The sequence below is a fragment of the Chiloscyllium plagiosum genome, unplaced genomic scaffold (assembly GCF_037043375.1).
Source record: "Chiloscyllium plagiosum isolate Xiang-an unplaced genomic scaffold, Cpla_swu_hap1 HiC_scaffold_11, whole genome shotgun sequence".
In the NCBI taxonomy this organism is placed as follows: domain Eukaryota; kingdom Metazoa; phylum Chordata; class Chondrichthyes; order Orectolobiformes; family Hemiscylliidae; genus Chiloscyllium; species Chiloscyllium plagiosum.
The window spans coordinates 29,163,687-29,292,579 of NW_028270149.1; the positions used below are offsets into that span (position 1 = coordinate 29,163,687).

The window sequence follows — 128,893 nt, forward strand, 5'->3', positions numbered from 1 at the left end:
ATATGACTAAAATAGGTAGCTGTTGAGATGTATTCTTGATTATATGATTCATTAGGGAGAAACAGGCGTACATTAACAACTATTATCTAAATATTCACATTCAGTTTACAGGGGTGGAAAGTTTTTTTGCTTATTCTCTTCAGAAATGACATCTTGTAATCTATTCGTTAGGGTTCATAAAGTCAAAAATATTTGATTTGTACATGTATTTAGAGAATTAATTAAAATGAAAATATGCACAAATATTGATGTTTAGAGAATTATTCAACCTTTTTAACATATTTTATTTTGTTCATCTTCATTAGATTGGTTTAAAGTAGGATTGTTGCATATTTGCATTTACATGCCAATGTCTTCAGCTGAAATATTCTGTTTGGTGCCTTCGTGTCATGTTCAACCCTGAGCTCAATTTCCAACTTGCATACTGTGATGTTCTATCTAAGCAATATATTTGGGCATGTTGAGTAATTGGTACACTCAGCACTTTAAAATCTAGCATTTAGCATAATGGGGAAAAGAAAAGTACTTAGCAGTTATTCAAAGTGAAGTTGAAACAAACTTATTCACTAATATCCAATCCAAAGCTAAATTGTTTCATTCAGCTACTAACAAGTAATGTCATTAACTTGGGATTGGGGTAAAATTGGTCTTTCTTAAAGGGTAATCAGGCAGGAATATTCAATATTATAGAAGTGTAAAGAACTGTTCAGAAGAGGACAAAAATGCACCATCTGGCATTGCCTGAAATGCCTCTCAGCCATGTCAGAGTGAAGTGTCTTGCATTTAGCATTTGACTAAAGGCAGTCATGTGATGTAGATAGGTTTAGACTGATAAATGCTACATCTCATTTCATTAGCAACCATCAACAAATGGAAAATTTTGTTTAACTTTCTTAAATAGTCAGAGGCCTCCAGAAATTATGACACTGTAACTGGAGTGCTTTCAGTGTGTTGGCTGACTGGTTAGCTCTCACTGATCTTCTGCTTCACTTTACACAGAGGAAATCCACATCTTAAAAGGCAAAACAGGGTCTCACTCAGCATAGAGTCATGTGGCATAGTAACAGACTTTTGGTCCAGCGAGTCCATGCCGACCATAATCCCAAACTAAACTAGTCCCACCTGCCTGCACTTGGCCCATATCCCTCCAAACATTTTTTATTCACATACTTATCTAAATATCTTTTAAACATTGTAACTGTACTCACATCCACTATTTCCTCTGGAAGTTCATTCCACACACAAACCACCCTGTGCAAAAAAATTGCCCCTCATGTCTTTTTTTAAATCTTTCTCTTCTCACCTTAAAAATATGCCCCCTAGTCTTGAAATCCCCAACCCTAGGGGGAAAGGCACCAGCTATTCACCTTATCTATGGCCCTCATGATTTTATACCTCTATAAAGTCATCCCTCATGCTCCAGTGAAAAAAGTCTCAGTCTATCCAGCCTCTCCTTATTACTCAAGCAGTCATTCCTGACCGCATACTCCAGCTTAATAATATCGTTCTTATAAAAGGGAGGCCAGAACTGGACGCAGTACTCCAGAAGAGGCCTCACCAACATCCTTTACAACAACAACATACCATCCCAAGTAGTTGGAGGACTATTGGGAGCTCAACATCACTTTTCTCTAGGAGGGCCGATGGTACTAAATTCAAATGAGGCACTTACCTGAGTAGCATTGAGCCTCACATTATTTTAAGCTGCCACTGGGATAAAAAGCTCACCCTCAAGATGTGATGGCTAATTAGAGGCTGGCAGCTCTTCCTGATGAAGGGATTTTGCCCGAAACGTCGATTTTCCTGCTCCTCAGATACTGCCTGACCTGCTGTGCCTTTCCAGCACCGCTGATCTAAACTCTGGTTTCCAGCATCTGCAGTCCTCACTTTTGCCTAGCTGTTCAGTAATGGCAGTGATACCTGGAGAAGTGGCCACTGCCAGTATTACAACAGAGCATTCAACAGGGATTATCATTGAATCCCTGGAAAGGGATGAGTGTGGGCTGGATGGTGGTCACAAGAAGGGTGTCAACAATAAATAGGTATGGGGGACAATCAGAGACATGGGCATTAAGGTAGCTTCCTCAAGGCCCTCCTTCCCAATGCTGTTCCTTGCCAATGGGCACAAAATGCCTGAAAATGAGGGAGCCCACTAGAGGATACTGAAAAGTAGAAATGGTTTGCTGGGGATTTGCATGCATGTCAAGTATGAGGTAATGAAGAGACACTGGATGAGTTACAATTTTATTCACTGCAGTTTAGAAGAATGAAAGGGGAATTCATAGAAGCCAGTAAAATTGTAACAGGACAAGATGGAGTAAACATAGGAAGAATGTTTCTGATGAACAGGAAGTCTGACACCAGGAGTAACAGTTGAAAAATGAGGGAAGGCCCTTTAGGATTGAGATGAGGAATTATTTCTTCACCTAGACAGACTAGTGAGTCTGAAAGATTCTCTGCCATAGAAGGTATTTTAAGGCCAAACATGAATGTTTTCAAGAAGCTGATTGATACAGTTCTTCGGGCTAAAGAGATCAAACGGTATGGGGTGAAAGCAGGAACTGAGTACTGAGTAGAGCGATCATATTGAATGGTGGAACAGGCTTAAAGGGTCAAATAGCCCACTCCTGTTCTTATATTATATGATTCCATGTTCCAAAGTTCTTCACCTCCCATTGGTTAAACATCGATGGCAGTGGGATAAAGAGCAATTTGTGGTGGGCCACTTGCAAGAGGGAGGCTGGAGGGTTGAAGGATTTCCATCCTCTGCTCTCCTGCCTGATCACATAGCACCCCTCACCCCTACTACAAACCTGTGAGGGGAGTTCGGGAATGTAATCGACCCAATTAAATCTCTGTAAATCAATTTTGTTAAACGCTGAATAATTTATGTTGAATGCCATGCCATTATTTGGAGAGATGCAGAGGGAATAGTAGCATGATGAATAAGGATATAAGCTCCTATGTTCCTACTATTACATCAGATTTGATGTATATATATGCACATTTTCCCTGAATCCACCAGTATCTCTTGTAAAAGCAATGACGAAAGGTGTGTTATAAAATTAAGCATGTTGTTATAATTATACATTAGATGAGCAGTAAAGCAGTTTCAGTTTGCATGCCTGTCAAAAGTTTTCAACATTTTGTTTTTATCAAGATGAACATAATATTCAATACTTCACCTGGCAATAGTCTCCTCATTCGGGCTCTGTATAATAATAAGGTCCACAATAATATTCAAGAGTAACAATTGGTTATGGGCATTGGTTATGGGCATTTAAGCGGGCATTGGATAGGTATATGGAGGATAGTGGGTTAGTATAGGTTAGGTGGGCTTGGATCGGCGCAACATCGAGGGCCAAAGGGCCTGTACTGCGCTGTATTATTCTATGTTCTATGTTCTAATTGTTAGCTCTGGAATTGAGATGGTAGAAAGAGAGGTGAAACATGACAATTCTTTCTGTGGAACAATCAGCATCATGTCAGATGTAATTTCAGCTGGAGCAAAATTTGGAACACTGATCCCTTTATGTCAAAGCTCAAAGCATAGAATTGCTGCTTTCCTACTTTCTGAGGTGTTGGTAAAGCATCGGCTAATAATACTCTAAGGCAATTGTTTTCCGTTGTTCTGGGCACAAGCAACAGATCATCAATCTCATGAGACATCTGTTTTTGTTACTGTCATCTTCACTTCCACATTATGTCACTGTTTATGGAGATAGAGAACATGCAACAACTTTGAGAAAAATTGGTCAACTGATTATTTAAGAGTCAATTATTTTAGTAGTCAATTTCAGTCATACCCAGAAGAAAAAAATTGAACTTTCTGTGATTATACTTTTTGGACTTGATACAATCATCTAAATTAAACTGAAAAGGACTTAAAGTCAGCTAAAATAGAACTTTTAAGGATGCTTTATAACGGCTGATGTAGAAGAACAATTCGATTTGACAGAGGTTATAAGTATGCGTGATAGACAGAGAGATGACAGATTATGTTGATTACTTGATTACTAAAGTATCTGATGGTGCTGCATCCAAAATAATAATGTTGTTGAATCTAAAACATGTTACATTGCATAAGCTTTGCAATTTATTTTTAAGAAAGTTTTATGTGGCAGTTCCCCACCTCACTCACCCCAACCATATGTTAGGACGGAGAACAAAGGAAGAAACAACAGGAGCTTATCAGAATGTTATTTTGATAATCATTGGGAATTCAATCTACAGATAGACAGGAAAAATATCAGGAAGCAAGGGTAGTCTATATGTGGAGTTCTCAGTGTGTTTTGGGAATAGCTTTATCAGACACCACATTCTTTAGCTGACCAGACCACTAGACCTGGCATTGTGAAACAATACAAGTTTAATTAATGACAATGTAGTGAAGGAGAACTTTGCAAGCAGCAACCATAAAATGATTGACGTTAACATTCTGTTTGAGGGAAAGACTAATATTTTGGTCCAGGATTAATATTTTTAACTTAAAGGAGGATACTTATGAAGAAGGCATGAAAACATAACCAGATAATGTGAAGTGGCAAACTAGCTTAATGCACAGGTTATTATTGAGACAGTGGCAGACATTGAAGGAGATATTTCAGAATACACAATAGATACAGATACATTCCAGGAAGAAAGAAAAATTCCAAGGTGAGGACCTAGTATCTATAGTTACACAACAACTCACCAGGACAAAAGACCCTACATCCATCTTGTGCAAGACTAACCTAATTTACAGGATTCCATGAAATGACTGCACAAAACACTATATAGGGCAAACAGGCAGACAATTCGCATCCACGAACACCAATAAATTACAAAATGCCATGTCCAGCTGTCCCTAGTAGCCATACATACAGATGACAAGGACCACAAATTTGACTGGGACAACACAATGATTATGGGACAAGCTAAACAGAGGACAGCCAGAGAATTCCTAGAAGCATGGCACTCATCCACATTAAGCACATTGACCTGGACCCAATATACCGGCCATTACAATAAACAACTGGAACCGACAACCGGAAGCAGCAGAAACAGAACCAAATAAATTCCAGAAGACTCTGTACAGCAGCGTTTCACAGGAGGCTCCAAAGCACTGAAGATAACACCTAGACAGGAGACGAAAAGTCTGCAAATCAACTTCCCAGCTCGGTGAATATACCCACAACCACAACAACTGGCATGCAAGCTACAAATTAAATTAGATTCCCTACAGTGTGGAAACATGCCCTTCAGCCCAAGTCCACACCAACCCTCCAAAGAGCAACCCACCCAGACCCATTCCACTACATTTACCCCTGACTAATGCACCTAACACTACGGGCAATTTAGCATGGCCAATTCACCTGACCTGCAATCTTTGGATTGTGGGAGGAAACTGGAGCTCCCAGATGAAACTCACGCAGACAAGGGGAGAATGTGCAAACTCCTCACAGACAGTCGCCCTGGTGCTGTGAGGCAACAGTGCTAGCCACTGAGCCACCGTGCCGCCCAAATCTTTATACAAACTTTGAAAATGCTAAAAAAAATCAAGATCAAGCTAGTTCAAAATACAAAAACAATTTTAAAAAAAACTCATGACAAAGTGAGCTTTGATCCTGTAAAAGGTGGATCTGGGGAAACTGTAATGAAAACTAAGGAGATGGCAGGTGAACTGAACAGGTACTTTACATTAGTCTTCACTTGGAGGACACAAGTGAAATCGAAGAAATAGTTGTAAAATTGGGAAATGTAAGGAATGGAGGAACTCAAGATCATTCTTATCACCAGGGTAAAAGTACTGAACAAGTTATTGGACCAGCAGGCTGATAAGCCCTTGGATCCTGAGACTTCACCCTAGGATATTAAAAGAAGTGGCTACTGAGATATTTGATGCACTAATTTTATTTTTCCAAAGTTCCCTTGATTCAGTAAACTCCCTGCTAGATTTGAGAATAGCTGACGTAATTGTCGAATGTAACAGTTCAGAACATAGGGGGTAACAGCTTGGCCTGGGAAAAAAAAGATTGATTAGCAATAAATGGGACATTTGTTTGGTTGGCTAAATGTGACAAGTTATATGCCACAGGTTCAGTGTTGGGATCTCAACATAGCACAATTTATATAAGTGGGGAATGGACTGAAGGCATGGCTATTAAAATGCTGATAACAAATAGGTATGAAACCAAAATGTGAAGAAATATGCTATAAAGTAATTTAGACAGATTAAATGAGTGAAAAAAAGATCTGGCAAATGGACAAAAATATAAAATTGTCCATTTTGGCAGGAAAAATAAAAAAAGGAGCATATTATTTACAAAGAAAATTTGGAGAGATCTGAGATGAAAATGGATCTGGATGTCCTAATGCATAAAATAGAAAAAATAACATGCAGGGTCAGTGAATTAGGAAAGTTAATGTTATGAACCAGACCAAACATTCATACAAATTACCAGAGAGGGAACCTAGACCCTAACTTTTGGTTTTATTTGAAGACAAGCATAAGGTGCTGTATTCCAGACGTGATTCAAATCGGTCTACTAGTAAGCTTAAATTAAAACACACTTTATTCTAACAACACAGTTAAACTACAAACAAAAGAAATTGGTACTTCTAACTCTATTGAAATACTAAGAAAAGAATACACTATTTAATTACTAATCATCAACAGTTCCAATACAGCAACATCCCGTAAACACACCTTTGACACAGGCAAATTCAGTACAACAGTACATGCACTATCTCCTTTCCAGCCACGGAGAAAGGAACTCTGAAAGAAACAACAGCAGAGAGCAAACTCCAACTTTTTTGTTGCTGCAGAGAAAGCTATATCTATCAGCTTCAACAGCCAACAGCCAATTCCAAACCCAACTGATAACAAAATTAAAATCCTGTCTCCACTCACTCATTCTTTTGTCAAATTTAAAAAGAACACTCGGGGAGCTCAAGTCTGTTTACCAAATGCCTGTCTGAAGCAGATGTTATGGTAACAACATGGCAACACCTCTCTGTAAAAGAAACAGCACAGAACAAATCTCTCTTAAAGGTACACTACTTGTCAAACTAATAGAACATTATCATTTATTACAAGGGAAGATTGTGATGTTAGATGTGTGATTTATATATGTGTTAATATTACTTATTTTTGAGTTGAGATTTCAAACTAGGGTGTGGGTTGTGTGTATGAAGGAGTTTAATGATTATCTTGTCAAGCTTTCTGGAGTCATGATTTTAAAAAAACAGTATGAGAGAAATAGTTCCTGGAGTGGTAATTGGAATTTGCTTTGGGAGAGTTTCTTTTAAAGAGTAGATAAACATTGAAGAGAATTACTCTTCTTAAACAAAAACAAATAGCACAATTAATGGTAGTGCAAATTTGTTCTCATTTTATATTAGTATGCTGCCAGGTTCTGCTTAGTGTTGCATCAATAATTTGGAATATTAGTATCAAACTTCCTGACTGCAGTTCTTGACACTTGATGGCGTTATGTATTGCCAACTGGAAATGTATTATACATCTTGCATACAACCTGTGACAGTTTTCTACATCATAAGTTCGAGGAGAAAGTGAGGTCTGCAGATGCTGGAGATCAAAGTTGAAACTTTATTGCTGGAACAGCACAGCAGGTCAGGCAGCATCTAGGGAACAGGAGATTCGACGTTTCGGGCACAGGCCCTTCTTCAGGATTCCTGAAGAAGGGCCTGTGCCCGAAACGTCGAATCTCCTGTTCCCTAGATGCTGCCTGACCTGCTGTGCTGTTCCAGCAATAAAGTTTCAACTACATCATAAGTTCCTCTATCCAAATGCAGTATGAAAATTTTCTCAATAAATATCCATTCGAATGACACAATATTGATAGACAATATCAAAGCAGTTGGCCATAAGAAACAGTCTGGCATGACATTTTGATGAGGGTCAGAATTCTTCTCATTAAGAGTGAATTTTCTACCACTGCTAATTAGGACAGGCAGTTGTGTAGTTGTAATGAGGATGGACTAGTAATCCAGAATTTTAGGTTAATGCTCTGGGGGTGTGAATTCAAATCCCACTATGGCAGAAGTTGAAATTTGAATTCAACAAGAATCTCGAATTTAAAAAAAGGTTAACCTAATGATAGAAAAACTCAGCATTAAAAAAATGATCTGTAGCAGCACTTCACACCAACCATAAACTGCCAGTGGTTGGTATCACAACATACCACATGGTGATCAGCAGTGAGAAACATTGGAAAATAGTGGTGATCAAGAAAACAATAATGAAAACATCTATTTCACTTGAGAAAAACATTTTCAGAACAAAAGTAAGTATACCACCTTCAGAAGACACAAATAGTCAGTCAGCAGCTGAAAATCCAGAAGTAGGCAGCAGCAGGGTAAAAGTGGTAATCCAGAATAAAACTATCACCTCAAAGCTACTAAGAGCCACAGGAAAAACAATGTAAACATGAGTCACACTGGGCTGTATCAGAGCCCTTAGAGAAGGATCACCATGAGTAACACTATCTGAGGATATGGTGTAGGCCATTTAACACTGGGATGGGGAAACATTTCTTCACCCAGAGAATGGTGAGCATGTGAAATTTCTGCCACAGAAAGCAGTTGACACCAAATATTTGGATGTTTTCAAAAAGGAGTTAGATAGGGCTAAAGGGATCAAAGGATATAGGGAGAAAATGGTAACCAGGTACTGAGTTGAATGATCTGCCATGATCATATTGAATGGTGGCGGGCTTGAAAGCCTGAATAGCTTATCCCTGCACTTAGTTTCTGTGTTTGATGTTAGAAATCCCTATGGGCAAAGGGGGAAAAAAACCTCTAAAATAATAGCACAAAAGATAAAACTGGGAAGGATAGAAAGTCAAAAGGAGTATTTGTGAATGAGTGTCACTGCTATCACAAGCAGTGTTATGTTAAATTATCACCTAGCAAGCTCTGACAGGGATGCCTGAGACTAAATAGAACCAAGAAATGTGTGATGCTAACTAAAGGATAATTGGGTGAGAATTTAACTGGGTATATAACGGGGCGGCACGGTGGCTAAGTGATTAGCACTGCTGCCTCACAGTGCCAGCAACCCGGGTTCGATTCCAACCTCATGTGACTGTCTGTGTGGAGTCCGTACATTCTCCCCTTATCTGCATAGGTTTCCTCCAGATGCTCCGGTTTCCTCCCACAGTCCAAAGATGTGCAAGTTACGTGAATTGGCCAGGCTAAATTGCCCATAGTGTTCAGGGCTTTTTAGGTTAGGTGCATTAGTCATGGATAAATGTCGAGTAATGGGTGGGATACTCTTCGAAGGCCAATGTGGACTTGTTGGGTCGAAGGGCCTGTTTACATACTGTAAGGATTCTAAGATATTTATAGGGGGAATAGGTAACCAGTGTTGTTAGAGCTTGTGTATGAATAGACATAACACTCTGAATGAACTGTCTGGACTCTGCCTAATCCTGACATTTTCAGGCAGAATTTTCTTTACTGGAATGATTCCGGGTGCCACTCAGTCTGGAATTCTCACTCCTTCACTGCTTTAAAAAGGAAAAGTACAAACTACAGGCACATGTGACAAGCCAGAGTCAGCAATGCAGAACAACAAAGCCTCATAAGCACAGGCAGTGACTCTCTATGACAAATGAATGCTGCATCTCAAAACTATAGGTTACTTGAAGATGATGTGCAGATGTAGGATACAGATGAAGGAAAAGTGGTGGAGGTTTCACATGTAAAGAGCTCAATATGAGAGAAGGATCACTATTTGAAATTATACCCGAGGCATTCCTTGCAGAAACTTGCTATCTAACCAATTACAATTCAACCACACTTATGCATATCAATGGACATCAGATTGATTTTAAGCTTCATACAGATGCATAGATGTGCTATCAGATCAGGTAAAGAAACAGAACTTACAACCTATAGAGCTGAAAGTATATGGTTCAGGTGGAATAAATCTTAAGAGCCAAACCATGCCATAAATAAGTGTAATGCAAAGAGGGGAAGAGTATTGAAAATGTGTACATTATTCACACTCAACACTGTTCATTGCATGTATATCTTGAACTGAACACTCTTAGAAAAGTAGAAGGATGTCAATCAGTTCCAATAAAACGATTGGTTCGGAAACAAACCATCGTCATCCAAACGATGAGAAATTTCTTTGAGATTCTTAGTCTAATGGTGGAAGCAAAAGACAAAGGTGAAAATCACAGTATATTGTCTGTTGGCATAAGAGGATTGTTTCATATTGTCAACAGACAGAAACAAACAAAAGTTCGAGATAATGCTAAATAAGCAGCAACCCACCATTAACACAACAGAAGATATGAAAACAAATAGTTTACCAGAAAATTAACCACAGAGGGTGACTGCAGATATCCAACCTAATCCATAAGTTGTTCTTCAATGTAAGTTTAAGCAGATGAGAAGAAATGTCTTTTATCACAGAACCCCTATGTGAGAAACAAAAGCTCACTCACTTTAATAATTTCAGTCCGAGACAAATATCTGAATCCGCCATTTATTTATTCACCTATAGGTGGGTGCCCTGTCTCATTACCAGGTAAGGTAATGACAAAATGCACACCAAATCCAACAAACTCTCGAAATTTATACAGTTTGAATCCCCATATTTTTCCTTATTCCATTGTCTGTTCCCTGCTTCGCTTACGTCACTCATTTCCTTAAGACTTATCCCACAACTTCTGTTTATCCTGTCTTGTCCGTGACAAACTCTTATCTCTGACTCCCATAAGGGTGTTTGACGTCAGTCTATTGTAGATTATTGATTAAGCATATCTTTTCTTCTATCAGCATCTATTTCCATCCAGAGGCCACTTTGACCTCTTTGATTAGGGTTTGTTCCTGTGTCCCCGTGTAAGGGGGAAACAGATGCTTTCCTGTTTGCCCATATATCCACCATTGTTCTGTATTCATGTCTCATGCTTTCTTTTTGCTGAATATGTATTTTCTCATTCCTATTCTGTATCAGAATTTATACTTGCAGAAATAACATTAATTCATTTATATCCCACAATTTCCCCTTTTTCTTTTCATTACTATCTGTTATCTTCTGCATTTTTGTCTCTTTTTTTTTAAACATTGTTCCCAAAATTCGCAAGCATCATTTCAGAGATTTCATCCATCTTAGTCTCACTCATCTCCTTATTATTTAGTTGATAAAGTTCCTCTGTCAAATGTCCCCTCAGGGGCATTCGTTTCATCAAGGCTGTTTCAATCAGCCTCTGGGTGAGCCCTCGTATACAGGGTATGACACAACAGCCAATGGCCACCAATACCCCGACTACTACTATCAGGGAAGTAAGGATAAAAACCACCACCCCCTTTCTCTGCTAAAATCATATCAAGGGCTATTCTGTTTTCCCATGCCATCCTACTTGTCGCATCAAGCTGTTCTGATATTCCTTTAACCGCCTCTCTTGTATAATTTTATAAATCGCTGTTGATTATAAAAAATGTAATTTATCCAGTCTACATTTTTATTAATTGTTGCCCACCAAAAGAGAGCTGACTCAAAGCCTGCTGCAATCTGGTTACGAGCTTTGAATTCAGGCACTCCCCTAGGGACTCCTACCGAATCAAGATATATCCTGTCATCAAAAGAATTATCTAACAGTAATCTCTTACCCCTTCTCTTTTTCCCTACTATCTTTTCCTTCTCAAATGCCAGGGTAAATGGAATTGCCAATTGTACAATTGCGCATATCCCTCTCCAATCCGGAGGTAGGGTGGGTCTCAATATTTTTCCTCCACAGTACCACCACAGATCCGCTCGGGGAACCTTTAATGCTGAGTAGTTCCCTCCCTTTTTCGTTTCGGTAACATTCTTAATCTCTGTACATAATTTCAGCTCCCCCAAATATCTCGACCGACTCGTACCTCGCCTGTGCACACATGACGTGTGATTTCCAACTGCGGCGGAAAATGTGGGGGGAACTTTTGCATCTTTCTCCTCCAAGGGAGGGAACATCAGAGATAGGGAGGTACAATTCCTATCATTCCATGCAGTCTCATCCTGATACAGGGCTATCATACATTTCATGCCCTTCCTGTCTCGCTTCCACCCGAGCGGAAAGGGAACCACCTGGGCCACTGGCCTACCGGAGGCACATGCATAGCAATTGCTTTTGTTCAGACTTTTTACAGTATACTTTACTCATTCAACCCAGGCATTTGTATCCCCGTACCCAGTCTCTATCTCGATGGTCTGTTTCAAATCCTTTACCTCTATAATTTTTACTACTGTAGGATCATTGGGAGGAGTGAAAGGTTGTATCTCATTACCCAGTAATTCTACCCATTTTTCCCTGTCCTATGCTAATTCGAAAACAACAGCCCACAAACTCCTTCCTATTTGCTTTCATTTCAATCCCAAATGTTTCATTTAATTGTACCTCATAAGTGCCACCTCCCAAAACCGCTCCGTGCCATGTGGTTTTTCTTATCATTAAATATATGGGGTTATACTTTTTATTGGGACAATCGCGTGCTGGTCGGAAGGGGGCCCGGTGTATTGTGACAAGACCATTATACCAGGTACCATCCCCGAGGCCATCCCCTTAGGACTTAAGATGTATCTCTGAGTTGCGGTATTGTCTCTGATTAGCTACATTTCCACAATTTACTAAGCTACATATATCAGTGTCTATTACTTGTGGATTATCAGACTCAGGAACCATTAATAATACATATGAAAATGATATTTGACAAAATCCCAATACTAAGAGGGCTAGCATCATAACTCTAAGTATTCCCAGTATTCTGATCATTATGCTAAAACACAAAAAGGCTTAATATACAATCTTACAGAAATAATCCCGCGCCCGCATCGCCACTGTATAGTCAATTACTCAAAGTCTCTTTAGTCTGAGTTACAGCGGGTCTTGTGTTGATTCGGCTGTCCAGACTTCTTCCTCAACTGGAGGGTCCACTGGCCCTTTGATCCGAATGTAGTGAGTCCAGCCTTTCTCCACCGTCCTTATTGCCGTTTCGGTAGTCAAAAGAGCCTGGTACGGCCCTTCCCAGTCTGGCTGCAGCTTAGTCTCTGTCCATGATTTTATTAAGACCCAATCTCCTGGCCGGATGGGATGAACAGCAAATTCAAGGGGCGGAGTCTGTGCCAATAGACCCTGTTTTCTGAGGAAAGATAAAGAGGAGGACAAGCCCAGTATATACTTCTTTAAAAACAAATCTTTAGTTTCGGGAATTGGCAATTCTCCCTGTGTTCCCAGATAAGGTAATTCAAATAAGATTTCATAGGGGGATAGTCCCAAATCTTTCCTCCGCCAAGGGACAAGCCCAAAAGGCATCCTTTAAATCTATCACACTAAACCATTTGTGATCATGAGGGATCTTACTTAATAATGTGTAGGGGTTTGGCACCACTGGGTGCCTGATCTGTACTATTCGATTTAATGTTCTCAAATCCTGCACCAATCGATAAGTTCCATCAGATTTCCGCACTGGTAGAATTGGGGTATTATAAGGAGACATACATGGCTCCAACAAACCATCTCTAATCAGTCCCTCAATTACTGGCTGCAGTCCCCGTTTACCTTCTATGGAAATAGGATATTGTTGTTCACAGACAACGTCCCCTTTCCGTTTTAAATTTATTGTAAGGGGAGGGATCTGTAGTTTTCCACGATTCCCTTCTCTAGCCCATACAATAGGGTCTATCTCTCTCTCTGCATCCTCTGTCAATATTGCCAGTTGTACAACTAATTCTTCTTCCTGAATTCCAATCTCCAGTCCTAAAAGGATAATTAAATCTCTCCCCAGTAAGTTACTTCCTATATCAGGGATATACAGCAGTTCCCCTGTGATCCTATCCTTAGGACCTTCTATCATCATAGGTTCAAATACTGGAACAGTAAATCCTTCCCCTTTCACCCCCGAAACAGTAATTGACCGTGTAAACATTTCTACTTTCTTTGGTTTAAAATTCGGCGATGACCGTGCTGCCCCGTATCTACTAGGGAGATTACCTCCTCCCTACACGGTCCCACCTTCAAGTTTATCAAGGGTTCCTGGTGGGCCCCTGAGGGCAGGAACCCCTGACACCCCTATTCTTCATCATAATTCATAAGCGGAATTGCCTTTTCTTCCCTTTGTAGATCAGGACACTCCCGCTTAAAATGCCCTATCTTTCCACAATAATAGCATCCTGCCTGTAGCGACTTCCATCTCTGCCCCTGTCGCTCAAACCCTCTATCAAATGTTCCCCCTTGTCCTCTCCCTCTTTACAAACACTTTCTGTGTCTCTCTCAACAATTCATCTAATGGTTTTTCACTCCATCCTTCTATCTTCTGTATCTTTCTCTGTATGTCTGGCCATGCTCTTGTCACAAAATGTACTTTCAAAAGACCCTGTGCCACTGGGTCCTCAGGGTTCATTCCAGAGTATTTCCGCATTGAGTCCCTTAATCTTTGCAAGAAAGCTGAGGGAGTCTCATCTTTCTCCTGTCTAATTTCAAAGGCTTTAATCAAATTCTGTGACTTCGGAACTGCCTCCCTTATTCCTTTTAGAATCAGGTCTTTCAATTCCCTCATTTCTTCTCTATGCTCCGGGTTTTGGTTTTCCCACTGGGGGTCTCTGAGGGGAAACTTCATCTCTCCCTGTCCAGCATCCCCATCTCCAATCAGGTGTTCCCTGTCCCATATTTTAATGGCAGTTCCTCGTACAAGTCCCCTTTCCTCCCCAGTAAATAATATATTCAAAATAGACATTAATTCAGCCCAGGTATACAGACTGGGCCCCAAAAATTGAACAATTTGTTCAGACAACCCCACCGGATCCTCAACCAGGACCTCCATTTCCTTTTTAAATGTTCTGACCTCCCCACTGGTGAGGGGGGCACTTACAAACCCAATCTCTTTGTCCCCTATGGGTACCTCCCAAAGGGGATAAGTCGTTACGTTTTTCCCCTTTTTCTTTTTTTTAAAGAAATATTGCAATATTTCTAGCTCCCCATAACTTCAAACACCAATTCATCAATTCATGCTTGACTAACCTTCAAAGCCTGTTCCTAACTTATAAATATATTTATATATTTACGTTCATTTCTTCAGTATTTAATAGTCAAAATGCAAAATGCATACAGTTCCAAATTTTGCAATTCACTGTAATTACCCAGTTTTAGTCCTTTAATTTAGATCCAGAATTAGTTTCCTTAAATAGTCCTGACCAATCATTGCTCAATTACAATACTATAAGTCGTAAAATAATCAGAACTTGCCTTAAAAGAATTTGTCTACTCAAGTTTTTTTTAAAAAAAAACTTCTAATGCATGAACAATGGCTGAATCCAAGGTCACAGATATTAACCATAGAATTTTGCTTTTACTACAATCTAATGTTGAACTGAAACTTCAACTGTCCTCTATAAATCGCTTTTATGTAAAGATAAAAGAGATTAGTTAGAAACTGATAGTAAGGCAGTCATGATCTGTAAAAAGAACAGGAGTTATCATTCCTTTTTTTTTTCTTCATAATCACAATAGAATCCTTAACCTTAAAAGAAATCATGTTAAATTTCCATAACAAAAATCAGATTCAAAACAGTCCTGGAACTCAAGCACCAGGGAATAAAACGCAAACATTCAATCACCAACAAACAAATGTGCATTCAAACCAAATCACAAAGGGTTAAACTTCCTACCAGCTGTACAGCTCTTTTCATTCTCTCTCTCGCACATTGACATATAAACTCAGATATTCACAAACCCAGTCTTCGTCCGATCTGTACTTTGGCCAGAAGACAGCGGGACGAAGAATGGAGTCCTTAGTCCATACAAAGCAACAATATTTAATCATCTTTCTCCCTTGCACAAGTATTATTTTGCCAATTTCCACAACATCCTGCCCAAAGGACTTTCTGGAGGAATGTTGTAAGGGACCCCGCCTCCATTTCCATTGTCTTTTCCTTACTTTGTTTCCCCGGAGGCTTTTTTCTTACCCAAAGCGCAAGCCATATTGAGTTCCTTCGTTAGTCCCTTATTAACTACTAAAACTCAATCCCGACCACCAAGGCAATACTTAAAAGTCAATTTTCTTACCTTGGTCTGTGCACAGAGTTGCCTGGCCCCTTTTGTCACTGTATTTTCTATCGAGCTCCTATCACTGTCTGATTCAGATGTCTCTCTTATAGGATTCACATCAGTCACCCAAGGGAGCAGACCAAACCGGGACACGAGACCGCTCCTCAATGGGGAACGGGACGCGTCTTCCCAGTGTCCAAGGCCAGCCACTCCCCCCGGTGATGGAAGAAAATCCCGGACACGAGCCCCCAATTGTGAGAAACAAAAGCTCACTCACTTTAATAATTTCAGTCCGAGACAAATATCTGAATCCGCCATTTATTTATTCACCTATAGGTGGGTGCCCTGTCTCATTACCAGGTAAGGTAATGACAAAATGCACACCAAATCCAACAAACTCTCGAAATTTATACAGTTTGAATCCCCATATTTTTCCTTATTCCATTGTCTGTTCCCTGCTTCGCTTACGTCACTCATTTCCTTAAGACTTATCCCACAACTTCTGTTTATCCTGTCTTGTCCGTGACAAACTCTTATCTCTGACTCCCATAAGGGTGTTTGACGTCAGTCTATTGTAGATTATTGATTAAGCATATCTTTTCTTCTATCAGCATCTATTTCCATCCAGAGGCCACTTTGACCTCTTTGATTAGGGTTTGTTCCTGTGTCCCCGTGTAAGGGGGAAACAGATGCTTTCCTGTTTGCCCATATATCCACCATTGTTCTGTATTCATGTCTCATGCTTTCTTTTTGCTGAATATGTATTTTCTCATTCCTATTCTGTATCAGAATTTATACTTGCAGAAATAACATTAATTCATTTATATCCCACACCTACAATGTGGAAGCAGGTCATTTGGCCAATTAAGTCCACACCAACCCTCAACACCATCCCATTCAGACCCATCTCCCTATCCTATCCCTGTAACCCTGCATTTCCCATAGCGAATCCACTAAGCCTACATATCCCTGAACTCTTTGGGGAATTTAACATGGCCAGGCCACCTAACCTGCACATTCTTTGGACTGTGGGAAGGAACTGGAATACTCAGCAGAAACTTACACAGACATTGGGAGAATGCACAAACTCCAAACAGACTGTCACCCAAGGATGGAATCAAACCCATGTCCCTAGTGTTATGAGGCAGCAGTTCGAACCATTGAGTCACCATGCCATCCACAATGAGAAAGCTTACTCAGGGAGGTATTAGGATTTGGAATATGCTACATGGGAGGCTGTTGGAGGGAGATTCTATTAGAGGTTTCAAAAGAGAACTTATATATACACACACACACATATAAACACACACTAATCTTCAACCAATTCCTTTGCATCACATAATTGTTTTGAACTGCATAGTTGACATCTGAATACTATGCTTCCTGCCCAATCACAACTTTGTGTGACACATCTCAGTCTTGAACCCCTCCCCACAACTCTTGCCGTAGCCATTTGCCCTCCCTAAGAACAGATTGCAAGAACTTCTTGACCCTTAGAAAATTTGATCCTTTCCTTCCTATGTTTCTTTCTCATCTGTTTTACTCAAGACGATTTTGTTATTTCATGGAGTATGGCTGTCGACACCACCTGTTTTACATTGGATGGATAAGGCTAAAATTGCCCTGGAGTGGCTCTGACAGTAATGACCCTACATCTGAGTCCAGGTTCAAGTCCCACCTGCTCCAGGAATGTGCAGTAACATCTCTGAGCAGATTGGTTACAAAATGTCTAAAACTGCCGTGTAAAAATTTGCTTTCTCTAAGTTCTGGCAAATTAAAATAAGTACACACTATAATAACTGATTTGGGTAAGCAATTTTTGAGATTTTGATTTGGGTAATCAGGGTGAACATAGTTATATTCAAGGTTACGCTATCATGCAATTAGATATAGGGAAATGTGCAAAGCCCATATAAGTACACATACTTGGACAAGCAGAGTATCTGAACATGAGATGATATTGTGACGACACTGTGGATTTAAGAGGTGTATCATGTCCTGGTTTCTTTTAAAAGAGACAGAAGTGCTGAGGTAATGTAAACAGCTTGTGAGGACTAGTATTTTTTAAAATGAAGTTGGAACAATAGAAGCAGCTGGGAGCAGCCAGCTCTCAGACCAGGGTTTATAGGGGTTTTTTAGCTTTTAGATTCAGCAAAAGCTGCCGGAGTCTTGAAGAAGTAGAAGCTAATTTTTCCCCCTCACTAAGCTACAGCTATAGGCTGGGTTTCTCTTTCTACTGTGGGCATTGATGTGAGAAAATCTGTTTTCTGAGTTCACCTTTTTGCTGAGGGGTGTGTTTATGGCATGTTACTATTTTGGACCAGTTAACTAGAATTGGGTACTGTACCTATTATTCTGTTAAGTTTTCCAATGGAGTTCAATTATTTTAAGTTATTTCTTTTGTTGTATTTTAATTAGTGTTTTGAATAAATTGAGTTTTGAGCAATTTGACCTGTTGAGCAGTTTGACCAGTTGAATTGCACCTGGGACACATCACTTTACATTTGCCTTTAAAATAAGAAAATGTTAGGGTTTAGGCTACTTTCTTGAGGGGGTCTGGTCTGGTCCACAACAATATCTATGAGAGATCACAACATATGACATAACAACGATAACATTATAGAACACCTTACTCTCCTATTCATGTAACCAGCATCATCAGTAATTTGCCCATGAATGTTATAAGAACTGCAATGGCACATACTCCCTGTAAATCACTTTTCGTCATAATGTTTAAATATCTAGCACACCATGTTGCATTAAACCTTTTGTTATACTTATGATTGACACATGCAGATTTAGTGTTCAAGACTGTTTACAGGTTACAGTTCTAGAATCTTACAATTACTGATCAAAATTAGGATGAAAATAGCAAGTTAGATGCTTCTAAGCATTTTAGGAGCAGGAGTAGATCATTTTGTACTTTCAGTCTGCTCCGCCAGTCAATATAATCGTGGCTGATCACCCAACCCAGTATTCTATTCCTGCTTTCTCATAATTTCCTTTTTAACCCTTTAGTTCTAAAAACTATATCTACGTCTTCCTTGAAAGACTTGGAAAAGGCTGCAATAGTTTCCTGTGGCAAAGAATTGCAAAGGCTCATCATTCGCCTGGTGAAGATTTTTCTCCTCATCTCGGTCTTAAAAAGCTTTCCCATTATCCTTAGGCTATGACTTCAGATTCTGGGCTTTCCAGTCATCAGGAACATCTTTCTTGCATTTACCCAGTCTCGTTCTGTTAGAATTTTAGACGTTTCTATGAGATACCCCATCATCCTTCGAAATTCTACTCAATATAATTGTAAACAATCAAGTCTCTCCCTGTAAATCAGTCCCACTATCCAATGAATCAGTCTGGTAAACCTTCTTTTCACTCCCTCAATAACCAGAAACTAGATAAGGAGATCAAAACTCTACACAATACTCCAGGTGTGGTCTTACCAATGCCCTTCACAGTTGCAGCAAGACATCCTGGCTTTTGTATATGAATTCTCTCACTTTGAAGGCTAACATACCATTTGCCTTCTTCACCACCTGCTGCACCTGAATGCTTATTTTCAGCAACTGGTGTATGAGAATAAACAGGTCTTGTTGCACAATCCCTCTTCATTGCCATTCAGATAATAATCGGTCTTCCTGTTTTTGCTACCAAAGTAGGTAACATTTATTCATATGATACTGTATCCACCATGTCACTGCCCACCTAACTTGTCCAAGTCACACAGAAGCTTCTCTGCATCCTCCTTACAGCATGCACTCCCACCCAGCTTAGTCATCTCCAAATGTACAGAAATGTCATGCGGTTTCCTCATCTAAATCATTAATATGTATTGTGAATAGCTGGGGCCCAAGCACTGATCTTTACAGTACCCTACTAGTCTTCCCCTGTCACCTTCCTGGCTCTTTACTTCCTCCCTGTTGACAAGTTCTTAATCCAGTTCAGTGCATGATTTCTAATCCCATGTGCTTGCAGCACTTTTCCCTACTGATGTCAAGCTAACTGGTCTATAATTCACTATTTTCCCTCTGTCTTCCTTCTTAAATAGTGGAGTTATATTAGCAACCTTCCAATCTAGCGGAACAGTTCCAATTTTCGACGATGACTGCCCATGGCTTTGTTATTTCTAAGGCCATTTTCTTAAGTCCTCTGGGATCAAGGTTATCAGACTCCACAGACATTCCGTCTTTAATCCTATTAGTTCCCCATAATCTAAATAATAATTCATAAAATTCCTCCTTCCATTCCAATTCCATATTTTGGGGATGTTATTTCTGTCTTCCTTTATGAATCTCTTTGTTCCCATTATAAGTTATTCTCCTTCTGACTGTAGGGGCCTATATTCATTTTATTAATATCCTTTTCTCTTCACATACCTAATATATCAGTTTATACGTTCCCTACAAGCTTACTTTCATACTCCATTTTCCCCTATTCTTAAATCAATCTCTCCATCTCCCTTTGCTGGAATCTAAACTGTCTCCAATCCTCTGATCTTATGGTCAATTTGCATGCCTTTTCCTTGGATTTAATACTATCCATAATTTCCTTTGTGAACCATGATCTGACCATATTTCAAGTATTATTTTTATGCCAGATTGGAATGAATATATTTACAGTTCATTCACATACTCTTTAAATTTTTGCCAGTGCCTATCTACCATTGTCCTTTTAAATAATGGTTTTACTTCAGAAAAAAAGTCAAACAAGTTTGCAAAGTTCACCAATAAAAATGTGCAACCTAACAATCAAATTCGGCAATCTGGGCTAAAAATTTGGCTTTCAGCATTTACAAATATAAAATGTGCTTTTTTTCCCACAATTGTGTCATAAAGCTATTTATGTGTATTTCAATAATTTCATCAACTTTATTATGCTGAGATCACAGCCTTTCTCAATAGAGTTGAGACTTGCATGTGTTGTTATGTATTGCGTACCAACCACTGGTGGCTGGTAGTTGGAGAATAGTATTACCAAAAGTCATTTTTCCTATGCTGAGTCTAAGTGTCTATCCAGGTATCAGAGGTAGTGGACAATCTACTACTCAGTCTTAACAAGAAGTGCTTGTCTTACACAGCAATATTAGTATGATACAATATCTACATAACTGGAGACTGCATTGACTAATTGAGCATAATTACAATTGACTATTCAAAGTCATTGCTTCCATTAGGACCTCATGTTCCACCGCTTCTTCTCCTCCCAATGACTGTGTAAATTCCTCAAAGTAGTTGGAGTTTAATGCAGCTTCAACCTTAATTCTTTAAAAACCTTGCCTTACACAACACATCTCTCGAAAGAGTCATTTTTTCATTGTTAATCTTTATACATTCAGTTCATAACTACATTTACCACTGCTCTATTGTGCTCCTCACCATCCCTATTCCAAGACTCTAACTTTGTAAGCTCAGGCAGTCTGGAGGACCATACTTCTTTCAGAAAGTGTCCTCTTCTGACCCAGATGATTGATAGGTCTTTATTCTTGAGAATTGTCTGCTGGAGGATCTATTAACTTTCAGGTGTCTTTCATGTCATTGCCACTAAGCCTAATAACTGGTCCTTTACCTTATCTGGAGGAGGTTCAATCTCCTGAATTCCCTTTGGACTGGAACTCTTCTGTACTAAATCAAGTAGTCATTTCATAACCTTAATTAAGTCAACCTCTAATCTCATGGAGGATGGCTATTCTAATGAAGCAAGTACATTCTTCTTTGCACTGTCCTGGATTTTCAGACTAGCAAGTTCTTCTTTCTAATATCTTGGATGTTTAGATCAGGTAATTCGTTTCTTTCTGAATCTCCAGGCATTGGTATGGTTTGCACAGAGTCATAAGCAACCCATCTCCACTTTGTTCAACCAATTCTTCACTCAATCTGCTGAAATATCTGTTTTGAGGCATACATATTCTTTACCTCAATATGTTGATTGTGTTTATTCATTCACTCTGTTTGTCTTCCTGGTGAACTAATATATTTTCATATCCTCAATCGTTTTAATGGAGGATTGCTCCTTCCTTAGTATTATTTCCATAACTTGTACTGATAATTCCTCTGTGAAAGACAAAGGATTGAAATATTGCTTTTAACCTTGTGATGGCTCATCATCTAGCATCAAAGTCAAATCCATGTATCCATTTGATGAGTAGGCTGTTATTGCTGTCTGAACAACTTAATAACTTCGCCCATAAGCTTAAGCACACTCTAGGGTTCATTTTGGTTTGCAGTATTGGGGCAGAATGATTAAGCAAATCACAGGACATCCGGAATCCACTTCCAGCATCAAAGACTTTAAATGATGTTATACTGGTGTGAAGAAACCACTGGGGGTATAGACGCTTCTTCGCTGAACAAAGGCAAGACATAGATTGTTATACATGTACAGTTATTTCTTCTATAACATGATTGTTAAGTTGTTCTGTGACTCTGCACTATATAAAAATCACACAACAAACATAGCACTTAAAGTGTTGGTGATGTAATAGTGTGAAAGCCAACACGTTTTAAAATTTGCATTTAGAAACAGTGTCCCTTATTTGTCAATCGTGTTACAGCATTTTGTGTTGACTAAATGCAGAAAAACCTTTATACTTTAGCAATTAACGACCAATCATTTAATTAATTACATGCACACCCAATCAAATTAATCTTGTATGGTCAAAGAGAGGCAACTTTATGGACAACCCTCGGTCTTCCATGATCTCATGATGTTTACCAGACCCTTCGGACTTTTACAATGCATCTTATTCAATCCACATTCCAATCGCTGTTGATTTCTGCATCTGTGACTTAATTCTCCCTGTAAGTAGTGCGAGGGCCTTTCCTTACTGTCTAAGGCTGTCTGTCCATAGGGGTTTAATGGAATCTCTTTAATTCTTATTGTGTTTTTTAAAGAAAGTTTTATATATATACACGCATATTCAAAAAATAAGTATGGTTATGTGGGAATCTTAACTAAAGTAAATCTATGTGTGACGGATCTCCATCTTTTAAATCAGCTAGGTATGGAATTCTTACATTAGCATACTTAAGAATGTCCTTCTCGGGGATCCAAGATGGCGGCGACCCAGTAAGACTGAGTCTATAGTGCTCCTCCCAAGACTTGGGCACAGTGGGTCACCTACCCCCTACCAAGCTCACCAAATCATTTATAAATCATTTATAATAGTTTAGTAACTGAATTAGTGGTGTAATATTATATTTAAGCAACTCTATCCTAAGTTAAAATGACTAAAGGGAAGGGAGCCCGCAGCTCTCAGCAAGCAGGAACCCCTCCCCCACACTCTCCAGCTGCAGCAGAGGCGTCCACAGCCGCCCCGGGGGACTTACCTACAGTAACAAGCCTTGCAGAAATGCTTTCCAAGCTTGACTCGAAGATTGATGCCTTTATCGTCGAATCCAGGAATCGTTGGGAGTCGCTCTCGGCCGCGCTGAAGAAGCACGACCGTGAAATTGAAGAAATTCAACGCCGAGTCGGAGGGGCGGAGCTAAAGGCCGCGACCTCGGAGACAACTGCTCAATCGGCCGTGGATCAGGTCCGGACTCTCGAGCAGCGAGTCCGGACCTTGGAAAATCATATTGACGACCTCGATAATCGAGGTCGTCGAAAAAATATTCGTTTGCTGGGCCTTCCCGAGCAGGAAGAGGAAGGCCAGCTTACAGCATTCTTGGAGCAGTGGCTGCCACAACTTTTAAATCTGCAAGCTGGATCAGGCCAGGTAAGGGTGGAATGGGCCTACCGGGTAGCAATACGCGGGCCTGGCTCGAACCAGCGCCCACGCCCGGTCCTGTTCCGGCTGCAGAGCTACAGGGAGAGGCAGATACTCCTAGAAGCTTCTAGAAATCTCGGAAAAGACCCCCAAGCTATGATCTACAAAGGATCCAAGATCATGCTATTTCAGGACTTTTCCCCGGCTCTGGTTCGAAAGAGGAAGGCATTCGACGAGGCGAAGAAGCGTTTAAGGGACTTAAATGTACAGTACTCCTTACGCTACCCAGCGATGTTACGCTTTAACCATGAAGGATCTGTATATAACTTTGGATCACCAGAAAAGGCTAAGGAATTCTTGGACTCTCTTAGATAAACTGTAGGACATAATGGATGTTGGTCTGCCTTCCCCCCCCGTTTTGGTTTATATCCCCTCCCTTTTTTTTCTTACCTTATTGCTTAATATTATTATGGGGGGTGGGGAGAGGGATTTGATTTTCTCCCCCCCCCCCCCCTTGGAGTTGTTTTCTGTTATTATTTTATGTATATATGAGGGGTGTATGTATATGTGTGTGTGTGTATGTATGTATATATATATATATGTATGTGTATGTATATATATGTATATATATACATACACATACCAGAGTTGTTGTCTCTGGTTTGTTACCCGTGCCACGTGATAGAGATTCGAGGAATAGGGAGAGAGAACAATTAAATGCGTGGCTTCAGGGATGGTGCAGGAGGGAGGGGTTCCAGTTTTTGGATAACTGGGGTTCTTTCTGGGGACGGTGGGACCTCTATAAACAGGATGGTCTACACCTGAACCTGAGGGGAACCAGTATCCTTGGGGGGAGGTTTGCTAGTGCTCTTGGGGGGGGTTTAAACTAACTCTGCAGGGGCATGGGAACCCAGATTGTAGCTTCAGGGTGCAGGGCCTGGAGTGTAGGGAGGTGAGGAACATGGCATCAATTTCCAAGGAGGGTGCCTGTAAACAGGGAAGTGGCTTGAAGTGTGTATACTTCAATGCAAGAAGTATACGGAATAAGGTAGGTGAACTTGCAGCGTTGGTTGGTACCTGGGACTTCGATGTTGTGGCTATTACGGAGACATGGCTAGAACAGGGACAGGATTGGCTGTTGCAGGTTCCGGGATTTAAATGTTTTAGTAGGGTCAGAGGTGGGGGTAAAAGAGGGGGAGGTGTGGCATTGCTTGTCAAAGATAGTATTACAGCGGTGGAAAGGACGATGGATGAGGACTTGCCATCTGAGGTAGTTTGGGCTGAGGTTAGGAATAGGAAAGGTGAGGTCACCCTGTTAGGAGTCTTTTACAGGCCTCCTAATAGTCCTAGAATCATTGAAGAAAGGATTGGGAAGGTGATTCAGGAGATGAGTGACAGTAATAGGGTGGTTGTTATGGGGGACTTTAACTTTCCTGATATTGATTGGGAAAGCTATAGCTCAAGTTCGTTAGATGGGTCAGTGTTTGTTCAATGTGTGCAGGAGAGTTTCCTGACACAATATGTAGACAGGCCAACAAGAGGTGAGGCCATACTGGATTTGGTTCTGGGTAACGAACCAGGCCAGGTGTTAGAATTAGAGGTAGGTGAGCACTTTGGGGATAGTGACCATAATTCGGTGATTTTTACACTCGTGATGGAGAGGGATAAGTGTGTACTACAGGGCAAGAATTATAGCTGGGGTAAGGGAAATTATGATGCGGTGAGGCATGACTTAGGATGTGTGGCTTGGAAAAGTAGACTCCAAGGCAAGAGTGTAAATGATATGTGGAACTTGTTCAAGGGGCAACTATTGAGTGTCCTTGATAATTATGTACCTGTCAGGCAGGAAGGAAAGGGTCGTGCGAGGGAGCCGTGGTTTAATAAGGAATTGGAATCCCTTGTTAAATGGAAGAGGGCGGCCTATCTCAAGATGAGACGTGAAGGTTCAATTGGGGCGATTGAGAGTTATAGGGTAGCCAGGAAGGACCTGAAGAGAGAGCTAAAAGCAGCAAGGAGGGGACATGAAAGGTCCTTAGTAGATAGGATTAGGGAAAACCCTAAGGCTTTCTATAGGTATGTTAGGAATAAAAGAATGACTAGGGTAGGAATAGGTCCAGTCAAGGATAGTAGGGGGAAGTTGCGTGTGGAGGCGGAAGAGATTGGGGAGACACTGAATGAATACTTTTCTTCAGTATTCACTCAGGAACAGGGCATTGTTGTCGATGAGAATACTGAGGCACAAATAAGTAGAATGGATGGCTTTGAGGTATGTAGAGAAGAGGTGTTGGAAATCCTGGAAAAGGTGAAAATAGATAAGTCCCCTGGGCCTGATGGCATTTATCCTAGGATTCTCTGGGAAGCAAGGGAGGAGATTGCAGAGCCATTGGCCTTGATTTTTATGTCCTCTTTGTCTACAGGAGTAGTCCCAGAAGACTGGAGGATAGCAAATGTGGTTCCCTTGTTCAAAAAGGGGAGTAGGGATAGCCCTAGTAACTATAGGCCGGTGAGTCTCACTTCTGTTGTGGGCAAAGTCTTAGAGAGAATTGTAAGGGATAGGATTTATGCACATCTGGATAGGAATAATGTGATCAAGGATAGTCAGCATGGTTTTGTGAAGGGCAAGTCGTGCCTCACAAACCTTATTGAATTCTTTGAAAAGGTGACGAAGGAGGTTGATGAGGGGAAAGCGGTAGATGTGGTATATATGGATTTTAGTAAGGCGTTTGATAAGGTTCCCCATGGTAGGCTACTGCAGAAAATACGGAGATATGGCATTGAGGGTGAGTTGGAGGTTTGGATTAGAAATTGGCTGGATGGAAGAAGACAGAGGGTAGTAGTTGATGGCAAAGTTTCTTCATGGAGTGCCGTCACTAGCGGTGTTCCACAAGGATCTGTTTTGGGACCATTGCTGTTTGTCATTTTTATAAATGACCTGGAAGAGGGGTTAGAAGGTTGGGTGAGCAAGTTTGCGGATGATACGAAAGTCGGAGGAGTTGTTGACAGTGAGGAAGCATGTGGCAGGTTACAGCAGGATATAGAGAAGCTGCAGAGCTGGGCAGAAAGGTGGCAGATGGAATTCAATGTAGCTAAGTGCGAGGTGATTCACTTTGGGAAGAATAACAAAAAGATGGGGTACTGGGCTAATGGTCGGATACTTGGTAGTGTGGATGAGCAGAGGGATCTTGGTGTCCATGTACACAGATCTCTGAAAGTTGCCACCCAGGTAAATAGTGCGGTGAGGAAGGCATATGGCGTACTGGCTTTTATTGGTAGAGGAATTGAGTTCCGGAGTCCTGAGGTCATGATGCAGTTGTATAAGACTCTGGTACGGCCGCATCTGGAATATTGTGTGCAGTTTTGGTCGCCATACTATAGGAAGGATGTGGAGGCATTGGAACGGGTGCAGAGGAGGTTTACCAGGATGTTGCCTGGTATGGAAGGAAAATCGTATGAGGAAAGACTGAGGCACTTGGGGCTGTTTTCACTAGAAAAAAGAAGGTTTAGGGGTGACTTGATTGAGGTGTACAAGATGATTAGGGGGTTAGATAGGGTCGACAGTATGAACCTTTTCCCGCGTATTGAGTCGGGTATTACAAGGGGGCATAGCTTTAAATTAAGGGGGGGTAGATATAGGACTGATGTTAGGGGTAGGTTCTTCACTCAGCGAGTTGTTAGTTCATGGAATGCCCTGCCAGTAACAGTGGTGGACTCTCCCTCTTTATGGGCATTTAAGAGGGCATTGGATAGGTATATGGAGGATAGTGGGTTAGTGTAGTTTAGGTGGGCTTGGATCGGCGCAACATCGAGGGCCCAAGGGCCTGTACTGCGCTGTATTCTTCTATGTTCTATAAGCTGGGGGATTTGGTTAATGTTGGTGGGGGGGAGGTGGTTACCTTATTCGATTTTACCTCTGTCTTTAGGAGCGGGGTTGTTTTTCCCTTCGTTATTTTGTATTATCATATTTAATTATTATTTGTTGAACTGGTAATTTTATAGTTATATGTTTATATATGGTATTAACATTACCAAATATACCCAGGTGTTGGTAGGGGTGGGGGTGGGGTGCTCACTGTTAACTCTAGCTTTGTATTATATTTGAATTTTCCTCACTTTATTGAGGAGTGCCTGGGTCAAGGGTGGGGCATTGGTTGGGAGAGGATATGAGGGATTTTTGGAGAGGAAGTGATGCCCCCTGGGAACAAGGGGGAAAGTCTCCACTTAGATACGTTTTATATTTTTTTTATTTAGAAATAGTTTTTTACTGTATTGTTGTGGGTGTATTAAAGAGGGTTTATTTTTGTAAATTTTACATGTTCCATGCCCGGGATGTTCTGGATAGGGTTCCCCCTCCCGAGGGGTCTCGGATTGGCCCAGAGGATTATGGTTGATCAATCGGTTAAGTGGTGCACCTGGAATGTCAAAGGGAGTAATTCGCCACTTAAAAGGAAGAAAATATTATCAAATCTTAAGAAGGAAAGAGTTGATATAGCTCTCCTACAGGAGACGCATCTGTCAGATAAAGAACACTTGAAATTACGACAGGGCGGATTTGATCAGGCCTTTTTTTCTTCTTTTAGCTCAAAAAGCAGGGGAGCTGTTATTCTTGTTCGGAAGAATTTCCCTTTCAAAATCCTAAAGCAGATAAAAGACGAATCTGGACGATATATCTTGATTAAAGCTCTCATAAATGGAGAGGAATATGGGATTTTAAATTTGTACTGCCCCCGGCACACCCCTTTAAATTTATAACGGAAGCCTTCTCAAAATTGATGGCTTTTGATGCCCGTCATATAATTATAGGGGGAGACTTTAATTGTATTATGGATCCGGAAATAGACAGGATTCCCAAGAGTACTGCAGGAGTATCTCCCAGATCTAGACAATTGATGGATCTGAACAAAGAATTAGGATTAGTAGATGTATGGAGATGTCTTCATCCACAGGGTAGAGATTTTTCTTTCTACTCTAATCCACATAAATGTCATACCAGAATTGATATGTTTTTTGCCCCCTCAATTTTTTTAAATTCCATATCATCCTGTAAAATAGGTAATATAGCAATTTCTGACCACGCTGCTGTATATATGGAAACTAAGGCGAAGAACAGTGGGACATCCCCTCGGCATTGGCGTATGGACCCCTTCTTAATGAAAGATAGTAAATTTGTAAAGTACTTCTCTCAAGAATTTAAAACTTTTTTAGAAATTAATTCAGGTACAGCTAGCAACCCGTCAATGATGTGGGAGACCATCAAAGCTTACACGCGAGGCTTGATCATCTCCTACTCAGCGACCCAGAAGAAATTAAAAGGAGAACAACAGCGTTTGCTTGAAACCCGCTTAAAAGCGGCTGAAACAGCATACACTGATAGACCCTCTATTATTAAATTGCAAAGGATTACAGCTCTTAGGACAGCTCTAAATACTACACTTACTCAAACGGCTAAGAGGGAAATATTATTTGCAAAGCAAAGATTATATGAATATAGCGACAAACCGGGTAGATACTTAGCATTTCTTGCAAAGAAAAAAAAGGCCCCTCAGACTATTATGTCTATCAAGGAAAGTACGGGTATTTTGACTCATGATCCTAAAAAGATTAATGCGACCTTTAGAAAATTCTATTCTGAGTTATATAAATCACAGGATTGTGAAGATAGGGCGAAGAAGATGCAGTCATTTTTAAAAAATTTGACTTTTCCAGACCTAACTCCGGAACAAGTATCGGTCCTAAATGCTCCTCTTACACCCCAAGAAATAGTTGATGCAATTAGGCACCTTCAAAATGGTAAGACGCCGGGCCCAGATGGCTTTCAAGCTGAATTCTATAAAGAATTTACAGAAATACTGGTTGGTCCACTTATGGACATGTATAACTATGCATATAGTCAGGGCTGTCTCCCGCCTTCGCTGAAAGAGGCAAATATCTCTCTTATCCTCAAAAAAGGAAAGGACCCAGAAGATTGTACATCATACAGACCAATATCCTTGCTAAATGTAGATTTTAAAATCCTCTCTAAAACGTTAGCACTGAGATTAGAAAGGATACTGCCACATATTATAAAGGAGGATCAGACGAGGTTTATTAAGGGCCGTAGATCATCCAATAATGTTAGAAGGGCTCTGAATATGATTCAAGCTTGTCATCAGGGAAAGATACCAGGAGTAGTGGTTTCATTAGACGCGGAAAAGGCATTTGATAGGGTCGAATGGTCATATTTGTTTTACACATTGGAGAGGTTTGGTGTTGGACAGGTGTTTACCAAATGGATCTCAACATTGTATAGTGATCCCAAAGCAGTTGTGGTTACCAATGGATTAGGCTCGGATAGCTTCAGTGTGGGTAGGGGCTGCCGTCAGGGATGTCCCCTCTCACCATTGTTATTCACGCTAATAATTGAACCACTAGCAGAAGCTATACGAGCTGATCCTAATATAGTGGCCCCAAGGATTGGTACAGGTAAACATAAAATTACCCTTTATGCAGGTGATGTTCTTCTATTCCTCAGTAACCCTTTGATGTCCATACCTCGCTTAATCCAAGTTATTAATACATTTAGTGCATTCTCAGGCTATAAAATTAATTTTTCAAAATCGGAGGCTATGCCAATGGGTGGCCTTGCTGTGATACCCCGCTTAGCGGACGGTTCCCTTTTTCCCTTTCGCTGGTCCCTGGAGGGTTTCTTATATTTAGGCATTTTTATTACTCCAGTATTTGGTCAGTTGTATAAGGCTAATTTTGTGTATTTATTGGAAAGGATAAGGCAGGACCTCCAGCGATGGGGAGACCTGCCAATTTCCTGGCTGGGTAGAATAGCATTAATCAAAATGAATATCCTGCCCCGTCTCCTATATCCTATGAGAATGCTTCCGGTGATGCTGCCGAGGACAGCTTTATGTAAGTTATACGGCTGGCTGAGTTCCTTTATCTGGAACCATAGGCGGCCCCTCATTAAGCTGAAGAAGCTACAGCTTCCACAGGCAAGGGGTGGATTGGACTTCCCAGATTTTAGGAAATATCAATTAAGTTCCCTATTAAGTTATATAGCTGATTGGGTCTTGTCTGATCCACAATCAATCTGGTTGGACATCGAGGCTTCTCAAGTAAAATACCCACTTATTAACCTTTTATTCTCAGACAAGAGGAAAATCATTACAGATCACTGTAAAAACCCTATAATACTGAATACAATCAAGGCTTGGAATATAATGCGGCAAAATGAGGGTAATTCACATAAAACATCCCCCTATGCACCGATAGTGGGAGCATGGGGATTCCAACCGGGGTTAACAGATGCCACTTTTAAACTCTGGAGAGCCAGGGGTATCTCATGTCTCGGGGATTTATTTAAAGATGGGGTCCTGATGTCTTTCGGACAGCTGCGTCAGAAATTCGGATTACCCAATGGAGACCTCTTTCGATACTTCCAAATTCGAGATTTTATACAGAAGAAGACTACGTTATTAGATAGTCTTTATAAATCCGATAGAGAATGTAGTGTCCTACGACCAATGGGGGTATCTTCCGTCAGTAATATTTATCATTTGCTACATGATGAAGTATCGGGAGATATGGATAATCTGCTTAAAACATGGGATCAGGATCTGGGACTAGAAATCTCCACAGAAACGTGGAATGATATCTGGGAAAATGCTAGAAGAATTACTATTTGTAACAGAACCCAGGCTATCCAGCTGAAGATACTTCATAGGGCCCATATAGCACCGGTTCGATTGGCAAAATTTAAGGCAGGAGCATCTCCAATGTGTCCTAAATGCAAAATAGAGGTGGGCACTCTTGTACATTGCTTATGGACCTGTCATAAGATCCGTGGATATTGGACTAAAGTAGCAAGTACCCTGACAGAAATTTTAGGAACGGAAATAAAAGTGGACCCCGTATCTCTCCTCTTGGGCTTTTCGAACTTTCCCTCCCTGGACACGTACGGGAAGAGACTATTTTCTATTCTTTCTTTCTGTGCAAGGAAAAATATTTTGATGAACTGGGTGGCGGAGGGCCCCCCTGGACTTTCAAATTGGCACAGACTAATTATGGAATGTATTCCCCTTGACTTCCTTACAAATATGGTGCACCGAAAGACCGAATTATTTTATAAAATATGGCAGCCCTTTTTGAATTACATAAATACAGATATTTCGGCTATCCTAACAAGGGCTTTTATTTAATTGAGACTACAAACCTGGCTGGTCCGCGGCCCCTCGGGGGAGGAATCCCGCACGAATACGGGTTTTATCATATCTGATGTTAACACATCCCGAGCATGTAAGAGACTTAAATATACACCCTGGTTAGTTGTAGGTTAGATTAGTAGATAGTTGAGTTTTGTCTGTTTGTTTTTTTTTGTTGTTTTTTTTTCAGTTTTTTTTTGTTTTGTTTTTTTTTGTCAAATTTTGGCTATTGTATATTTGAGCTAATTGTATATCAATGTTTATATCTGAGAGTTTTGTTTATTTTTGTAAACTTGTAAAAATGTTAAATTTCTAATAAAAATATCTATAAAAAAAAAGAATGTCCTTCTCCAGCAGTCATGATTTGGAGATGCCAGTGTTGGACTGGGGTGTACAAAGTTAAAAATCACAGAACACCAGGTTAAAGTCCAACAGGTTTAATTGGAAGCACACTAGCTTTCGGAGCAACACTCCTTCATCAGGTGATAGTGGAGGGCTCAATCGTAACAATTCTCTAGCAGTTAAGAGCCTGTTTGTGCTACCTTAAACTTGTTACCTTGGCTTGTCAACAAAGCTCCAATTATACTAACTTAACTAAACAAGCAACTGCTTCAGCTTCTTCTTTGCCATCTTTCACCAACAAAATTTGTTAAAGTTATTGCAATGTTCTATGAATGGTCTTAGCAACACAAAATGGCCTATTTCAGTGTAGTCATGTCATACATAATGAAAAAGGCTCCAGCAAATTTTAAATAATTAACAACAAAGGTGAAAGGATTATGCAATTATTATATTACCTTAATGGTTTTGCTGTATTTAACCAAATGTGGAAAGAATATTCACAACACTTGAACAAACTGAAACCGGCAGCATCTGTGGAGAGAAGTCAGAGTTAACATTTCAGGTCCAGTGACCCTTCTTCAGCGCTGATGGTAGCTAGAAAAGAGTTGTTTTTTTATGCAATAGACAGGGTGGTGGGAGAGGTTAAGGAGTAACTGATAGGTGGGGATAGAGCCCAAAGAGGGAGAAAAACAGTTGGACAAAGACAAAGGAGTGGATAACACTCAGCCCAGGGGAATGAATAATTGCTCATGGGGACTATTGATTGTGAACATTGGGTTGTGTCAATAACAGATTGTATGATAACAAGATGGGTAGGAGGGGAAAATTGTGGGGAAAGTACTCAAGCCCTAAAATCGGCGAACTCGATATTGAGTACAGACGACTGTGGAGTTCCCAAGCGGAAAATGAGGTGCTGTTCTTCCAGCTTGCAATGAGCTTGACTGGAGGACTGCAGCAGGTCTGAGACACAGATGTTGGCCAGGGAACAAGGTGGTGTGTGGAACTGCCAGGCAATGGGAAGCTCAGGGTCTTTTTTTTTGCTGACAGAACGTAAGTGTTCTGTGAAGTGGTCACCCAGTCAATGTTTCATTTCCTCAAGGTAGAGGAGGCTACATTATGAGCAGCAAATATAGCAGAGTGAGTGAAGTTAACAATCACACAACACCAGATTATAGTCCAAAAGGTTTATTTGGAAGCAGTAGCTTTGAGAGCGCAGCTCCTTCATCAGGTAGTTGCCCTGTCTCGATATGTGCGATCTTTTTGGAGATCCTTTCTACTTTGAGCCTGCAGTTAGTGGTGTCGATGGTAGTCATGATTTGGAGGTGCCGGTGTTGGACTGGGGTTAACAAAGTTAAGAATCACACAACAACTGGTTTATTTGGAAGCACTAGCTTTTGGAGCGCTGCTCCTTCATCAAACACCTGTTGTTATGTGATTTTTAACTTCGTACACCCCAGTCCAACATCGGCACCTCCAAATCATGACTAAGATTGAGTGAAGTGCAGGTTAAGTGCTGCTTAACCTTGAAGGTATATTTGGGCCTTTGGATACTGAGGAAAGATGAAGTAACAAGCAGGTATTACACCTTCTGTGGTTGCAGGGGCAGATGTCATGGGGTTGTGGGGAAGCATTGGGAGTGAAGAAAGAGTGGACCAGGATATCTCGGAGAGAATGGTCCCTATAAAAGACCCCAAATGGTGGGGAGGGAAATAGGGTTTCATGGTGGCATCCCGCTAAAGGCGGTGAAAATGGCAGCTATTGATCCTCTGGATCTGGATGCTTGTGAGATGCTAGGTGAAGAAAAGGGGGACCCAATCGCTGTCATGGGGGCTAAGAGAGGGGATAATGGCTGAAATGCAGGAGATCGGTCGGACATGGCTATGGGCCCTGTCAACTACAGTGCTGCAGAATCCTTGGTTAAGGAAGAAGGTGGACATTTCAGATGGAGGAACTGGGAGAATGGAATAGAATCGTTACAGGAAGCAGGATGTGAGGATGTATAGTCAAGGTAACTGTGCGAGTCATTTGGTTTGTTGTGGATATTGGTGGCCAGCCTATAACCAAAAATAGAAACAGAGATGTGGAGAAAGGGAAGCGTCAGAGACAGACCAGGTGAAGGTGAGAGTGGAATAGAAATTGGAAGCAAAATGGATAAACTTTTCCAATTCGGCATAATAGAGGGAAGCAGCACCAATGATATCATTGATATACCAGAGAAAGAGTTGTGGGTAGGAGCTGAATAGGAATTGAAGAAGGAATGTTCCAGACACACCACAAAAAGACAGGCATAACTGGGGCCCTATGTGTATACACATGGTCACCCCTTTGACATGAAGAATGAGAGAGGAGTTAAAAGAATTTGTTTAGGGTGAGGACAAACTTGTCAGGCAGAGGAGGGTGGTGGTGGATAGGGATGGTTCCGGCCTTTTTTGTCCAGGAAGAAACAGAGAGCCCTGAGACCATCCTGGTAGGGATGGACATGTAGAGGGATTACACATCCATCTTAAAGAAGAGATGGCTGGAGCCTGCAAACTGAATTCTGAAATTGGCAAAGCATCAGAAGAATCATGGATCTAAGTGGGAAGGGAGCAGACAAGGGAAGAAAAATCAAGTTGAGGTAGAAAGAGAGAGGTTCTGTGGGTCAGGAGCAGGTAGAAGCAATGTGTCTGCATGGACAGTCCTAGTTTTGGGAAGGACTTAGAAGTGAGCTGTCTTGGACTCGGAGAGTATGAGTTTGGAGACAGTGGTGCAGAGATCCCCAGATGAAATGAGGTTGGTGACTGTAGTGGACAAAATGGCCTGATGTTCCATGGTGGGGTCATGGTCCAGGCAAGATAAGAGGAGGTATCGAGAGCTGGCAATCGGCTTTTGCAATGTAGAGGTCAGTCTACCAGACAGCAACACCCTTGTCAGCAGCTTAATTACAAAGTCAGGGTTGGATCTGAGAGCATGAAGTGCAGTCAGTTCCCAGGCGATATAGATTGGAATAGGTAAGGGGGTACAGAGAAATTGTGCTGACCAATATCATGTTGATACTTCTCAATATACAGGTCAAGTGCAGGAAAAAGGCTAGAAGGAGGTGTACAGGTGAACAGAGAGTATTAGAGGTGGTCAGAGGGGTCTGTGAAAGGGAGATAGGACTCTTGTCAAAGAGATGGGCACACTTGAACAAACTGTTTGGTTACAAAGGACCAGGTTGGTCATAAATCTACCTTAAAGTGAATTTTCCAAAGCAAAGGTGACTTATTTGGGTCAAGGACAAGTAATACATAAAAGAACAAAAATAAGAATTATCTTAGATTTTCCAGGGTCAAAGAGCGTGGTGCTGGAAAAGCACAGCCAGTCAGGCAGCATCCAAGGATCAGCAGAATCAATGTTTCGGGCATAGGGGTCGAAAGTGTGTTGCTGGAAAAGCACAGCAGGTCAGACAGCATTCAAGGAGCAGGAGAATCGACATTTTGGGCCACAGCCCTTCATCAATAGACAATAGACAATAGGTGCAGGAGTAGGCCATTCAGCCCTTCGAGCCTGCACCGCCATTCAACATGATCATGGCTGATCATTCCTAATCAGTATCCTGTTCCTGCCTTATCTCCATAACCCTTGATTCCACTATCTTTGAGAGGTCTATCCAACTCTTTCTTAAATGAATCCAGAGACTGGGCCTCCACTGCCCTCTGGGGCAGAGCATTCCACACAGCCACCACTCTCTGGGTGAAGAAGTTTCTCCTCATCTCTGTCCTAAATGGTCTACCCCGTATTTTTAAGCTGTGTCCTCTGGTTCGGCACTCACCCATCAGTGGAAACATGTTTCCTGCTGCTAGAGTGTCCAATCCTTTCATAATCTTATACGTCTCAATCAGATCCCCTCTCAGTCTTCTAAACTCAAGGGTATACAAGCCCAGTCGCTTCAGTCTTTCAGCGTAAGGTAATCCCGCCATTCCAGTAATTGACCTCGTGAACCTACGCTGCACTCCCTCAATAGCCAGAATGTCTTTCCTCAAATTTGGAGACCAGAACTGCACACAGTACTCCAGGTGTGGTCTCACCAGGGCCCTGTACAGCTGCAGAAGCACCTCTTTGCTTCTATACTCAATTCCCCTTGTTATGAAGGCCAGCATGCTATTAGCCTTCTTCACTACCTGCTGTACATGCATGCTTGCCTTCATTGACTGGTGTACAAGAACACCCAGATCTCTCTGTACTGCCCCTTTACCTAAATTGATTCCATTGAGGTAGTAATCTGCCTTCCTGTTCTTGCCACCAAAGTGGATAACCATACATTTATCCACATTAAACTGCATCTGCCATGCATCTGCCCACTCATTTAACTTGTCCAGGTCACCCTGTAATCTCCTAACATCCTCATCACATTTCACTCTGCCACCCAGCTTTGTATCATCAGCAAATTTGCTAATGTTATTGCTGATACCATCTTCTATATCATTAACATATATTGTAAAAAGCTGCGGTCCCAGGACGGATCCCTGCGGTACCCCACTAGTCACTGTCTGCCATTCCGAAATGGAGCCGTTTATCACTACTCTTTGTTTCCTATCAGCCAACCAATTTTCAATCCAATCTAGTACTTTGCCCCCAATACCATGCGCCCTAATTTTACTCACTAACCTCCTGTGTGGGACTTTATCAAAAGCTTTCTGAAAGTCCAGTACACTACATCCACTGGATCTCCCTCATCCATCTTCAGAGTTACATCCTCAAAAATTCAAGAAGATTAGTCAAGCATGATTTCCCCTTCATAAATCCATGCTGACTCTGTCCTATCCTGTTACTACTATCCAGATGTGCCGTAATTTCATCCTTTATAATAGACTCCAGCATCTTTCCCACCACTGAGGTCAGACTAACTGGTCTATAATTTCCTGCTTTCTCTCTCCCACCTTTCTTAAAAAGTGGTATAACATTAGCCACCCTCCAATCCTCAGGAACCGACCCCAAATCTATTGAACTCAGGAAAATAATCACCAATGCATCCATGATTTCCCAAGCCACCTCCTTCAGTACCCTGGGATGCAGACCATCAGGCCCCGGAGACTTATCAACCTTCAGACCTAACAGTCTCTCCAACACCAAATCCTGGCAAATATAAATTCCCTTAAGTTCAGGTCCTTCAGCCACTGTTACCTCAGGGAGATTGCTTGTGTCTTCCCCAGTGAACACAGATCTGAAGTACCCATTTAATTAGATTAGATTAGATTACTTACAGTGTGGAAACAGACCCTTCGGCCCAACAAGTCCACACCGACCCGCCGAAGCGCAACCCACCCATACCCCTACATTTACCCCTTTAACCTAACACTACGGGCAATTTAGCATGGCCAATTCACCTGACCCGCACATCTTTGGATTGTGGGAGGAAACCGGAGCACCCGGAGGAAACCCACGCAGACACGGGGAGAATGTGCAAACTCCACACAGTCAGTCACCTAAGTCGGGAATTGAACCCGGGTCTCTGGTGCTGTGAGGCAGCAGTGCTAACCACTGTGCCACCGTGCCGCCCTCTGCCATTTCTTTGTTCCCCGTAATATATTCTCCTGTTTCTGTCTTCAAGGACCCAATTTTAGTCCTAACCATTTTTTTGCCTTGCACATACCTAAAAAAGCTTTTACTATCCTCTTTATATTATTGGCCAATTTACCTTCGTACCTCATTTTTTCTCTGCGTATTTCCTTCTTAGTAATCCTCTGTTGCTCTTTAAAAGCTTCCCAGTCCTCAGTTTTCCCACTTATCTTTGCTATGTTATACTTTTTCTCTTTTAACTTTATATGTTTCTTGACTTCCCTCATCAGCCACGGCCGCCCATGCCTCCTCCTGGGATCTTTCTTCCTTTTAGGAATGAACTGATCCTGCAACTTCTGCATTATACACAGAAATATCCGCCATTGTTCCTCCACGGTCATCCCTGCTAAGGTATTGCACCATTGAACTTTGGCCAGCTCCTCCTCATAGCTCCATAGTTCCCTTTATTCAACAGAAGTACTGTCACTTCCGACTGTACCCTCTCCCTCTCAAATTGCAGATTGAAGCGTAATGTATTATGGTCACTACTTCCTAATGGCTCCTTCACTTCGAGGTCTCTGACCAATTCTGGTTCGTTACACAATACCAGATTCAGAATTGCCTTCTCCCTGGTCGGCTCCAACACCAGCTGCTCTAAGAATCCATATCTGAGGCACTCCACAAAGTCTCTTTCTTGAGGTCCAATACCATCCTGATTCTCCCAGTCTACCTGCATGTTAAAATCCACCTTAACAACTGTAGTAACATCTTTATGACAGGCCAATTTCAGCTCCTGATTCAACTTACATCCGACATCCAGACTACTGTTTGGGGGCCTGTAGATGACTCCCAAGAGGGTCTTTTTACCCTTAGTATTTCGCAGCTCTATCCACACTGACTCTACATCCCCTGACTCTAGGTCCCCCCGCGCAAGGGACTGAATATCCTCCCTTACCAACAAGGCCACCCCACCCCCTCTGCCCGTCAGTCTGTCCTTACGATAGCACGTGTAGCCTTGAATATTCATTTCCCAGGCCCTGTCCACTTGAAGCCACATCTCAGTTATCCCCACAATATCGTATCTGCCAATTTCCAAAAGAGCCTCAAGCTCATCCATCTTTTGTCTAATGCTTCGTGCATTCATGTATAGTATTTTTAATTTGTTACTGCTCTCACCCTTCCCATCAACCCCTATTTCACTCAACCTTACAGCATGATCCCTTTCCGAGTTTTCTGCCTTGTTGATACAGTTGTCTTTCTTGACTTCTCTTGTTCTAACTTTCCCTTCAATTTCCTTTTTAAACATCCAGTGTGTCCCCTCCTCCCCGCTACTTAGTTTAAATGTAGCGGTGCTGCAGTAGAAAACCTGCCTGCCAGAATGCTGGTCCCTAACCTATTAAGGTGCAAACCGTGTCTCTTGTAGAATTTATGCTTACCACAAAATATACCCCAGTGATACAAGAACTTAAATCCTTGCTTCCTGCACCAGTTCCCCAACCACACGTTCAAGTCCATTATCTCCCTGTTTCTAGCCACACCAGCACTAGGAACTGGAAGCAAACTGGAGATAACCACCTTGGACGTCCTGCTTTTCAGCCTTCTTCCTAGTTCTCCAAAGTCCCGCTGTAGTATGTTCCTCCTCTTCTTCCCGACATCATTTATGCCGACATGTACCATCACCTCTGGCTCTTCACCCTCGTCCTTGAGGATTTCCTGCACTCTGTCCGCGATGTCTTTCTCCCTGGCACCAGGAAGGCAACACACCATCCTTAAATTCCGTCTGCTGCCACAAAAACCCCGGTCAGTTCCTCTCACAATGGAGTCCCCTATTACCACGGCTCTGTGCGATGTCCGATTCTTCCGCTCTGCCTCTGCGCCAACTTTTGATTGACAGACCTGGCCGCCTTGCGAACTGGCAGTGTCATCAGTCTCTAACGTTTCCAAAAGCTTCAACTTGTTCCAGACAGGTACTTCTCCTGGGGTCACTTGCACCTGTCTCCTCTCTGCCTTCCTCATCGTCTGCTCTCTTCTGCTCTCTTCTGGCATGATTGGTGTAATAACATCGCTGAAGGTCTTGTCCAGAAAGATCTCGTTCTCTCGAATGAACCTAAGGTCCTCGAGTTCTTTCATCAGCATTGCAATATGCTCGGTCAATAGCTGAATGTGCACACACTTTCCACACTTATACAAGTCAGACACTCCAGAGTCGTTGACCTCCCACATCAAGCATGTAGCGCACTGAACCAGCTGGGCAGTCATGTCTTCACCCTCTTCAACTGGAGCGTAATCACTTCACTCAACCTCCTTGTCAAAGATTCCTGAGCTGAAGCCTCACTCTTCGATCCAAACTTCCTTAGACCCTCTTTTTGTGGCAAGTCAGTGGACTCTTAATTTAGGTTAGAGGAGGAGGGAGGGAGGGAGACCCTACTTTGTAGGACCTGGGGTTTAGAACTCACCCACTCTAATAGCAATCACTTACCTTCCCAACTGGCTTTGCGCTCTGCCTGAACTTCCCCGCAGCTCCCGCTGCTCTCTGCTGCGAAAAGACCGTTGGCGTCGAGGTAAGTTCTTTATATAGCAATCACTTACCTTCCCGACCGGCTTTGCGCTCCGCCCGAACTTCCGCCCAGCTCCCGCCGCTCTCTGCTGCGAAAAGACCGTTGGCGTCGAGGTAAGTTCTTTATATAGCAATCACTTACCTTCCCGACCGGCTTTGCGCTCCGCCTGAACTTCCGCCCAGCTCCTGCCGCTCTCTGCTGCGAAAATGAGGTTGGGAGCCTCGGGTGTGGAAAGATAAATGGGAGGGAGGTGGGGCTGGGTAGAAGGTAGCTAAGAGTGCAATAGGTGGATGGAGATGGGGGTAAAGGTGATGGGTGGAGGGAATATGTGGGAAGGATGACTGACAGGTGGGTCAGGTCATGAGGATGGTGCTGAGCTGGAAGGTTAGAACTGGGGAAAGGTGGGGGGAGGGGAAATGAGGAAACAGTCCACATTGATGCCCTGAGGTTGAAGGGTCCCAAGGCGGAAGATAAGACATTTTTCCTCCAGGCGATGGAGTGGTGATGGAGAAGGCCCAGGACCTGCATGTCCTCAGCAAAGTGGGAGGTGGAGTTGAAATGTTCAGCCACAGGGCAGTGGGGTTGATTGGTGTGGGTGTCCCAGAGATGTTCCCTAAAGCGCTCTGCGAGAAGGCATCCAGTCTCCCCAATGTAGAGGAGACCGCATCGGGAGCAATGGATTCAATAAATGACATGTGTGGATGTGCAGGTGAAATTTTGTTTGATGTGGAAGGCTCCTTTGGGGCCTTGGATGGAGGTGAGGGGGGAGTGTGGACACAGGTTTTGCAATTCCTGCGGTGGCAGGGGGAAGATGCCAGGAGGGACGCTGGCTTGTTAGGGGGCATGGACCTGACCAGGTAGTCGCGGAGGGAATGGTCTTTGCGGAAAGCGGATGGGGTGGGGAGGGAAATATATCCCAGGTGATGGGATCTATTTGTAGATGGCAGAAATGTTGGCAGATGGTGCGATTTATGAGGACTGGGGGAGTGGGAGGGGGTTCTGTCCTTGTTACGGTTGGAAGGGTGGGGCTCGAGGGCGGGACGTGGATGAGACGCATTGGAGAGCATCTTCAACGAGGTGGGAGGGGAAATTTCGGTCTTTAAAGAAGGAGGTCATCTGGTGTGTTGTGGTGGAGCTGGTCAACGTGGGAGGAGATGCAGCAGATGCAGAGGAATTGGGAATACGGGATAGCATTTTTGCAGGAGATAGGGTGGGAGGAGGTGTAATCCAGTTTGCTGTGGGAATCGGTAGGTTTGTAAAAAATGTCAGTGTTGAGTCGGTCGTCATTGAAGGAGATGAAGAGGTCTAGGAAGGGAAGGAATGTGTTTGTGAAACTGATTAACTGTTTGACCTCCTCGTGGGAGCACAAGGTGGCGCCGATGCAATCATCAATGTAGCGGAGGAAGAGGTGGGGAGTGGTGCCGGTGTAAGTCCAGAAGATGGACTGTTCTACCTAACCAACAAATAGACAGGCATAGCTGGGGCCCATGCTGGTGCCCATGGCTACCCCTTTCATCTGGAATACTCCTTTTTTCTCGGGCATAAGTCCTTCATCAGGAATCCAGTGACAGTCTCCACGCTCCTGACCGGCTGTGCTTTTCCAGTACCACACTCTTTGACTCTGATCTCCAGTTCTCACTTTCTCCTTAGATTTTCCAAGGCCCAAGACCCATTGCGAAATTATGCAATGTTCTGGCATGAGCGCACTTTCTCAGATGTTGGCCCTGAATTTCAGCACAGGTTTGCTAAAGAAAAGTGAGAAATCTGAATGGGTAAACAAATATCAGTGTGCCTTTTGGTAACTTGAAAGTTGTACTGATTACCATACAGTTTTAGCACTGAATTAAAAAACAAATTTTTAATGCCTTTTCATTATTAAACATTTCTGTCTTAAACATTTTTGCACCTTAACTTTTCACTAAATATAAACACATTAATAATTCATGCCAAAAATAAAAATATACTCTTGCAGTTTTGACCAGTATAATTCTAAACATTAATACTAAGAGGACATATTAATTTGAAAGTCTAGTGTTAAAAAACCAACAGAAAAATTTTCCTCTGACAAATTAATACTTTTGTGACATCTACAGTAATTATTTAAAATCAACAGTAACATAAATCCTGTGTGTAAACCTGTCCAGTTATTTTATGATGAATTGTGCCAGTCTGGTTCTGTGACGATGAAGATTCTGGCCTGTTCTCTTGTATGAGCACAGTCATGGCATGACGTGTTAGTAATTTGCAATTTAATTCAGCACACAGACAACTTGCTAAGATTAGAACAGAATTAAAATCATCTTTATTGTCACTGGTAATCACATGAATACAGTGAAAAGTTTACTATTCGCCACTTAAGGCACCATTTTAGATACCAAGATACAGGTTCTTAAGAACAAATAGGGAAAAAAAATTAGAAAAGAAAGGAATACAAAGTCCACCAATCAATTAGAAAAATAGAGAAATTGATTGGTGGACTTTGTATTCATTTTTAGAAAAATAGAGAAATAAGAGTTCAAAATAATAGTCCTTCCAACCCAGACCACGCCAGACTTCACCTTGAGGCTGCGAGTCTGAGTCCACACTGAGGCCAGGAGTCTGCACTGGCTACCCCAACAGTGCCTAAGAATGGGAGGTAAAATGAAAAAAAGGAAACAAATAAATGAAAAGAGAGAAAAAAATAAACGGATGGAGCAGATGAACTCCAGCTCAGGAGTCCTACTCCACCAGCATTTTGCCAGTATCTTGGAAGGTCAAGGTAAAGTACTGTAGTCCCAACAGATTTCTCATTAGAAGCAATGACTGGCAATACAGTTATGATACAAGGTATGCCTGATGTGGCTTAGTTCATAGCACCCTCAGCTCTGAAACACAAGGTTCTGGGTTCAAGTTTCACTCCAGGGCTGGAGCACAAGTGTTTCAGTGCAATGTTGAGGGAGAAGTATTTTGTTGGAGATGACATCTTTCAGACCAGATGCTAAACCAAACCCCATTTTCCACTTAGATATAAAAGATCACATGGCACTATTTTGAATGACAACAGGGGAGTTCTGTCTTTATGCTGGGTATTATTTATCAATCAGTCTCACAGAAAAGGTTATCTGGTCATCAACCCCTTTATGTTTCTTAGATTTGCTGAGCCATGTTTCCTACATGCAGAGACAAACACAAACAGCATTGATTGCACAGCATTTGAGACATCTGGTGGTTGTGAAAAGCATGAAACAATGCAAATATTTGCCTAATATCCCACATGCAACTTCAGGATTCTACTGGTTTAGTGGCAGACCGATTCAGTTTGAGAAAGACTTGTTTTCTGAGGTTTTTCCAAAACAATGTTGCAGAATGAAATTTTTAAGCCATGGTTCATATTTACTACTTTATAAAACATTGCATTCTCTGACTTTGCCTGAGAAACCCATGTGAAGAACTAATTCATCACATGGCAAAATTCAAATTCCTGTGTCATGTTGGATGAAAAAATAGAAAAACATAGGCAAGCATTTAAAATGTAACTCAAGCAACAGAACATGCCGGTGTCACAATGTCTGGAGGCAGTTAGTTGACCCAGACACAAAGCCAGTATTCTGTTTACCAAGCAATTAACTCTTGAATAAATTGACCCAATATTTCACAGCTCTCAGTAGAATTTTGTAACTTGTGTGGGCTGGTTGTAAAAGCAGAATATTCAGATGCTGGAAATCTGAAATCAGAACAAAAAGTGCTTGAAATACTCTACTGTATCCATAGAAAGAGTAAATCATTTGAAACAGAAGGAAAGTAGAAATATGTGTTTTTAAAGGCAACAGAAGGGGCAAGAGGGCAGGAAGATAAAGTCTGTACAAGGGTGGTTGGTTATATAGATTTCATGATGTAGAAGCCAAAGACAATGGTAATGTGTATAGCACAGGGACAAAGGTTGTGTCTAGGTGAGGTGCGAATGGCTATATATCAGCCATCTGAATTCAATATGGATGGGTAAAGAAAAAAAAGCTAGTAATCCCTCACCCTGAGCTCCGTGTAAAGTCATAAAAGGATACAATGAGATGGAGGCAAGAATTTAGTATGAAACATCACCAAAGAACTAAAGGAGATTCCACCAGCCACTGAGCTGATCACAGTTGAATGAAATCTATGCGTTATTAACGGAATGAACAACACATCCTTTAATTCACCACAAGTTGTGCATCTGGAAATTAGCCAGCAAAATTAAAAACTTTTTCTATGTGTATTTACTATCCCTCACTCTTACTTAGCAGACATTAAGAGTTGCTTTAAACTTCATTTGAAGATAAAGGAATAAAGCAAATCTGTTGAAGTAGAAAATTGCGTCACTAATCTTTGGTGGCAGGTGAACCATAGAATCCTGACAGTGTGGAAACAGGCCATTTGGCCCAACAAGTCCACAGTGACCCTCCAAAAAGTATCCCAACCAGACCCATTTCTTAACCATTTACTTTATATTTCCCCTGACTAATGCACCTAACCTACACATCCTGGAACATTATGGTCAATTTAGCATAGCCAATTCACCTAAACTGCACATCCTTGGACTGCGGGAGAAAACCTCGCAGACACAGGGAGAATGTGCAAATGCCACACAGTTGCTGGAGGCTGGAATCAAACTCAGCTCTCTGACACGGTGAGGCAGCAGTGCTAACCACTGGGCCATCGTGCCATGAAACAAAGGGAATTGACCAGATTGGGGTTGTCCTGCCTTTATAAATAAGATATGCCTGGGTAAGTTTCCGCATTATTAACTAAATACCACAGCTGGAGTGAAACCCGAAGCCTTTAGCTAGGTGAACATTTAACAGAGCACAGGTCTTACAGAGCACACAACCTGTGCTGTTTCCACAGAAGTCAGTAGTTTCTCTCCTCAATTCTCCACACAATTATCTGTAATACACGTTGATCTGGAAACAGTCATCATTTATCTCTCAAGGCTTTTTTTCTTTCTGCCTAGTGTCAAAAATGACGCTTGATTTTACCAGCAAACAGATGTATCAATTTTGGAGAATTTCACAGGAGTTTTCTCTACACATGAAATTTCTTAAGCTATTCTCTGAAATTCACCTCATTACGGACTCATACTAAGCCTCTCCCACACACCCTACTATCCCTCATACCAGAGGCACAAGAATACAGCATTGCTGGGACCTCCTGGCCATAGAAGATGCTAACCATCCTTAGCACACAAGGTTTTTTAAATGTAGAACTAATGAATAGAATTAGAGAGGACAAGAAATCATCCAGGACCTCTCACACTCACAACATTCAAAGCAAGAATCACAGCTCTAGAGCAACAAGCCATTCTCCTTAGTGAACACTATGTTTTTGATCCACGCTCACAGTGGGACCTTGGAAGGTGATTGTTATTTTGGCAAAGAGGGTGAATTTTCCAGGTCATAATATGTTGCTAATGCATCTCTGTCATTAGTGGGATTGATTTTGTAATATTTTATGTTGTGGTCAAGAGTGCTTGGGGCAAGAATTCGGACTACACACGATAGGTCAATTGAAAGGTTCACATACAGCATTTTGTGATCACAGATACCTTTCACCTGTACTGTGTGAATTTTCACTGTATTCAGTGAGTACATGTGACAATAAACCTAATTCAATTCAATAAAGATTGTAAACAATCAATCTGAGTGCCTGGCTTGACAATCGATAAACCTATCAAGTCAATTGCATTAGGAGTTCCCTGATGCTGGGAGGTTAAGCATATGACTTCCAATCATGTTGCCAACAGGCAACAATAAAAAGACAGAAAGCACATATATTAGATTTTGAAACGAAGGTTTAAGGGCAAAATTTTGCTGGGCTCAGGCAATTATGATGATAAATGTTATTTTTTTCAAGTGAAGCAAGACAGGGCACTAATGTAGGTGCTTTTGTTATCTTAAATTAATAAGCAATAACTAGTCACATAATTTAATCATCTAAGGCTGAGCATATGTGTTGCCTCTATGTTCACTTGTTATGAAACAGCTTAAGCTCATTTTACCAAGTATTTGATTACTTAACTATTAAAAGCACACACAAAAGGAAAAAAATAATCTATCCAGTTTCACCATTTTGAGGTGCTGGTGTTGGACTGGGCTGTACAAAGTTAAAAATCACAAAACCAGGTTATAGTCCAACAGGTTTATTTGGAAGCACTGGCTTTCGGAGCGCTGCTCCTTCATCAGGTGGTTGTGGAGTATATATTACTGAAAAAGACCTGGATTGTTTGTTAAGTCTCTCATCTTTTAGAATGAAACCAACATGGTCAGGTCTTTTTCAGTAATATCATCTCAGTTGCATCACACTGTAAACTTTTGCTATAAATTCTGTGTCTTACGATCTTATACTCCACAACCACCTGAAGGAGCAGCGCTCCGAACGCTCGTGCTTCCTGCTGGACTATAACCTGGTGTTGTGATTTTTGAGCTGAAAATGTGTTGCTGGAAAAGCGCAGCAGGTCAGGCAGCATCCAAGGAAGGAGAATCGACGTTTCGGGCATAAGCCCTTCTTCAGGATGCTGCCTGACCTGCTGCGCTTTTCCAGCAACACATTTTCAGCTCTGATCTCCAGCATCTGCAGTCCTCACTTTCTCCCCGTTGTGATTTTTGATCCAGTTACATGTTACCTAACTAGTATTAAATCAATGTGACTATTATTTTGTTTACTCATGAGATGTGGGCGTTGTTGGCTAGGCCAATACTTATTGTCCATTCCTAATTCCCCAGAGTCGAGAGTGTGGTGCTGGGAAAGCACAGCAGGTCAGACAGTATCCGAGGAGCAGGAGAATTAACGTTTCGGGCATAAGCCCTTCATTCATGATGAAGGGCTTATGCCCAAAACGTTGATTCTCCTGCTCCTCGGATACTGCCTGACCTGCTGTGCTTTTCCAGCACCACACTATTGACTCTGATCTCCAGCATCTGCAGTCCTCACTTTGTCTAATTCCCCAGAGAACAGTTAAGAGTCAACCACATTACTGTGGGTCTAAGTCACTCAATGGGGGAAAACAAGTATAATGATGCCTTTGGAATCCCTCATTGAGTCCAAGCTGACACATTTAGTAATGGTAAATTGGAAACAAACTGTGGGATATAAATGAATTAATGTTATTTCTGCAAGTATAAATTCTGATACAGAACAGGAATGAGAAAATACATATTCAGCAAAAAGAAAGGATATGTTAGCATGAGACGTGAATACAGAACAATGGTGGATATATGGGCAAACAGGAAAGCATCTGTTTCCCCCTACTCGGAGACACAGGAACAAACCCTAATCAAAGAGGTCAAAGTGGCTTCTGGATAGAAATAGATGCTGATAGAAGAAAAGATATGCCTAATCAATAATCTACAATAGACTGATGTCAAACACCCTTATGGGAGTCAGAGATAAGAGTTTGTCACGGACAAGACAGGATAAACAGAAGTTGTGGGATAAGTCTTCAGGAAATGAGTGACGTAAGCGAAGCAGGGAACAGACAATGGAATAAGGAAAACATATGGGAAAAAAACAGTATAAATTGCAAGGGTTTTTTGGGATATACTGTGCATTTTGTCATTGCCTTACCTAGCAATTAGACAAAGCACCCACCTATAGGAGTACAAATAAACGGCTGATTCAGATATTTGTCTCGGACTGAAATTATTAAAGTGAGTGAGCTTTTGTTTCTCACACAAACTAATTTTCCAGGCAGCCAATTCAGCAGTATGGTAGGGCGCTATTGTATGCCAATGAGAATGCACAGTCCACATCAAATTATCAGAGAAGCTGACTTGCCTATAACTTGGGGGCTGTAAAGTACAGTGATAGGTTTTCTTATGTCAGCCAAAATCCGGAATTAAACTTTCACAAAAAAAACCCACTTTGTCACTCATTTTCGATTCCTAAGAGATTACTGGAAAAAGTGGCTGGGATGATCGGAGATTGAGGGGGAGGGGAATGTTTATTTGCCAAGTAGATAGTGTCATTCATTATATAGTGTTGGCCTAGTGATATTATTGTGAGACTATTATTCCAGCAACTCAGCTAATGTTCTGAAGGCCCAGGTTCAAATCCCACCTTGGCAAATGATGCAATCTGAACCCAACAGTTTTGCTTGGTTCAGTGGCTCACACGATTGCCTTAGTGTCAGAAATCCAGGTTCAATCCCACCCTTAGGTGACTGGCTGTGTGGAATTTGCACTTTCTCCCTGTATCTGTGTGGGTTTTCTCCCACAGCCCAAAGATGTGCAGGTTAGCTGGATTGGCTACACCAAATTGTCTATAGTGTCCAAAGATGTGCAGGCTAGAAAATTGGCTATACTAAATTGCCTAGTGTCCAAAGATGTGCAGGCTAGATATGTTAGCTTTGGGAAAAGAGAGGTTATGGGGGTATGGGATGCTCTTTAGAGGGTTGGTGTGGACTTGATGGGTTGAACAGCTGGTTTCCACACGGTGGGGATCCTATGATAATTATGGCTATAAATTTGTCTGTGGAATTCAAAGGATTGAGCGTAAGTTATTGCAAACTGAGCTAACCAAAATCTTATGAATGTAGTAAAAAGACAGTCAGACCATCTCTTCAGGTACAACTGTTAGTTTTCACTGCAATATTTCCTAACCAGGCACGTACTTCAAATATAAAAACAGAATCATTTGAAGTTTCTACTATTCAGTAATCCCTGCCGAAAAATGTAAGCATAGAGATAGCAATCCTTGAAGGACAGCACCCTTCTGTGTCCAAACTCCAACATGAGAATTATCTATCCATTAATTACAATTTTCAACATTTGGTGGACAATGGTGACAGAGGGTTCTGAAAGTAAAGATGCAACACAAAACGGAAGCTTTGATGTACTGTGGAACTGAGATTTGAAAACTGTCACACGACAGCTGTGCCTTTGTATTTCTGATCAGGGAAAATAGTGAGCTGTAGCTGGTCGGCCACCCGCAGAGCCAGCCTTTGCTTGGTCATGCACCACCTTCCACCAACCCCCGGGCATTGTATTGGTCGGCCAGCCGCTATGGCGATTGGGAGGTTCGTGACGCTGTCCCGAAGTTGTTGAGAGGGAACAGCGGGCGGCGACGGAAAAATGGACTCCGTGTTTGTGACGGTCGGGACGACAAGCTTCGATGAGCTGATCCGAGAAGTATCTTCGGAAAAGGTGACACAAGTGAGTTCACTCACCTCAACCCACCGGGGGGGGGGAACGCGTTGAATTGACGGCCTCATCGACAAATAACATCAGGGGACGCGAGACAAGTCGCCAATCAGGAGCGCGGGAGGTGTGGCCAGGTCCAGGGGGCGGGCAAAGGAGAAATGGAGTGGGGAGGGGAGGGGAGGGGTGTGGGAGGTGTAGGGATGGGGGAAGCGGTTTGGTTGGGAATGTCTGGGGGAAACAGTAGGGAGAGGGAACAATGTGGATTGGGAACCTGCTGGGGATTTGGGGCACAGCAAATGTCATCAGCTGCAATCTGGGGAATAATACCTGGAACACAAACACAAGATGCACTGCTGTACCTCATTCAGGATCCTTGGATAGCACCTTCCTAACCCATCACCTCTACCTCCACAGACAATGGGGCACGGTTACTTGCAAATTTCCCTCCAGGCTATACACCATCCTGACTTGGAAATATATCGCCATTCCTTTATGCAAGCGCCCCAAAGCTCTGGAAGCTGCAGGAGTGTCAGTGCTCACCTCTTTTCCCAAGACATTTAGTGATGGGCAAGAAGTGAGGCCCGCATGTCATTAAAACATCAAATCAAGTTTCACATGTAAACTACAACTGTTGATATCAGACTTAAGAACTGCAAATGCTAGAGATCTGAAGCAATCGGAAATAGAAATTGCTGGAGAAACTCAACAGGTCTGGCCGCATCTGTACGGCGGGAAATAGAATTAATGTTTCAAGTCCAGTTCTGAAGATTAACTCAAAACATTAACTCTGTTTTTTACCCATAGATGGTGTCAGACCTGTTGAATTTCTCTAGCAATTTCTACTTTTGTTTCAAGACTCTAGTCTACTTCAGCATCACCTTTCTCAGCTACTCTGTCTCTAAATTACCACTGTACTTGTACAATATTGAGTACAATTCCTTGACACTAATGACATTTTTCCCTGGTAACTGCCTCAGAACAAACTAGATTGGTTGTAATCTGTGTCATTATACTTGATAAGTCTTCCAATCATTTATCCAGTTCATCAATAAGACCACCTATTTCCCTCTCTACAATTTCATATGATACTGCCCCTCTCAGGCCCTCTGGAACCAAAGCCTTCCTCCTTGCCTTGGTTAGCTGCAAGCTTGACTGTTCTGCAACACTGGCTAGCCTCCCACATTCTGCATTCCATAACTCAAGGTTATCCAAAACTCTAACAACTGTGTTCTAATTACATCAATGTTTATGCAAAGTCCCTGTGCTTGCTGGCTGACATGGACTCCCAGTTAAACAATACTTTGATTTTACAGTTGTCCCATATATCTTTATGTCCCTCCATCACTTATCATCTCAAATCTGTCCTCTTCAGCATCTCTAATTCTAATTGCTTCATAATTTGTGGCTATGTCTTTAATTGACTAAATGCCAAATTCTGGAATTGCTTCCTTGTATTCCTTCTTTAAGGCAGTACTTAAACTTTCCTCTCTTAGAGTAGCTTTTGTTCATCTGCATTCATATCTTCTTATGTGGTTTGAGAGATCTTGAAGGACCTAATGTGTTTTATTACTATTTTTTACAACTAGTCCAGTGACACTTATCACCATACTACTATCTCTGGTGTATCCAGAAATAAACTGTAGTCATTGAGTTATTTATGCTACTTTATTTTAAAAATCAGAGTAATATCTAGTTCCCGGGCAGCCCTCCAGTATTATGATTTCTACAAGGTTTCTGCTTTTAATCCAGCAATATCCTGAAATTCTTTCTAAATTATCATCAGATGCATGTTGTTCAATCCCCAAGATTTACTTAACTTGTTTTTCCACAGCTATTTGTGCAGAATCAATGTAAAAACATTCCACATTTATTTGTTGCTGATTCCTACTCTGTTCAGATTTATTAACCTTCTCCCCTTATCGCTCATTCTTAGATTCTACAAGATTTGGGCTACAGGAAACTGATTCTTCAGATTGGCCGTGGCAGTGTTGAACCAAAGCCTATTGTTGGAACAAATTTCACTCTTGAAGTTTATAGGTTCAAGGACTCGATAGCAGATGACATTAAAAATGCCACACTTGTTATCAGTCATGCTGGTAAGTATTGATTGTATGTGAATAAATCAAGGATTTTTGTATTCATAAAGTGCCTTTCACAACCAAACGTTTTACAAATTATGTACTTATTTAAGTGTACTCATGATTATAATACAGAAAATATGGCAGCCCATTTAGGCACAGCAAATGCCAAGAAACAGCATATGAAAATGAATAGGCCACCTGCTTTATGATGTCTATTAAAGGATAAATATTGGCCAGGGAATACTACCCTATTTTTTTTAATTCAAATGAATACCCAGCTAACTTGAAGCAGGAAAACCTTCAGTCACAGAGGTATTGTTATTATGTGACTGTATCACCAAGTTAGTAAATTGGTGAAAATGAAGATGGGGACTCTGGAAACCAAATGTAGCCATCGAGAAAATTTCAACAAGAGCCTTTTTAAAAAAAATTGTGCCCCGATATGGACTGCAGTAGTTCACAAAATTGGCTTACCACCATCTTCTCAGGAGCATTTAAGGTTAGACAGTAGACCTACATCCCATTAATTAAAAGTAAACAATTATGGTTGAAATCTTATTCAACTATGGGGGCATTCTTAATTGACCCCATTTCTATTGTCACCATGTGAACATAAAATACTCTAATCGAGTGTCTCTGGATAGCGAACCAGAATCAGGCAGATTTTCCTTTACTTAGCTCAGCTACACTTAAGCCGTGACTATAAGCCGTGCTGTGACTGTAATTGTGGATGAGTTTGCCTAACTGCTCAAACTGGAGATGGAATTTGTGACCTGAACTGCATTAGCTCATCAAACTCACCAGATGCATTTCAAAGAGAAATTGGCAGTGTTCAGGTCAAAATTGTCATATTGGAAGTTAACTAACAAAAAGCTGTTAATTTAAAATATAATAGTGTTATTTTCATGTAGCTCTTACTTAGGCTTGTGGTAATTACATAAAATTTCCATCACAGAAATCAGCTCGTTGGCCAAATTGTTCTAAGCCCGTGCTGATACTCTGCTCGAGTCTTTTTCAATCTTGCCATCATCTTCCTTCATCCTCGTATGTATTCCCTTGCATGTATCAATTCTATCTGCTTGAATAGCAAGCTTCATTCAGTATGTGAAGAAATTCCTCTTAGATTCTTAATTTGCTGTTATACGTCATCTCATTTTTATGACCCCATGGTTCTATTCTCATTCATGTCACAGAATCACAAAAGTGTTAAGGCAGAGGGAGGCCATTTAGACCATCGTGCCTGCACAAGCTCACTAAATTAGCATCATTACCTAGTGCCAGTCTCCTGCTTTCCCCCCACACCTTTACATTATTTTTATCAAAATAAGCATCAAAAGCCCTCTTGAATGTCTCAGCCGAACCTGCCTCCACACTTCCAGGCAGTGCATTGCAAACCTAATCACTCGCTGATTGAAAACGTTTTACCATTGTGGAAACAGTTTACTCACATTTGCACTATGAGATCCAGTCATAATTTAAGACAATTATCCTGTGTCCTGTTAAGAGAAAATACATTATCTTCCTATTTTTGTATTCTGTTCTTCTAGAATCCAGTACTCTGGGTTTTTTAAAGAATTTTCCATGATATAGCTGTTGCTGGTAGACCAGCATTTATTGTTTATTGTTAATTGCTCCTGAGAAGATAGTAGTTATCCACTTTCTTTTAGCACAGCAGTTGTTGTGTTGCAGGATCACCCACAATGTTGATGCCAAGGGATTTCCAGAATTTTGACCCAGTGTATTGAATGAGTAGCAAAATAATTGTAAAGCAGGACAGCATGTAGTTTGGAAAGGAAGTTGAAGGTGTGCATCTGTTACCTTTGTCATTCTAGAAGGCAGAAGTCACAAATTTGTAAAATGCTGTCATAATGTTGAGTTGCTGCACAGCATCTTGTAAATGGTATACGCTACAGGCAATATGCATTAGTGGTGGGGGAGAGTGACTATTGACATTAGTGGGGGGGATGTCACTTAACCAGACTGCAGCTTTGAGCATTTGTTGTCAGAGCTTAACTGGGCAAATGGAGAGTATATTATCACACACTTGATTTATGCCTTGTTTAATGGCATTTTGGGGAGTCAAGAGGTGAGTTACTCACTGCAGAATTCCCACCCTCTTAATCATTTCGTCAGCAACGTACTTGGTTTTGTCCCCTACTGAGATCCAGTGTTAGCAATATGTCTAAGTGACCAGTTGTTGATGGAATATTTTTGATACTTTCAGTTACCTCAATGATATTAGCACCAGGGATTAATTTTTAAAAACATACTATGTGTTATGTTACTCAGTATTATCAAATGTAATATTGAAAAGCAATGCAGTGGAGCCAGAGTATTTTGTTGTGGTTTTGTTCGCCGAGCGAACAGAACCACAACAACGAGTACCTGAGCTACAAATCTTCTCACAAACTTTGACCAAAAGTATTTTCTTTCACTTTTTAAAAATTGTAGTTAAATTTTCTCTTTACAACAAATATCTAGGTGCCGGAACTTGTCTGGAGACCCTTGAAGCAGGAAAGTCACTTGTAGTTGTCATTAATGAAGAGTTGATGAACAACCACCAGTTGGAACTAGCCAAACAGCTGCATAGTGATGGGCATCTCCTCTACTGCACTTGCAGGTAGAGTAAATTATTTGTAAAATCGAAAGGCGAGAAGAGTTGACTGTTGTGGGATATTTTAAAACTGTTTTCTTTTTAACATTTATACCATGCACCTCATTTAGCCAAGTAGATACAGAGCCTATGATGTGAATGTCACTGAAGCAAGGTGTCTGTGGAAGTTAAAAGGTTGTCAGCTTTACAGATATATTTTAAAATACTGAGTTCTTCATTGTGCATACATGCATGCGTGATTTTTTTTAACATCACCTGCAAGTTCCCCTCCAAGCCACTCACCATTCTGATGACAAAATGTATCGCGCTGTACCTTCAGTGTTACGTGGTCAAGATTTTGGAACACTGTCCCTATTGTGGGTCAAACTACAGCATGTGAACTGTTGTGGATCAAGAAGACTTACTACCTTCTTGATTGCTATTGGGGATCAGCAATAAACACCAGCCAGTGATCTCCTCATCCCAGGAATGGAATTTAAGAATTAGCGTAACTTAAAGGAATGTTGACATGTACAACAGTTAAGATGAAGTACTGCTGTAAGAAGGGTGGTCAATCTGAGGTGGTAGGACAGTATTACAAAATAAATGCTTTCAAGTTAAGAACCCTAGTGCATCGGAGGCTGACCTTATTGAGGTTTATAAAATCATGAGGGGCATGGATAGGGTACAGAGACAAGGTCTTTTACCTGAGGTGGAGGAGTCCAGAACTAAAAGGCATAGGTTTAGGGTGAAAGGGGAAAAATGTAAAAGGGACCTAAGAGCCAACGTTTTCTACATAGAGGGTGGTGCATGTATGGAATGAATTGCTAGAGGAAGTGGTGGAGGCTGGTACAATTACAACATTTAACAGGCATCTGGATGGGTACTTGAAGGGTTTAGAGGGATATGGGCCAAGTGCTGGCATACGAGATGAGATTAGCTTAGATATCTGATCAGCATGGTCAAGTTGGACCAATGGATCGGTTTCCAAGCTGTAAATATCTATGACTAACACCTTTTTTTTCCCTATAGCGTGTCAATGATTCCAGGTTAAGCAATTATTGATCGCTACCTGAAATTCTTAAGTATGCTTTTGTTTAAAGTGATTCAGTTACAGTAATTAAGGATTGATATTAGAACTCTACAGTGACTTAGAGTCATAGAGATGTACAGCATGGAAACAGACCCTTCCGTCCAACTCATCCATGCCGACCAGATATTCCAACCCAATTTAGTCCCACCTGCCAGCACCCAGCCCATATCCCTCCAAACCCTTCCTATTCATATACCTATCCAGATGCCTTTTAAATGTTGCAATTGTACTAGCATCCACACTCCCTCTGGCAGCTCATTCCATACACCCTCTGAGTGAAAAAGTTGCCTCTTAGGTCTCTTTTATATCTTCCCCTCTCACCCTAAACCTATGCCCTCTAGTTCTGGACTCCCCTACCTGAGGGAAAAGACTTTGTCTATTTATTCTATCCCTGCCCCTCATAATTTTATAAACCTCTATAAGGTCACCCCTCAACCTCCAACTCTCCAGGGAAAACAGCCCTAGCCTTTTCAACCTCTCCCTATAGCTCAAATCCTCCAACCCTGGCCACATTCTTGTAAATCTTTTCTGAACCTTTTCAAGTTTCACAACATCTTTCCGATAGGAAGGAGACCAGAATTGCACACAATATTTCAACAATGGCCTAACCAATGTCCTGTACAGCCGCAACATGACCTCCCAACTCCTGTACTCAATACTTTGACCAATAAAGGAAAGCATACCAAACGCCGCCTTCACTATCCTAAAAACCTGCAACTCCACTTTCAAGGAGCTATGAACCTGCACTCCAAGGTCTCTTTGTTCAACTGATAAGTCATAAGTGTAAAAAAGATTGATTTGAAAACATACAACCTTTCAAGCTTCCTACATGAACCCATTATAAGTCAGAATGTTAGATTGAGATATTCTGGTTTATTTAACACAGTGCTGCACCAAATCCAGTATTTATTTATTATGGGATTAAAATAATTTAAAAGTCTATACTGAGTTTACTATTTTCCAATTTACAAAACTTCGACTAAGCAATGAATGACTTTCATGAAACAAGCTGTCTCCATATCAGTCAACTAAAGAAAAATTTATAGACTATGCAATGGGGTGGAAAAAAATGGTTACCCATTCCAAACAAACCATATGATTTGGAACTCTAGTTCGACTGCAAACTAGGGAGGAGTCTGGGTTCCACTGTTGTTTGATCTAGTTATCTATTCCAACAGATCTATCAAATGATATTGATAATGTCACTATAGGAAAAATCTGCATTAATAGTGCCGAGAGTTTTGAGAAGATTTTATTTTGGGTAGAGAATTAGCAATGGAAGTGAATTATTGTTATGTGTTCCAAATAAGTTGTCATGTTCACCCTTTTATTTAAAATTCTATGGATTCTGGATAATTACTGATTTACACAGTGTACATTTGCTTTTTCATTTTCTTTAAAGAGTTACAATGTACTTTGTTTTATGTAGACAATGTCCTTTCTGTAAATGTGGACTACAAATTAGTTACTTTGTAAGCAATGCATTAGGTAAGCCCTGTCAAAAGGTGCCACGATGTCTTGGCCAAGTTCATCACATTGATGGTTCAGGAAGTAGAAATTGCTACAACAGATTTCTTGCCATATTATTAACACTATTATGTTGTGATTCTTATTTCAGCACACTTTCTGAAACATTACAGAAATTGGACTCAACATCCCTGAAACCATTTCCTCCAGGACACCCAGAAAGATTTTCAGCATTTTTGGATAAAGTCCTAGGATTCGAATGACATTGATGGCCTTTCTTTCTATTTATTTTGAGCACCAATCTTTTTAATTAGTAACAAACTGAAAAGCCAAACCCATCCTTTTGGTGAAAATTTAAAAATTCTTGCTTTTGTAAAATAATTGTATGGGAACCAGGAAAAGGATCACTGTCCAGCAGCAATCATACAATATTGAGATGTGCAATAAACGTGTCCTTTACATATTTCCTCACTGATGTTCCATCATGTTATTACTTGTATTTCTGTGAGTGAATTCTGTTACTTAGAAATTGTTCATGCATTAGTACAAGTTGAAAGCCAGGAACAAGCATATATTTTCAAAGATCTGTTTCTCTGTGAAGCCTTAACTCCCTTTCCCCTTCTTACTGGAATAAATTTACATATGCTAACACTGGACAACCTATTCAACATATGTGAACCTAGACCTTGACCCTTCAGAGTATTGAACCAGATCCCAGGTATTATACTTGTGGATGTAGGTTTGCTTGCTAAGCTGAAAGGTCAGCATACAGAACCTCAATCTGAGCTACAAATCTTCTCAAAACTTGCTGTTATACTTGTGTGCAGTTACTGACTAGTTTATCTCTTCATTAGACTGGTGATGCTCTGTTGGTGTTACTGTTAATTGCTCATAGATTAAAAAGAAATCTTTGATTTCCTAACCCTAAAAATCACAATTCCAGACTGGGTAGTACAGAGTCTGCAATTCTTTCATCAAGAGTCGCAGCAGGGGAATCAATAGCTTATATAGAAAGAAAAGCTCGATGTAATTTACTGGAAATTTTTGTTGAATGCGTGCTTACAGTATTAACTAGTCCACAGGTATCTGAATTGTTTGTTTCCAAAATGTGGTTCTAACTTTTGCCACTTTCCACCTGTCAGCCAGGCATGTCATACACAAGCACGATAGATTAGGGGAGTTCTTTTTACTGCTGTGGAATGTCAATACATCATGGTCAGAATCAAAAGGACCAACAGCCTAGTTTAATCTCAAATATCTGCTAGGGAGAGCGAAAAAGTTGCTAGAAAGTTTGCACTGAGAACTGAAGTTGAAACGTCTTTATTTCCAATACTTAATACGTTGAAATTGCCACTCATCCAATACTGACTGTTGGACAAGCATCAGACAGTTCAGAAGAGGGGTCAAAGGTGAGGTGGGTACAAAGATTGGTATTATATCAATGTGGAAACTGATATCATGATTTCTGATTATGTTACTGAGGGAGTTGTGCATGGATTAGAGATGATCCAGAGATAGCTCCTTACAGGACCATGAGGGAACTGGATGTCTTCCACTAAGATAGGATAGATAAGTACAAAATCAGGCAAGGTAGTCCCACACAGCTGGACACATCGAGAAAAACATGGTAACAGACTATAGAACTTAGGAACATAGGACCCAGAAGCAGGGGTAATGAAGACAATTATCTCAGATTATAGAAGGATCTCTATCAAATGGGCTGAAAAATGGCAGATGGAGTTCAATCTGGATAAATGCGAGGTATTGTATTTTGGTATAACAAACAAGGGTAGGGCTTATACAATTAATGGTAGGGCCTTGGATAGTGTTGTAGAACAGAGGGGCCTAAGGGTGTAGATACATAATTCTTTAAAGTTTGTGTCACATATAGATAGGGTGGTCAAAAAGGCGTTTGGTATGCTTGCTTTCATTGCTCAGGCCTTTGAGTATAGGAATTTGGATGTTATGTTGAGGTTGTACAGGACATTGGTGAGGCCTCTTCTGGAATACTGTGTCCAGTTCTGGTCATCCACTTATAGGAAGGATAGTATGAAGCTTAAATGGGTTCATAAGGAATTTACCAGGATGTTGCTGGATATGGAAGGTTTGAGTTATAAAGAAAGGCTGGATAGGCTGGGACTTTTTTTCATTGGAGCATAGGAGGTTGAGAGGCAACCTGATAGAAGTTTATACTATAATGAGAGGTATAGAGTTGATGGTAGTTGTCTTTTCCCTAATATAGGGAAATCCAAGACCAGGGAGCAAATCTTTAAGGTGAGAGGTGAGAATTTAAAAAAAAAGACATGATGAGCAAATTTTTTTACACAGAGGATAGTTTGCGTGTAGAATGAACTTCCTGAGAAAGTGCTGGATGCAGTCACAATTATAATGTTTAAAAGGCATTTAGATAAGTACACAAATGGGAAAGGTTTGGAGGGATATGGGCCAGGAGCAGGCAGATGGGACTAGTTTAGTTTGGGATTACATTCGGCATGGACTGGTTGGCCCAAAGGGTCTGTTGCTGGAAATGTGTTGCTGGAAAAGCGCAGCAGGTCAGGCAGCATCCAGGGAACAGGAGAATCGACGTTTCGGGTATAAGCCCTTCTTCAGGAATGGGGAAAGTTTGTCCAGCAGGCTAAGATAAAAGGTAGGGAGGAGGGACTTGGGGGAGGGGCGTCGGAAATGTGATAGGTGGAAAGAGGTCAAGGTGAGGGTGATAGGTCAGACTGGGGTGGGGGCGGAGAGGTCGGGAAGAAGATCTCAGGTTAGGAAGGCGGTGCTGAATTTGATGGATTTGACTGAGACAGGGTGGGGGGAGGGGAAATGAGGAAACTGGTGAAATCCGAGTTCATCCCTTGTGGTTGGAGGGTTCCTAGCCGGAAGATGAGGCGTTCTTCCTCCAACCGTCGTTTTGTTGTGGTCTGACGATGGAGGAGTCCAAAGACCTGCATATCCTTGGTGGAGTGGGAGGGGGAATTGAAATGTTGAGCTACAGGGTGGTTGGGTTGGTTGGTCCGGGTGTCCCAGAGGTGTTCTCTGAAACGCTCCGCAAGTAGCCGGCCTGTCTCCCCAATATAGAGGAGGCCACATCGGGTGCAGAGGATGCAATAGATGATATGTGTGGAGGTGCAGGTGAATCTGTGGCGGATATGGAAGTTTCCTTTGGGGCCTTGGAGGGAGGTGAGGGGGGAGGTGTGGGCGCAAGTCTTGCACCTCCTGCGGTTGCAGGGGAAGGTGCCGGGAGTGGAGGTTGGGTTGGTGGGGGGTGTGGATCTGACGAGGGAGTCACGGAGGGAATGGTCTTTACGGAATGCTGATAGGGGGGGGGAGGGAAATATATCCTTGGTGGTGGGGTCCGTTTGGAGGTAGCGGAAATGACGGCGGATGATGCGCTGTACATGGAGATTGGTGGGGTGGTAGGTGAGGACCAGTGGGGTTCTGTCCTGGTGGCGGTTGGAGGGGCGGCGTTCAAGGGCGGAGGAGCGGGAAGTGGAAGAGATGCGGTGGAGGGCATCGTCGACCACGTCGGGGGGGAAATTGCGGTCCTTGAAGAAGGAGGCCATCTGGGTTGTGCGTGTTTGGAACTGGTCCTCCTGGGAGCAGATGCGGCGGAGTCGAAGGAATTGGGAGAATGGGATGGCGTTTTTACAGGGGGTAGGATGGGAGGAGGTGTAGTCCAGGTAGCTGTGGGAGTCGGTCGGTTTGTAGTAGATGTCTGTGTTGATTCGGTCGCCTGAGATGGAAATAGAAAGGTCGAGGAAGGGGAGGGAGGAATCTGAGACTGTCCAGGTGATTTGAGGTCGGGGTGGAAGGTGTTGGTGAAGTGGATGAACTGTTCAACTTCCTCGTGGGAGCACGAGGCGGCGCCGATACAGTCATCGATGTAGCGGAGGAAAAGGTGGGGGGTGGGGCCAGCGTAGTTGCGGAAGATGGATTGTTCCACATATCCTACGAAGAGGCAGGCATAGCTGGGGCCCATGCGGGTGCCCATGGCTACTCCTTTCGTTTGGAGGAAGTGGGAGGATTGGAAAGAGAAGTTGTTCAGGGTGAGGACCAGTTCAGTCAGTCGAAGGAGGGTGTCTGTGGAAGGGTACTGGTTGGTACGGCGGGAAAGAAAGAAGCGGAGGGCTTTGAGTCCTTCGTGATGGGGGATGGAGGTGTACAGGGACTGGATGTCCATGGTGAAAATAAGGCGTTGGGGACCGGGGAAGCGAAAATCATGGAGCAGGTGGAGGGCATGGGTGGTGTCCCGAACGTAGGTGGGGAGTTCTTGGACTAAGGGGGACAGGACGGTGTCAAGGTACGCAGAGATGAGTTCGGTGGGGCAGGAGCAGGCGGAGACAATGGGTCGGCCGGGGCAGTCAGGTTTGTGGATTTTGGGCAGGAGGTAGAAGCGGGAGGTGCGGGGTTGTGGGACTATGAGGCTGGAGGCGGTGGATGGGAGATCACCCGAGGTGATGAGGTTATGGACGGTCTGGGAGATGATGGTTTGGTGGTGGGGGGTGGGGTCCTGGTCAAGGGGGCAGTAGGAGGAGGTATCTGCGAGCTGGCGTTTGGCCTCAGCGGTGTAGAGGTCGGTGCGCCAAACTACTACCGCGCCTCCCTTGTCTGCTGGTTTGATAGTGAGGTTGGGGTTGCAACGGAGTGAGTGGAGGGCTGCGCGTTCCGAGGGTGAGAGGTTGGAGTGGGTGGGTGAGTGGGGTGGGGGAGTTCAGGTGGCGGTTAATATCGCGGCGGCAGTTGGCTATGAAGAGGTCGAGGGCAGGTAGGAGGCCAGCACGGGGTGTCCAGGTGGATGGGGTGTGTTGGAGGCGGGAGAAGGGGTTGTCAGAGGATGGGCGGGAGTCTTGGTTAAAGAAGTAGGCACGGAGGCGAAGGCGGCGGAAGAATTGTTCGATGTCACGCCGCGTGTTGAACAGGCCGGCTACTTGCGGAGCGTTTCAAAGAACACCTCTGGGACACCCGGACCAACCAACCCAATCACTCTGTAGCTCAACATTTCAATTCCCCCTCCCACTCCACCAAGGATATGCAGGTCTTTGGACTCCTCCATCGTCAGACCACAACAAAACGACGGTTGGAGGAAGAACGCCTCATCTTCCGGCTAGGAACCCTCCAACCACAAGGGATGAACTCGGATTTCACCAGTTTCCTCATTTCCCCTCCCCCCACCCTGTCTCAGTCAAATCCATCAAATTCAGCACCGCCTTCCTAACCTGAGATCTTCTTCCCGACCTCTCCGCCCCCACCCCAGTCTGACCTATCACCCTCACCTTGACCTCTTTCCACCTATCACATTTCCGACGCCCCTCCCCCAAGTCCCTCCTCCCTACCTTTTATCTTAGCCTGCTGGACAAACTTTCCCCATTTCTGAAGAAGGGCTTATGCCCGAAACGTCGATTCTCCTGTTCCCTGGATGCTGCCTGACCTGCTGCGCTTTTCCAGCAACACATTTCCAGCTCTGATCTCCAGCATCTGCAGACCTCACTTTCTCCCCAAAGGGTCTGTTTCCTTGCTCTATGACTCAGCAATTTGGTTGTGGAGCCTGTTCTGCCAATCATAGTTGATCTGCTTGTGGTCTCATTTCAGTGACCTGTCCAGCCCCCACGTCAATCAGAAATCTGTCTAATTTAGCCTTGAATAAATGCAATAACTCAACTTCTGTTTTTCTGAGAGAGAATTACGAACAGCCATCAGAGAAAAACATTTTCCTCATTTTCAAAGGGTCTCTTATTCTTAAACTCTGACCCCTAATTCTGGCCTCCCACACTTTCAGAAGCATCCTCTTGTTATCTACCCTGTCACATCCCTTCAAGATCTCAAACTGCTTAACTCTAGGTATTGGTCTAGTTTGTTTAACCTTTCTTCACAAGATAAGCCTTTCATCACAGGAATGAGTCAAGTGAGCCTTCTCTGAATTGCTTCTAAAGCTATTGCACCCTTTTTCAAATATGACAAACAACATTGTAGACAGTGATCCAGATTTGATTTCTGCAAGGCCCTGCACAGCTCTGTAAATCTTATACATTCCTCTGTTTCTACTCCCCTTATAATAAATACCATCATTCAATTTACCATCCTAATTATTCGCTGTATCTGCATCCCAAGTTTCTGTTATTAATGTGCCAGGACTCGCAGATCCCATTATACTAATGAGATGAGCAATCTTCCATTTCAATAGTCCAGTACTTCCCTATCCTTCATACCAAATTGAACCAGTTCGTATTTTGCCTTTGCAGGGTCTTTACCTCTTGACAACTTGCCTATCTGTTTTGGTATCATTAGAAAACTTAGCCATACATTTTGCCCTTTCCCTATGTAATGGATAGAGGTCTAAATAGTTGAGGCCCTTGTGACTGTGTAACAGATGAAACGTTATAGGATATGTATTCAGTCCCTGCTAGCTAGTCAAAGAATGATGTAAACAATTTCACTTTTAAAAAAGAACACAAGAAACAGGAGCTGGAGGACACCATCAATCCTACTTCATCATTTAATACAACTGTGGCTGACCTTGAGCCTCGACTCCACATTCTTGAATCCTAGAATCCCTATAGTGTGGAAACAGGCCCTTCGGCCCAACATACCCACACCAACCCTCTGAAGAGTAACCCACCCAGACCCATTCCCCCACCCTATTATCTGATATTTAACCCTGACCTATGTACCGAACCTACGCATTCCTGAACACAAAGACCAATTTAGCATGGTCAATCCACCCTGACCTGCACATCTTTGGAGTATGGGAGAAAACCCACTCAGACACAGGGGGAGAATGTGCAAACTCCACACAGACAGTCGCCCGAGGTTGGAATCTTGCCTGCTTCTCAGGAGTGAACACAAAAACCTGTGTCCATCTCTTAACAATTGAACAAAAGAGCATACACAGTCCTCTGGAATAGGGACTTCCAGAAGTACACAATCCTTTAAAATAATTTTGCCTCCTCTCAAAAACACACATTTTATTTTGACTTTAGAAATGCATATGGATGCTGGATTCAAAATACTATATAGCACATATAAAAAGTGGATTGAAGAGCTGCTGTTTTGACATCAAGATGTTCCAATTTAAATAAATTTTGGCTCCAAGCTCTGGAATTCACCCCTTAAAACACCCACTCCTCCACAATCCTTAAACACTAAGTCTTTAACTGTGCATTGGTCATATTAGGAGTCAGTGTTGAATTTTGTTTGACAACATTCCTGTGAAGTATAAGTTCAAACAGACTATATAAATAAACATGATAAAGAAACTCCTGACCATATGTCCTACAATACTTCAAGCGGGCATAATAAAAAAGCAAACAGCAAGTCAATGAAGAAAAATCAGGCAAAACAACAGCTGAAGAGATAATTTTAAAAAGAATCTTGAAGGCAAAGGAGTTTGGGAGGGAATTTTGAAGGATCCACATGGTTGAAAGCACAGTGACCAATACTTGGGCAAAGGGAGGAGCACCTGCTTCATTGCAGAATTTGCTTTTTTTAAATCATGGAATGGTGGAGCTAAGCTACAAATGGTCCACCACACTGGTTTTCTGCAGTAGCAACTCAGATAATCCATATTATCCACAAAACTCTGCAACTCTTTCTCTTTGGACGCTACTTGTCTGACAGAAAGAAAATTACTTTAGGAACTGTTTTGGGCCAATGTTTACATTTTGAAGTGATTACCAATTTCTATTACAGCTACTTCTTTGATGTCAAATTTGAGTCCTCCTGTATGTGACTGTTATTTCATTTGGGGAAAAGAATAGGCATTAGAACAACAGTAACAGTTTTAAAAAAACATGAAAAGAAGTGATTCAAATATACAAAATTTTTTAAAAACTTGTATTTATTCAGCACCTTTTACAAACACAGGATGCTCTAAAGTGCTTTACAGCCTATAAATGTTTTTGCCTAGTCATTTTTATAATGCAAGAGATGTTACAACCAATTTCCACACAACATCTGACAAACCCCAATGCCACAGTAAACAGATAACTTGATTTTATGATATTTAATTTAGGGAGAATATTCATCCACTCAAGAGTATCAAAAGGGCAACACACAAGCAAAAGAAGATAGTTCTTCCCTTAAATTCTTCATCTCATTCAATCAGACACACCATTCAAAAACCAATTACCACCTGGCTGGTTAATTATTCATTCCTTATTTTCATTTAAATTTTTATTTATTTTTATTTTCTGTTCAGAGACACTATTACACACCTCTGATATTCTTAACTCATCATCAAAGCACTTGTGTTTCTAATTAAAAGTATAATTTATAACACAGCCCATTAATTCTTTAAGAAGTCATTGCAATGATCTTCATGTGAGCCCAATAATCTTATGTACCTCTTGGTTGGTATGTGAAGTAATTTGCATAGACCTAATTGAAAGCAGGTCCAATATTTAAGAAAAAACCCAAATCTATTAAATGTTATGAAACTGCCAATAAGCCAATCCCAAATTATATTGCTTTTAATATGAACTTACTAAGTGCATGTTGTTAATAGAGATGGCCCTGATAATAGAAATCAGGTATATTGTCTATTTTTTCTGTCCTGGAAAATTTGTGGGTGGGACTTGAACCCAGGCCTCTTGGTTTCGAGGTAGGGGACTGTCATTAAACCACAACAGCCCACAAGATTGTATGAATGTACAGCCTGCTTTTCTTCTCTTAACTAGATTAATGACTCCAGCTAAGAAGGAATGTGTTGCAATTATAAGTGTTTTAATATTTTAATTACTTGCACAAACATTTGATTGTTATTTTATTTTTTTGCAAGTGTACAATGCAAGTTGTAGGGCTGTTGTGGTATAGTGGTAGAATCTGTACCTCTGGACTAGAAGATAAAAGGTCAGCTCTCACCTGTCCTAGATGCATGTCAGAATATGTCTGAACTGGTTGATGAAAAATAATTACAATGCAAAGTTGCATCACCTTAATGAAAGCTACATGGCCACTTTCCTGCAGCAGTGACCATTTTAACACTTGGAGGTGCATAATGTGATTTAGAGGGCCTTTCTTTCCATTATTAATGTAGTTATTACATGTTATTGTGGAAAAATTCCACTTTGTGCTTTATTAGACAAGATTAGTACTGTTCCTCATGACTTTGGAATTTGAGAACTGCTGAAAGAGAGTGCCTTGGGTTGAGGCTGTTGATCAGAACAGAAGAACATTACCTTGACAAATTGCACCTAGTATTTTAGTACATAAAATAGTTACTGTTTTTGCAAAGCATTTTATTTTCACTACTACTTTTTCTGAGGAACTCAACTCCTATTGGAATTATGTCCAAAAAACTATTCTAGTCAAATAGGTATTAGTCACTGCTTATTTATCCATAGAAAGTATTGTAGTTGAATCAAATCCAAGCCACAGCCAAAATCCACGTATGGATACTTCCCAAAAAGGATCACTTAACCTTTGGACAGACAACTGTAACCAATTCTTTCTAATTTTTTGTTACCTCAGGAGCAGAGTTCAATTATAACTGGCTAAATTATCATGAATTAGAAATTGAATCAAGGCTCCTTTATCTATTGGAGCACCAACCAATGTCTATCACGATGGGAAATTGTCACTTCTGATTCGTTTGTGTTATAAATATTTTGTGTAGCTCCACATTTTCCAAATCAAGATATTAATATTTTTTTAAAGACGCATGCTAGAAAGTATCCCTTAGGCTCTATGCAAATAGTACATATTCTTGTGGAAGCACTGAGCCTTTGAATTAATTCTAGAATGTTAAAGGGGTATGAGCTTTAAGTAAAAACTTTTTCTTTAAGTGCTACTTTACCTGTGACATCACAGACATGTGAGGTGACGATGCATTTCGTGTTTTATCGCGTCAATAGTTAATCTTGCTCTACATATAATGCAAGTTTTCTTGAAGATAAATGACCTTTCAAACTTCCGGACGTCCTTGTCATTTAAAGAAAAGCATTTGATATGAATTATGTGAAATGTCAGAATTAAGGGCGTCACTTTTATAGAATATAAACATTAAAGGATGAAGAGCTAATGTAAATAATTTGTTCCAGTGTGCTGCTATTGAACATCGTGCTGGAGACTGTGTGGCGGGTGGGCGTGGGTGAGGGAAGTGATTTGTAATCATTAGGATGTGATGCACCTGATCTGGTTCGGCCCAGGGTTGCTCAAAAAATCCTGATTCTTTCAACTTGAGCTGGGGAGGGGGGGAAAAAATCCTTTTTTTTTCCCGTTTCGACAGCGTTTTGCTTTTTAGCTTAAATTCTATCTAGCCTTTTTTAAAAAATATATATATATTTTAAGAAAAAAAACACATGTTACCTTATGGCGGGGTGGAGAAATGCAGAAGGGGGATAGAAAGTATTTCGGCCAGAAATCTCTGAATGAAGTGACCATGGATGAGTATCTGAGTAGTCAGGGGTTGTACCGAAAACTCACCGCCAAGGATGGCTCCTGTCTCTTCAGGACTGTTTCCGAGCAGGTAAACTCTTACCAACGTTTGTTTTTGTAAGCAAAACAAACAACAATTAAAACTGCATCAGACTTTTACTTTTGTGTTTGGCCAACTTTCCTGTTAGTTTGATATTTTGTTTTCATAGAATTGATTTTCAGAAAAGAAGATTATATCTCAGAACTTCAGACATTATTTTTCAACTTGTCCCTCTCTTGTTGACAAAAAGTTCTTTGCATTTTTGACAGCTGTTTTTGACTCAAATGTATCACTTGGAGATCCGAAAAACTTGCGTTATATACATGAGGGTGAATCGAAGTAAATTCGAGGCAGTAAGTATTGGTAACTCATTTGAAGTTTGAGTTTCTATAAACCAAAAAATGGTACAGGTGGTATAGGTATGTTCCATAAGTTGAGATGGAAAATAGGTGATATTAACCATGACTTCAATGTTTAATAACTGAGTACTTAAAGGTGTAATATTTTTAATTACGCCGTATCTACTTCAAATTACGTGGGAAAACGTGTTATTAGCGTAACTTACTGATAGGCACAATTTCATGAATTCGGTCAATTCTTGTTTTCTGCGAGTTTTATCACTAGTTGAATCTGGCGGTGCCGTACGGAGAAGGCACATCAAATGGTTTGGAATTAGTGGATCTAATTATTTTTGGCCTCTGAAAATGGGGAGGGAGAGGAATGCGTGGGTTTAGTTTCGGCAGCGAGATCATCTGGTGGCTGGCTGTTTTGTTATATGTTGACTTTAAATCGATGTAGATATTTCTAATACGTAACTAGTCAGAACATATATTTATCTGTGGAATGAACTTCGTAACTTTAAGGCCACTGAAATCCCATGTTCCTTTTCCTCTTTTTTTAGAAGAGGCGGTTCTATTTAAAGGGAATTTTTCGTTGCATAATGTATCAGTTAATTCAGGAGTTGTGTGATCTAGAATTTTATATGTTGACTTTAAAAAGTAATATGAAGTTTGACTTTTCATGGTGCAGCAATTCAACTTTTGTTTTCTCAGTTTATAGATGGCCCTTTAGACAAACACTTGGAACGTTTGAGTGATCCAAAGGTACGTATGATTAAAGGCCACCTTGACATCAAAGTCAGTTTTCACTTCAACTATGGTGTCTATGATTTGGAGGAGTTGGTGTTGGACTGGGGTGTACAAAGTTTAAAAATCACACAACACCAGGTTATAGTCCAACAGGTTTAATTGGAAGCACACTAGCTTTCGGAGCGCCGCTCCTTCATCAAATGGTTGAGCGGCACTCTGAAAGCTAGTGTACTTTCAATTAAACCTGCTGGACTATAACCTGGTATTGTGATTTCTAACTACAGTGTCTATGGTAGAATTGATGCTGTAAAGAGATCTAGAACAGTGATTGGAAGAGCTTAAATTGATAACATGGCAAATTACTGTCTGAAAATGCTTTCCATAATTTGATAAATGATTGAAAGTAGGCTGCTGGTATTTAATTGTGTCAAATTTGTCCCAATTCTTTTTGGATGGGGCATATCTGAGCTTTTAAATAGTTGAACAGATGGCATTAGTGTTGTTGAAACAGTTTGGAAAAGGATGCAATACAGGTTTAAATGCTACAGCTGGAATGTTGTTGGCTTTATTTTTCCTTGTATCTGACACCATATGGATTGAATTGGTTGAAAACTGATATCTTTAAATGTGAGAATACCAGAAGAAGTTAAGTATTATTTACTTGGCACATCTAGGTGAAGATTGTAGAGAACACATCAGCCTTTCGCTTTCAGATCCTTGGTTTGGACTGAACACTGGGAATTAACAGTCTCTTGATTTTAATTCTGCACAATTATTCACTACTTTATGTAGCAGGCTGGCAGATCTTTTGACTTGACCTGCTTTTTGTAAGATCATTTATCTCTAATTTTTCAATCCAATTAAGTACAGTATGCCAGTAGTTCACTCTAGCTTCAGCAAATCTGTATTTCCTTTACAGGTGTGACAGCTGTTTTATCAAGCTCTTCTGCACTCCTTATTCCACCAGGGTAATGATATGGTGGAATGGAGAATGGGTAGTTTGGCCATGGGTTTATAAATCGAATTGCTGTTAAGGATCTACTTGCCATTGTCCAGTTCTGAGTTCTGTTATTGGTGTTAGTTCTGCCCTACTGCAAGCCCAGTAGGGGTTGTTTGGGATTCCTTTGGTAGTGGCTTCTGTTACAGATGGGCAGAAGTAATGAACAAAGCATACCTTCTGCTTTTCCACCTATTTACTCACCAAAGACGGCATTTTAAAGCATGCTGGCTCCTGTGAGTTTTAATTATAAGGAACAGGCAAGTGACAGGCTTCTATATTTTGTATAATGCATTTTCAGGCATTTAACAAATACATAACAAACTGATTTTTAATTGCATAGATGCATATGTGTAGAAAAGATTATTGTAAAAGTACCATGCAGGTGATGACTTGAGGAGAAAGTGAGGTCTGCAGACGCTGGAGATCAAAGCTGAAACTTTATTGCTGGAACAGCACAGCAGGTCAGGCAGCATCTAGGGAACAGAAGATTCGACGTTTCGGGCACATGCCCTTCTTCAGGTGATGACTTGAAACCAGGCAAGTCTGTAATCCTTTCTGTCCACTGAATAAACTTTCTTCATTTAGAAGGATGGATTTGCTCTGTTTTATTGCAGAAACAGACCTTTTATAACCTCCTCCAATCAAAGTGCAAAAGTGGAGCCTGGATGCAGCCCCCTAACTACTATTTCAGGTCAACCTAAGTATTTTCTGGCTTAAGAGTGAGCATTCTTAAGTAGGGTTTTCACCTTTTATTTGGAGATGTTTCTGCTGTCTGAACAGAATATGCCTTCTATTCCATGTACGTCCGCATGCTTGTCCAATGGTGACTTAAATGTACTTTAAAGTTGGCGAATCTACCCTTGCAGGTGAGTGTTACAGGGGCTCTTTGTGGTGTCACTACCTCTAAGCCAAGAGGCCCTGGTTCACCTGCTCCAGGGTTGTACAACAATATCTGAACAATTTTATTAAGAAATTGGGTGGTTTTGTAAGGTCGTTGTCAAGTTTTAGGGCTGCCAGGGTCATGTGTTCATACCAAGGCTTCCTGACTGCACCTATAGTTTCTACCAGCTCAAGAAATGAGAGGCAGATGTATAGGAATACAGAAACCTTGAAATTCATTTCCAAGTTACAGACAATCCTGACTTTGAAAAATTGTTCCTTCATTGCTAAAATTCTTGCAATGCCAGGTTATAGTCCAACAGGTTTATTTGAAAGCACTAGCTTTCGGAGCTCTGCTCCTTCAGGTGGTTGTGGAGTATAAGATCGTAAGACACAGAATTTATAGCAAAAGTTTAGTGTGTGACTGAAATTTTCTATTGAAAAAGGCCTAGCTTGTTTAAGTTTCATCTTTTAGAATGAACATGTTGGTTTCAGTTCTTTCATGTTTAAGTTGCAGAGCATTTAAAGTTACGTTCTCAAGTGAACTTTAATAGTTGGTGTCATTTCGGTCCAGATAATGCATTGACGTTGTGAGCTGCCCTGTGTGAGACTGTGCTATAGTGGTCAGACTGGTTCTCATCTTAAAAAACGGATTTACAGAATCTTGCATGGATTCATGTAGTTTTTGAGCAAAGTAAAATATAATTCTGCAAGTATACATTCACCCCACAAACATGTGCATGTGGGGGGCGGGGGGGAGGGGTGTGGTGTGATGGCAGAGGTTGGGTGTCTGTAAGAGTGTATGTTAGTGAGTGTAAAATGATATGTCTGAGGGTGCATGTGGGAGTGTGAGAGGGTCTGCATGTGTATGGGTCTGTAGGGGTGTGTGGGGGGGGGGGGGGGGGGTGTAATGGGATCATCTCCAGTGTGTCATGAACCCAAGGTCATGTGTTTTCAATCACGTCTGAAATATCTGTTGCATTCCCTGGCATTTCCATGATTTGTTCTTTTAATAATGAATTCATGTCATCAGCTTTTAAAAATTCCCTGTTGTCATTTATTGGTGCCTGTGTCCCTTATCTAACTGATCTCAATGTTATAAGCATCTTACTTCAAGTTTGTGACAATGCCAATGTCCCATTTGTACATGACAGCTGCTAGAAATTAATGTCATCCAAAATCTTTATCAAAAGTTTCAAATATGTGTCAGAAGTTTATTCAGTTAAGATTTGGAGGCGTTGAGGCTGGACTGGGGTGTACAAAGTTTAAAAATTATACAGCACCAAAGAGCACTGCTCTTTCATCAGGTGGTTGTGGAGTAAGGAGCAGGGCTCTGAAAAGCTTGTGCTTCCAAATAAACCTATTGGACTACAACCTGGTTTTGTTTTTTTTTAAACTGTCAGTTAAGACCAGGAGTCCCACCATATTTGATGTTTGGCACAAGTCAACAATTTGACAGTGTTAGATTCTGTGGGTTCATGACCACAGTTACCTAATACTGTATAGACAGTCAACCTTAAGGGATTTTCAGGTAGTTTAAGCAGTTATGTTAGACACAAAGTATACAACCCATAATAATTGAGCATGCTCCTGATACCAGAGTCCAAATAGGCTACATGGAGTGTCATTCTCATAGAAGTTGTCAAGACAACATTCTGCTCTCTAGCTAAGTACTCTGGAACCCTTCTTTCAATCTCTTTTTGGTTCTGTTGTCAATTGAAGAAGCCACTTATCTCAATGTCCTCTGATTCCAAGTGCTTATTGATATACCCTATTTTACCTGGGCAGTCCACAATCACTTGTCTTTAAAGCATTTTTAGACAATGAAGTATTAAACTTTACCTATTCTCAACATCAGAAAATCCATTTATTCTTTGCCCACCTTCATTTGAAGATTAGTTTCATTTTGTGATTAAAACTTTTTTATTTTCCTACATAGGGCATTGATAACGAGCTAGTCAATTATTTGATGTCACATTGTGGAATGTGGTTGCTTTTGTGGTATTTATTGTCAACTACCTTTTGTCTTGTTTAGAAATGTGTTTGGTGAAAGCAAGTACCTGTTATAACAATTTCAGAACATCTGAAGCCATGTTGAAAAAGCTAGAAAATGTTCATGGTTTTAGCATGCTTATCCTGGTTTGCATAAGCAATAGATGTTTTGTCCTTTTTCAAGGGGTGAGAGAGAAAGGAATAAAAGTTCTCCATTTCTAAATATAAATCCACATTCTTCATCTGTAACCAAAAGGCAATCCCTAAAATACAGCTGATTTGTATTTTCAAATAGGTAATCACTGATTTTTTTTTTTCCCTCAACATGAGAAATCTCAAAGGTGTAAATCTAATGGGGGAATCCAGATTCCTTTACACCTGCTGGCTTCAGTCTTTTGAAAAGAATGTTAACTTTCAGTTCAGACTGGTTCTTAATAGATTCATGAAACTTCTATTCATGTGATTACTGCAGCCACTAAATTCTTTTTGAAACCATTTTAATCCCTAAAAATCAAAGGAATTAATTGTGAAAAACTAATGTTATCCTTATTGTTATTGTACATCCGAGCAAATCTATTTCAGTGCCACCATCTGTAAAATGCTTTTCCAAATGGAGGTAATGTTATACATTGAGCAATGGCAGTGTATATCCTTCAATCCCCTCATTAGAAAGAGAGATGGTAGCATAATGATGTCACTGAACTCTTTAATAGAGGCCCAGACTAATGTCCTGTGGACATTGGTTTAAATCCCAACATGGCAGCTGACATTAAAATTAACCCTTATCTGAAATATAAAACTAGTCATCAATATTATCAGTTATTGAAGGACGACTCATTTTGTTCACTAATTTCCCTGAGGGGAAAAATGTGCTGTCCTTACCTGCTCTGGCTGACATCTGACTCCAGACCCAGAGAGATTTGTTCTTAACTGCCTTCTGAAATGATGATTAAGCCAGGAAGTTTGGGATTGAAAAATAATGACCTCGGCTATAACACCCATGTCCCACCAAACAATGTGTTTGACCCATTGATTGAAGGTGAAAATGCGTTGCTGGAAAAGCGCAGCAGGTCAGGCAGCATCCAAGGAACAGGAGAATCGACGTTTCGGGCATAAGCCCTTCTGTCGATTCTCCTGTTCCTTGGATGCTGCCTGACCTGCTGCGCTTTTCCAGCAACACATTTTCAGCTCTGATCTCCAGCATCTGCAGCCCTCACTTTCTCCCATTGATTGAAGGGTTAGAGTTTTGTAATGCCTTGAAGGCTGTGGCATAGTTGCTGAATTTGTTAAACAGGTCTGAGATCTGCTTGAGATATTTAGAAATGCAAAGTTAAAAATCACACAACACCAGGTTATAGTCCAACAGGTTTAATTGGAAGCACTAGCTTTCGGAGCGACGCTACTTCATGTGATTGTCCAGTGTGCTTCCAATTAAACCTGTTGGACTATAACCTGGTGTTGTGATTTTTAACTTTGTACACCCCAGTCCAACACCATCTCAATTTAGAAATGCAGAATGCTTTTGATATTACAAGAGTAATGCCAGTTTTTCTTTTACTACAGAATAGGAAAAGTAGATAATTTTATATACTCAAGTATATTGTTACATGCTTTTGCAGTTCATTTAAATTTGGTTAACCACCTGGCAATGTGCTGAAACCTGAGCAAAATACCATATTGCAAGTACTTACTGTCTGAATCTTTTGAAACTGATGCTTATAACTTTCATTAAACCTGCCATTTTTGTTATAGGAATGGGCTGGTATGTTGGAAATGAATGCTTTATCACTGATGTACAAGTAAGTGTCCAATGATTTTTCCACTAGCAGTGGAACTTTTTTAAAAAAACTTAACTAGTGGCAAATTAAAAATGAAAGGCCTGATCATTCTGTCAATGGGCAAATATCTAAAATAAAGACAAATGAGGTGAAGTAGAAGTGACTGCCCTTGACAATAAGGAGTATTGGCCTAAATGTGTCAAGGACTCTTAGAAAAACGAGTCAATGAGAATCAGTGAAAATACTGTGCTTGTTGAATCGTACTTTGCACTGTTAGACAGTTGTGGATGTTGAGATCAGTCATCTGAATTCTGGGATATTATTGGTAGTGTCCTAGGCCCAACCATCATTGACTTCCCGTTCAGAACCAGGCTATCAGCTCTTGATTTCATAATTGTTTGTGACTTGACATCCTGAGACATTGTGTCCACATGCAGCAAGACCTGGACAACATCCAGGCCTAGACTGTGAAATAGCAACTAACATTCATGTCATTGCCAAATAATACTATGTGCAACAGGAGAGAATCTAATAATCTACCCTTTGTGCACAAATGTTACTAAAATAGCTGAGGGTTGCCATTGACCAGAAAGCCACATGATACAGCTATAAGGTCAGAGACTGGGAATTCTGCAGTAATCAACTTTTCTCTGGGTATCCCAAAGCCTGACCACTATCTACAAGACCTATGTTAGAAGTATGGTGCATCTTCCTCTCTTGTCTAGATGTGTAGCTCCAACAATACTTGAATGTTGAACACTGACCAGGACAAAGGCCGGCATCCATTCATCACATTCATTGCTGCCACTGTGTATCAGTGGTAAAGAGTGAACAATGTGTACTGTCTGTAAGATGCACAGCAACAATTTTATAAGCCTGCTTCAACAGCTTCCAAACCTGCCAACTCTATCACCTAGAAAGACAAAGGAAGCAGGTGCAATGGGAACACACTAGTGTATTCCCACTGCAAGTGAACTGACTATCCTAACAGAATTATATTGTCTCCCTCTGACTAATGGGAGGACGACTTGGAACTTTCTAACAAAACTGGGTGTACATACACCACATGGACTACAGTAGCTGAAGACGACGGTCACTACCATCTTGAAAGCAATTGTTGATAGCATTAATGCTCAGTAAACATCATGGGCAATAAATGCTGGCCCAGCCAGTCATGCCCATATCCTGAGTTTTGAAATGAAACTTTGACTTGAATCATGGAAAACTACAGCACATGGGCAGCACGGTAGCACAGTGATTAGCACTGCTGCCTCACAGCACCAGAGACCCTGGTTCAATTCCCGCCTCAGGCAACTGTCTCTGTGGAGTTTGTACATTCTGCGTGGGTTTCCTCCCACAGTCTGAAAATGTGCAGGTTAGGTGAATTGGCCATGCTAAATTGCCCGTAGTGTTAGGTGAAGGGGTAAATGTAGGGGAATGGGTCTGGGTGGGTTGCTGTTTGGAGGGTCGGTGTGGACTTGTTGGGCCGAAGGGCCTGTTTCCACACTAAGTAATCTAATCTACCCCATTGTAATCAGTCCATCATCAAACGTTTTCTTACCAACTTGCTGACTCTTCATCTGTAACCTGCGTTGTAAGAGTCTCTCTAAATAGAGTACTTTTAAAATGTGAAGATTTCTGCCTCTGTTTGCAACATTTCTTGAAGAGTTGATGGTTAGCCTACAGTGTGGTAGAAATCACAAAACCACGGCAGACCAGTGTAGATTGCCCCACTCATTTCCTTTCTATCCAAACAACCAACGTTTTCGGGCAATGAGCTTCAGATCTTTGTTCTGGAGGCAGGATATTTTAACACCCCCAATCGACACATTTGCTGATTACTTATGACTTCTGTGAAGACTGTAGATCTTTTTTTCCTATCCATGCTATCCAATCCCCTCTTCAATATGTCTTGATTAAATCAACTCTTCCTTTCTCTTTCAAACAAAACAACCCCAGCCTATCCAAATGCATATCAAAAAAAATCTCCAGTTCTGGCAATAGCTTACCTTAAAAGTCCAAGACTGGTATTTTAACTATTGTAATTTTCCATTCATATCTGGCAGAATGGATATTTAGTTAGGCCAGAAACTGGGGTTATCTGGTATGCTATCTTAAACATTTACTTGCCACAAGAAGATCAAAATTCTGATCTGTTGCTTGGAAATGAGTCCAAGTGATATGAGAGGTGTTAGTTATTTCCAGTAAATGTCCATTTGGGAAGATCTTAAGTGAAAGATATGTCTGTAGACTTCATTAGCAAATCCCATAGGATTTGGACTAATAACACAAGTTTGAGGTAATGTTGTGCAAGAGTATTTGAATTAATTGAGGGAGATGCAGAGAAGAGTTTGTCTATGACTAGAAAGGTTGAATGTTATCTTCCTCTAAACAATAAAGTGCTTTTGATTTGAAATTAGTCACATTTTCAAGTAGCTTCCATGCCAGGTGTTTTTGGTTTTTTTTAGCCTTTAAAATTTGTGGCCAATAATTTGGTATTACTAATTCTTTCCAAGAAATGTTTCAACTTGAAAGTCCTGCTTTATTAGATATAGTGATATTTAATATTTTACTACTTTTCTATCCTATAATCTCTATTCTGTTCTCATCCTGTTATCAGCTAACAGTAATAATTTGGCCCAATTAATCTATGCTGGTTTATTCTGCAGTGGGCCTTCCTCTCATCTCTTCTAGTCTTATCAGCATTCTCTTCCTTGCTTGCACTTAGTTAGATCCCACTTAAATGCTTCCATATCACATCAGCTATCAGTCATAGCATTCAACATCCATTATAAACTGGATAAGATAGATTCCCTTCAAATCCTAATGGATGACCAGTTTCTGGCTGCCCCACAAGGATTTACAAAAAGCTCCACATTTACCCAATCAAACTCCTTTTATTTATCCTAAAGACTTCTATTGGGTGAGCCCACAACCTCCATACTCTTGAGTTCAGTCCCTCTACTGCAGAACTGTCATAATTACAATAAAATGCTTGAATAAATGACACATGATAAGCTCATGGGCTAAGTAGTGATTTGGGACAAGAAATACTAATGTGCAGGATTTTAATGCAGATTGTGCCTCCTTAATCTCTCTCTCCATTCCCCCTGCCGTCAAGTTGCGCTCAGGACTGCATCATGACATGCTGGTGTTCTGAAGGGTGACCTTGAAGCTGACCTTATCCCCCCCTCAGAATGACTGACTGCCATACAACCAGTGGACCTCAATCCCATTTGAGGGGATAGCATAAATTTGGAGCCTGGGGGCTGTATTGGGTACAGAGCCTCCCAAGGTCCAGAAAATCCTGTTTCTGCAAGGGCCTGGTCCCAAGTCTGAAATGAAAGTGATGGCTTAAGAAACTCAGTAGCTGTCAGCATCTGTGGACATGAATTGTTAACACTCTCTCTCTCCAAACTGAGGGGGATGGATTTTGGAGGTGCAGTCTGCAGCAAATTGCTTGCTTTCTAACCAAAATAGAAAACAAGCTAATATTGCTTGTATAACATAACCAATTCACTTCTTTTTCCAAATGTCAAGTTGTGACTTTCTCATTTACCGGTATCCTGGAAAACTACCCATCCAAGCTACAAATAATGGATTTGAGAAGACGGTAAGAGAAACCTCCTTCTCACTTGTAATATCAATGGGTGTATGTGCATTATCTAACTTGGGTTATTTATAAACACAAATAGCATCTGGGTAAGCTACCACTCAAATTACTAAGATTTTTTATTGTTTGGTGACTTTAAATCTACCCTTTTTTTTTGAAGGTTGTTTAAAATTTATAGTCTTTAGTTTACTCTCCAGAAACTTTTAATGCATATAACACTGAATAAAATACTTATTTGCTTAAAGTCTTAATTTGCCCTTCTGAACTGTGAATGATCAACAATAGGAATTTGGTTTGCTTTTGCCTGTTTGCACTGTCTTTTGTTTATATTTGATTTCAAAGTAAAAGCAAATATGCAGTTATCTTTTAAAGTTGAATTTTTCTAGAAATTATCAAAACAGTGGGAAGGTAATTCAGTATTGTTTGACTTGCATTTCTTGGAGAAGATTGTCATTTTTATACCATTAATTTATCAACACGTTTCATGTTGTAATATAACTCATATATTAAAGCAAATATAGAACTATAGAATCACTGCAGTGCAGAAAGCGACTATTTGGCCCTTTGAGTCTGCACCAACACTACACCCAGACCCAACTCCCATCCCATTCTCACAACTCCACGTGGGTTTTTAACCATGGTTAACCCAACTAAACTGCACACCCTTGGACACTACAGGGCAATTTTTAGCATGGCCAATCCAACTAACCTGCACATCTTTGGACCATGGAAGAAAACAGATACATGGGGAGAACATGCAAACTCCACACAGTCATCCAAGGCTGGAGTTGAATACAGGTCTCCTGCACTCTGCTGCCCTAAATATTTTTAAACGTAAGAAACAGCTCTTAAAATTTCTTGACTCTTGTTAGGAACTGTGCTAGTCCTAATTCTTGTTTCAAGATGTTCATAGCCTTGTTCTCAGTGTTTATCAATAGGCTGATTAGTTTTTAAGCACTAAATGTAAATTTAAATCAAGTATGGAAATCATGCATTGACTTGCCTAATAATTAAGTAAAGAAAGCCTGATTCTAATGAAACAGAACTTTGAACCTGAAATGTATTGCTTGCTTGTGACCCCCTTAAATTTGGTTAGTGGAGAATTGTGCACTACTTGTCCAAAGTTCTAGTTGTTGAGATAATCAGTGAACATTTGGGTATGCATGGACAGCCAAAATCAGGATTAAAGTTATCCTGTGTTGCTTTAAATTATCTATTCTCTATCTATTGCTATCTTCCAAGACTGCTGGCTAATGTGGGAAAGATAGCAGTGATTACCGAGCCATGGCTACAGAACAATTGGTGTTTCATGAGGGTGTGAATGACAATGCCCCAAGATCCTCATTGTGCCTTTCATCAAGGCTTCAGTGTAAGAACAGTGACAATCCTCTAGAGAGGATAAGTCAGAGTTGACAATAGGAGATGGCTTTACTTGGCTCATTCTGTTCTGAGCCCAAGTGTTTATGCAGCAGTTGAAGGTCGGTAGAACCAAACTGTTCACCTCATTATTAAAGGAAAGGGTTTTGTTACAAATGAGCATGCATATTTTTCTAACTGGTATCTTGCACACTTCTCCTGTTCTTATTTTATCTGTGCTCAGTTTGTGACAAGATGGGCCTGTAGGAGGGATTTGTTTGCCCCCCCCTCCTTTTGAAGGGTGGGGTGGGAGGTGTTATAAACATGGTGCTGAGGTGTCTGCTCGATGGAAAGCAAAGTAAGTAGTTTGACCAATTGAATCATATCTGAGATACCTTACACTACCTTTAAATAAGATAAAAGTTAGGGCCTAGGCTATCTCTGTTTTGAGGGGATTTGATCTGGTCCACAAATTTGTGACACTTATTTAAAAAAATTGAGTGGGAGGGATAGTATTTCTGGGAATTGGGGAGGTGGGAGGGTGTGATGAAGGTGAGTAGAAAGTGCAAAGTAAACATTTAAAACTTAACTACCTCCTAAATAAAAATAAAAAATTGGAAATATGCAGATCAGGCATCATTTATGAAAATAAAGTTAATGTTTGATTTCCAACATCTTCAGTATTTTCTGAGCTTACTGATTCTCCATAGATTTTAGATCATGTTTATTGACTTCACTTTAGATTTTATTTAAATGTTGCAAGATTAACAAAATAATTGAAATATTTCTTTTTTTAAAGATCTCACTTTGTTGTTCCAACAATGGTCATTATGATAGTGTGTTTACGAAACAGTTTCAAGGGCATGCAGCCATTTGTCAAGGTAGGTTTGTCTTTTGGCTAAATAAGATCTGTTGTCGTCTGGTGTTGGTTGAGGTAACAGAATTGATCACAAACTATAAAAGCACTGGAGAAGGATTTTACAAAAACCGTTACACTGCTGTGTGTGTACACTCAGGCCACCAAATAATTAAAAGACAGGAAATTTGGAGGCATATTATAGAGGTGCAAGTAAAACTCAGTAAAAGAAAAATAGGAAACCTCGTTTTCAATCCTTGAGATGATTTAACAGGTGGGGGGTTTTTTCCGCGGGGAGTTGAGAAGTGAAAAATATTCCCAGAATTCAATCCAAGACCACTCTTTTCCTCATTCGGTTGGAAACATAGATTTCGGGAATGTGGTGAGGGGCAAGGGGATCTCTGCTACAAATATTCCTGTACCCTGAATAACATCTATTAACCAAGACTGTTTTATTCCTGTCACTGACCTAATTTTGTATCCCTTTTTTGTTGTTTTTGTCCCTTTTTTTTTATTCCATGAGCTATAACTTTGTCAAGTCTGTGGCATTGTATCAAGTGCCTTTTAGAAGTCCTTGTATATCACATTAACAGCACTGTTTGCATCACCCCCTCTGTTATTGCTTCTAAATTGAAGTTAGTTTTGCACTACTTTCTCAAGAATCCATACTGGCTTTCCTTGATTAACCTAAATTTATTCATATGGCAGTTCAATTTTGTTCCAGATTATTGTTTGACTATTTTCTTACCACCAAAGTTAAGCTGTGTAGCCTGTAGTTGTTGAAATTAACTAAATGTAATAAACGCATATATTTCAGCAATTGTATATGAAGTGCTGTACAGAGATGTCTTTGGAGTGGATGAAGAAGAATTACGAGCAGCAGTGGAGTTGTTCCGCAGTCATGGCAAGAAAACCAGAAAGAGCAGTAACTGCCAAAGCAATGGTGATACTGAATATCTTCCTGAAAAAGTTGTGCAGTATGTGAATTTCCTAGCTTATCAATTTGGAGTGCATCTTGATTTTTAAAAAATAGGTTGTTAATGAGCTATTAGTGAGGGAAGTTATTAGATTAGATTCCCTACAGTGTGGAAACAGGCCCTTCAGCCCAACAAGTCCACACCGACCCTCCGAAGAGCAATGCACCCAGACCCATTCCCCTACACCTAACACTCTTATCTAGTTTTGCTGTTTGGGGTCTTAGGCTCAAGTCGTGAAGACAGTTTGAGGTTTAGTGAACAAAGCTTTTCCAAAAACAATACTACTATGACTAACTTCTGATTTACATGTTTTATTTTCTGTTTTAGGGGTAGGTGTTGCAACAATAGCATCATATTGATTAGCTTTGCATTCCAGCATGTGACTCAGTAATAATATTAGTCAAGTAAACAGTGGCATACTGCTGTAATTGATTTAGCAGGGATGTTGGAAAGACTGCTACAATGAGAAACATTTGACACTCCATTAATCATTTTCTCATAAAGTCCATTGTAAAATTGTTACCTAGTGATGTTCCAAAATGGCTGAAATCTATTTCAGGTTGATGTAGGTACATTTCTAAAGGTTTAAGCAGATCAAAGTTGATTTTTGGATGCTGTAGAACATCAAACAAGACCAGAGCACCGCTGTAGACCTGATGCCACGTTTCTCTTTCATGTCTGCTCGCTACAGAATGACCAGTCCAATATTATTCCCATGGGTTTGCTTCTCCCTGTTTCATTGAGTCATAAGAAAAAAAACTTAATTCTGGATTAGTGGTGCTGGAAGAGCACAGCAGTTCAGGCAGCATGCGAGGATGCTGCCTGAACTGCTGTGCTCTTCCAGCGCCACTAATCCAGAATCTGGTTTCCAGCATCTCCAGTCATTGTTACCTTAAAAAAAAAACTTAAGCCTACTGCAGGAATTCTTCCCAATTCTATCCTGATCATCTGACGTCTTGTGACCTCCTGGCAATGCTGTGATAAAAGTTTACATTTCTCTATTGCTCATGATGTGTTTCCTCCCACATTCCAGAAAATAGGTCAGGTGAATTGGCCATGCTCAGTTGCCCATAGTGTGAGGTGCATTAGTTGAGGTAAATGTAGGGAAATAAGTCTGAGTTAATCCACCCAGTCTTCAGAAGGTCAGTATGGACTTGTGCCAAAGGGCCAGTTCCTACACTGTAGAGAATCTAATCTCCCACTCTGTGTTCAGACATCTGAAGTCTGAAAGTTTGTCCTTGGTTAACCAGTTGCTTTTGCATTTTTTTTTTTAAAAGGTGTGAACATTTTACATCCTACTCAGTACGTTTCACTCTGGGCTGCTCTGTCCCCCATTATCACAGTCGTGCAAATTACTTGAGGCAGCATTTGAAGCAGCTGAAAATGTGTTGCTGGAAAAGCGCAGCAGGTCAGGCAGCATCCAAGGAGCAGGAGAATTGACATTTCGGGCATGAGCCCTTCGGGCAACACATTTTCAGCTCTGATCTCCAGCATCTGCAGTCCTCACTTTCTCCTCACAGAATTTGATGCAGCCCATATGATCCTCGTCACTACTCCTATTTAGACTGGAAGTATGGGACCAGTTCAAGTGCATTATCACCTTTTTTAAACTTTGTATTCATAGCAGCAATTAGATTAGATTACTTTACAGTGTGGAAACAGGCCCTTCGGCCCAACAAGTCCACACCGACCCGCCGAAGCGCAAACCACCCATACCCCTACATTTACCCCTTACCTAACACTACGGGCAATTTAGCATGGCCAATTCACCTGACCTGCACATCTTTGGACTGTGGGAAGAAACCGGAGCACCCGGAGGAAACCCACGCTGACATGGGGAGAACGTGCAAACTCCACACAGTCAGTCGCCTGAGGCGGGAATTGAACCCGGGTCTCAGGTGCTGTGAGGCAGCAGTGCTAACCACTGTGCCACCGTGCTCTGTTTTAAACTGCAGTGGATTAATGAGATTCATTGAAACAAATTTTAACAGCTGGACAGACTGGATGCAGGTTCTGAGAAACTCTGATTTCTTTTCACAGATGCTGCCAGACTCACTGAGCTTTTCCAGCAACTTTTGTTTGATACTGGATGCAGGGATTGTTTTCCCTGGCCACAGGTCCAGAATAAGAGCTCATGGTTGCAGGTAGACCCTTTTGAACTGAGATAAGGAATTTCTTCGGTCAGAAGGTGGTGAACCTGTGGAATCCTCGACCACATATGGCTGTGGGGTCACTGATTGCATTTTAGTCTGTAGAATAAAGTGATATGAAGAAAGTCTGAGTACAACATCGAGTTAGAGGATCAGCCAAGATGGTCAAACTGTGCCATTTCAGTGAGTCAAATGACCTTCTCCTGCTCAAGTTACAATGTTTCCAGTAATAGGACATAATAACCTTTGGCAGTAAAAGCTGCAATCCTTGTAGAGTTCCCACAAGAGTAGCAGCTAAAAAGGCAGAAAATCGAAGTTGTCAGCATCCAGCAAGGTGATATATTAAATTGGCTAGGATATTGTATTCATGTTATTGCAGAATATTATATCAGTTAAGTGCACCTGACTACATTATACATTTTCATGTGATGGGTTCATGTAAAGTACTGTTTGTCAACTTATAGACTAATTTGGACAAATAGGTTATGGAGCCTATTCCAGAATCACAGTGCATAGTTTGTTTTAAATCAAAGATTTATATGTTGTAGTGACCATGGTTTGCACTACTTCAGACAAACTTTTTTTTTTATTTGTCTGCTTAGGAGGAATGGTGCAGAAAATAGTGATCACGAGGGCTCTCCAGAGGAGAAAATGGCAAGACCCAGTGCAGAAGAAACAAAGGTATTAAAATTCATAACTTTGTAATGAAAAAAAATTTGGGAAAGTTAATAAACTCAAAATTAATCAAGCTCCTCACATTTTTGAGGTGTTGGAATAGATCTCATTTACAGGTGTCTGGCTTTTGTTGGACTTGTCTTGCCATGGTGATCCGTCCAGAGTGTGTGTTGATGCACAGTCTACATTGTGACTCTGGTAGGAGCCCTTTTGCCATAGAGAAGAGGCCATTTAATTCTTGCTATGACCTGCCCTTTGGCAGCGATGACCCTCTGTTACTACCACAATCTGTACTTTTTTTTTTGTCTCCCTTGATGGTTACAATTATGCTGTGTCCCATGCTCACCACCTTCCTGTGAGGAAGATTAGGCAAGCTGTATGTGCCATATAAATATTTTGTTTGGGATTCCACCTGTACTGGTGGCCTTATTGGTTCTGAGATGTTAGTTGCCTTTCTTTACAACCATTTAAGGCTGGGGTTGTGCTGAAGGGGTGGCAGACAGCATGATGTGGAATGTGGTCAAGGTCACTTGTTGATAGCTCATTGTGCTCCTTCCAACAAGTGCTGTGACCCTCTTGGATGAGACCGTACCATGGTTCAGTGGTTAATACTGCTGCTTCAGAGCCAGAGATCTGGGTTTGATTTCACACACTGGCAACTGTCTGTGTGGAGTTTGCACATTGACCCTGTGTCATCATTAGTTTCCTTTGGATGCTCCTTTTTTCTCACACAGTCCAAAGATGTGCAGGTTAGGTGGATTGGTCATGGAAAGCATAGAGTTTAAGGGATGGGGTGGGGGAAAGTGTGGACTGGATAGGCCAAACGGCCTGTTCCCACACTGAAGGGATTCTATGATATGATATGAACAGGAGTCCATTCTCTACTGCGTAGAATAGGACTGTGCTGAAGAATCCACACACAGTGGCTGTATTTCCTGCTTATCATGTATTTTGGACCATTTGACTGCATTTTCTGTGGACTTCCTTTCCTCATCCTGGGGAAAAGATCTTGGCTATTCACTATCCATGCCCCTCATAATTTTATAAACCTCTCGAAAGGTCACCCCTTAGCCTCTGCTCCAGGGAAAAATGCTTAAGCCTCTCCCTATAGCTCAAACCCTCCAACCCTGGCAACCATCCTTGTAAATCTTTTCTGAGCCCTTTCAAGTTTCACAACATCCTTCCTATGGGAGGGAGACTAGAATTGCACGCACTATTCCAAAAATGGCTCAACCAATGTCTTGTACAGCCGCAACATGACCTCCCAACTCCTATAATTAGTGCTCTGACGAATAAAGGCAAGCATACCAAATGCTGCCTTTCTTCAAATTAATCAAAATGGTGTTGGATTGTGGCAATATTGGAACACATTTTTTACTGTTTTTTTTTCTCTCTGGAATACAACTGATAAAATCATTTCGTTTGTTTGTTTGTTTATTTATTTATTTATTCATTCATTCATTCATTCTCAATCTCTCCATTCACCTGAGGTGTGTTGACTCTCGGATGACTGGTGGTGGTTTAATCTGTGAGGAAGCAGCCCTATGGTCCTGTAGGACAATCGTGATTTCATTAAGTTATCTTTTGTAATTGTTCTAATCCAATGTTATATAAAATTCTTGCTTTTTTTTCACTTGCTCTTGTGATAGTGTTTTAACATTATCTTCCACTCCATGTGACACACCATTTCTAAAATTTCCGAATTGAAACACCGTTGCTGCAGTTTTTCCTACTTGTAATATATTTTGTAAAAGATGTCTGAGTGATGAAAAGTAAAATGATTGGGAAGTTAGTTTTGGGGGAACAAAATACTGGCTTCAATAAAGCTGGCTGTAGTTAGCTATATCATAGATGCCTTGCGTTAGTGTTTAAAACACTATAGAATGTTCTTGATAATGGTGCTATGTCCAGCCAGAAATCTGCTTGATCTTCCAATGTATGCTTTGATTTATCTCCCCATACATTCTCGAGTAATTAACTCATTACACATTTAGTGCTTCACATTTTGAATGTGTTCCCATATTTTGCTTCTTGAAGTTATGCCTGGCTTGAAGAGACATACTTTTGGAGTTTTAAGGTGGAACAGATTAAATATTTTAGTTTGGAGCAGGCAAAAATCATTTTGTTTGGAATATCTGTGAAATAGGACAAGTTGAAGAATTTGGTAACCACCTTTTTTGATTTTTCACGTCAGATCAATTTTCTTGACTAGTTTACCTTGGGACAATTTTGATTCTTCTCGGCAGCTTGCAGTGGCTATCTTTTTTCAGTGATTAAATGAACAAAGATAGTGATTATATGACCGCAGATATTATGATGGAGGAAATGATGTAATTTCATTTTCAACCTCTTGAAGAAATACTGTTGTTTGTTTTTATGATCTTGCTCAAAATGCAAAGGTACCAAGAATTGAAAAATTTGAACCCCATTGTGAGTGATAAGAGTTATGATTGCACATGGAGATTTTATTCCTCTATAATTTCAAAGTTATAATTTACCTGCTGTCATTTTTTGGAAGACTTGGTTCCAACATTCAATTAACTTCTGTATTTCAGAATGTTGATGGCCCATCAAAGATGCCATTTCCCTTTAAGGTATTGAAGGCATTGGATTCAGAAATTTATCGCAATGTGGAATTTGATGTCTGGCTCGATAGCAGAAAAGGTATAAACCATAAATAGTTGTCCCAAAGTTTTTGGGTTTTGGGGCAGGTGGAGAATCTTCTGCTTGTAACATCCCATACCTTATTTCTAATCCGGAGCTCTGCCCTTTTAAATGGCTTATTTTTGCTAAGTATTAAATTTTATTTAAAGCATACGTCTAGATCAATTTGTGCTTCCTCTTTGAGGATTTGTAGTAAATCTCGCCATGGAGATGACCAGCATTCTTCTTTCACAAAGCCATATGTTTTGTTATAGAGCAGCAAAAGGTGGACTACATGGTGGTTTCTGGAAGGCAATATTGTTTAGGTGACAAATGTCAGGTAGGTGCTAAATGCTCTTTGATAAATGTTAAGTCCATTATATATTTTAAATGTTAATTTTTAAATTTGTTTTTGTCAAATGAATATTCTTGGTCAGTAGATTTTAAAGCTGTTGCTAGTTGTGGCTGTCCAGAACGGGCCTGTCTGTCTCTGTTGCTGCTAATATAATAAAAACAATCACAATCCTGTTAGATACCCAATATGACATTTTGTGAAAAAACCTTGTATTTGTATAACTTTATTTTCTTGATATTGTTCACAGCCAACCTTTGTGCTGCGACATCACAAATAAAGCAGTCATTTTACTATAGCACAGTCCCATAACAAGCAAATAAGAAATTATCAGGTAACCGTTGTGAATGGCAGTGCAGAAATTGTTTAGACCTAGATGAACCACCAAAGTAAATATAGTGAACTTTGTTTTAATCGGCATTCCTGATAAATCAACAAACTGTATACCTCCATTCAAAGTTCCCTTCTGTCCGATTACTATAGTTTAGTTGTTTATCTCAGTATAAAGTTGTTCAAGTGAATAGCCTCTCAAAATATAACTGTGGTGTACCTGCAATGTCAGTGAGGGTGAGTGTGAGAAAGTTCTACCAGTAAGTTTGTTTTTATTTAAGGCAGAGTTGCATTATAATTTTGTGATTTATGCTGTAAATAGAGCATGTGATGTGTATATCTCTTTATTTTTCTATTACTTAGTGTGTTACATTGTGGGCCTCTTGATTATCCAGAATATTTGATCAATTGGCACACTCTTGGTCCCATAGGTGCCGGATAATAGTTTACTGTATTTGAATTTGTTTGAAATAATAGTTTGAAAGTCTGTCTTATTAGCAGTGTCACCTCAATGTGCATAGTTGTCCCAGTTTCTTCCTTGGGGAGAAAGTGAGGTCTGCAGATGCTGGAGATCAGAGCTGAAAATGTGTTGCTGGAAGAAGGGCTTATGCCCGAAACGTCGATTCTCCTGTTCCCTGGATGCTGCCTGACTTGCGCTGTTCCAGCAACACGTTTTCAGCCCAGTTTTTTCCTTGTGCAGTTGATGTTTGGAACTTAGTGGAAAAGCGCATATTATCACCTTCATTTAAAATTAATGTTATAAAGATGTTGGGGAGCTAGGCAATGAATAGAAAAAGGGAAATCACAAGATAATAACTGGGTTTGGCTTTTGAAGTTAGTGTTAAGAATCCTAACTTCCATTAACTGAAAATGGAGATCACAGCAGGTCAGGCAGTATCCATGGAGCGAAAGCAACCTAATGCTGGGAGTCTAGATGGCCCTTGTTTGGATCTGATGAGTCCTTTTTAGATTCCAAGCATTAGCTTACTTTCTCTCCAAAGATACTGTCTGACCTGTGATTTCCAGCACTTTTTGTTTTCAATGTAGCTTCACTATTCTGTTTCAAATATAAGTACAGTTCTGTATTGAGCAATTTTTGTTTTACTCTGCATGTATTTTAAAGGTGAATTGCTGTATGACGCTTAGTTTCTCAGCCAGTCATTGCTTCCGTTTATGTTTAAGGAGTTCAGATCACTTTTACCATTAATATTTTTTAAATGAAATGTTAATCCTTCTGCAGGTGAAACTTGAGCAAGGAGACAAATACTACAATGCCCATATACAAGAAGCAGGCCAAGATGGCAACTCGGTGACTGTCTTCATAGAAGAACTAGCTGAAAAGTTAGCTTTTATTTACTATGACTGCCGTAGTGCTTATTGGTTCAACATCTGTAATTAACAGCGTTTTTGCAAGTTAAGTAATATTACTTAATCATACGATGCGGCAAAGAAGAATTAGTTTTTTTACCTCAATAGCGGACTTGATTTGTTTAATATGAGCATCATGTTTTGAGAGTAGGAAATCTAATTGGAGTTGTACCTAATTGGAGTTCTACCAAATTGTAAGTTGTCTTTTTGCTAGATTGCAGTTGCCAAAACAAAGTACACCCAAACTTGCAATACTTTTCAATTGCTTCTGGAATGTCTGTGCGTGGGGGAGGGGTGTTGAAAAAGTAATGAAAATATTAATAGTGAAGCTATTTAAAGTGAAGGATATTGAATCAAGTGCATTTGTATTACCAATTTTTTAATGCCGATTGATGTAATGATTTGAAGCTGTACCACTGTCATCAAAGGTAGGTTTTGTAAAATATGAAAGCACCCCATCTTGGAAGTTGTTTCAAGTATTTAAATTTCCATTTTTTTTACTTAAAGCTCCAATTTAGTGTTGTATTGTAAAACGTGGCTGGTCATGTAGTAATATTACCAGTAATGAGGGTAAAGTTAGTGATTTTAAATGAAAAGGAATACTGGGATTCATCAAATCTGATATAATCTGAAGAGAAAGTAAGTTAATGATCCAAGTCAACAAAGCTTTACTTAAGAGATTCTTTTTTGTTCTCCATTGATACAGACTGAGCTGTTGAGTATTTGCAGCAGTTATTGTTTTAAGGTCTATTTTGCACCATCTATAGCATTTTACTTTATACTAATCATAGTTTATCTAGATTCTTGTATTCCTGCTTCATTTCCCTCCCCCACCCCCACAATAAAGTTGAACCTCCATTCCATATCAGCAGCAAGCCATTTCACTTCAGTGCTTGCCAGTGGTCTCCATGCTCGTTAACTATTCTTGTGCACCACCTAGTGCAAACTGCAATGAAATGTTTGTCTGCCTTTGCCACAGCCTTGGTGTTGCACTTTCATTGGTAAGTTAGCTAGTTTGCTGCAGTGAGTGTTCATTTTGAAAAACTTGACTCCTATATCTGGGCTGGGAATCTCTGATCCATGCAGTAGGACTTCTTTTCTTTGAAAAATCACATGTATTTTATTCATTTTGTTGCAACTTAAGTGTGGAAGAATTTTAAAGCAATTTTCATTCTTGACTACCTCATTAAAGTGGATTGGTACCAGATTTTTTGAAAATCCAATTTGGAAATTGAACACTTTTTTAAAATAAAAAGTCTAGAATGAACTTGGATTAGATCCATGGACTTCTATGATGTGGAAAAACAATGCTTTGTATATACAGAAATTGTCACTGAAAGATGAGTGATCCTTAAAAATGAACAAAGCCCCATACTGATCAGATATGTTGCAGATTTTAGGCTTCATTTGAAATATTTTAGATTCCCTGACTTAAGGGTAGATTCTCGAAGATCAGTATGAGATCACTGAACTGTGAAGGCAGACTTTGGTACCTAGGGTTGTACTTGCCAGAAAGATGAAAGACTTGAGCAAGAGATCTGATCTAAGATCATAAAATAGTATGGTTGAAGTGATGGCTCACGAAGAATATGTGACCATTAAACCAAACAGTGGAAGTGGAGACTAGGGAGCTCTAATTGTTTCTGAAAGCTGAACAAACTGAAACCAAATTCCGAGACCCCAGTAATAAGTACTATTGTTACATGGTCCTGTAAGATGTTTCTGCAAAACTAAAGTGATTGCACCAAGAGGAAATGATCAGGCAGGAAAGCTAAAAGGAATGAGGTTTGAATATATAATGGGTCAGAACAATTCTTCACCCCGAGGTATAGTTTGAGAGAATGTTTGAATAATTGAATGGAAATAAAATCAGCTAAAGAATGGTCTTGACTAGTCTCCTTTTGGTGGATTTTATATTAAGTTTATTCTTCTATTGACTTTTGAGGTTTATTTAATCAATTAACTTCTCTCTGGGTGATGTGCTTTGTCCCCTTTTTATCCATCCTGTTTAATTTCTAAATTAGGTTTTCAATTGTGCGAAAAAGTTATACCAAATACTACCATCTTTATTTTAAAATATTAATGGATTTGCTGTGTAGTTCCACGGTTCTATGAAAAAACAATGTTACACTCCCAAAATGTATTCGGTGAACACTTGTGTTTGCGATCCAACTTCAGGTGGAAATGCATCAATAACAAAACAAATCTGTGGTGACCTGTGTAATCAACATGCATGAAAGATGTTTGAGCAAAGAAATGCAGGATGACTGTTGCTTGTGGGATTATGATTTCAGGAGTAAAGGGATTATGATAGGCAACTGGAAGAAAGTAAACTTCAGTATTTTATTTTTTTTTTCCTTTTTATTTTGGGTGACCAGTTTGTGGTTAGCTTGTCTGGACAGTCTTTTTTGCCTGTTGACTTTTTTTTGGGATGGGGTGGAAGAGGAATGTGAGGATACAAGATGTCCAAACTATCTGCAGTGTTAAAAGGTGAATAATTCCGAAATGGTATTGTATGTGCTTCAAATGCAAATATTGTTAGAATAATGTTTAAGTTTTATGTTTAAGTTCTTGTGACGAAAAATAATTGCTCCCAGGCACACTGTTCCTTTGGCAAACCTGAAGCCTGTGACCCAAGTGACACCGGTTCCTGCCTGGAATATTGTTTCAAACAGAAAAGGTGGAAACTATCAGAAGATACCTAGTGGATATGTTTCTGAGTTAGGTTAGTAAAGAAGAGAATTCATTAATCGATTAAACCTTGAAATTTGACTTTACTGATTCATGCCTGGAGCTTTGCAGCTCTCAAAGCACTGCATTTCCTTTGGCAGCATCGGTGTAGATGTTTTACCAACTAGATCTTTGCAAATAAGGTGGTAATTAAATGGGTATTCTGTTTCTTAATTGCTCTGTACTTAGTGTAAATCCAACCCAAATAGTGGTCAGTGTCCACTTTGCCACTTTCTTCTTCTTTAGTTCACTAATTATTTGATTTTAATTTCTTAATCTGATTCTTAATGATATTATACTCTGGGGAAAGAGCAAACAGTAGTAGTGAAATATACTAGTCAACTTTCTAAGGAAATGAATATTAGAATTTTTTTTCAGTTCTGTTCTTGACTAGCTAATGTTTCTTTGCAGACCTTGATCCAAAGTCACGCAGGCGATTTATGAAGAAGATTCGTGGAAAACAGGTTTTTATGGCATTTGCTTATGGAAGGGGTCAACCTGTGCTTCCTCCACGTCTGCAAAACAATCTTCCTTCTGGAAGATCTTCTCTTCCTCCGACTCAAAGTGGCAACTTTGCTCCTTATGATCAATACAGGGTCCCTCCTCCACCTCAAAGAACTGGCAGGAACAACTATGCTTCGTCTAGGTTTGTAAACAGCAAGTACTTAGGATTCTAGTGTAAGGTTTTAGATCTTTGGGGGGAATCCGTTGTTACTGCTGAGACTCAAACTGGCAATGTGTACCATTTCAAATTTTGATTTTTGATTGTGTTCCATCAAAAAATGCCATCTATCTTTGAGCAGATATAATGCACACCCCACCCAATGTGCATTAAAGAACACAGGTTGAGAACTTGAGCCTTAATTTTACATTGAATATTGTAATGAAGCTTGTTTAAAATGAGGGTAATAATTGAAACATCATTGATCCAGGAGAAAAACTTATTATAATGGAGTTTGTGCACTGTGAAATGAACATATTTTTATTCCATCAGTTGCAGAGTGGGGTGTTAGACAGCGAAGTGGGAGTAATGAGCAAACACTCGTCACCAGAAATTTGATGAGTTTGAAAGTCGTTCCCAGTGTTTGTGAAATTTAAGACATTTGTGTGTGGGGATAAAGAATGTTTTCTATTTCCTCTTCCAGGAATCCAGCTACTCGATTTGTGGGTCAACATGGCTTTGTTGATCCTGACTACATCTATGGCTTTTCTGGCTCAGGAAAGGGATGTTTTCAACATTATGACAATTTCGCCTATAGATCTCGGTAATATGTTTAATCTATTGTTTTGAAATGTCTACAAAATTGCAAACCCATAATGTTAGGATTCTAGCCATTTAGTTATGGGTGAGATGAGCACTTTTCTGCCACATTCAAATGTCATTAATTATAAGTAGTACAGAATGTAGCTTAGTATTTGATAGCAGAAAGATGGTTTCCTAGGTTATGCTGAGTATTTTAAGTACGAAAGAAGCGCTTTCATGTGCTGCCATTTGTCATGTATTTCTGGAATTACCTATATTACTTTAAAGTATTGTAGTCTGTCATTTTCTCTAATCCTTCTATAATAATGAAAAGGACCAATAATTGCCTGGTTTGCAAGGTCTTTACCAATACTGTTCAGATGCTAATGAGTTTGAAAGTTCCAAAAATTAAAACTGGAGATAAATCACAAATTTGGCCACTCTGGAGAGGGAAAATTGTGAGTTTTTAAATTGTAACCTTTTTCATTTAGAAAGAGATGTATTTCCAGTTGACGTTGTCTCATTTTGCTTACTTTAATTTTTGTTTCAATCCTCCTATTCTACAGTTGAGTGAAAAGTGGGAATTTTATGCTATTGTATCTGTGCACCTTTTAAATTCATAAAATCTGGGTATCACTGCAGGGCCACTACTAATAGCTGTAAAGGTGATGGTGAGTGGTCTTTTGATGTCTTTGCTGTCCACGTAGTGTGAGTAAGTTCATGTTTTGACCCATCAATTGCGAAGGAACAGTGATAAAGGTCCAAGTAAATATGCATATTTGAGAAGTGATGTTCCCTTTTGTTTGCTACCCTAATTCTGGGTGGTAAAAGTTGGGGATTTGGAAGGTGGTGTCAAAGGATTTTGACTTGTTGCAGTGCAAGCTATAGATGGCATGCATTGTTGTCACAATATGCCAATAGCAGAGGAATTGAGTATTTTATGGTGGTGAATAAGATGTTGTTATTCAGGTGGGTTGCTTTGACCTCGATGATAAACATTTGGAGCTGTTTGCCCAGGCAAGTGGGGACTATTCTGCACACTCTTGTGCAATGTGTGTGGACAGGGTTTTGAGTCAGATTGGGTCACTCACTGCAGGATTCCTAGTCTCCGACCTCCTCTCAAGCCACTGTATTTATATTGCTAGTTCACTTTCTGGTCAATGGGAAACCTCCAATGTCAGATGGGAGATTCAGTGGTGATATCATTGAATATCAAGGGGTGGCAGTTTCACTCTGTCTTGTCAGATGTTCATTGCCTGATATTTGTGTGGCTTGAACGTTCTTAAATGACCAGTAACAAAGCTTTGGTATTGCCCAACTCTTCCTGCATTTGGGAATAGACTGCTTCAGTATCTGAGGCACTGGGAATTGCACTGAACGTGGTGCAACAGTGAGTTTCCAAAAAGATCGAGGAAAGGTCATTGAAACACCTGAAAGTGGGCACTGCCCTGAGGAACTCCTGTAATGTGCTAGAGCTGGGATAACTGATCTCAAGCAACTATAATTATCTTGCTTTGTGGTTGATATGACTTCAATCAATAGAACATTGCACCCCCTGCCCCAAATTCTCACACTCTCTAGTTTTGTCAGGGCTCCTTGATGCCGCACTCAAATGTGGCCTTTATGCCCAGGGACGTTACTTTCACCACATCTCTGGAATTCAGCTTTTCCTTGATGGGGAAGAATGTGGGGTAACTTGAATATGGAAAGGTTGAAGAAAATCATATTTTAGAGAGGTGGTGAAGAGCAGGCATATTGGGAAATACTGCATTTTTCTCCTCCACAGAAAGGGGTGAAGTAATTGTTCTGAAGGAGGGTCACTGGACCCAAAACATCAATTCTGCTTTCTCTCCACAGATGCTGCCAGCTGAGTTTTTTCAGCATTTTATTCTTTTTTTTTGTTTTAGTCTGTAAACAAGATATCCCAAACTCAGACCAGTTTTTGACAAAAAGCACAGTACAAAAAAAAATTTGGTGAAGAGATAAATTTAGGTCCTGGAACCTTTTTTTTATATAAAGCATCTGTTAACATCAGGAAATAGGGCAAATGATAAAGTTAACATAGGGTGCATACCTTCACCATGCCAAGTGTTCTCTTTGCTTGTTATATAATGTTTTCAGATCATTACAAATCCACTTTTGCAAGACCAGATGGCAATCTGTATAATTTCCATTTTTATCCTAACAATGCTGACTTCTGCTGCATTGAATATGTTCCCAATTCTTCCAGCTGGCTTAAGTTTGCAGCTTTGGGTAGTAGATAATTTGAGTCGAGAAGTGGATGTGCACTCTTGCGTGAGGAGGCTTTATGCAGCTGGTTGTCATAAGATTTCAGAATTAATTTAGTGATTTTTGGTGGGTGTTTCTACAAAAAGGTTAAAATAAGTGTAAACATAATTTGCAACAAGTGTTTGTTTTGATTCATTGTGGATAATGTACAAGTAATAGTGGACATATTTCAGAGGGTTATTTAATCTTTGTGCTATGCTTCAATTGGCTTTGCTGTAATCTTTTAGTGCAATTAATTGTACCTTGTGAACTTTATCCTATTTTCTACAAGCTCTTATAGCAGAAGTCGCAAACCTGTTCAGTATGTTAACAAGGATTGCCAGTTTGGCTATATAACAGAGAGTGAGGAGGAACCAAGAGCTACTGAAGAAACTGTCACTTTCTATGAATTTGAAGAAGGAAATGAGCCAACCTTTCCTGTTGTGCATGTGAGTGAAAACTTCAACAAATTTTTTTGGTTAAAAATCAGCAATGCTTAGCAGAGTAGGTAGCATCAAACTCTAGGTAACACTTTCTCTGCCACACTCTTTTCTTTTCAGCTTAATACAGGTGGCTCATGGTAAACTGCAACACTGACCGTATTCCATGTTGTGTATCTATCAAAGTTCGTCTTCCACAACAGGCAATTCCAATTTGACACATTGCTATAATTTTATTATATTATAGTATGTATTAGAAACTCACAAGGACTGGAGAGAGAAGCAGAGTTAATGTTTTGAGTCCACTATGACTCTTCAGAGTGTTTGAGAGAAACAGCTGTTAACTTCAAGATTGCATTGACTCCAGTGAACCATTGAGGATCCCTAGCAAAACTTGAACTAACTGGTTAGAATCATGCTGAGCACAAAGGAAATTTGTTGGAGGGCAGTCATCCCTGTCAAAGGACATCGCTGCAGGAGTACAACACTTCCGACTGTTACATCAATGACCTTCAATCGAACATAAGGCCAAAGTGATCATGTTTAAAGATGACTGATCATCCAATGTTTAGTACCAAACACTAGTCCTCAGATGAGTAGACTTTGCTGGCATGCAGCAAAATGTGAACAGCATTCCGACTTGGACAATTAAGTAACAAACAACATTGGTGCTATCCAAATGCCAGATTGTGGAAAACTCCAATAAAAAAAATCTGGCCATCTCTCCTTGATTTTCAATAAGTATTGTTGTTGCAGAATCCCCATTACCAACATCCTGGGTGTTACAAACTGTTGGAGAGAGTAATAAATTTTCAGGAGACAGCAGAGTTCAAGGCGTGTAACTTATTCATGCATCTACCAGTACAATGCAGGGAGAGGCCAAAAACTATCCTGAATCTGGCCTTGACATGAGGGTCAATTACCCCCTTTAATCATCATTTGGAAGAAAGTCAATGGCCCTCTAATTTTAAATACAAGTAAATTGTCTCATACTTTTTCTTGTAACATTAACAGGGTGGCACATACTTCCTCCCTGTGTACACTATTGGTTAATTAGTACTGGTTTGTTTAACTATGATTGGGTTTCCAGTACATCAAAGTAATCACTTGTTGCCGTGATCTGAATAGGCTCTTTTTGGCATGATAGAAACTGAGCTCTCTATGACTACCAATGACCTTTGTATATCTCAACTAGGACCATAATGAGAAGGCCCTTGTAATTTTTAAACTTTCCTAATTTTCTAGTTTTTAAGCGCTCTCAATAAGATATTTTGATATCTATATCTATGATCTTGAATTTTAACACTGCTGCCTCTCAGCGCCAGGGACCCGGGTTCGATTTCCATCTCTCTCTGTGGAGTTTGCACGTTCTCGTCTGTGTGGGTTTCCTCCCACAATCCAAAGATGTGCAGCTTAGGTGAATTGGCCATGCTAAATTGCCCATAGTGTTAGGTACATTAGTCAGGGATAAATGGGTCTGGGTGGTTGCTCTTCAGAGGGTCAGTGTGGACTTGTTGGGCCGAAGGGCCTGTTTCCACACTTTAGGGAATCTAATCTTAATTAAAACTTGTATCCTAACTGATTAGAAAAAAATTATGTGAAACATCTAATTGGTGGGAAACGTTCTTCCCTTTAGGATAGGGAAAAATTGCACATTCCTTGAGAAATTCCTGATGAAGGGCGTTTGCCCGAAATGTCGATTCTCCTGCTCCTTGGATGCTGCCCGACCTGCTGTGCTTTTCCAGCATGCCACAGTCGACAAAGAATGTTCACATTCAATCTTGAACCGGCAACTATTGTTTTAAGTGCTGAGAACACAAGCCTCTTCCACACACTTCAATTTTTGATAAACATGTACTGCAAGCTTGTTGGGACTGTTGGTTTTTTTTTGCTGTTCTTCCATGGGCAGCCCTAACACCATTATCAGGGCATTAACTGGAGCAGCAGCATAAATACTGTGACTCCAAGGGCTGTGGTCACAAACTGGAATTCTGCAGTAATTAACTCACCAATTCATTCCTCAAAGCCTGTTCACCACCAGTATGAACCAAGTGAGAATTGTGATGGAATGCTGTCTACTTGGAATTGAAGTCATCAGTTCAGCACTTCAATTGGTTTGATGACATCCACTACAAAGTAACTCTGTTTAGCACCTGATTTGCCATCTGAAGGCACTTACGTCATATGTTGCTGGTATGTAGTGGCAGCAATGTGCATCATTTTCAGCAACTTAGCAAGACTACTTTGACAGTACTCTACAAGCCCCTTAACCCCTCACTCAAAAGGGAAAAATGCAGGGGACACCACCATCTCTGAAGTCATCGAACTGATGCAGAAGTTCCACATCACCTGGAATTAAATAGTCATTTCTTAATTGCTTGTTCAAAATCTTGGAATTCTCTCCGCAATGAAGTGAGACCGTTCAAGTGTGGATTACCATTTCAAGGTTAGAAAGAGATGAAGTGCTGACCTTCCTGTGATTTAAAATTGAATAAAACAAGGTGCGCTTTGCTATCTCTACTTTGTATATTTTCTGAAATATACATTCTTGAATCTAGCTGTAAGTGTCTTTCCAAATTGCTCTGCACACAAGCTTTTACACCCCTAAGTTTGTGAACTTAAGAATCATGTCTAAATCGGGTACAACTTTCTTAAATTTCCATATGGTTGACGGTGCATTTATTAAACCCATTTGATTCAAGTGCACTGTCAACACTAGAATTGTTAATAAACTTAGGCTCCATTCGACTGGATCTTGTAAATAGTATACACTCTAGGCACCACTATTGGCCAGGGTACCAGTGAAGCAAACTGTTTTAAGTGGATGATGTTGAGCTGCAGTTATGTTGCCCAGTAATTTAAATGGAAAAGTGGTTACACTTGGAGATGGTTATAGACTGACACTTTGGGTTTCAACTGATGTGAAAACTAATGTTATCCATGTTTGTCACATTCCGGTACTGGCATTGCTGATTTGCACAAAGATCCCTGCTCCTCAGCGTATGGTATGAAGGTCATTAATGAAGCATCTGAAGAGATTGTTTAAACTTGGCACTTTTCTCAGGGGTTGATTTTGGAGATGCTGGTGTTGGACTGGGGCGTACAAAGGTTAAAAACCACAACACCAGGTTCTAGTCCAACAGGTTTAATTGGAAGCACTAGCTTTTGTACACTAAGATACTTAGCACTAAGATACTTTTCTCCTCCACAACCACCTGATGAAGGAGCAGCACTCCACAAGCTAGAGCTTCCAATTAAACCTGTTGGACTATAACCTGGTGGTGTGATTTTTAACTCTGGCTGTAACTCTTCCTTTCTGTCAAGTACAACTGTTAGTGGAGGATCATTCCTCTAGTTCCAAATGACTTTGAAATTTAGTAGTGCTTCTTGATGTCTCCCTCAGTCAAATGCTGCCTAGAAATTAAGGGCTGAAACTCTGTTGTCCCCTGGAATTCAGTTTTTGTCCTTGTTTGAGTCAAGGCTGGAACAATATCTGAAGCTAAGTTGTTCTGGCTCAGTTCAAGCTGTGACCATTTGCAAACAGTTGCTCTCATAGTGCTCTTAACAGCACCTTCAATTGTTTGAGAGCAAGTAGATGAGGTGGTAGTTGGCTGGAATGGATTTGTTCTGGTTATTGTCAACAAGGCTTACTTGGGATGTTTTCCACTTTAAGCAGATTTCAATATTGCAGTTCTAGACTATTTAACGTTCAATGTTTTATAGTTTGTGGCACAGAATAGGCAGTCCCCAATTTGACCATGTGACTTACAGCCATTCGTTCTTATGAGCAAGATCCCATATCACTTAATTCTAAGGATCTGACTTGTGAACACTTGCGAACAACAGTTTAGTATTGTACTGTGCTGTGTTCCAACTTGCATACAAATTGACTTACTCAAATGGAACCTATTTGTAACCCAGGAACTTCCTGTTTGCATAAAATATAAATTGGCTGTCCTTCACTTGTATGATAGTACTTCAGTGCAATTCAGAGGCATGTGCAGAAAGGGAGACAGCTTTCAGGAGAGCACAAGATTTCCATAACTTTGCAGAACTTGGGTTGCTGTACTGGAACTTTTCTCTGCAATTACCACTGTTTAGTTTTTAATATTGTACAAGATGAGACTAATTTCTAGCTATGTTATGGGATTTAGCTTGCTTGGTTTTGACTTCATTGAACATCAAACATTTTCATAAATTTCATTCAGAAATGATTCATCCAAGGCTGGAGATCACCAAACTAATTGCCCTTGTATTTCCCGTTTTCAGAATCAATCTTCTCCTCCAACTTTACAAGCTCCATCTGGGTACTGGGTAACTAGAAGGGGAAGCCCAGTCTCTGTTGCTAAGCAAGTCAATTCCTCAGAAGATACTGATGAGCCAAGTGATGGTGGTGAGTAGAAATGTATGATAGGTGCAATTAGATTGATGCAAATTCTCCATCTTTATTTACAAACACTCATGCATGGTATTCTAAATCTGGTTTCAATGTTGCTAGTTGGGATAAAGAGGGCGTGGTGCCTTTATGGACTTTACTATGGCATGCAATTGGCAGATGGTTTCCTGCATAAACTAGATTCCCGAGATTCAATTCTGAATTGGGTATCTCAAAACAGAATTATTTTTATAGGTTACTTCGAGAATTTCATTTCATATACCAGATTAAGTTAGTAACTGAGAAATAGATTTTCATTTTAACATTGCTTCTCTTTAGTATGCACTTTCTTAAGCTTTACTTAAATTTAGCTGCTGAATATTTGACACCTATTTCTTTTCTCAGGAGACTATCATGAAGACTTTATTTATGCAGCATCAGGTTGGTATGATACATACTTTGACAGTTTGTAGTGAAGTTAAGTAGTGAAATTTCCATTCTTTTAAAAGCAAATCTTGTGACTTCATGGTATAAGCTTCTACAAAAAATTAAATTGTGCTGAGTTTTATTCTCCTAGATAGAGGCATTGTTGAGCAGGCCACATTTGTTCATCCTTTATTCAGATTTTATGATGCTCATTGTGCTCCTCTAAATTTAATTTGGGAATTCCAGGATATTTACTGGCAAGATTTGTGCAGGTCAGGATAATTTGTGATTTTTGAGAGATATCGAGCTGCTGATTCTAAGATCGAAACCAAAATTTTCTTAGCAGAGAATGGAGAGAGAGGTGTTATTGATGTAAGGTTGACTCTTTGCATATGTAGATATGTAGCCCCACTGTAGCTGTGTCATCTGGGTGACTGAGATGACTAGAACAACTGTCATGTGAACAGTTCAGTTCAGATGTTGGCACTTTTCACAATATTTGAATCTTTGTATACTGTGGAATTGTTTTAATAAGTCAATAAACTATGCATTGCAGAATGTGAAGTCTTTGTTTTTCATGTGGCTGAATGCTCTAGTTCATTTAGTGATCTCACCCCTCCACTTGCCCATTCTTCCAGAAATAGTTGTATATTTTGAAGGTCTAAAATTGAAAGCCAAATGGTATTTAAAAATGTATTGAGCAATAATCACAAGTCAATTTGTCCGCTTACATCTGTTTTAACAATGTACAAATTTGTGATCTCTTTTCAAAAGTTCATTTTAAATCTTGACATTTTCCTGTGCTGTTTAATGATGGCTTCTGTTGAACTCATGCTAGGAATGTTGTAAAATGAAGCAAGATCACTTTAAATAATGTCTGTTCCTGGAGTTCTAAATTAGTTTAATCGAACTAATTGCTTGATCTGAGATCGAGATATTTTGAAATTGTTTAAAAAGCTTTCTGCAGTTGAAATTAGCATCTGCCTAATAGCTGCAATAATTTATGCATTTGCATCAGGATAAGAAATTTAAAAGGAATCTGAATTCCTACTTTCACTGGAAAGCTGAAATTTTTGCCAGCTTGGATTCTGCATTAAGAGCAAATTGTATGTTTTCCCTATTGGTTCCTGGATGCAAAATTCCTTTTGTCTCATAGTTGCAATTGCTTTAATTTAGCAAGTGCAGGATGTTCAATAATTTTCTGGATATGCTTAATGTCTAATATATTGTAAGAAGGTATTCCAAACCAAGTTTATTCATTCTAACCTGCATTTATTTGTACAGGAATTTAAAGTATTCATTATGTTGAAGGCAAAGTTGTCAAATGTTCCTTGCTTATTCTAAATATATTTAATTCTTTGCTTCCCATGTGTATCCAACTTCAACTCATTTACAGATTCAGGATATTCCGATCCAATGGTGTATAGTACAACAGAATCGACAGCTAATCTTGTAAGTGTGCTTCAATTAATGACTTTTGTAACTTTTTTACCTGAGCTTTTGAACATTAAACTAAACTTGAACATCAATTAAATTTCCAAGTTAATTACAAAATAGAACAAGGATCATTTGCTTTATGCTTGAGTTTCAGTTTTGGGGGTGATACGTTTTGAATTTTAAGTTATGGTTTTTATTATTTCACATTCAAATTTACTTTTATCTCCTTGTATATAAATGTCCTCATTAACATACTGATTGCTGTTTGTGTAATGCAATTTCCTTTTCGACTGGCCTAGAAATATTTTTCCACAAGTAGTATATTATGCCCTTGCGAACCACCAGTCAGATGAAAACTTTCCACCATGTTAAGACTTGCAAAATGGGGACTCATATTGGAAGCCATTTACCAAGTTGTGATTGAGAGGTGGGTTTTAGGAGCAAAAATAGATTCTATATAAAGGAGAATACCAAAGATCTTTTAGTGATTGTACATTATTACAGAAATGCATGTTGTGAAGGCTACTTTTAAGAAAAAATAACCATGGGGGAGGGGTTTTCTTGACAACACTCACTCACCCACTGTTTATCTAGATTCCTTGGAGCAAAAATACTATAGAGCCTTCATGAGCATTGAAATGAACAATTCCTAGCATTCTCAACCCTTTGGAATTTCTCCATATCTCTATCCTAAGTAGGCAACTACTTTATCCTTGGGCTGTTCTAGACGACTCTACCTCTGTGCTCCCAATGAGGTCCCTTCAGAAACTTGTATATTTCAGTGAGAGCACCTCTCTCTTCTGCAGAGTTTAGGCACAATTTACTCAGCCTCTCGTCGTAGGGCAACTCTCTCAACTTGAGAAGCAATCCGCTGAACCTTTGATGTAATGCCTCCAATGTAAGTATAATTCTTTAAAGCTGGAGGTGTGCTGCGTAGTACTGCTATTGTGGTCTCGAGTCCTGTATAAATTGTCCCTATTTGTGCTTTAATCCCTTTGCATTAAAGGGCAGTGTTTGCTTTCCTAATTGTTCCTACCTGTACACTAACCTTGTGTTCTTTGAACAAGTGCAATGAAGTCACTCTTTTTAAGCATCAACACTCCAGTTTTAAACAAATAAATAATGAAATTGCTGGAGAAATTAAGCTGGCCTGGCAGCACTTGTAGAGAGAGAACAGAATGTTTTAAGTCCAGTGACCCTTCAGAGATAGCAGCTAGGAAAAGGTGGCATTTACAGAGGAACCACCTATTAGTCAAATATCAGGTTATGCAGCAAGATTGCAAGGTCCTGCTGCTCTGCCAAACTCTTATTCGGCATTCTATTTAACCAAATGAAACATTGCTTGCCCGTGTCCTTCAGATAATTGAGGTTGTTCTGTATATTTGGGGGGAGGGGAGGGGAGGGGAGGAGAGGGTGAAATGAATGAGCTGATAAATAGGAACAACCTAGAGAGTGGAAAAAAGATAGGTAAAAAGATTGATAGTAAGCCAAGGAGAAGTGAAGCTAGATGGGTCACAACAGGGCAATGAGTAGTTGAAAATCGGTTGTTAGAGGCACAGAACAAATTGAGTTGTTACATTTGTCCCATCCTATCCACATTGACTCTCCATAGGAGCAATTCACTCTTCATTAGTATGGCAAGGAAGAGCAATTCACTCTTCCTTGCCATCTCCCTTTGGCATTTCACCTTTTTAGATGGTATTCAAATAAAATTGTATTGCTTCATTGAACCTACCTCTGCACTCAGGCATATGTGGAATTTTTTTTGTCACCTCAACAATGTTTCTTCCAGTAACCTGAGATCTGTGCCCTTTTTATTTTCACCAGTGGGAAGTGTTGTCTACTTATTCAGCTGCCCCATGAATTTTGAATACCTCTACCAAATCTCTCAACCCTTTGACACTTTTTCCAAAGAAAACAACTCTTCCAATCTATATAGCCAATGTTAAACATCTTTAAGTATAGGGAAGAAGTAAATCATTTCCAATTTGCCTTACATTTAATATCCAAAATATTGTTTTCCCTATTCCCATACAGTTTAAAATAGTCTTTTATCTTAATTTCAAGTCCTATTAATGTTTGAATCGCATCGCACTTATCCACACCAGATTGTCTCAAAAATAACTTTTTCCAAAAGCTTAGTTACTGCAGATGCAGTAATTCATTGGTGTTGTACTCTTTGAACTTGGTTTCAAAATACTCAAGCTGCTGCATTTCCAGTTCACCACAGTACAAACTTGGTTGTAATTTACTTTAATGTGTACACTTGTCACCCAAATTTGTGGAATTAGATCTTCACACCGTACAGAAGATGCCCTTTAGCCCATCGTCTTACTGTCAAAAACACTAATCTGCGCTAGCCCCACTTTAAATTAGATTACCTACAGTGTGGAAACAGGTCCTTCGGCCCAACAAGTCCACACCGACCCACCGAAGCAAAACCCAGCCAGACCTATTCCCTTACATTTACCCCTTCACCTAACACTACAGGCAATTTTAGTATGGCCAATCCACCTAATAGGCATATCTGTGGACTGTGGGAGGAAACCGGAGCACCCAGAGAAAGCCCGCACAGACTGGGAGAATGTGCAAACTCCACACAGTCACCCAAAGCTGGAATCGAGCTTGGGTCCCTGGTGCTGAGGGGCTGCAGTGCTAACCACTGAGCCACCGTGCCATCCCTTGCCAGCACTAGGCCCACAACCTTAAATATTATGACATTTCCAGTGCTCATTCAAATATCCTGATGTTACCTTTGTCTCAATTACCCTCCTACGCAGTAATTCCACCACCCTACCTCAAAATTCATCCAAATTTATTAGGCATGGCCTCTCTGACAAAGCCATGCTAACTACCCTGATCAAACCTTGCCTGTCCAAATGGAGATCCATTTTCTTCAGATTTTTCTAAATGTTTCATTCAATTCAGTTGGCTTTTTAAAATGAGCACAATTTAGAATTAGATTGATCTGCTGTAATCAGATCCTTAATCTGGGGCAGCTATTCCAATGTATGGAGTAATGGACAAAAAACTGATCACTGTTTATCTTGTAGTCTATTCAGGAAGGATGTTCTGCTGTGGAGTCACCCCAGGAGGGCCAGGTTGCTGCACACTTCAGTTATTCGCAGCAGGTATGTCCCAGAAGAAAGTAATCGGTCTAGTCCCTTTCAATCTGCCGTTAAATAAGGATGAATGCATTGATTTTGTTAACTAAATACAATTTAAGTTGCATTTCATACTGTTATTGGATGCACAAATCTCTTGGCATTTAATCTTTTTGGGAAATATATTTGCTGTACAGGTCATAAATGGATATAATTTGACCATTGAGACATTTCCTGCCATAGCTGGAAAAATTCCAATATTTTTGCTCCTGGTCGCACAAGATTATTGTGGGGTCTGAATGACAGGAGCCCTTATTTTGGTTGTTAACCTGATCTGATGTGCACTGTTCCCTAAATGAAAGTGAAATCTATTCCATTGGTATTAAGTGCATTGTTTTTAATTATTTGCTCACTATCTGTGGATGGTAAAGTCATTACTTACTATTTGAATCTAATTGACTTGGAGAAGGTGGTGGTGAGCTGGGTTCTTGAAATGCTGCACTCAGTATGTAGGTACATTGCTTGTACTATTGTTTTAAGGAGGGAGTGACAGGATAATTGATTTTCCCATGATGTTCTACCTTTGTGTAGTAAAAGTTGTGGGTTTGGCAGAATCTGCCACAGGCATCTTGGTGAGTTGCTGCAGTAATGGTGCGCACAGCTACTATAGTGTATTGGTACTGGAGGGACTGAATGCTTTAAAGTAGTGCAAGGGGTGCCAGTTAAGCTGGTTGAGGATGGTGTTGAACCTGCACTCAACCAGGCAAATGGGAACACTTTATCACACTTCCGTTTTGTGCCTTATAGATGGAAATATTTAGGGAATCGGGAGGTGCAGTAACTTTAGCCTTTGACTTATCCCATGGCCATGGCATTTGTGACTGAATCTGTTAAGTTTCTGTGACCTCCAGAATGTTGAGGAATTTGATCCCATTGGGGATGACAGCCTTACAGTTTTCTAGCATGGAATTGGGGGTTCTCTGTGTAGTTCTTAAAAACACTCAGCTGTAAACTCTTCATATTCAGAATTAAGCAGGATGTTTGCTTTTAAGATTTACTATGTATACTTGTTCCTCATTACTTCTAGATGGTAAATTCATCAGTGGCACCCACATCCAGCTGTTCAGCCCCTGTTGCAGGTTTTTCCTCTAGCTCGACAGAAGCAAGCCAAACGTCAGTCACTTATACAACGGTGCCATCGCAGACAGTTGTATCACCTGTTCTTGTACCTGCTCATCCTGTTGGACGTCCAGGTATTTAATCCAAAATTGATGCATCTGAAGTTTTAATGCTTTAAATTTTTAGTCTGAGTTTCCTGGCTGTTTTCGTGTTCGCGAGGGTGTCAACATAAAATTTTGTTTATTTCACAAGTCATTACTAATCATAGATTTTGTGGTGTAACAAGAATTTCAATAGAAATTGATTGACAATAACAAATATCACTTGGCTGTTGAACATGAAAGCCTTTGTTTTTTGTATTCCATTCATGATGCAAAAACTGGGATCTTTTATTGCAGAATGTGTTTTTAATGGTGAGGGAATAAGGGGGCAGACAAGGAAAAATCCCTAGTATAAGCAGTCCCCAGCATTTAAACCATTCTTGTTTAAACATGCCCAGATCTTTTTCAATATGATTTCAGTTACATCGCACTTTGAGCTTTTGCAATAAGTTATGTTCCATGAACTTGTACTCCACAACCACCTGATGAAGGAGCAGTGCTCTGAAAGCTAGTGCTTCCAAATAAACCTGTTGGGACATAACCTGGTTTTGTGGGATTTTTAACATCATTCGTTTAGATCATGATATGGTGTTGGTTAGATCAGTTGGCTGGATGACTGTCTTGCAATACAGAATGATGTCAACAGCATGGCTTCGATTCCCAAAGTGGCTGGAGTCAATCGTGAAGGACTCACCTTGGTGCCTGTCCTGAGTTTACTGAGGTGTGGTGACTTTCCAGTTAAACCACCACCTGTTATCTCACTGACAGCAACCCAGCAATAGTCTAGAAGTATGGCAACTGATCTGCACCTCATCTGTTTATTTGTCTTTACTCCATGTGCCTTGATACCATTGCCTACAAAACTTATAAAACTTGCTAATGAAAGACAACCCACCATATACCTTCTTAATGACCCTATCAATTTGGGTGGCAGCTTTGTGGTCTATGTCCATAAATCCTTGAAGGTCCCTCCGTTCCTCCATACTCTCAAGAATCCTGCCTTTAACTCCTAATCTGCATTTAAACTTGACCTTCCAAAATGAATCACTTTACACTTCTCCAGGTTGAATTCCATCTGCCACTTCTCACGATTCCACCAACCTTGGTGTCACCAGCAAACTTACTAACCCACCCTTCACTTCCTCATCCAAGTCATTTATAAAAATCACAAAGAGCAGAGGTACCAGAACAGATCCCTGCAGAACGTCACTGGTCATCGAGCTCTAGGCTGAATCCTTTCCATTTACTACCACTCTGATTTCTATGGGCAAGCCAATTCTGTATCCAGGCAGTAGATTTTCCCTGTATCCAATGCCGCCTCACTTTCTGAATGACCCTACCATGGGGAACATCAAATGCTTTGCTAAAAATCCATATCTACCACATCCACAGCTCTATCATTGTGTTTTGTAACATCCTCAAAAGAATTCAATAAGGCTTGAGGCATGATCTGCCAAGCTGTGTCTCTCTCTCTCTCTCTCAAGTTATGCTTTTCCAAATAGTCCCAAATCCTGTCTCTCAGAAACCTCTCCAATAATTTGGCCACCACTGATACAAGACTGGTCTGTAATTTCCAGGGTTATTCCTAATCCTTTTCTTGAACAAGGTAATAACATTTGCCACCCTCCAATCATCTGGTGGTAATTCACTGGACAATGAGGAAACAGATCCTTGCCAAAGGCAAAGCAATCTCTCCCTTGCTTCCCATAATAACTTTGGGTATATGTCATCTGGCCCAGGGGACTTATCTCTACTCACATTTTTCAAAATTTCCAACACCTCCTCATTGGCATCAGCCTGCTTCACACTGTCCTCAAATGACAAAGTCCCTCAATAGTGAATACTGAAGCAAAGTATTCATTTAAGGACCTCCCCTACCATCTTCAACTCCTAGTGCAGGGAACTTGTACCATTTCTGATCTGGCCATCCTCTTGTTCCTCGCAAGTGTAGAATGTGTTGGTTTTTTTATTCTACCTGCCAACGCTTTTTCATGCCCCCTTCTAGCTCTCCTAAGTCCATTATTCAGATCCTTCCTGGCTACCTTGTAACCCTCTAAATCACTCTGATCCTTGCTTTCTCAACCTTAAGTAAGCTTCCTTTTGACTAGATGTTCCCCTCTCTTGTCATCCAAAGTTCCTTCACCCTACCATCCCTCCTTTGCTTCAGTGGGACAAACCTATCCTGCCCCCTCAACAGTGCTCCCTAAACAACCTCCATGTGTCTGTCATGCATTTCTCTGAGAATATCTGCTCCCAATTTATGGTCCAGTTCCTGCCTATAAGCATTGAAATTCCCCCCTCCCCAATTAAATACTTCCCATACTGTCTGCTCCTCTCCCCCTCCATTACTATTGTAAAGGTCAGGGAGTTGTGATCACTGTCACAAAAATGCTCTCCCACTGAGATTTGACACCTGACCTGGTTTGTTACCAAGCACCAAATCCAGTATGTCCTCCCCTCTAGTTGGCCTACCTACATAGTCAGGAATCCTTCCTGGGCACCTGACAAAATCTACTCAATCCGAACAATTACAACCTCCTTAGTGCAAATAAATATTAGGGAAGTTGAAGTCACCCATGACGACAACCCTTTTACCACTACAGCTTTTCAAAATCTGCGCCTCAATCTGCTTCTGTGCCCCTGTTGCTATTGGGATTCTATAGAAAACTCCAAATCAAGTGACTGCTCCTTTCTGACTTCCACCCATACTGACTCAAACTAACACTCTCTCCTCGATGACCTCGCTTTCTGCAGCTGTTATATTATACCTGATTTAGCAGTGCCACTCCCCCACCTCTTTACCTATTTCTTTTGAAGCATCTAAACCCGGAATATTCAACAACCATTTTTGCCCATGATATCCAAGTCTCTATAATGCACAGCTTTAGCATGGATTTTATAGCAGAAACTTGAGGGGGACAAAAGTTGTAGAATCGGACAGTCAGCATGGGTTTACAAATAGGAAATCATGCTCGACAAATCTAGTGGAATTCTTCAAGGATATAGCTAGAAAATGTTGATTGGGGTAGCTAATGGATGTTTTATTTGGATTTGCCAAAGGTTTTTGACAAAGTCCCATTTAGATTAATGTGTAAAACTAAAGCACTTGGGATCAGGAGTAGTTAATTGAGAAAAAAATTGGTTAGGCATGAAACAGCGAATAAATGGGCTTTTTTGAAATGTGGGTAGTGACAAATGGGTGCTACAGGGTTCAGTACTCTGATCCCAGCTTTCAGTGTCTTAATGGTTTAGATGAGAGAACTGAATGTAATATCTCAATTTGCATATGACAAAGGTGGGTAGAAGAGCAAACTGAGGAGATTTGGTCAGGCTGAGTGGCTAAATGCATGGCAAATGCAATAACTTCTAAATTTTTTTAATTCCTCATGGGATGTGGGTGTTTCTGGCTAAGCCAGCATTTATTGCCCATTCCAAGTTGCCCAGATGGCAGTTAAGTGTCAACCACAGTGCTGTGGGTCTGGAGTCATTTGTGTGCCAGATCAGGTAAGGATGTAAAGAAAGCAAACTATATTTTGGTCTTCATTGCAAGAAGATTCAAGTATAACGATGAGGCTGTCTTGGTGCAGTTATACTGGGCGTTGGTGAGGCCACACCTGGAATATGTGCAGTCTTGGTCCCCTTATCTAAGGGAGGAAGTGCAGTGGAGGTTTACCAAATTGATTCCTAAATGGCAGGACTGAAGTATGAGGAAAGACTGAGTTGGTTAAGGTTCTATTCACTGTTTAGAAGAATGAGGGCAGATATTGTAGTAACCTATGGGCAGCTTACAAGACTAGACCAGTTGGATACAAAAAGGATGTTTCTGATCGGGGAGTCCATAACCAGGAGTCATAGCCTGAGGAGAGGTAATCCTTAAGATTGAGATGAGAATTTTTTTAATCCACCGGTGGTGAACCAGTGGAATTCACTATCCAGGACCAGGATGAGGGCACAACATCCTCCTCAAGGAAGTTGTACATATGGCTCTTGTTTAGAGATATGACTAGGGTGGGATTAAGGTATTGAAATCTGGTTGATTAGCTATGGTCATATTGAGTGACAGAGCAGGCTTGGGTCACATGGTCTGCCCCCGCTCCTATCTTTGATTCTAAGTCCATTTAAATCTTTAAGCTGCGCTATAAACATACGGTAGTATTCAAATGAGAGCATCAAGTTTTTCTAGTGCTTTCTGTTCTTCTGTTCCACCCCACGAAAAAATAACACTTGTGCCAGAAATGAATCAATCATGCATTAATATGTTCATGGAGGTCCATATGTCCAAATTGGCAACCAGTCTTGGACCACAAATTTGGCAACAAGGACCACGCATTTGACTGGGACAACACAACAATAATAAGACAAGCCAAATCGAGGATAGCCAGGGAACTTCTAGAAGCATGGCACTCATCCACTGACTCCATCAATAAACACGTTGACCTAAACCCAATATACTGACCACTGGAACTGGCAATTGGAAGCAGCAGGAACAAAACCAAATAAATTCCAGTTGACACAGTACAGCAGTGCTTCACAGGAAGCTCCACAGCACTAAAGATGTCACAAGAAACTGGCCGAAATGTCTGCAAACCAGTTTGGCAAATGTAGCCACAACAACTGGATGGTCCATCTGGTCGTCCTCCAGAGATCTCTAGTGTCACTGTTACCAGTCTTCAGCCAATTCGATTCACTCCACATGATATCAAGAAACGGGCACCAGATACTGCAAAGGCATTGAGGATTTGTGCTCCAGAACTACTTGTACCCTTAACCAAGCTGTTCCAGTGCAACTACAACACCGGCATCACCAAACTGTGTAAAATTGTCCGGCTACGACCTGTGCCTGCACAGCAAGATAAATTGAAGCTGGTTCAATTACTGCCCCATCAGACTAATCTTGATGATCAATAATATTGTCAGTGTCATCAACAGTGCTATCAAGAGCATCTACTCATTGATGCCCAGTTTGTGATCTGCTGTGATCACTCAGCTGTGATCTCACTGCAACCTCGTTTCAAATTCTGTCCTCGTCTCACCAACCCATGTAACTTTTTCCTCTTTCTTTCAGGAAGGGAAAAGAATATCCTTGGAGACTTCTTGGGACCAATATGCCATTCTTGAAGACAAGTCAATCATGTAGAATGTTGGTGTATTGCTCTGTTCTGGCATATGTGGTTATGTTGCTAATATAGGTCTCTGAAGTCTTGCAGACATTGCAGGAAATACAACCTTGATGTTTTCTCAATTCTTCGCTTAAAAGAACAAATGGTATTTACTAAATGGAGTGTATTTTTTTCAGAAATGTGATCAGCTGGGCAGTTTGTACATGGCAAACTTTCCTTCAATTTGGCTTGACTTTATCAGGGCTTCTACAAGTGAACCAGCTAGAAGAAAAGCCTCTTCAAAGTCTGGCATCATTCAAAACAGTACTTGAGGCACAGTGGTTAGCACTGCTGCCTCACAGCGCCAGAGACCTGGGTTCAATTCCTGCCTCAGGCGACTGACTGTGGGAGTTTGCACATTCTCCCCGTGTCTGCGTGGGTTTCCTCCGGGTGCTCCGGTTTCCTCCCAGAGTCCAAAGATGTGCAGGTCAGGTGAATTGGCCATGCTAAATTGCCCGCAGTGTTAGGTAAGGGGTAAAATGTAGGGGTATGGGTGGGTTGCGCTTGGGCGGGTCGGTGTGGACTTGTTGGGCCAACGGGCCTGTTTCCACACTGTAATGTAATCTAATCTACAGCAAAACAAGAGGTTATCACCAGTCATGTGATTTTAGAAAGCTCTGCTTTAAAAATTCCAGTGTTCTGTGAACTTTCAGGACTTTTTTAAGGAAAAGGTATAAACATTCCAGGTATGTTCATAAAACTTAATTTAATTTTCCTCAGTCATTCAAAAGTAAATACTTTCAAGCAATATTAAAATATCATATGACACTTCGAAAATTTGAATTAGGTATTGTCAGTCACTTTTGTCTCGTAACAACAAGTATATGCATCAATTTTATAGGCTGGCATTTGGTCTTTCATCAGTCCTCATAACATTTCAAAGGATAATAAACCAACTATTAAACACATTTGAGGGGCTAGTTACTTGGGGACATGGTTATTTTAGCTTCAAATAAGTACATCCCTGATGACGAGCTGAAAGTGTTCCAAAACTTGGTGTGAAGACTGCAGAATCTGAAATGTTTTAAAATCCTGCTAAGTATTTGCATCATTGGCTAGCCAAAGATGAGTTGTCTTTTTCCAGAATAATGTTCAGCATTAAGATATGTGCCACATCTTTGGATCCAGTGAAATATCATAGAATATGCACAGCCAAGTAGCCAACCTCGCTGCATCTATCGCAAGGAGGGGTGTTCTGTTGCTTTGAATAGAAGGGTGAGACAAAGTATTCAAGTTTTTTATGAAAACAAATTAAGATGGCACAATGATTACACAATAGATCTGTCCAAAAAGGTCAAGCTAACATGTGATGCCACTCCATATGGTGTAGATGATGTGATCTCTTGTATGTTGGATAAGAAGAGACTTGTTTATATCTTAAGGTCCTGAAGGAATGTAAGACGATGAGTAAAATTATGCTCAGCATAAAGCATTGTTTTTAGGTTTTGGTCTAAAAATGATTTTACATAATAGGGGTTCTCTGATTTTATGAATGTCAAACTTATGAATGCTCGTACTTATGCACACAATCTCATACAGGGTATAATTCTAAAGATCTGATATAGGAATGTTTCCTGTACTTAATGACTATTGTGCTGCATTGTGTTTTGACTTGTGGATGGACCCTAACATAACTAATTCATAACCCAGGGACTCGTACAGTCATAATGAAAGCTGATAATCAACCATTGGTTGTTTTGAAACCAAATGCTCCAATACCCACTTTAGCAGCAGCTTGAATGCAGAGGTGGACTTTGACTTTTGTCTAAGTTCGTAGATGATGGAGTGATCATTGTAATGTTAATGCACTGCACTGTCTAGAATTACCATCTATATCTGACACAGAACCCAGCAGGGAGGATGCGCTTTCTTTCCACGTGTCGATGAGTTGTCAGTCTGATTACGTTAAGTAGAGCAAGTCATACAGGATGCTATGTTTTCAAGGATGTGCAATTGTATCTCACAGGTAACCAACACCGATATTAGATTTGGAAATTGAGCCATTTTTCTACCCCTAAGAACAGGTTGGCAGTTAGCAAATTTATGCAGCAAACCAGCTGTTATGGATTCTGGAAATGTACAGATCAGTTGTGAGATCTTCATAATTAGTACTTGGGGTTTGGTTTGACAGTGTAGTGAGAAGCCATCTTTGGCCAGGTTGAGATAAGTACGTAAATAAGTGTATCTTGAGCTGTAGTAAAAATGAAACCCTGCCATCAGTACCTTTGCACCCATGTAAATGCTCAGTTCAAATGTAAGTTGATAATTGTGGAATATGAAAGGTGGTATCCTTCGATCAGAGCAGCAGAGTTCACAAACTGTTAAAAGTTCTTATTAAATGTTCACTGCTAACTGGAAGAAATGTCAGGTGTCTTTGAATCATAAGCTGGCAATTTGTTTTATTATCTATCTCTCATTGTACTACAACTACTGGTAAAATGCCAGTTGAATTTATTTCTTTGACCGAAATGAGAATTGAATTATTGAAGCCACATATAGAAGTCAAAGTAACTAATCACAGGATAGAGTGGGAGAAAAGTCTCTAGCTGAATGAGAAGGTTAAAACTCTGGTGACCATTAGGAAGAGTGGCAGAAATGCAAACACATCCCTCAAATGTTTAGTCAAGATGTTTGGTAGTGGTAAAGTTTAAGGTTGTATAATATTTTACCTTCCGGGGTTCATAAAGGAAATTGGAAAGCATTAAATAAGTCTGCATTGGACTGTTGGGATAGGAGTAGAATGTTGATAGTTGCAATGGTGCTTGAAACCAGTTTGCTCAGATCCGAATTGAACAAACCTGTCTAATGAAAAGGCAAATTCAGTGGATGGTCATAGACAGATTTTGTCGTTGTTAGAAAACCTAATCCTCGGGCCCAGATGGATCAAGGACTTTACCCAAGTACTGAATGTTTGAGTTAAGGAAGAAGGTATCCTCTTAGGAATTGGAAGCCAGTGATTCTGATTGATTGATTTGTAAAGAAATGTAAAATGATTATGGTATAAAAGATGTATGGAATTATGTTTTCTTAAGGTATTCACGGAATATAATAGCATCTTAAAGCAATTTGTGAATATATGTATATTACAGAATTATTCTGTTTTTGATGCACGTATGCTGAATAATGCTTTTGTTTGTCCTGGAAAGATTGCATTTGTATAACAGTTATTAAAACCAATGTTATTAAATACATATCCCTATTCTGTCATTGGAGCTTAGACAATTTGATCAGAAGTGAAAAACTACACAAGTCTCTTATCCTCCACTTTACACTCTCTAGGAAAACTGGGAGAGTAGTAATTTGGTGTAGTTTTAGATGACCGACGTAACAGATCAGCTACAGAGATTGCTGCAAGATAGATGAACATGATAAACAATTTCTTGTAGCTACAAACTGCAGCAGTGCATATCTCTTTAGATTGGTTTCAGGGAGTAAATATGCTCCATGTGCAGTTTTCCAAAGCTAAAGTAACTTGCATATGAAAAGATTTTGTTAAATGCAACTGGACAATCTTTCTTTGCTTGCAATGCCTCTTTTTGTGATGGGGAAACAAATCTAGCACTTTAGTACCTCCTGCACTATTTTTAAACTCCAGTAGATGGTACTCTTTTCATTTTTCAGAAAGATGGCAGAAGCCACAGTTGCATGCGTTCTGAATTTGAATGAGTTCAGTCTTTTTGTTAAATTTTTAATACCCAAGATGGTGGTTGAAGGCTGTACAAAATGGCAAACTATTAGAATTGACTGTAGCAAGAACCACCGAATCATTTGCCTCCGTATAGTGAGGTGGTGCTTATTTTGCTATTTAATTGAACACTTTCTCCTTTAGCTTTTGTAAACCAGCTAGGTACGTGCTGTTAGAGTCTATAACCTAGTGACCGGTCAAGGGAAGGAAAAGCACCAGCCTTTCCTGTCCAGCATTACCTTTTATACCTCGCTCTCACATCTTTTAATGGTGCTGAGGGGCTAATTCAGTTTTGCATAAAGTATCTGTGAATCAACTGTGTTCTTGCCTCCGTATGATTGAGACATGATCAGTGCAAAATGCATATTTTTGAAAAAGTAGACAAGTAGGATTGTTCCAGGGATGTTTCCTGGTGATTGTGCCTTTTTTTTAAAAAAAAAAAACCCGTTATTAGTTCAGGATGGATTTTTTTTTTAAATGTTACTTTTCTATCCACTTTTTTCAATACCTCAAACTCAGGCACTCAAACATCTGAGCAAATAGAGGCATTTGAAATGGAGATGTGAACATGTACTCTAAAGTTTTGCAGACAGAGATGAATGAAGAGATGCAGGAAATTGCAGGAGCAAAAAGAAAATGCCTGTTTTGGCCATTTGATCAAGCTGAAAAGCTATGTCTTTAAGCAAATACAGTGAATGCTGGTATAAAGGTCAATTACCACCGTTTTTAGTTCAATCTGGGTTCCAGTACAACCTCTGCTCATCTGAAATTTATTTCCCCCCCTCTTCCCCCCCCCCCCCCCCCCCCCCCACCCCAGCAATCACACTTAATCTCAGTGCTGATCAATTTAGCATCATCAACGGAGTACTCTGAAGGAATTCTGTAGTATGGATAGCTACATTTTTATCCTTGAACACTTCTGGACACTTGCTCAGTTTTGTTTTCCTGCAAGTTGCATTAAGGAAAATAATGGTTACTATATTTTCTATTTGTCCACTCCTTTCTTCCTGTATCCGCTGTCCTGCTTCCAATATTTACTTATGCTATGCATTGTTATTTTCCTTTTCTGTCGAGTAAATGTCTTGACCTGTTTTCAGATCCGTTACCATCAGAGGTGTTAGTTTTCATTTATTATTTGGAAGATATGCTTGCTGTGAACATTTGGGAGGAGTGCTTTTAAAGTATGTGTTATTTCCACTAGGCCCTCCCCCTCCTGTCAGTGAAATGGGTGAAACAGTCAGTTCTCCCACGCCGCCGCCACCGTATTCCTGTGATCCCAATGGCAATGATCTTCCTCGAGGTGAGACCCTTTTTACTCTGAACAAAACCACAAATTCAGAAGTGTCCAGGTTTTAAGGTAATAATAAAACTCTTTGTCTCTTTTAGATAGAAAGGTGGTCCAGTATTACTTCAACCTTGGTTTGCAGGTGAGTTTAATAGGAATATAGAATTAGTATAGTTCTGTATGTCTGTCCTTCAAATAAGTCATCCAAAAGAGATTCTGCTGAACTTTGGGGCATCTTTTTAAGCACTTTGCTTCAATAACTTATTTTTAAATTATGGCCCATGACTTTTACACAGCTTTATCTTCAAGAGGTTTGCAGAGAACCTCATTAATGTGGTTGAAGCAGCATCTTAGCAGGACTTGTACACTTAATGGTAAGGTCCTAGAGAGTATTGCTGAACAAAGACCTTGGAGTGCAAGTTCATAGCTCCTTGCAAGTGGAGTTGCAGGTAGATAGGGTACTGAAGAAAGTGTTTGGTATGCTTTCCTTTATTGGTCAGAGTACTGAGTACAGGAGTTGGGAAGTCATATTGTAGCTGTACAAGACATTAGTTAGGTCACTGTTGGAATATTGTGTGCAATTCTTGTCTCCTTCCTATGGGAAAGATGCTGTGAAACTTGAAAGGGTTCAGAAAATATTTACAAGGATGTTGCTAGGGTTTGAGGATTTGAGCTATTGGGAGAGGTTGAATAGGCTATGGCTGTTTTCCCTGGAGCATCGGCGTTTGAGAGATGACCTTTATAGAGGTTTACATAATTGAGGGGCAGGGATAGGGTAAATAGGCAAAGTCTTTTCCCTGGGGTCAGGGAATCCAGAACTAGAGGGCATAGGTTTGGGGTGAGAGGGGAAAGATATAAAAGAGACCTACGGGGCAACTTTCTCACTGAGGGTGTATGTGTATAGAATGAGCTGCCAGAGGGAGTAGTGGAGGCTGGTGCAATTGCAACATTGTAAGAGGCATTTGGATGGATATATGAATAGGAAGGGTTTGGCAGGATATGGGCTGGGTGCTGGCTGGTGGGACAAGTTTGGGTTGGAATATCTGGTCGGCATGGATGGGTTGGACTGATGGGTTGGACCGAAGGGTCTGTTTCCATGCTGTACATCTGACTCTATGATATAAATGATTTGGGTGTAAACATAGAAGGTATAGTTAATACGTTTGCAGATGACACCAAAATAGGAGATGTAGTGGACAGCAAAGAACGTTACCTCAGTACAATGGGATCTTGATCAGATGGGCTGAGGAATGGCAGATGGAGTTTAATTTAGATAAATGTGAGGTGTACTTGTACACTTTATGGTAAGGTCTTGGAGTGTTGCGGAGAAAAGAGACCTTGGAGTGCAAGTTCATAATTCCTTGAAAGTAGAGTCACAGAACAATAGGATAGTGAAGGTGGTGTTTGGTATGCTTTCCTTTATTGGTCAGAGTATTGAGTATAGGAGTTGAGTGTTGCAGCTGTTAGGCCACTTTTGGAATATTGTGTGCAGTTCTGGTCGGAAGGAAGTTGTGAAACTTGAAAGGATCAGAAAAGATTTACAAGGATGTTGCCAGGTTTGGAGGATTTGAGCTATTGGGAGAAGCTGAATAGGCTGGGGCTGTTTTCTCTGGAGTGTTGGAGGCTGAGGGGTGACCTTATAGAGGTTTACAAAATTGAGGGGCAGGGATAGGGTAAATAGGCCAAGTATTTTCACTGGGGTTGGGGAGTCCAGAGCTAGAGGGCATAGGTATAAGGTGAGGGAAAAATTTAAAAAGGGACCTAAGGGGTAACAACAACTGGCAGCTTAATCCATACACACACAACCCACTGTGTGAAAATGTAGTGGAGGCTGGTTCAATTAAAACATTTTAAAAGGCATCTGGATGGGTATATGAATAGGAAAGTTTTAGAGGGATATGGGCCTCTAAACCCATAGTGCTGGCAAATAGGATTACATTTAGTCAGGATATCTGGTCAGGTTGGATGAGTTGGACCAAAGGATCTGTTTCTGTGCTGTGTATCTGTTAGCTCTGACTTGTATTTTACAGCTGAGACCACTAGAATAATTTGAATAGGAGATTATTAATTTACGATGTGTTGTCTTTTTAGGAGACTAGCAAAAACACTCTTGAAACGTAATTGTAAAAGTATGCAGGATCCTTCCTAAATTTTTGAATTTGTTTCTACAACTGTTTTTGTATTCCTAAATGTTGGCTTAAAAGTTAACTTGCAACATTTGTAAAATGTTTATCAACTTTTAACATAGCAAGTTGGAAATCATTCTCTTCTGGTCAGTTTTGAGTGCATTTTTCTCTTGTTTCTAGTGTTGCCACCAAAACTATTGGCACTCAGTCTATATGCCACAGCAACAGCCAGTGGACATTTACCCAGTGTTCCCTGCCACTTCCCAGTTTATTGAACAGTCAACCATGCCACAACTGTATGGTGATAATGGGAGAAGTGATGACCTTCAGAGTTCCTCTGACACTATGTCTAATGGCAAGTTTATTTCATTTTTTAATATGGGAATCAATTTTTTGAAGTTTTGATCCATATTGGGAAGGGCAATTGTCCGAATCTTTTGCTTCTAAAGAGAATTAAGCACTCTGGTCAGTGTTAGCTTTGTGACATGTAGAATAAAACTCATTGTATCCTACCCAAGACTGTGTAAAGTCCCTAATACTAATTGGACTAGTTTTGCACTTTTTATCCATTTTCCATCTAAGAATCTGAGATTGACCATGTAACAGAGTTATGGATAGTTCTGCACTGCAGATTAGAATTGCTGAGGGAGACAGTGAATGCGTGACCAAAAGGCAGAGAAAGAATAGGAAGGTGGTGCAGGTATCCTGTGCGGTCATCTCCCTCCAAAACAGGTATACCGTTTTGGATACTGTTGGGGGAGATGGCTCACCAGGGGAGGGCAGCAGTTGCCAGCTTCATGGCACAGTGTTTAGAAGAGCGGGGAAGAAGACTCGTAGGGCCATAATCATAGGGGATTCTATTGTAAGGGGATTAGATAGGCAGTTCTGTGGCTGAAAACAGGACTCCCGGATGGTCTGTTGCCTCCCAGGTGCTCGGGTCAGGGATGTCACCGATCGGCTGCAGAGAATTCTGAAAGCGGAGGGTGAACAGCCAGTTGTCGTGCATATAAGCACCAATGGTATGATGTAAGTTTTTAACAAAAAAACAAGATGAGGTCCTGAAAGCAGAATTCAGGGAGCTAGGAGGAGAATCTCAAAGGTAGTGATCTCAGGATTGCTATTAGTGCCACCTGCTCGCAGGGTAAAAATGAAAAAATAGGCAGGATGAACACGTGGCTTGAGGGATCATGTTGGAGGGAGGGGTTCAGATCTGTGGAACATTGAGACTGGTTCTGGGGAAGGTGGGACTGTTACAAATTGGATGGTCTACACCTGAACCAGACTGAAACTAATGTCCCTGGGGGAGTTTTCACTACTGCTGTTGGGGAGGTTTTAAACTAATGGGCTAGGAACCAGAAGAGAAGACTAGTAGACAATGAGGTGGAAACTAGAGACTGTAAGGATCATTAAGTTTACCAAGGGGAAGAGTAGGCAGAGAGCAGATGAATGCAAAAGAACTGGCAGTCTGAAGTGCATATACTTTAATGCAAGGAGTATAGTTGGTAAGGCAGATGAGCTTAGGGCTTGGATTGGCACCTGGGAGTATGAAGTTATTGTGGTCGCAGAGACTTGGTTGAAGGAAGGGCATGATTGGCAACTAAATGTTCCAGGATATAGATGCTTCAGACTGGACAGTTGGAAAGGAGTTGAATTGCTGGTCAGTTATGATATCATGAGGAGAAAGTGAGGTCTGCAGATGCTGGAGATCAGAGATGGAAATGTGTTGCTGGAAAAGCGCAGCAGGTCAGGCAGCATCTAGGGAACAGGAGAATCGACGTTTCGGGCATTAGCCCTTCAGGAATGAGGAAAGTTGGTCCAGCAGGCTAAGATAAAAGATAGGGAGGAGGGTCTTGGGGGAGGGGCGTCGGCAATGTGATAGGTGGAAAGAGGTCAAGGTGAGGGTGATAGGTCAGACTGGGGTGGGGGCGGAGAGGTCGGGAAGAAGATTGCAGGTTAGGAAGGCGGTGCTGAATTTGATGGATTTGACTGAGACAGGCTGGGGGTAGGGGAAATGAGGAAACTGGTGAAATCCGAGTTCATCCCTTGTGGTTGGAGGGTTCCTAGCCGGAAGATGAGGCGTTCTTCCTCCAACCGTCGTTTCGCTGTGGTCTGACGATGGAGGAGTCCAAAGACCTGCATATCCTTGGTGGAGTGGGAGGGGGAATTGAAATGTTGAGCTACAGGGTGGTTGGGTTGGTTGGTCCGGGTGTCCCAGAGGTGTTCCCTGAAATGCTCCGCAAGTAGGTGGCCCGTCTCCCCAATATAGAGGAGGCCACATCGGGTGCAAAGGATGCAATAGATGATGTGTGGAGGTACAGGTGAATCTGTGGCGGATATGGAAGTTTCCTTTGGGGCCTTGGAGGGAGGTGAGGGGGGAGGTGTGGGCGCAAGTCTTGCACCTCCTGCGGTTGCAGGGGAAGGTGCCGGGAGTGGAGGTTGGGTTGGTGGGGGGTGTGGATCTGACGAGGGAGTCACGGAGGGAGTGGTCTTTACGGAATGCTGATAGGGGAGGGGAGGGAAATATATCCTTGGTGGTGGGGTCCGTTTGGAGGTGGCGGAAATGGCGGCGGATGATGCGCTGTACATGGAGGTTAGTGGGGTGGTAGGTGAGGACCAGTGGGGTTCTGTCCTGGTGGCGGTTGGAGGGGCGGGGTTCAAGGGCGGAGGATCGGGAAGTGGAAGAGATGCGGTGGAGGGCATCGTCGACCACGTCGGGGGGGGGAAATTGCGGTCCTTGAAGAAGGAGGCCATCTGGGATGTGCGTTTTTGGAACTGGTCCTCCTGGGAGCAGATGCGGCGGAGTCGAAGGAATTGGGAGAATGGGATGGCGTTTTTACAGGGGGCAGGATGGGAGGAGGTGTAGTCCAGGTAGCTGTGGGAGTCTGTTGGTTTGTAGTAGATGTCCGTGTTGATTCGGTTATAGTAGATGTCTGTGTTGATTCGGTCTCCGCCTGCTCCTGCCCCACCGAAACCGCCACCTGAACTCCCCCACCCCTCTCACCCACTCCAACCTCTCACCCTCGGAACGTGCAGCCCTCCACTCACTCCGTTGCAACCCCAACCTCACTATCAAACCAGCAGACAAGGGAGGCGCGGTCGTAGTTTGGCGCACTGACCTCTACACCGCTGAGGCCAAACGCCAGCTCGCAGATACCTCCTCCTACTGCCCCCTTGACCATGACCCCACCCCCCACCACCAAACCATCATCTCCCAGACCGTCCATAACCTCATCACCTCGGGGGATCTCCCATCCACCGCCTCCAACCTCATAGTCCCACAACCCCGCACCTCCCGCTTCTACCTCCTGCCCAAAATCCACAAACCTGACTGCCCCGGCCGACCCATTGTCTCCGCCTGCTCCTGCCCCACCGAACTCCTCTCCGCATACCTTGACACCGTCCTGTCCCCCTTAGTCCAAGAACTTCCCACCTACGTTCGGGACACCACCCATGCCCTCCACCTGCTCCATGATTTTCGCTTCCCCGGTCCCCAACGCCTTATTTTCACCATGGACATCCAGTCCCTGTACACCTCCATCCCCCATCACGAAGGACTCCGCTTCTTTCTTTCCCGCCGTACCGACCAGTACCCTTCCACAGACACCCTCCTTCGACTGACTGAACTGGTCCTCACCCTGAACAACTTCTCTTTCCAATCCTCCCACTTCCTCCAAACGAAACGAGTAGCCATGGGCACCCGCATGGGCCCCAGCTATGCCTGCCTCTTCGTAGGATATGTGGAACAATCCATCTTCTGCAACTACACTGGCCCCACCCCCCACCTTTTCCTCCGCTACATCGATGACTGTATCGGCGCCGCCTCGTGCTCCCACGAGGAGGTTGAACAGTTCATCTACTTCACCAACACCTTCCACCCCGACCTCAAATTCACCTGGACAGTCTGATTCCTCCCTCCCCTTCCTCGACCTTTCTATTTCTATCTCAGGCGACTGAATCAACATGGACATCTACTACAAACCAATTGACTCCCACAGCTACCTGGACTACACCTCCCATCCTGCCCCCTGTAAAAACGCCATCCCATTCTCCCAATTCCTTCGACTCCGCCGCATCTGCTCCCAGGAGGACCAGTTCCAAAAACGCACATCCCAGATGGCCTCCTTCTTCAAGGACCGCAATTTCCCCCCCGACGTGGTCGACGATGCCCTCCACCGCATCTCTTCCACTTCCCGATCCTCTGCCCTTGAACCCCGCCCCTCCAACCGCCACCAGGACAGAACCCCACTGGTCCTCACCTACCACCCCACTAACCTCCATGTACAGCGGATCATCCGCCGCCATTTCCGCCACCTCCAAACGGACCCCACCACCAAGGATATATTTCCCTCCCCTCCCCTATCAGCATTCTGTAAAGACCACTCCCTCTGTGACTCCCTCGTCAGATCCACACCCCCCACCAACCCAACCTCCACTCCCGGCACCTTCCTCTGCAACCGCAGGAGGTGCAAGACTTGCGCCCACACCTCCCCCCTCACCTCCCTCCAAGGCCCCAAAGGAAACTTCCATATCCGCCACAGATTCACCTGTACCTCCACACATATCATCTATTGCATCCTTTGCACCCGATGTGGCCTCCTCTATATTGGGGAGACGGGCCGCCTACTTGCGGAGCGTTTCAGGGAACACCTCTGGGACACCCGGACCAACCAACCCAACCACCCTGTAGCTCAACATTTCAATTCCCCCTCCCACTCCACCAAGGATATGCAGGTCTTTGGACTCCTCCATCGTCAGACCACAGCGAAACGACGGTTGGAGGAAGAACGCCTCATCTTCCGGCTAGGAACCCTCCAACCACAAGGGATGAACTCGGATTTCACCAGTTTCCACATTTCCCCTACCCCCAGCCTGTCTCAGTCAAATCCATCAAATTCAGCACCACCTTCCTAACCTGCAATCTTCTTCCCGACCTCTCCGCCCCCACCCCAGTCTGACCTATCACCCTCACCTTGACCTCTTTCCACCTATCACATTTCCGACGCCCCTCCCCCAAGTCCCTCCTCCCTATGTTTTATCTTAGCCTGCTGGACCAACTTTCCTCATTCCTGAAGAAGGGCTAATGCCCGAAATGTCGATTCTCCTGTTCCCTAGATGCTGCCTGACCTGCTGCGCTTTTCCAGCAACACATTTCCATCAGTTATGATATCATGGCTGTGCTAAAGGAGGGCACTATGGAGGGCTGAGCAGTGAGGCATTATGTGTAGAGCTGAGAAATAAGGGTACAGTTACATTGGGGCTGTATTACAGTGAGCGTGAGGTAGAAGATTAAATAGATAAACAGATTATGGAATGATGTAGAGGCAACAGGGTGGTGGTGATGGGAGATTTTAATTTTCCCAACATTGACTGGGATACACTTAATATCGGTCTGGATGAGGCAGAATTTGTAAGTAGCATCCAGGAAAGTTTTCTAGAGCAGTATGTCGATATTCTGACTAGGGAAGGGGCTATATTGGACCTGGTGTTGTAATGAGGCAAAAGTGAGGACTGCAAATGCTGGCAATGAGAGCTTCCTGCCTCTATTCCTGATGAAGGGCTTTTGCCCGAAACGTTGATTTTCCTGCTCCTTGGATGCTGCCTGACCTGTGCTTTTCCAGCACTGCTGATCTAAACTCTGGTGTTGTAATGAGCCAGGCTAGGTGGTAGAAGTTGCAGTGGGGGATTTCTTTGGGAATAGTGACCACAATTCTAAGTTTTAGAATACTCATAGACAAAGATGAGGAGTGGTCCGAAGGGAAGAGTGCTAAACTGGGCCAAGGCCACTTATTTCCCAGCTTCTGCTATATTTTGATATGTGGATTGGGAGCAGCTATTTGAAGGCAAGTCCACATTTGATATGTGGGGGCTTTCAAAGTGCAGGATAGGCATATCCCTTTGAAAACAAGGGATAGGAGAGGCAAGATTTGTGAACTGTGGATGACAGGAGAAATCGCGCAACTAGCCAAGAGGAAAAGTGAAGTGTACATAAGGTCCAGGCAACTAAGAACAAAATGAGCCTTCGAGAATATAAAGTAGGACCAATCTTAAATGAGAAATTAAGTGGGCTAAAAGGGGTCATGAAATAACTTTAGCGAACATAATTAAGGAGAATCCCAAGCCTTTTATTCATATATAAGAAGAAAGAGAACTAGAGAAAGGGTTGTCCACTAAAGAATAAGGAAGGTTGTGTTGAACCTGAGAAAATGCCTGAGATTCTCTGATTACTTTGCATCAGTGTTCACTGAGAGGGACATAATGAATGTTGAGATTAGAGATAGAAGTTTGTTTACTCTGGATCACTTTCACATAAGGAGGGAAGATATGTTGGGTAAGCTAAAGGATATTAAGGTGGAGAAATCCCCAGGACTGGATGGGATCGGTCCCAGGTTGCTGAGGGAAGTGAGAGAGGAAATAGTTGGGGCCCTGACAGGTATCTTTGTAGCACAAGTGAAATGTCAGAGGACTGGAGGGTTGTTAATATTGTCCCCCTGTACAAGAAGGGTAGTAGGGATATTCCAGATAACTACAGACCAGTGAGCCTGACATCAGTGGTGGAAAAGTTGCAGGAGAAGGTACTGGGGGATCAAATCCATTTATATTTGGAAAAGAATGGGTTTATCAGTGATAGGCAACATGATTTTGTGCAGGGGAGGCAGTCTTTTACCAGCTTAGTTATTTAAGGAAGTGACCACATTGATTGAAGGAAGGGCTGTAGATGTCATATGCGTAGACTTCAGTAAGGTGTTTGATAAGGTTCCCCATGGTAAACTAATGGAGCAAGTGAAGTCACGTGGTGTGCAGGGTATTTGAGCTAGGTGGATAAAGAACTGTTTGAGCAACAGGAGACAATAGTAGTTGAAGGGAGTTTCTTGAAATGGAGAAAGGTGATTAGTGTTGGGGTCACTGTTGATCGTGATATACATAAATGATTTGGACGAGGGTACTGTTGGTCTGATCAGTCAGTTTGCAGATGACACGGAGATTTGAGTAGCAGAAAGCATATGGGACTGTCAAAGAATACAGAACAGTATAGATAGACTGGAGAGTTGGGCAGAAAAGTGGCAGATGGAGTTCAATCCTGCAAATGTGAGGTGATGCATTTTAGGAAGTCTAACTCTAGAGCGAACAATACTGTAAGCGGAAGAGCCTTGGGCAAAGTTGATGAGCAGAGATATCTGGGAGTTCAGGTCCATTGTACCCTGAAGGTTGCTGCATAGGTGGATAGAGTGGTCAAGAAGGCATATGGTATGCTTGCCTTCATTGGGTGGGGTATTGAGTATAAGAGCTGGCAGATTATGTTAAAATTGTACAAGACTTTTGTTCGGCTGCATTTGGAATATTGTGTACAGTTCTGGTCACCACATTACCAAAAGGATGTGGAGGCTTTGGAGAGAGTGCAGAGAAGGTTTATGAGGATGTTGTCTGGTATGGAAGGTGCTAGCTATGAAGGGATTAGGATTGACTTTGTTAGAAAAAAGGAGATTGAGGGGGGAGCTGATTGAAGTCTGCAAAATCGTGGAGGGTATGGGGCAGGGTGGATAGAGAAGCTTTTTCCCAGGGTGAGGGATTCAATAACGAGAGGTCACATGCTCAAAGTGAGATGTGAAAAGTTTAAGGGGGATACACGTGGAAAGTACTTTATAGAGGGTGGTAGGTGCATGGAACGTGTTGCCAGCAGAGGTGGTAAAGGCAGGCATGGTAGATTCATTTAAGGTGCATCTGGACAGATGTGTGAGTAGGTGGGGAGCACAGGGATACAGATGCTTAGGAATTTGGTGACCGGTTTAGACAGTGGATTTGGATCTGCTCAGGCTTTGAGGACCAAAGGGCCTATTCCTGGGCTGTAAATTTTCTTCTTGTGTTCTGAGTTTTACCCACATGAAGAATATTTTCCATCATTTATTTGGGGGATGTGGGCTTTGCTGCTTGGGCCAGCATTTATTACCCTTAATTGGCAGTGAGCTGCTCACTATCAGTTCATATGTACTATTTTATAGAAGCTCTTGTTACTTTCAGTAATGCTGCTTGGCATCTTATACATATTTTGAATCTTAAAAATAGCTCTACATAGCTGTTTCTGCAATACAAAAATAACGTGATTAAGTAAATTGCTTTTGAAGGGTGCTAAACATAATTACTTTTGAAGAATCAAATTTAGTAATAGTGTGGAACATGGTTGACACTGCCTGAACGTCACGTGACTTCATAGAGAAGAGACTTGATGATGAAAACAGTCTAACCAGATTGATAAAAGAACAATGCTAAATTCACCGCCAGTTTCTGGCTGTCCTCTCAGCACTTCCCACTGACTCTGCACTATTTAACCTACCAAATGTGTTTAACACGGTAAGGGATTCTGTTCTGCACCTAGACAATCTGAATATATTTTCAAAACCAACAACAAACAAACCAGCATGAACTGTTGACATTAAAACTTAGTGTCAATATTTAAGTTGAACTAGCGGTTTACTTGTAAATTTGAGACCTCTGTTTTGAGGAACTTAAATTCTGCACCTCGCTCGCTCAAACCCAAGATCATCACCAGACAAAATTTCAAGATTGCATTTCTGAGCAGGCATTCTGTGTAGTGTTGGAGGCTTAGGCAATTTCAGCACTTAGCGAACTCCTGTGTCACATCCTTCAGAAAAGTTAAGTGCTTGAGGTTTAGAATCTATCACGAGTGGATGGGGTGCAGTGGTTGATCCTGAAGGTTGCTTGTTTCAATCTTTTGGTTAACTACGTATGGTTGTGCCTTGTGCAAGGAATATTGAAACAGTAACTGTTCAGAATCACAACTAAAGCAATCTGGACCAAGATTGAACAGGTATTAGATAAAAGCAAAATGCAATCTGAAAGGAAGTAGCATGAGTTTTAGTAGATGCTCATCAACAGGCTATTAGGTATCTTGAAAAACACTTTGAAATGCAGCAGTGCCCCTCATTTGAAAAATGTTTTCACAATTTGTTTCGGTTTAAAAGAATGAAGTTAAATTTTTTAAAAGGAACTGACTGTTTCCAATCTGCACTAGGCCTCTTGACAGTTATTAATTCCCAGAGTGGGGAGAGACTGCTTTGGACATCAAGGAAGTATACCTCGTGAATCTCTAGAAAATTCAAGTTGGAAATTGAGAAAAACCCACTGCCTAGAGTCATACTGTTGTTGGAGAATAGTTACCTCTGTCTCAGGGTATTGCTGAAACAATTCTTAGTGTTAGATTCATTAATGACCTTTTTTCCATCGTACGACGTGGGAATATTCATTCAGCTCCATTCAGTTTCTTTTAGTGGAGAAATCCATGGTCTGGTACAGCGAGACCTGGTCAACATTATCCTGGGCTGATGTGTGGCAATTAACATGCATGCCGCACAATATGCGAGGAGAAGGCCCTCCCCAGTGAGACCATCTTTTAATATCTCCCTTTAAAATTCGACAGAAATGCCAACAATGAATTCCCAAACTCTTTTTACACATGGAGTTCACCCTGAATAAGAAATTTTACTGGATACTCACCATAAATGCTATAGCTATAAAAGGTGATCAGAAGATAGGCTTTGCCCGACTCAAGCCTTTCTACAGTCAACAATGGCGAGATGTCTGACTGATAGAGCTATACAGCTTGGAAACAGACCTTTAGGTCTAACTCATCCATGTCGACTGGATATCCTAAATAAATTAGTCCCATTTGCCAGCATTTGACCTATATCCCCTCAACCCTTCCTATTCATATACCCATCCAGATGTCTTTTTAAATGTTGTAATTGTAGCAGCCTCCTCCACTGGCAGCTCATACCATGTACTCTGCATGAAAAAGTTGCCCCTTAGATCCCTTTTCAAATCCCCCCCCCCCCCCCCCCCCCCCCCCACCCATCTTAAACCTATACCCTCTAGTTTTGGACTCCACTACCCTGCAAAAAAGACCTTGTCTATTCCCCCTATTCCTGTCCCTCATGATTTTATTAACCTTGAAAAGGTTACCCCTTGGCCTCCAATGATCCAGGGAAAAAAGCCCCAGTCTATTTAGCCTCTCTATAGCACAAGCTCTCCAAACCTGGTAATATGTTTGTAAATCTTTTCTGAACCCTTTCAAGTTTCATAACATCCTCCCTGCAGGAGAGAGACCAGAATTGCACACTGAATGCCAAAAGTGGCCTTACCAATACGCTGTACAACCACAACATGGCCTCCCAACTCCTATATTCAATGCACTGACCAATAAAGGCAAACATACCAAAGACCACCTTCACTATCCTAGCTATTTGTGATTCCAATTTCAAGGAGCTATGAACCTGCACTCCAAGGTTTCTTTTGTTCACCAAAACTCCCAGGACCTTGCCATTAAATGTACAAGTCCACCCCGATTTGCCTTTCCAAAATGTAGCACCTCACATTTATCCGAATTAAATTTCACCTACCATTCCTCAACCCATTGACCCATCTGATCAAAGTCCTGTTATTCTCTAAGGTAACCTTTACTGTTCACTACACCTCAATTTTGGTGTCATCTGCAAACTTACCATACCTCCTAAATCCACATTCAAATCATTATACGAAAAGCAGTGGACCCAGCACCAGTCCTTGTTACGCACTGGTCACAGGCCTCCAGTCCGAAAGGCAGCCCTCCACTACTGTCCTCTATCTTCCATATTCTACTTTTAAGCCAGTTCTGTATCCAAATGGCTAGCTCTCCCTCTTCAGTGAAATCTAATCTTATGATGAGCCTTGTTGAACTCTTACTGAAGTCCATATATATCCTGTCCGCCACTCTGACTTCTTCAATCCTCTTCGTTACTTCAAAAAATGCCAAGTTTGTGCATAGGAAATAATGTCTCACTAAACCATATTGACTATCCCTAATCAGTCCTTGCCTTTCCAAATATGTTAATCATGTCCCTTTTGGATTCCTTCCAAAAACTTGCCCACTGATGTTAGGCTCACTGGTCTATAGTTCATTGGTTTTTCCTTGCCACCTTTCTTAAGTAGTGGCATCACATTTGCCAACCTCCAGTCTTCTGGCACCTCATCTATGGTTATTGATACAAATATCTCAGCAAGGGCCCAGCAATCACTTCCATAGCTTCCCACAGTTCTCAAGTACATCTGATCAAGTCCCAGGGGTTTATCCACCTTTGTGTGTTTTAAGATGTCCAGCACAACCACCACCTATAATGTTGTGACATTTGTGATGAACATGCT

At 41.0% G+C, this 128,893-nt stretch overlaps 2 protein-coding genes across 3 annotated transcripts; both read left to right on the forward strand.

Annotated features, from left to right (window-relative positions):
- Positions 1 to 49,348: 49,348 nt before the first annotated feature.
- LOC148148776 (UDP-N-acetylglucosamine transferase subunit ALG13) lies at positions 49,349 to 57,205 on the forward strand. Of its 2 annotated transcripts, none has more exons than XM_087991944.1 (4): positions 49,349 to 49,503; positions 51,434 to 51,596; positions 54,063 to 54,201; positions 56,886 to 57,205. In XM_087991944.1, exons 1-4 carry the CDS (start codon positions 49,432 to 49,434, stop codon positions 56,995 to 56,997), a joined length of 486 nt encoding a protein of 161 aa, XP_087848070.1. In that variant the 5' UTR covers positions 49,349 to 49,431; the 3' UTR covers positions 56,998 to 57,205. The 2 variants fall into 2 exon arrangements, with proteins under 2 accessions (XP_087848070.1, XP_087848069.1); XM_087991943.1 differs by having other exon boundaries at positions 49,358 to 49,512.
- A 9,904-nt stretch (positions 57,206 to 67,109) lies between these two features.
- alg13 (ALG13 UDP-N-acetylglucosaminyltransferase subunit) lies at positions 67,110 to 118,105 on the forward strand. The gene is made up of 23 exons (XM_043705310.2): positions 67,110 to 67,196; positions 67,415 to 67,498; positions 68,198 to 68,248; positions 73,857 to 73,903; positions 77,423 to 77,495; positions 79,651 to 79,732; positions 80,525 to 80,684; positions 83,437 to 83,515; positions 86,065 to 86,173; positions 86,428 to 86,492; positions 88,075 to 88,175; positions 90,800 to 90,927; positions 91,344 to 91,578; positions 92,078 to 92,197; positions 94,736 to 94,892; positions 99,153 to 99,276; positions 99,664 to 99,699; positions 101,081 to 101,136; positions 104,175 to 104,252; positions 105,313 to 105,478; positions 115,491 to 115,589; positions 115,676 to 115,716; positions 117,881 to 118,105. The coding sequence occupies exons 1-23, from the start codon at positions 67,110 to 67,112 to the stop codon at positions 118,103 to 118,105; spliced, it is 2,403 nt and encodes an 800-aa protein (XP_043561245.2).
- The last annotated feature ends 10,788 nt before the right edge of the window (positions 118,106 to 128,893 follow it).

Coding starts and splice junctions, on each gene's coding strand:
- alg13 (XM_043705310.2), top strand. CDS start 67,110: ATGGATGAGTATCTGAGTAGTCAGGGGTTGTACCGAAAACTCACCGCC. Junction 94,893..99,152: donor CAACCTTTCCTGTTGTGCAT/GTGAGTGAAAAC, acceptor TCCCGTTTTCAG/AATCAATCTTCTCCTCCAAC. Junction 104,253..105,312: donor ACTTCAGTTATTCGCAGCAG/GTATGTCCCAGA, acceptor CATTACTTCTAG/ATGGTAAATTCATCAGTGGC.
- LOC148148776 (XM_087991943.1), top strand. CDS start 49,432: ATGGACTCCGTGTTTGTGACGGTCGGGACGACAAGCTTCGATGAGCTG. Junction 51,597..54,062: donor ACTTGTTATCAGTCATGCTG/GTAAGTATTGAT, acceptor ACAAATATCTAG/GTGCCGGAACTTGTCTGGAG. Junction 54,202..56,885: donor CTCCTCTACTGCACTTGCAG/GTAGAGTAAATT, acceptor TTCTTATTTCAG/CACACTTTCTGAAACATTAC.